Below are 103,712 nucleotides of genomic sequence, written 5' to 3' on the forward strand. Positions count from 1 at the left end.
TGCCCCATCATTGGGCCCCGTAGTTGGTGTCATTGGTAGGAATTGTGCCCCATCATTGGGCCCCATAGTTGGTGTCATTGGTAGGAATTGTGCCCCATCATTGGGCCCCGTAGTTGGTGTCAGTAGGAATTGTGCCCCATCATTGGGCCCCGTAGTTGGTGTCATTGGTAGGAATTGTGCCTCATCATTGGGCCCCATAGTTGGTGTCATTGGTAGGAATTGTGCCTCATCATTGGGCCCCGTAGTTGGTGTCAGTAGGAATTGTGCCCCATCATTGGGCCCCGTAGTTGGTGTCAGTAGGAATTGTGTTATCATTGGGCCCCGTAGTTGGTGTCATTGGTAAGAATTGTGCCTCATCATTGGGCCCCGTAGTTGGTGTCATTGGTAGGAATTGGGCCCCGTAGTTGGTGTCATTGGTAGGAATTGTGCCCCATCATTGGGCCCCGTAGTTGGTGTCAGTAAGAATTGTGCCCCATCATTGGGCTCCATAGTTGGTGTCATTGGTAGGAATTGTGCCTCATCATTGGGCCCCATAGTTGGTGTCATTGGTAGGAATTGTGCCTCATCATTGGGCCCCGTAGTTGGTGTCATTGGTAGGAATTGGGCCCCATCATTGGGCCCCGTAGTTGGTGTCATTGGTAGGAATTGTGCCCCATCATTGGGCCCCGTAGTTGGTGTCAGTAGGAATTGTGCCCCATCATTGGGCCCCATAGTTGGTGTCATTGGTAGGAATTGTGCCTCATCATTGGGCCCCGTAGTTGGTGTCATTGGTAGGAATTGGGCCCCGTAGTTGGTGTCATTGGTAGGAATTGTGCCCCATCATTGGGCCCCGTAGTTGGTGTCAGTAGGAATTGTGCCCCATCATTGGGCCCCATAGTTGGTGTCATTGGTAGGAATTGTGCCCCATCATTGGGCCCCATAGTTGGTGTCATTGGTAGGAATTGTGCCTCATCATTGGGCCCCATAGTTGGTGTCATTGGTAGGAATTGTGCCTCATCATTGGGCCCCGTAGTTGGTGTCATTGGTAGGAATTGTGCCCCATCATTGGGCCCCGTAGTTGGTGTCAGTAGGAATTGTGCCCCATCATTGGGCCCCGTAGTTGGTGTCAGTAGGAATTGTGCCCCATCATTGGGCCCCATAGTTGGTGTCATTGGTAGGAATTGTGCCTCATCATTGGGCCCCGTAGTTGGTGTCATTGGTAGGAATTGGGCCCCATCATTGGGCCCCGTAGTTGGTGTCAGTAGGAATTGTGCCCCATCATTGGGCCCCGTAGTTGGTGTCAGTAGGAATTGTGTTATCATTGGGCCCCGTAGTTGGTGTCATTGGTAGGAATTGGGCCCCGTAGTTGGTGTCATTGGTAGGAATTGTGCCTCATCATTGGGCCCCGTAGTTGGTGTCATTGGTAGGAATTGTGCCTCATCATTGTGCCCCGTAGTTGGTGTCATTGGTAGGAATTGTGCCTCATCATTGGGCCCCGTAGTTGGTGTCATTGGTAGGAATTGTGCCCCATCATTGGGCCCCGTAGTTGGTGTCAGTAGGAATTGTGCCCCATCATTGGGCCCCATAGTTGGTGTCATTGGTAGGAATTGTGCCTCATCATTGGGCCCCGTAGTTGGTGTCAGTAGGAATTGGGCCCCGTAGTTGGTGTCATTGGTAGGAATTGGGCCCCGTAGTTGGTGTCATTGGTAGGAATTGTGCCTCATCATTGGGCCCTGTAGTTGGTGTCAGTAGGAATTGGGCCCCATCATTGGGCCCCATAGTTGGTGTCATTGGTAGGAATTGTGCCCCATCATTGGGCCCCGTAGTTGGTGTCAGTAGGAATTGTGCCCCATCATTGGGCCCCGTAGTTGGTGTCATTGGTAGGAATTGTGCCCCATCATTGGGCCCCGTAGTTGGTGTCATTGGTAGGAATTGTGCCTCATCATTGGGCCCCGTAGTTGGTGTCATTGGTAGGAATTGTGCCTCATCATTGGGCCCCGTAGTTGGTGTCATTGGTAGGAATTGGGCCCCGTAGTTGGTGTCATTGGTAGGAATTGGGCCCCATCATTGGGCCCCGTAGTTGGTGTCAGTAGGAATTGTGCCCCATCATTGGGCCCCGTAGTTGGTGTCAGTAGGAATTGTGCCCCATCATTGGGCCCCGTAGTTGGTGTCATTGGTAGGAATTGTGCCCCATCATTGGGCCCCGTAGTTGGTGTCATTGGTAGTAATTGTGCCCCATCATTGGGCCCCATAGTTGGTGTCATTGGTAGGAATTGTGCCCCATCATTGGGCCCCGTAGTTGGTGTCAGTAGGAATTGTGCCCCATCATTGGGCCCCATAGTTGGTGTCATTGGTAGGAATTGTGCCTCATCATTGGGCCCCATAGTTGGTGTCATTGGTAGGAATTGTGCCTCATCATTGGGCCCCGTAGTTGGTGTCAGTAGGAATTGTGCCCCATCATTGGGCCCCGTAGTTGGTGTCATTGGTAGGAATTGTGCCCCATCATTGGGCCCCGTAGTGGGTGTCAGTAGGAATTGTGCCCCATCATTGGGCCCTGTAGTTGGTGTCATTGGTAGGAATTGTGCCTCATCATTGGGCCCCGTAGTTGGTGTCATTGGTAGGAATTGTGCCCCATCATTGGGCCCCGTAGTTGGTGTCATTGGTAGGAATTGTGCCTCATCATTGGGCCCCGTAGTTGGTGTCAGTAGGAATTGTGCCCCATCATTGGGCCCCATAGTTGGTGTCATTGGTAGGAATTGTGCCTCATCATTGGGCCCCATAGTTGGTGTCATTGGTAGGAATTGTGCCTCATCATTGGGCCCCGTAGTTGGTGTCAGTAGGAATTGTGCCCCATCATTGGGCCCCGTAGTTGGTGTCATTGGTAGGAATTGTGCCCCATCATTGGGCCCCGTAGTTGGTGTCAGTAGGAATTGTGCCTCATCATTGGGCCCCGTAGTTGGTGTCATTGGTAGGAATTGTGCCTCATCATTGGGCCCCATAGTTGGTGTCATTGGTAGGAATTGTGCCTCATCATTGGGCCCCGTAGTTGGTGTCATTGGTAGGAATTGTGCCTCATCATTGGGCCCCGTAGTTGGTGTCATTGGTAGGAATTGGGCCCCGTAGTTGGTGTCATTGGTAGGAATTGGGCCCCGTAGTTGGTGTCATTGGTAGGAATTGGGCCCCGTAGTTGGTGTCATTGGTAGGAATTGTGCCCCATCATTGGGCCCCGTAGTTGGTGTCAGTAGGAATTGTGCCCCATCATTGGGCCCCATAGTTGGTGTCATTGGTAGGAATTGTGCCCCATCATTGGGCCCCGTAGTTGGTGTCAGTAGGAATTGTGCCCCATCATTGGGCCCCGTAGTTGGTGTCATTGGTAGGAATTGTGCCCCATCATTGGGCCCCGTAGTTGGTGTCATTGGTAGGAATTGTGCCTCATCATTGGGCCCCGTAGTTGGTGTCATTGGTAGGAATTGTGCCTCATCATTGGGCCCCATAGTTGGTGTCATTGGTAGGAATTGTGCCCCATCATTGGGCCCCGTAGTTGGTGTCATTGGTAGGAATTGTGCCTCATCATTGGGCCCCGTAGTTGGTGTCATTGGTAGGAATTGGGCCCCATCATTGGGCCCCGTAGTTGGTTTCAGTAGGAATTGTGCCCCATCATTGGGCCCCGTAGTTGGTGTCATTGGTAGGAATTGTGCCCCATCATTGGGCCCCGTAGTTGGTGTCATTGGTAGGAATTGTGCCCCATCATTGGGCCCCATAGTTGGTGTCATTGGTAGGAATTGTGCCCCATCATTGGGCCCCGTAGTTGGTGTCAGTAGGAATTGTGCCCCATCATTGGGCCCCGTAGTTGGTGTCATTGGTAGGAATTGTGCCTCATCATTGGGCCCCATAGTTGGTGTCATTGGTAGGAATTGTGCCTCATCATTGGGCCCCGTAGTTGGTGTCAGTAGGAATTGTGCCCCATCATTGGGCCCCGTAGTTGGTGTCAGTAGGAATTGTGTTATCATTGGGCCCCGTAGTTGGTGTCATTGGTAAGAATTGTGCCTCATCATTGGGCCCCGTAGTTGGTGTCATTGGTAGGAATTGGGCCCCGTAGTTGGTGTCATTGGTAGGAATTGTGCCCCATCATTGGGCCCCGTAGTTGGTGTCAGTAAGAATTGTGCCCCATCATTGGGCTCCATAGTTGGTGTCATTGGTAGGAATTGTGCCTCATCATTGGGCCCCATAGTTGGTGTCATTGGTAGGAATTGTGCCTCATCATTGGGCCCCGTAGTTGGTGTCATTGGTAGGAATTGGGCCCCATCATTGGGCCCCGTAGTTGGTGTCATTGGTAGGAATTGTGCCTCATCATTGGGCCCCGTAGTTGGTGTCAGTAGGAATTGTGCCCCATCATTGGGCCCCGTAGTTGGTGTCATTGGTAGGAATTGTGCCCCATCATTGGGCCCCGTAGTTGGTGTCATTGGTAGGAATTGTGCCCCATCATTGGGCCCCGTAGTTGGTGTCAGTAGGAATTGTGCCCCATCATTGGGCCCCGTAGTTGGTGTCATTGGTAGGAATTGTGCCTCATCATTGGGCCCCGTAGTTGGTGTCATTGGTAGGAATTGTGCCTCATCATTGGGCCCCGTAGTTGGTGTCATTGGTAGGAATTGGGCCCCGTAGTTGGTGTCATTGGTAGGAATTGTGCCCCATCATTGGGCCCCGTTGTTGGTGTCAGTAGGAATTGTGCCCCATCATTGGGCCCCGTAGTTGGTGTCATTGGTAGGAATTGTGCCCCATCATTGGGCCCCGTAGTTGGTGTCATTGGTAGGAATTGTGCCCCATCATTGGGCCCCGTAGTTGGTGTCAGTAGGAATTGTGCCCCATCATTGGGCCCCATAGTTGGTGTCATTGGTAGGAATTGTGCCTCATCATTGGGCCCCGTAGTTGGTGTCATTGGTAGGAATTGGGCCCCGTAGTTGGTGTCATTGGTAGGAATTGGGCCCCATCATTGGGCCCCGTAGTTGGTGTCATTGGTAGGAATTGTGCCTCATCATTGGGCCCCATAGTTGGTGTCATTGGTAGGAATTGTGCCTCATCATTGGGCCCCGTAGTTGGTGTCATTGGTAGGAATTGTGCCTCATCATTGGGCCCCATAGTTGGTGTCATTGGTAGGAATTGTGCCTCATCATTGGGCCCCGTAGTTGGTGTCATTGGTAGGAATTGTGCCCCATCATTGGGCCCCGTAGTTGGTGTCATTGGTAGGAATTGGGCCCCGTAGTTGGTGTCATTGGTAGGAATTGTGCCCCATCATTGGGCCCCGTAGTTGGTGTCAGTAGGAATTGTGCCCCATCATTGGGCCCCGTAGTTGGTGTCATTGGTAGGAATTGTGCCCCATCATTGGACCCCGTAGTTGGTGTCATTGGTAGGAATTGTGCCTCATCATTGGGCCCCGTAGTTGGTGTCATTGGTAGGAATTGTGCCTCATCATTGGGCCCCGTAGTTGGTGTCATTGGTAAGAATTGTGCCTCATCATTGGGCCCCGTAGTTGGTGTCATTGGTAGGAATTGGGCCCCGTAGTTGGTGTCATTGGTAGGAATTGTGCCCCATCATTGGGCCCCGTAGTTGGTGTCAGTAGGAATTGTGCCCCATCATTGGGCCCCATAGTTGGTGTCATTGGTAGGAATTGTGCCTCATCATTGGGCCCCATAGTTGGTGTCATTGGTAGGAATTGGGCCCCGTAGTTGGTGTCATTGGTAGGAATTGTGCCCCATCATTGGGCCCCGTAGTTGGTGTCAGTAGGAATTGTGCCCCATCATTGGGCCCCGTAGTTGGTGTCATTGGTAGGAATTGTGCCCCATCATTGGGCCCCGTAGTTGGTGTCATTGGTAGGAATTGTGCCCCATCATTGGGCCCCGTAGTTGGTGTCAGTAGGAATTGTGCCCCATCATTGGGCCCCGTAGTTGGTGTCATTGGTAGGAATTGTGCCTCATCATTGGGCCCTGTAGTTGGTGTCATTGGTAGGAATTGTGCCTCATCATTGGGCCCCGTAGTTGGTGTCATTGGTAGGAATTGTGCCTCATCATTGGGCCCCGTAGTTGGTGTCAGTAGGAATTGTGCCCCATCATTGGGCCCCGTAGTTGGTGTCATTGGTAGGAATTGTGCCCCATCATTGGGCCCCGTAGTTGGTGTCAGTAGGAATTGTGCCCTCATCATTGGGCCCTGTAGTTGGTGTCATTGGTAGGAATTGTGCCCCATCATTGTGCCCCGTAGTTGGTGTCAGTAGGAATTGTGCCCCATCATTGGGCCCCGTAGTTGGTGTCATTGGTAGGAATTGTGCCCCATCATTGGGCCCCGTAGTTGGTGTCAGTAGGAATTGTGCCTCATCATTGTGCCCCGTAGTTGGTGTCATTGGTAGGAATTGTGCCTCATCATTGGGCCCTGTAGTTGGTGTCATTGGTAGGAATTGTGCCTCATCCTTGGGCCCCATAGTTGGTGTCATTGGTAGGAATTGTGCCCCATCATTGGGCCCCGTAGTTGGTGTCATTGGTATGAATTGTGAACCATTATTGGTGTCGGTGAATTAAATAGTGCCCCAAGGGCCATATAAAAGCAAAGGGCCACATGCGGCCCCCGGGCTGCAGTTTGGAGACCACTGGTCTATCACATAAAATACATTTATGTTTTTGGTTGTAACATGAGAAAATGTGGAAAAGTTCAAGGGGTATGAATACTTTTTCAAGGCACTGCATATCCTTTTTTTAACACTAGGGGGAGGAAGGAGGTCCGGATTCCTGTATAGATCTTTGTAATGCCGGCAGTGGGCACCATACGGCGGGCAGTGGTCACCATACGGCGGCGGTGGGCACCACCACTGACCTGTATATTTTCTGCCTCTTTTTCAGGCTTCACATTCGCACACCAGGGAAAGGCGCAGCCAATGAGGAGGTTCTTCCGATTACCAACACCTTCAAATGTGTACAAGGTGAGAGATCGTCTATTCCTGATCGATGGGGGGAGGGGGAAGGGGGGTAAATCAGTATGGTTGCGTGCTAGAAATTCTGCAGGGTGCCCAAACTTTTGCAGACGCCATTTTTTTTGTTTTCTGTAATTTTGAAAGTGTAAATGATGGAAATAAAATCTAAGGCCTCGTACACACGACCGGATCTATCCGCTGGGATTGATCCGCGGATCAGTTCCAGCGGACAAATCCTGTCGTCTGTACGGCCTAGCGGAGATTTTTCTGCGGAGATTCGTCCAGCCGATCGATTTCAAGCGGATAGAAATTTCTTAGCATGCTAAGAAATCTATCCGCTTGAATCGTGTCCAGCGGATTGATCCGGTGGTCTGTACAGACTAACCAGATCAATCCGTCCGCTCCCCTCCCTCGCATGCGTCGTAATGATTCGACGCATGCGTGGAAGTAGTTGCCTTCCAGCGTCGCGCACGTCGCAGCGACGGCGAGGCCACGTCACCGCAGATGTATTCCGCGCGGATTTTGATCTGATGGTGTGTGCAGCCATGAGATCCAAATCCGCCAGAGGATTTATCCGCTGGAAACGGTCCGGCGGACCGTTTCCAGCGGATAAATCCTCTGGTGTGTACGAGGCCTAACTTTTTTTGACATATTATAAGAATGTCTAATCTGTAATTTGATGCATTTTGGAGATTTTTCCATCTTTCCTTGGCTTTGTTATGCACATTAATAAAATGTTTTACCTGGGGTGTCCAAACTTTCCATAGACCCCCTCCGGGTGATCGTGTGAACATATATTGTTCCAATGAGGATCCGCCTTGTAAGGAGGATCTGGGATTCTTCTTTTCTTCATGTGGATGAACCATAAATGAATATCTTGCATGGAAATGGTTGTGATGAATTATGAAAACGACGCGGTTGGTTAATTTGTATCTCTGTGTTCATCGTCCGTCCGCTAGAGATTTGCGTCATCGTCGTCCTTCCTCAGCGCTCTTCCCTTTTCTGTGTTTTATCTTTTGTCTCATCTCTTCTTTCTTCCAGAAGCGGAGGAGCCCCTTCTCATCGACATCTCTACTAACAGTACGTATTCTTCCTCCTCTCCTTATATCTGCAGGTTTGCTTCCACGGGGGTGTCGTAACCCTTCGCCATCCAGGCCAATCCTGACACTCCTCTCCTACATGTAAAAATCATCATCTTTTTTTTTTTTTGCTAGAAAATTACACAGAACCCCCAAACATTATATATATGTGTTTTTTTTTTTTTTTTTTTTTGCAGAGACCCTAGAGCAGGGGTTGTCAATCTTTCTAATGCCGTGACACTTTGATAAAATTTCCCACGTTTTTGGGATCCCTAACAGTAAAAATGGGATGAACAGAAGCGCTGGGGGGGGGGCTGGGGTTGGCGGGAGGTTCAAGATGAGTGGCAGTGCTGGCGGGAGGTTCGGAATGAGTGGCAGTGCTGGCGGGGGGTCCGGGGTGAGTGGCGTTGCTGGCGGGGGGCTCGGGATGAGTGGCAGTGCTGGCGGGGGGTCCGGGGTCAGTGGCAGTGCTTGCAGGAGGTGAGTGGCAGTGCTTGCAGGAGGTTCGGGATGAGTGGCAGTGCTTGCAGGAGGTTCGGAGTGAGTGGCAGTGCTTGCAGGAGGTTCGGAGTGAGTGGCAGTGCTTGCAGGAGGTTCGGAGTGAGTGGCAGTGCTTGCCGGGAGGTTCAGGGTGAGTGGCAGTGCTGGCGGGGGGTCCGGGGTGAGTGGCAGTGCTGGCGGGAGGTTCGGGATGAGTGGCAGTGCTTGCAGGGGGTCCGGGGTGAGTGGCAGTGCTTGCGGGAGGTCCGGGGTGAGTGGCAGTGCTTGCTGGCGGGGGGGTTCGGGAAGAGTGGCAGTGCTGGCGGGAGGTTCGGAATGAGTGTCAGTGCTGGCAGGGGATCCGGGGTGAGTGGCAGTGCTGGCGGGAGATCCAGGGTGAGTGGCAGTGCTGGCGGGAGATCCGGGATGAGTGGCAGTGCTGGCGGGAGGTCCGCGGTGAGTGGCAGTGCTGGCGGGAGGTCCGCGGTGAGTGGCAGTGCTGGCGGGAGGTCCGCGGTGAGTGGCAGTGCTGGCGGGAGGTCCGCGGTGAGTGGCAGTGCTGGCGGGAGGTCCGCGGTGAGTGGCAGTGCTGGCGGGAGGTCCGCGGTGAGTGGCAGTGCTGGGGGGAGGTCCGCGGTGAGTGGCAGTGCTGGCGGGAGTTCCGGGGTGAGTGGCAGTGCTGGCGGGAGTTCCGGGGTGAGTGGCAGTGCTGGCGGGAGTTCCGGGGTGAGTGGCAGTGCTGGCGGGAGTTCCGGGGTGAGTGGCAGTGCTGGCGGGAGTTCCGGGGTGAGTGGCAGTGCTGGCGGGAGGTCCGCGGTGAGTGGCAGTGCTTGCGGGAGCTCCGGGGTGAGTGGCAGTGCTTGCGGGAGCTCCGGGGTGAGTGGCAGTGCTTGCGGGAGCTCCGGGGTGAGTGGCAGTGCCTGTGGCAAAAGCCGGCGCTGTAGAGGAAGCATCGGCTTATGGGACTCTGCTCCGCAGCCACTTTCTTCCTCTATCACCATATTCATATCACAACACTGATGCTGTGGTATGGCGGGTCGGCAACCTGCGATCTTTGGTTGCCAACTCTCCATTCCAGAGCAGGAGGTCGCGGGCCACATCAGAGGGATCCGCGGGACACATGTGGCCCCGGGGGCCACTGGTTGGCCACCCCTGGACTAGAGGAACTGAAATTCATCGAATGAAAGGGGTGGGGCCAGGGGCAGTCAGGCTGGGAAGGAAAGAGGAAATGAGGCGGGGCTCTATCTGACTTGTTGCTCCTTCTAATGCACATGGTAAGAAATTTCACAGTGTGCAGTGAAATCGGAGGAAGCCGTTTTCAGGAGGAGAGGGAAGGGGAGGCCGGAGGACAGATTTAACCCTTAATGGGGCAGAAACCCCCCAAAAATGTGAAGCCTCTTTGCATTCAGGGAGGAATCTGTAGCGCCAAAGCACAGCCTTGATGGGAAGCCGCCATGTATTATCCGTGTATAAAGATCTGGAGTTATTCTTGCACCATCCGACACTTCAGGAAGTGTCCATTTTTTTTGGAGGAAGGGGGGGCGATTTAGTTGTTTGGAAATTTCTGTTGTGGGCGTTTCTACTGTGGGTGTGGTGTTAGTGAGGGTGCAGGGTGTGCTGGCACAGGTGCCCATACGTCAGGTGGTGGGGGTCACATTGACTGGATCCATCGGAGGGGGTCACTGATGCTTCTTCTCCAGGCTGGAGAGAAATACGTTTCCTGGAGGAGATGATGTTGGCTCTTATATGATTTATATCAGCTCTTCTCTATGACACCCGAAGGGGGCAGAGCGGCATGAACTGAAGAGATGCGTCTTTGTTGCAGGGCTGAGGCTGTAATCTCTGATCTCTGATCATACCCAACTTCCTTCCTGTGGTTTTTCTTTAATGTGGAGCTGTGAGCAAAATAAAACAAAAAGACAAATGTGTTGCAGTCTGGCCACAGCATTAGCAAACCAGCGAGCCCCCCCCCCTCCGTCATGCCTCCAATGTCTGCCCGTTTCCCAGTGCCTCCTCTGTGCCCAACACCCCCCGCCCTTCTGTGCCTCCTATGCCCAGTGTCTACTAGTGCAAACCTGTGCGCCCTTTGTCTGCCCATGTGCCCTGTGCGCCCTTTGTCTGCCCTGTGTACCCTTAGTCTACTTGCGTGCCCTGTGCGCCCACGTGCTCTTGTGCCTGTGCGCCCTTTGTCTGCCCTGTGCACCTTTAGTCTACTTGCGAGCCCTGTGCGCCCACCTTTGCCCACGTGCTCCTGCGACTGTTGCCTGCCCACGTGCTCGTGCGCCCTTTGTCTGCCCTGTGCACCCTTAGTCTACTTGCGTGCCCTGTGCGCCCACGTCCTCTTGCGACTGTTGCCCGCCCACGTGCTCTTGCGCCTGTGCGCCCTTTGTCTGCCCTGTGCACCCTTTGCCTACTCTAGTGCGCCCCGCCTTTGCCCACGTGCTCTTGCACCTTTTGTCTGCCCTCACGCCCTTTGCCCACATGCCCCGTGCGCCTCTTGTCTGCCCCGTGCTCTCCTGGCCCATGTGCCCTGTGCGCCCTTGCCCACGTAACCTGTGCGCTTTTTGTTTGCCCCATGCGCCCTTTGCCAGCGTGCGCCCTGCCTCTGCCCATGTGCCCTTACCCATGTTCCCTGTGCGCCCTTTGTCTGCTCGCGTGCGACCTGCCAGGGTGCCCCGAGTGCCCTGTGCGCTTTTTGTCTGCTCTGTGCGCCCTTTGTCTACCCGTGTGCGCCCTGCCGGGGTACCCTGTGCTCCCTGCCCACGTTCCTCGTCCACCCCTTGTCTGCCCAAGTGCCCTGTGCGCTTTTTGTCTGCTCCGTGCACCCTTTGTCTACCCGTGTGCGCCCTGCCCACGTTCCTCGTCCACCCCTTGTCTGCCCAAGTGCCCTGTGCGCTTTTTGTCTGCTCCGTGCACCCTTTGTCTACCCGTGTGCGCCCTGCCCACGTTCCTCGTCCACCCCTTGTCTGCCCAAGTGCCCTGTGCGCTTTTTGTCTGCTCCGTGCACCCTTTGTCTACCCGTGTGCACCCTTTGCCCATGTGCCCCCTGCCCGTGTGCTCTCCACACATGCCCTGCACAAACCGTACTTCTAAGCACAGCAGTATGTACCTCCATGACTCCTGTGTCTCCAAGCAGTCCTAAGCTGGCGATGGATCTCGGCCGGGTCAGCAGGAACCAGCTGAGATTCGAACCATTGATCTGCAGTCTGATTGTACCCAAGTCCAGCATATCGGATTTTTAGCATGAAATTGCCAGTCGCTATAGCCGCCAACAGTAATCGCTGTGTTCTCCCACCAGCCATGATCTGCCTCCATTACATAGATGGGTACATAGATCCAGTGATGACATCGCTGGGTCTAAAATGAGGTATAAAAATTGAAGTGTGTTTTTTTTTTTTTTTTTTTTTTTTTTATGTGGTCCGCATGTTTATGGGTGGTGGGGGGGGGGGGGCAAAATATAAGATTACATTTCGGCTTTGAATTCCCTTTAAAACACAGTTAGTGTACATTCCTATAGTGAGCAATCCTTCTCATAGGATGACACATGTATTCCTGCCAGCCTGGGGCATGGTGGGGATTTCCAGACAGTTCAAGTTAAATACTATCGGAAAACTGCTTCTCCGTCACATCTTATGAAGCTGGTACAGGAGTCTGCGGTGATAACCCAATACTTTTATGTAGGCGCAGGGAAGGATAAACTACTACAGAGCTTCACTTGAGTGACAGGTTTGAGTCTGATGGGGCTTCTGACATCACTTTAAAGATGGTTGCTCACAGCAGAATCTGGGCTTTTGGATATCTACATAAAGGAGGATTTTACAGTAATAACCTAATGTTCCTAAAGGGTTAGTTTGTTTTTTCAGAAAAAATGACAAAGACTAACCCCTGTGGGTTTAATGACACTTTAAAACTGAGTGAGGAACAGCCAAACTCAGCCAAACTCTGCTACTGAGGTGAGGATGTGTCACAGGTCATACACCATGGGAAGACTGAGCACAGCAACAAGACACAAGGTAGTTGTACTGCATCAGCAAGATCTCTTCCAGGCAGAGATATCAGAGCAGACCAGGGTTTCAGGATGTTCTGTTTAAGCTCTTTTTGAAGAAGCACAAAGAAACCTTCAATGCTAAGGAGCGTAGACGCAATGGTTGGCCAAGGAAACCTAATGCAGCAGATGAAAGACACATCGTGCTTACTTATCTTCCACATCAGAAGATGTCCAGCAGTGTTATCGGCACAGAACAGGTGGAAGCCAGTGGGCCCCCAGGTACACCCATCTACTGTGCGGAGAAGTCTGACCAGAAGTGGTCTTCCTGGAAGAATTGCATCCAAAAACCAGTGGGCCCCAGGTACACCAATCTACTGTGCGGAGAAGTCTGACCAGAAGTGGTCATCATGGAAGAATTGCGTCCAAAAACCAGTGGGCCCCAGGTACACCAATCTACTGTGCGGAGACGTCTGACCAGAAGTGGTCTTTCTGGAAGAATTGCGTCCAAAAACCAGTGGGACCCAAGTACACCCATCTACTGTGCGGAGAATTCTGACCAGAAGTGGTCTACCTGGAAGAATTGCATCCAAAAACCATTGGGCTCCCAGATACATCCATCTACAATGTGGAGAAGTCTGACCAGAAGTGGTCTTCCTGGAAGAATTGCATCCAAAAACCAGTGGGCCCCAGGTACATCCATCTACAATGTGGAGAAGTCTGACCAGAAGTGGTCTTTATGGAAGAATTGCGTCCAAAAACCAGTGGTCCCCAGGTACATCCATCTACTGTGCGGAGAAGTCTGAACAGAAGTGGTCTTCATGGAAGAATTGCGTCCAAAAACCAGTGGGCCCCCAGGTACATCTATCTACAATGCGGAGAAGTCTGACCAGAAGTGGTCTTCTGGTCTTCATGGAAGAATTACATCCAAAAACCAGTGGGACCCAAGTACACCCATCTACTGGGTGGAGAAGTCTGACCAGAAGTGGTCTACCTGGAAGAATTGCGTCCAAAACCAGTGGGCCCCAGGTACACCCATCTACTGGGTGGAGAAGTCTGACCAGAAGTGGTCTTCATGGAAGAATTGCGTCCAACAATCCACACCTCAGATGTGAAAACAAGACTAAGCGACTCAACTATGCAGAAAATTTATGAACTGGGGTGCAGAAAAATGGCAGCAGCTGCTCTGGACTGATGATTGAAATGTGAAATATTTGGCTGCAGCAGGAGGCAGTTTGAGGGAAGTCCTGGAGAGCGGGACAATGAGTGTCTGCAGCCAACTGTAAAGCATGGTGGAGATTCCTTCCAATGTTTGGGGGCTGCATTTCTACAAATGTAGTTGGAGATTTGGTCAGGCTCAATGGTGTCCTTAATGCTGAGAAATACAGGCAGATACTTCTCCATCGTGCCCTATCAGGGAGACATGTGATTGGCCCCAAATTTATTCTGCAGCAGGAAAACCACCCAAACATACAGCCAATGTCATTAAGTGCTATCTTCAGTGTAAAAAAGAACAGGGAGTCCTGGAAATGGTTTGGCCCCCACAGAGCCCTGATCTCACCATCATGGAGTCTGTCTGGGATGACATGAAGAGACAGAAGGATTGGAGGCAGCCGACATCAACAGAAGATCTGTGCTTAGATCTACATAGAACAACCTACCTGCCGAGTTCCTTCAACTGTATGCAAGAGGAACCTAGAGGAAGACAAAGGGGGGGGGGTCACCCCAAATATTAATTGGATTTCTCTTCATTTACTTGCCATTTTGTTATTCGATCAAAATAAACAATTAACCACTTAAGGACCCCTTCACGCCGATATACGTCGGCAGAATGGCACGGCTGGGCACATCCACGTACCTGTACGTGGCCCTTTAAGCCCAGCCGTGGGGTCGCGCGCCCCCCCGGTCCGAAGCTCCGTGACTGTGCCCGTGTGACCCGATCGCCGCCGAGTGTAAACACACCTTCCCTGTTCTTCGTTGTGGCAGTGTCATTGATCGTGTGTTCCCTGATATAGGGGAACACGATCAATGACGTCACACGTCCAGCCCCGCCCCCCTACAGTTAGAAACACATATGAGGTCACACTTAACCCCTTCAGCGCCCCCTAGTGGTTAACTCCCAAACTGCAACTGTCATTTTCACAGTTTACAATGCATTTTTATAGCATTTTTTTGCTGTGAAAATGACAATGGTCCCAAAAATGTGTCGAAATTGTCCGATGTGTCCGCCGTAATGTCGCAGTCACGAAAAAAATCGCTGATCGCCGCCATTAGTAGTAAAAAAAAAAATTATTCATTAAATTGCAATAAAACTATCTCCTATTTGGTTTGCGCAAAATTAATAGCGTTTACAAATCGATAAACGCTTATTTATTTATTTATTTTTTACCAAAAATATGTAGAAGAATACGTATCGGCCTAAACTGAGAAAAAAAATGTTTTTTTATATAATTTTGGGGGATATTTATTATAGCAAAAAGTAAAAAATATAGATTTATTTTTTCAAAATTGTCGCTCTATTTTGGTTTATAGCGCAAAAAATAAAAACCGCAGAGGTGATCAAATACCACCAAAATAAAGCTCTATTTGTGGGAAAAAAAGGACGCCAATTTTGTTTGGGAGCCACGTCGCACGACCGCGCAATTGTCAGTTCAAGCGTCGCAGCGCCGAATCGCAAAAACTGGCCAGGTCCTTTACCTGCCTAAAGGTCCGGGTCTTAAGTGGTTACACATGAATTTAGCATTCTTCGTTTACAGCATTAGCATCACACCTGCCTAAGACTTTTCCCCAGTGGCGTATATTCCATCGGGTCCGGCTGTAATCTGAGACTCCATGGAACTCGGCTTTCACCTGCAGCTCCTCACTTTGTATTGTCACAAAACCGGTTGTGTCACTTTTTTTTTTTTTAATTGTTTTGTTATTTACACGTCGCCAATAATTCTCCCCGTATAAACGCCCTCTTCATTCAAGCTGTATTTTTTTTCTATTTGTCCTCCTGAACCTGGAAGTCGTCTTTGTAGGAAATCTCTGGCGATGAGAAGTTGTGACTCATTCCTTCCAGGCTCTTCTTTGTTATCACTGGTTGTGTATTTTGTATTCATTTATTTTAATTTTTTTATTCCTTTAAAAATAGCATCTTGTATTCCTCTTTACTTAACCCTTTCACTCATAGAGCTGTTTATTTTTTTTTATTTTTTTACATGTTTAAAAAAAAAAAAAAAAAAAAAATATATATATATATATATATATATATATATATATATATATATATATATATATATATATATATATATATATATATATATATATATATATATATATATATATATATAGTGTAATATATACATATATGTTATATATTGTAGGCCTATAGATTAATTAAAACTCCCAAACGTTTTCTAAAAGCAGAGCGAATAAATTGCAGAAGTTTCCAAATTTTTTGTTTTATTTTATCGAGTGCAAATTTTTCAGAAAAAAAATAAATACATTTTGTTAATTTTAAGACACTCGTGCAATATACTACCCAATTGTATGGTAAAATCTAATGCCGCGTACACACGACCGTTTTTCGGGTTCTAAAAAATGATGTTTTTAAAGGGGTGGTTCACCCTATACTGCGCATGCGCATCGCCGTTCGGCTCCTTTCACCAACCGTGACGCGGCTTACGCGACGGGGGAAGCTCGTTTTTGGTCAAAACGTCAATCACAGACATGTTAGGAACGCCCACTCCCGCGGGACTCGCAACCCGGATGCCACGGGTGAATAGCTGTACGAAGGTATGTACAGCATCAAAAAAAAGATAATAGGCTTAATCGTATTGTAATGTGGGGGGAAAATGTAATGAGGAAAAGTAGTTTTTAGGGTGAACCACCCCTTTAAGGGTCTAGAAAAAAACGTTTTTTTCAACCCGATCATTAAAACGGCCTTGCCTACACACGATCGTGAAAAAAAAAAAGCTCTAGCAAAGCGCGGTGACGTACAACACGTATGACGGCACTATAAAGGGGAAGTTCCATTCGGATGGCGCCACCCTCGGGGCTGCTTTAGCTGATTCCGTGTTAGTAAAAGACGATTTGCGCTTTTCTGTCTGTTACAGCGTGATGAATGTGCTTACTCCATTACGAGCGGTAGTTTTACCAGAACAAGCGCTCCCGTCTCATAACTTGCTTCTGAGCATGCGCTGTTTTTTCACGTAGTTAAAGCACACACACGACCATTTTTTACGGCCATTTTTAAGGTATAGCGCCTACAAAATGGGGGATAGATTTGACATTTGTATTATGTGTGTGTGTATATATATATATATATATATATATATATATATATATATATATATATATATATATATATATTTTTACTAGTAATGGTGGCGATCTGCGGTTTTTGTCAGGCCTGCGATATTGCGGCGGACATATCTGGCACTTTTGACACTATTTTGGGACCATTCACATTTATACAGCGAACAGTGCTATAAATATGCACTGATTACTGTATAAATGTGACTGGCAGGGAAGGGGTTAACACTAGGGGGCGAGGAAGGGGTTAAATGTGTTCCCTGGGAGGGATTCTTACGGTGGGGGGAGGGCAGAGGCGTATCTAGTGAAATTAGCGCCTATGGCAAGCACTGAAACTTGCGCCCCTGTCTAAACATTTAAAACCCATCTTTCAGATAACCTTAACAAAAGAAACAGCTAACAAAACTAGTGATATTTATCATCCCTTGTGATATTTATCATCCTCTTTATGGAGAAATGTGGGGTTTATTAGACCCCTGATCCCTCCTCTGCCCTCCAAGGCCAGGTAAATGCAGAACCAATACTGGAAGTGATGAAATCTTCATCACTTAAGGCCCCAGTATTCACAGAGGAGAGCGAGAAACTGATATTCCTCCTTCTTCTTTGTGTGCTGCCAATCCGACCAGATAGAATGGGAGAGCCTGGGAGAACAGGGGAGGGCTGTGGCTAACCGCAGCAGGGATAATGCTGCCATTGTCCATTAGCAAAGGTGCTAAAAAGGAGATCCTGCCTATGCACAGGAGGAGGGAAGATGAGACCCCCAGACCCTGGTAAGTGCCTTGCTGCTCAGCCACTTAACAGCGCCCCCTTCATATGGCGCCTATGGCACTTGCCATGGCTGCCATACCCTAGATACGCCACTGGGGGAGGGGACTGACTGGGGGAGGGGACTGACTGGGGGAGGGGACTGACTGGGGGAGGGGACTGACTGGGGGAGGGGACTGACTGGGGGAGGGGACCGCCACTGGGGGAGGGGACCGCCACTGGGGGAGGGGACCGCCACTGGGGGAGGGGACTGACTGGGGGAGGTGACCGCCACTGGGGGAGGGGACTGACTGGGGGAGTTGACCGATCTGTGTCTCTATGTACAAGGAAGACACCATCGGTCTCCTCTCTCCCTGACAGGACGTGGAGCTCTGTGTTTACACACACAGATCCACGTCCTGCCTCTGTAACTGCTGATCGGGAGTACCTGGCGGACATCGCGGCCACCAGGTACTCGCATCGGCACCACGTGACACAGTGGGCACAGCTTTTCCCCGCCGCACACCCTCGGTGGCATTTGTGAACAGGAAGACGTCCAGGGACGTCCACCCGGCAGTTGAGAGCCGCGCTGTAGACGTCTTTCGTCTATAGCGTGGCTCTCAAGTGGTTAAAAAAATAAATCTATATAATATTTCTACACTTTTTTGCTGCTTGCATATAACTTTAATTTTGTACGCTTTTTTTTTTTTCGCTTGATTAAAACTTTCTCTTTTACACTTGAATATAACTTACATTTTTTTTTTGCTTGCCTATAACCAAAATTTTTGAGAGTTGAGGTTGCACCGAGTAAATAAATACCAAACATATCAAGCCTTAAACTTGCGTACCCACATTCTTTTGGGGGGTTAAAGGAGTTGAAAGTTTTTTTTTTAAATAACAAAGATGTTATACTTGCCTCCACTGTGCAGTTCGTTTTGACGGCGGCTGTCTGGGCTCCTCCCCAAAAGAAATAACCCCCTTCATGGGAAGCACTCTCCCAAGAGGGTTAGCTTGCGCGCGCGCTCCCGTGATACAGCCGGTGGCCATAGATACCAAACATATCAAGCCTGAGACAATGATGAACTTGCGTACCCACATTTATTAGGGGGGTTAAGTGCTTGCGTATAACTTTCATTTCTTACACTTTTTCTTTGTTGCTTGCATATAACTTTAAAGTGGAGGTTCACCCGGAAATGTTAATTTTTTACATTAGATTGAGGCTCATTTTGTGAAGGGGAATCGGGTGTTTTTTTTAAAATCAAAGCCGTACTTACCGTTTTAGAGAGCGATCTTCTCCGCCGCTTCCGGGTATGGACTGCGGGACTGGGCGTTCCTATTTGATTGACAGGCTTCCGACGGTCGCATCTATCGCGTCACGATTTTCTGAAAGTAGCCGAACGTCGGTGCACAGGCGCTGTATAGAGCCGCACCGACGTTCGGCTTCTTTCGGCTACTCGTGACGCGATGTATGCGACCGTCGGAAGCCTGTCAATCAAATAGGAACGCCCAGTCCCGCAGCCCATACCCGGAAGCGGCGGAGAAGATCGCTCTCTAAAACGCTAAGTACTGCTTCGTTTTTAAAAAAACTACCCTTGACAAAATGAGCCTCAATCTAAGGTTAAAAAAAAAATTTCGGGTGAACGCCCGCTTTAATTGTTTACACTTTTTTTCCTTGGATATAACTTTCTCTATTACATTTTTATTTTTTTGCTTGTATATAACTAACATTTTTGGTAAAATGTAAGCGTTGAGGTTGCACTGAGTAAAAAAAAATACCATACACATCAAGCCTTAAAATTGTGTAATTTGTTTTTTAATTACTCGGGGAAGGGAGTTAAAGCGGGGTTCCAACCACAATTAGCATTTTTTAAATGTATGTCCTTTCATCCAGCGTTTTTATAATATAAATCCGGTCACTTACTATTTTACAATCCGCCGCCGCTCCGCATAGTTATTCAAAAAAGATAGTTTATAAAACTATGTCCACACCGTTGTCATTTTGCTTGTGGGCATTTTGAAGCCCACAAGCACTTACTTCCTGGAAGTCTTGGATGGGGAGTGATAATTGGGTAGCGCACTGCATCCTGGGAAATGATGACACACATTTCCCAGGAGCATTAGAGGGAGATGATGTCAGGATCCTAGGTGATTCCAACGGCAGATTTTGTGGGACTGCATAGCAACAGGCATTTCCAGATGAGTAAAACTTTTTTTTTTTTTCCTTTTTTAGGTCTAATGAGCACAATAATGAAAAAAAATGTTGGGGATGGAAACTCCACTTTAAGTGCTTGCATATATATATATATATATTTATATATATATATATATATATATATATATATAAATAATATTTTTTTGTTTTTTTTCAAAAGAGCACGGATACAAAAAAAATATATATATAAATACATAGGTAAGATACAATACACCCTTTTTTCGAACCCATGTATCCTATTGATTCCTAGTTGGCCATCTTCACCCTCCCACCTACCCTCAACCCCCCTCCCCCCCCCCCCCTGACCCCACCTCTTAAAACTTTATAGGTTTATCTTTTTATTTCTTTTTTTGCTTTTAACTTTACATTTTTTACACTTTTCGTGCTTCATGGAACTTACATTTTTTTTTTACACTTTTTTTTTTTCCTGCATATAACTTGAATTTTTCTCACTTTTTTGCTCGCATGTAACTACATTTTTTTTACATTTAATTTTTTTTTTTTTATTTCAGACATCTGTGGTCTTTTTGACCCGGGCCTGCAATAGAAAGGGTCAGTGGGAGTGATCAGGTGGCTGTACAGCCTCTCAAATAGACAAGGAGTAAGATGAATTCAGGGCAAAGCGATGATTTATTTTTTTATGTACCCCCCTTGCAGTGACCCCTCGCCACTCATGTTGCAGCCAGTGAGTTTTCAGATTGCTTGCAAGTTATTGGGGAGCATCCAGAAAAAAATCGTAGCATTCAGCATCTGAGACCTTTCTACACTCAGAGTCATCATTGGGGGTTACAGGCAATACTCCCATACCAAGCCTGGGCCCTATTGGCTTAGCAGCCCTGTCAGGTAGGCTGTATGGGGGGCCCCATGATTTCTAATGGTGGCCCCGCCCACTCCATTCAAAGCTAAAAACAAAAATTTGTGGGTGGGATCTAAATATATATTTTTTTTCTTTGGAAGGAAATGGACTTCTGTGGAGTTTGATTCACAGCCTGTTCAGTAGTTGCAACACAATGTTTACGGTGAAGTTATATGCAGTGCGGTGTATAGGAGGAATGTTCTCACTGGTGGTGTGTCGTAATGGGATTGCTGCACCGGGGCCATCAACTGAAAGGAAATGTTATATCTGCCTTCCAGATTATAAGGTCACACGGGGTGTAATTCCTCAGAACGCGGGTCACGCTGGAAGGAAAAGACACACTGGTTGTGTTCTGATTGCCTTTCAGCTGAGTCGTCTCTTAAAACATGTCGTTTCTTCCATGATCACCTCCTCTTTTTTTTATTTTTTTTATTTATGTTTGTATCATTTAAAATAATAACAATGAATATTTTATATAAATAATAATAATTGGTAGTAATAATACTACTTCTTCAAATAATAATAATAATACTACTTCAAATAATAATTAGTAGTAATTATATTACTATTTATAATAATAATAATAGTTAGTAGTACTACTACTGCCAATAATAGTAGTAGTAATTCAAATAATAATAATACACATATATTTTATATAAATAATAGTAGTAGTAATAATACTACTTCAAATAATAATTAGTAGTAGTATTACTACTTCAAATAATAATAATACACATATGTTATATACATAATAATAATAGTAGTAATAATACTACTGCTTCAAATAATAATACAAATATTTTATATAAATAACAATAGTTAGTAGTACTTCTACTGCAAATAATAATAGTAGTAATAATAGTTAGTAGTAGTACTACTTCTACTACTTCAAATAATAATACAAGTAGTTTATATAAATAATAATAATAGTACTACTACTGCAAATAATAATAGTAGTAGTAGTAGTACTACTTCAAATAATAATACAAATATATTTTATATAAATAACAATAGTAGTAATAATACTACTTCAAATAATAATAAAAGTAGTTTAGTTTAAATAAATAATAATAGTTAGTAGTACTTCTACTGCAAATAATACTAGTAGTAATAATAGTTAGTAGTAGTACTACTACTACTTCAAATAATAATACAAGTAGTTTATATAAATAATAATAGTAGTACTACTACTGCAAATAATAATACAAATATATTTTATATAAATAATAGTAGTGGTAATAATACTACTTCAAATAATAATTAGTAGTAATATTACTACTTCAAATAATAATACAAATATTTTATATAAATAATAATAGTTAGTAGTACTTCTACTGCAAATAATATTAGTAATAATAGTTAGTAGTAGTACTATAATATATATATATATAATATAATAATAATAATAATACAAGTCGTTAATATAAATAATAATACTTAGTAGTACTACTACTGCAAATAATTATAATAGTACTACTTCAAATAATAATAACAATACAAATATGTTTTATATAAATAACAATAGTAGTAATAATACTACTTCAAATAATAATTAGTAGTAATTATATTACTACTTCAAATAATAATACAAGTAGTTTTATATAAATAATAATAGTTAGTAGTACTACTAATACTTCAAATAATAATAATACAAATATATTTTACATAAATAATAGTAGTAGTAGTAGTAGTAGTAATAATATTACTTCAAATAATAATTAGTAGTAATATTACTACTTCAAATAATAATACAAATATTTTATATAAATAATAGTAGTAGTAGTAATAATACTACTACTTCAAATACTAATATTATTTTATATAAATAGTTATTTGTGGTAATACTAGTACCGCAAACAATAATTTTATGATTAGCAATAAAAATATTTATTATTATTGGTGGTGGTAGTAGTATTATTATTATTGGTAGTAGTACTACCGATCATGATGATTACAAAATCATAATGATTATTATTGTTTATATAAAATATTTATTATTATTATTATTATTTGTATTGGTAGTTGTATTGCTAGTATTAAAAGAGGCATGGGATTTAATTTTTGTAGCATCTGTTCCCCGCCGTTGATCGCTTGGTTATCACAGCTTCGTGAGTAGAGGGCTAGTGACTTGTCACTCACCGGCTGTCTGCTTAACCTCCCTCCCCCTGCTCACTGGAGCGATGGGCTGTGGAAGGGGTGGAAGTGGGGCCAGTTTTGGGCTCTCAGGCTGAGCTGGGTGCCGGTTCAAAAATGTGAGCAGATCCTGACCATATGGTCACGACCTTTCCCCCGAGCCTGAACCGCCACGCTGACATCAACTGAAGCCCGCTGTCTGCTGAGAGCAGGTCACGGGAGTTCATAACCAACAGCACTCCTGTGATCCTTTGGCTGTACTTCGATGATGATGATGATGAAAAATAATTATTATTTTTATTTATATAAAATATTATTAAAATTTAAAATAATTATTTGTAGTAGTATTGTTATTCCTATCAGTTGTATTAGTATTATTGTGTTGATATTAGTATAATAACAATTTTTTTTATTTATTTTTTTATTTTAAATAAAATATTTATTTTTCTTTTGTGTTTCTCACTTCAGGTGGCTGCAAAGTGAGAATCCAGGCGGATCCGTGGTCTGCGGAGCGACTCTTCGAGTTCCCCGATGAAGAGAAGTGTATAGAGCTGCTGACCGAAATGCGACTCATCCAGGAAGGTAACTGACTCCAGCGTGTGTGTGAGAAAGTCTCTCCATCTACTTCACCTGACTTTCCAGGCAAACAGCTAAATACACGGATCGAGTACATATATGCAGTGATGGGCTCGGGCGTGTCCAAATACAACCCGCTAAGAAGCCGTCACTGCACACCGCCAATCATTGGCAGTGAGGCATTTCCCGGCTGGCACCTGCACTTATGATTGGCGGTGTGCCGTGCCCACTTCCTGGCGGGTTCGATCCCAACATGCCTGAGCCCATCACTACATATATGGGAGTTTCTTTACCTGCCCAAAGGATTTGTATTTCAGTCCATCCAGTTCTGAGATATACACAGCTGTGTTACACAGCATAGCCCCGTCTGTCAGAGGGGGAGGCGGCCCGATCCTCCTCTTCTGAGGTCCCCCCAGCGGCACTCCTGGCTCCTCCCCACATTGAGTGCCCCCTCGGAGACCCGCGTTCCAAGGGGACACCAGAACGGGTGCGCTCACACGTCCATTGACACAGACGCGGCCCCGCCCCCGACTCTCGTGTCACTGAATTTGATTGACCGCAGCGGGAACCAATGGCTGTGCTGCTATCTATCCAATGAGGACCCGAGACAGCGGCTGGAGCGGCTGTGCTGGTTCCCATTGTTGGAACGATCGCGTTCATGTAAGTAAAAGGGGGGGGGGCTCTGGGGGGGTGCTGCACTACGGAAGGTTTTTCACCTTAATGCATAGAATGTATTGAGGTGAAAAACCACAAAGGGTTTACAACCCCTTTAATCCGACCAATTGCTATAATTATAAAAATTGTCATTCACCAATGTCATGATTATATTTGTTGGAAAACAAGGAACACAATCGTGCGTATATAATAAATAGAGAAGAGGATTCAAAACACAACCCTGGGGCACGCCTGTGATAATAATGTACTGGGAGGAAACCCTGTTCACCCAGTCTAACCACTTGTGGACGATTCACCTGGAAATCCCCTGTCCACAAACAACCAATAAATCAGGAATCCCAGTATTAACCAGTATTGGCAACCAATAAATCAGGAATCCCAGTATTAACCAGTATTGGCAACCAATAAATCAGGAATCCCGGTATTAACCAGTATTGGCAACCAATAAATCAGGAATCCCAGTATTAACCAGTATCGGCAACCAATAAATCAGGAATCTCAGTATAAACCAGTATTGGCAACCAATAAATCAGGAATCCCAGTATTAACCAGTATTGGCAACCAATAAATCAGGAATCCCAGTATTAACCAGTATCGGCAACCAATAAATCAGGAATCTCAGTATAAACCAGTATTGGCAACCAATAAATCAGGAATCCCAGTATTAACCAGTATTGGCAACCAATAAATCAGGAATCCCAGTATTAACCAGTATCGGCAACCAATAAATCAGGAATCCCAGTATTAACCAGTATCGGCAACCAATAAATCAGGAATCCCAGTATTGGCAACCAATAAATCAGGAATCTCAGTATAAACCAGTATTGGCAACCAATAAATCAGGAATCTCAGTATAAACCAGTATTGGCAACCAATAAATCAGGAATCCCAGTATTAACCAGTATTGGCAACCAATAAATCAGGAATCCCAGTATTGGCAACCAATAAATCAGGAATCCCAGTATTAACCAGTATTGGCAACCAATAAATCAGGAATCCCAGTATTAACCAGTATTGGCAACCAATAAATCAGGAATCCCGGTATTAACCAGTATTGGCAACCAATAAATCAGGAATCCCAGTATTAACCAGTATTGGCAACCAATAAATCAGGAATCCCAGTATTAACCAGTATTGGCAACCAATAAATCAGGAATCCCGGTATTAACCAGTATTGGCAACCAATAAATCAGGAATCCCAGTATTAACCAGTATCGGCAACCAATAAATCAGGAATCTCAGTATAAACCAGTATTGGCAACCAATAAATCAGGAATCCCAGTATTAACCAGTATTGGCAACCAATAAATCAGGAATCCCAGTATTAACCAGTATCGGCAACCAATAAATCAGGAATCTCAGTATTAACCAGTATTGGCAACCAATAAATCAGGAATCCCAGTATTAACCAGTATCGGCAACCAATAAATCAGGAATCCCAGTATTAACCAGTATCGGCAACCAATAAATCAGGAATCCCAGTATTGGCAACCAATAAATCAGGAATCTCAGTATAAACCAGTATTGGCAACCAATAAATCAGGAATCCCAGTATAAACCAGTATTGGCAACCAATAAATCAGGAATCCCAGTATTAACCAGTATTGGCAACCAATAAATCAGGAATCCCAGTATTGGCAACCAATAAATCAGGAATCCCAGTATTAACCAGTATTGGCAACCAATAAATCGGGAATCCCAGTATTAACCAGTATTGGCAACCAATAAATCAGGAATCCCAGTATTAACCAGTATTGGCAACCAATAAATCAGGAATCCCAGTATTAGCAACCAATAAATCAGGAATCCCAGTATTAACCAGTATTGGCAACCAATAAATCAGGAATCCCAGTATAAACCAGTATTGGCAACCAATAAATCAGGAATCTCAGTATAAACCAGTATTGGCAACCAATAAATCAGGAATCCCAGTATTAACCAGTATTGGCAACCAATAAATCAGGAATCCCAGTATTAGCAACCAATAAATCAGGAATCCCAGTATTGACAACCAATAAATCAGGAATCCCAGTATTAACCAGTATCGGCAACCAATAAATCAGGAATCCCAGTATTAACCAGTATTGGCAACCAATAAATCAGGAATCCCAGTATTAACCAGTATCGGCAACCAATAAATCAGGAATCCCAGTATTAACCAGTATTGGCAACCAATAAATCAGGAATCCCAGTATTAACCAGTATCGGCAACCAATAAATCAGGAATCCCAGTATTAACCAGTATTGGCAACCACTAAATCGGGAATCCCAGTATTAACCAGTATTGGCAACCAATAAATCAGGAATCCCAGTATTGGCAACCACTAAATCGGGAATCCCAGTATTAACCAGTATTGGCAACCAATAAATCAGGAATCCCAGTATTAACCAGTATTGGCAACCAATAAATCAGGAAACCCTGTATTAACCAGTATTGGCAACCAATAAATCAGGAATCCCAGTATTGGCAACCACTAAATCGGGAATCCCAGTATTAACCAGTATTGGCAACCAATAAATCAGGAATCCCAGTATTAACCAGTATTGGCAACCAATAAATCAGGAATCCCAGTATTAACCAGTATTGGCAACCAATAAATCAGGAATCCCAGTATTAACCAGTATTGGCAACCACTAAATCAGGAATCCCAGTATTGGCAACAACTAAATCAGGAATCCTAGTATTGGCAACCAATAAATCAGGAATCCCAGTATTAACCAGTATTGGCAACCAATAAATCGGGAATCCCAGTATTGGCAACCAATAAATCGGGAATCCCAGTATTAACCAGTATTGGCAACCAATAAATCGGGAATCCCAGTATTGGCAACCAATAAATCGGGAATCCCAGTATTAACCAGTATTGGCAACCAATAAATCAGGAATCCCAGTATTAACCAGTATTGGCAACCAATAAATCAGGAATCCCAGTATTGGCAACCAATAAATCGGGAATCCCAGTATTGGCAACCAATAAATCAGGAATCCCAGTATTGGCAACCAATAAATCGGGAATCCCAGTATTAACCAGTATCGACAACCAATAAATCAGGAATCCCAGTATTAACCAGTATTGGCAACCAATAAATCAGGAATCCCAGTATTAACCAGTATTGGCAACCAATAAATCAGGAATCCCAGTATTAACCAGTATTGGCAACCAATAAATCAGGAATCCCAGTATTAACCAGTATTGGCAACCAATAAATCAGGAATCCCAGTATTAACCAGTATTGGCAACCACTAAATCAGGAATCCCAGTATTGGCAACAACTAAATCAGGAATCCTAGTATTGGCAACCAATAAATCAGGAATCCCAGTATTGGCAACCAATAAATCGGGAATCCCAGTATTGGCAACCAATAAATCGGGAATCCCAGTATTAACCAGTATTGGCAACCAATAAATCGGGAATCCCAGTATTGGCAACCAATAAATCGGGAATCCCAGTATTAACCAGTATTGGCAACCAATAAATCAGGAATCCCAGTATTAACCAGTATTGGCAACCAATAAATCAGGAATCCCAGTATTGGCAACCAATAAATCGGGAATCCCAGTATTGGCAACCAATAAATCAGGAATCCCAGTATTGGCAACCAATAAATCGGGAATCCCAGTATTAACCAGTATCGACAACCAATAAATCAGGAATCCCAGTATTAACCAGTATTGGCAACCAATAAATCGGGATATGTAGATATGAGATGAAGACAAATTTACAATTTTATGGGGTGTTGAGCTTTGGGCTGCATGCTGTCTTTTTTGCCACTGCATGGAAAGTGGGTGAAGTGTTTCTTTAGCAGTAATAAATGATTATATTGGACTTGTTAAAGTTCTTTATAGAGTTTTTAACACATTCAAGAGCTTATCCTTATGTGATAACATTGTCTGTTTCTTCCAGGAGCAGGGCGGATCAAGGCCATGCGTCCCGATAAAAAGGAGTCCTCTAACTGGTACCAGTCCGCTGATAAGGCCGGAAGCATGCCTGGGGCCTCGTCAAAGTCTTCAGGTTCAGGTATTTACCATTTTTTTCTGTTTTATGTTGTTTTATAGTGAATCTGTCGGGCATCCTAATCTTTTGAAAGTGTGGGCAAATCAAATTGCCTGTCTGTACCTTTCCCGCACATCAGGTCTACTCCTGAGACCGTAAGGAGCCCCCAGATCCATGACGCTAAGGGCTCGTTCACACTAGTATTGCTATCTGAAGAGCGATCCCCATTCTGTTTGCTCTTCAGAGAGCGTTTGACAGGTGCGGAGAAGGCACTGTCACCTCCTCACCACCTGCTTTAATTCCTGAAACTTCACACTAGCACGCTGCAACTGCATACAGTCAGGGAGATCGGTGTGGCCGGGGGAGTTACAAACACCGATCTCCCTGTATTTCTATAAAGCCTGACAGCTTCTCCCTGGACCCTCCCCCCCTTTTCAGCTGCTTTAGTGAAATCTATACGACCGGTGCTTGTAACTCCCCCCAAAGCCGCACCGATCACTGCTGACTGTATCCTCCTCCAGTCCCCCCTCCGTACTGCTGCTATCCTCCTCCGTGTCCCCCTCCATTCTGCTGCTCTCCCCGGCTCCTTATTTTCTGAATGAACAGAGTCAGTAATCACTGACTCTGTTCATTCACATAACTGAAACATCGTAACCTGTGTTTACGATGAATGGAGAGGAGCTTCTGTCTCCTCTCCATTCATTTTCAGTGCAGCTGAGGCTGCTGAGAAAAGGGACTGGGGAATCTGTGTCCTTAGTCCCTTTCTCTGTCTCAAAGGGGAGATGTCAGGGGTCTGTTAAAACCCCTAATATCTCACCAAAGCCCCCCCAACAGGGATACAAAAAAAAGAAAAAAAAATGCAATAAATTATAAAAAAAAAAAAGAATTGTAAAAAAATAATAAAAATTTAAAGCGGAGTTCCGGACACAATTTCACTTTTTAAATATAAATACCCCTGTAATACACAAGCTTAATGTATTCTAGTAAAGTTAGTCTGTAAACTAAGGTCCGTTTTGTTAGGTTGTTACAGCATTTAGACACTTTATAAAATAGAAATTGACTGGGGCCATCTTAAGTGTGGGCATCATGAAGCCAGACTGTATGACTTCCTGGATTTCAGCCTTGCAGATCTCGCACATGCTCAGTGCTGCACAAGCAGTGTCAGATCAGGTTTCAGCACCTGTGCTGTCCAAGTCACATGATTCTTTGAGACTGGGGAGTGCACAGACTCCTGGAAAGTTACACCCACTACATTCCCAGGAGTCTGTGCGGTGTAGGTTAGGAAGCATTAAGCACCTAGGTGCAGGAAGTGGGAAGATTAACTATTCTGCCTAGCAACAACACTTTGAAGGCATCTAAAAACATTTTTTTTTTTCTTAAAGGACTAATGACATTTTTTTAAAACTACTGATGTAATGTTATATTTATGGGTGGAACTCCACTTTAAATAAAAAACCAGGGCTGTGGAGTCGGAGGAAATTTTGGGTACCTGGAGTCGGCAAACAATGCACCAACTCCAACTCCGACTCCTACTAAATTTAGATTGTCGCAACATTTAGGAGTCCAAACATTTATCTACCGACTCCACAGCCCTGTACACACTGACACCATCCACTCCCCCCCTAAAAAAAGAAAAAAGAAAGAAAGCATTGTAAAAAAAAAAAAAAACGACACGTGACATTAAAAAAAGGATCGGTAATCGGTATTGGCGAGTACTTGAAAAAAAGTATCGGTACTTGTACTCAGTCTTAAAAAAGTGGCATCGGGACAACCCTAATTATAATTCCTGCTGTGATGGTGGCATGTCTATACCCCCAGTCCCTGTCTCTGCAGCTAAAGCGGGTAGCGGTTTTGGGGTGGTAAAAGCGTGGGATTTTACTGCACCGCTAATGTGAATGAGCCCTTACTGAACTGGGGCCATTCCTCTGACTTGGTGTTCTGCCACACCCCCTGCCATCCCACAGACCAATGGATAGCACTTTGATGACCAATAACAATGTTCTTATTGGTTTGTGGTTCAGCAGGGGTGGGGATGATTCAGCTCTGTGTGTGTCATGGATCTGGAGGATTCCATAGCGTATTTGTGGTATCTGCTGTTGGATATTTACTGTGGGTGGCAAAACTTTAGTGTATTAGACGGGTTCCTGTTAGTGAATCTTTAGCTAATTTTAGTTTCTCTTTTCGTCCATGGACGGACACAGCTCCTTAAATCTTGACATTTGGGTAATGTTCCTGTTCATAGGAGAGGACACCTATCAACAGGAACATAACCCAAATGTCAAGATTTAATGTTCCTGTTCATAGGTGTCCTCTCCTATGAACAGGAACATTACCCAAATGTCAAGATTTAAGGAGCTGTGTCCGTCCAACAGAGAAAAGGATTTTACGGTGAGTACAAAAAATCCTATATTTTTTTTTATTTTTTATATACTATAAGCTCCATTTTGACGTCATGTGCATATGAGGCCTTCTTCAAACTTTTACATTGCTTTTTTCCCCCCATTTCTACTATTTTGGAATTCATTTGTCACTTTTACAGCATAACTTACATCTATGATTGTTAGTACCTTAAAATAAACCTGGGTCACCAGCTATCTGATATAGATAATGGGCTAGATTTAGATCTTTAGATTTCTAAAGATCCGCTCACCTATCTGATTTACGTTACGCCGCCGCAAGTTTTTCAGGCAAGTGCTTTATTCAGAAAGCACTTGCCTGTAAAGTTGCGGCGGCGTATCGGAAATCCCCCGGCCGAATTAAAATTTAGCGGGTAGGGGGCGTGTAAAATTTAAATCAGGCGCGTCCCAGCGTGCATTGCTCTTAATGACGTCGCAAGGACGTCATTGTTTTCAACGTGAACGTAAATTACGTCCATCCGTATTCGCGAACGACTTGCGCAAACGACGTAAAAAATTCAAAATTTGACGCGGGAACGACGCCCATACTTAACATAGGATACGCCGCACTTACCCCTCCTATAGCAGGGGTAACTTTACGCCGGAAAAAGCCGAACGCAAACAACGTAAAAAAAAGCACCGGGCTGTTGTTGGTTTCTGAATCGGCGTAACTCCTCATTTGCATATTCCTCGCGTATACAAACGGAAGCGCCACCTATCGGCCAGCGTGAGATTGCAGCCTAAGATCCGAAGGTGTAAGTCACTTACACCTGTCGTATCTTAGGGAGATCTATGCGTAACCTTATTCTATGAATCAGCCGCATAGATACCACGGCCGGACTCCGAGATACGACGGCGTATCAGGAGATACGCTGGCGTATCTCTTTTCTGAATCCGGCCCAATGTGTGTGTAGATACAGTTCATGTATGCAGGACATACAGCAGTTTAAATATTAACAAGCTCCTCTTGTTCATTACATTTACAAGGCTGCAATGCACAGGTGTGTTATCCAGGTCATAAATCTGGGACACGATTATAACCCTCTGTATAATGTATTCATAGCAACTTGGACCTTGTATGTCATTGTGGGAGCAATCTCGTAAAAGATTTATTGTCGGTGATTGGGAAGTAGGAGTCGGGCAACGTAGCTTTTTGGTCCTTTTTATAGACTGTGAAAATGGCGGGATTTCATTAAGTTCATTGCTCAGTCACGTCAATCCTCCCATTGCCACCATCTACTGGACTAACAGGTGGCAATGAAAAGCCTGCAAGAGTGGGACCCATTGGGAATGGGATCCATTGGTAGTGAGATCCATTGGGAGCGGGACCCATTGGGATTTAATTAGGTTTATTGCTCAGTCACTTTAATCCACCCATTGCCATCATCTACTGGAATAACATGTGGCAGTGATGAGCCTGCAGGAGAGGGACCCATTGGGACCAGGACCCATGGTGAGCAGTACTAATTGGGATTAGGAGTGGAATCCATTGGAAGCAGGACACATTGGGCTTTTATTAAGCTTATTGCTTGGTCACATCAATCTACCCATTGCCACCATCTACTGGAATAACAGGTGGCAGTGATGAGCCTGCAGGAGTGGGACCCATTGGGATTTCATTAGGTTTATTGCTCAGTCACATCAAGCCACAGGTTGCCACCATCTACTGGAATAAAAGGTGGCAGTGATGAGCCTGCAGGAGTGGGAATCCATTGGGAATGGGATCCATTGGTAGTAGAGATCCATTGGGACCGGGACCCATGGTGAGCTGTACTAATTGGGATTTCATTAGGTTTATTGCTCAGCCCCGACAATCCACCCATTGCCACATCTACTGGAAGAACAGGTGGCAGTGATGACCCATTGGGAACAGAACCCATTGGGATTTCATTAAGTTTTTTGCTCAGTCACATCAATCCAACCATTGCCACCATCTACTAGAATAACAGGTGGCAGTGATGAGCCTGCAGGAGTGGGATCCATTGGGAATGGGATCCATTGGAAGTGAGATTCATTGGAAGCGGGACACATTGGGATTTAATTAGGTTTATTGCTCAGTCACTTCAGTCCACCAGTTGCCACCATCTACTTAATTAAAAGGTGGCAGTGATGAGCCTGCAGGAGCAGGTGAGCATTACTGATTGGGATTTCATTAAGTTTATTGCTCAGTCATGTCAAGCCACTCATTGCCACCATCTACTGGAATAACAGGTGGCAGTGATGAGCCTGCATAGGTGGGACCCATTGGGAGCGGGACCCATTGGGATTTCATTAAGTTAATTTCTCCGTCGCGTCAATCCCCACCCATTGCCACCTTCTACTGGAATAACAGGTGGCAGTGATGAGCCTGCAGGAGCGAGACCCATTGGGATTTTATTGCTAAGTCAAACAGTGGCCCTCCAGCTGTTGCAGAACTACAAGTCCCATGAGGCATAGAACACTGACAGCCACAAGCACGACCAGGGCCGTCTTAATAGCATCATGGGCCCCTGGGCAAAGTAATGCTCTGGGACCCCTACAATGATGACAGTGAAGGTAAACAGACATCAAGTAGGTAGGAGGCAGACTGCCTCTCCTGTGTATCTATCACTCTCAGTGCCATCATGGGGCCCCCAATTACGGGGCAGCGTGGACTCAAGGACCAGCTGCTTTGGGGAAAGTGCAGGGGCCCCCCCATGCAGCTAGGGCCCCTGGGCAGTGCCCAGGAGTGCCCCCTCATTAAGACAGCCCTGAGCACGACACCCAGAGGCAGAGGCGTGATGGGACTTGTAGTTTTTGCAACAGCTGAAGGGCCACCGTTTGCATATCCCTGGTGTATATAGTATTTTAACTGGTCACTGGAGACTCAGTAGAAGTTAGTCAGTTTCCAAAAAGTGTCAGTTAGTGTCAGATTGCTCATCGCAGTCCCACTATTAGTCACTGGTCAATGCCAATACTAGTATATACAATCAATAAATGGATACAAATTCCAGTATAGCTACCATATTTTTTTTTCACACAGACCAATCAATGTAAACTTATTGGTATGTAGCAGAATATATTTTGGCCTAAATTTATGCAGAAATTATATTTTCCTTTTTTTATTGAATATGTTTTATGTCAGAAAGTAAAAAAGATCTTTAAAATTATTTTTTCGTTCATATAATAAAAAAATAAAAAACCCAGAAGTTATCGAATACCACCAAAAGAAAGCTCTATTTGTGTGAAGAAAATGATAAAAATGTAATTTGTGTACAGAGTTGCACGATCGCGCAATTGCCAGTTAAAGTAGCGCAGTGCCGAACAGCAAAAAATGGCCTGGTCGCGGACTTCTACATTAAATTGCTCAGATTTACTGACAGCTCTGTCCAGAAATATCAGCACCACCCTTGTATATATTGACGTCCATCTACAGCTCATGCACCCCCCTCCTGGGTTACCAGATAACAATACTAGCACTACGGCAGCCGTGCTTCCCATTACAAATGCCCATCAGATTCACCCCTCCCTGGTGTACAGCGCTGTCTAACCTTCTTCTTCTTTTCTTATCTTTCAGGGAATTTGGGATTTGAAAACAGCTTTACAAATATTGAAAACAGAAGAAACCTACAGAACCAGCAAGTGGCACGCAGGGAGCCTCCGCCGCCACCTCCACCCCCGCTGGAAAGGAGGTAATGTATATTGGCATGTTAACGTAAACCTGATCAGTCCTAAGCAATAAACTGAGCATGTTCCAGGGGCGTACATACAGGGGACGCAGGGGCCGCCATCGCAACCTGGCCCCATGCAGCGCCCCCCCCCCCCCCGTATTCCTAAATATAGCGGTTGGGGTGTTGACATGTAGAGTAACTGATCCCTCCACTGAATGCCCGCTTGTCCTCCTCTCCCTCCCGCAGACATTTAGCGGCTGCAGGAGTGAAATGGAGGGCATCTGTTCCTCTACATACCGCTCCCGCCGCCTCCCTATCCCTGTCCTGCTACTCCAAGCCCATGTGTGCTTCCCTTCCCCTTGTATGTATGCCCCTGGCACATGCCAAGTATACTGCCCCGGGCCCCTGTGTGCTTCCTTTCCCCTGTGTCCCCTGTATGTACTTCCCCTGGCACATGCTCAGTATACTGCCCCGGGCCCCTGTGTGCTTCCTTTCCCCTGCGTCCCCTGTATGTACTTCCCCTGGCACATGCTCAGTATACTGCCCCGGGCCCCTGTGTGCTTCCTTTCCCCTGCGTCCCCTGTATGTACTCCCCCTGGCACATGCTCAGTGTACTTCCCCTGGCACATGCTCAGTATACTGCCCCGGGCCCCTGTGTGCTTCCTTTCCCCTGCGTCCCCTGTATGTACTCCCCCTGGCACATGCTCAGTGTACTTCCCCTGGCACATGCTCAGTATACTGCCCCGGGCCCCTGTGTGCTTCCTTTCCCTTGCGTCCCCTGTATGTACTTCCCCTGGCACATGCTCAGTATACTGCCCCGGGCCCCTGTGTGCTTCCTTTCCCCTGCGTCCCCTGTATGTACTCCCCCTGGCACATGCTCAGTGTACTTCCCCTGGCACATGCTCAGTATACTGCTCCCTTCCCCCCCTCAACAGCGCTGCTGGTTTTCCACCTCCTGCCGTCTGCTGCAGGGATCTGTCAGGATGTAGAGCAGGGAAGGGGCTGGTAAATTTGTCATTTACTGGCCTTTATATTGTCTTAATGAATAGAGCCAGTGATCGGAAGCGATCACTGACTGACTGTGTTTTTTTTTTTTTTTTTAATCTATGTCTATATAGATAGATGAGATTATAGATAGATAGATATAGAGAGAGAGAGATAATATCTATACAATATAGATTTATATATCTATATTTCTCTATATCGAAAGATAGATCTATAGATAGATAGGTGATATGATAGATGGATGAATATGTCCATCTATCATATCACCTATCTCTATATCTTTCTATTTCTATTTATCTCTCTATATATCTATATAGATAGGTGATATGATAGATGGATATATCTATCTATTTATATCTCTCTCTCTCTCTCTCTCTCTCTCTCTCTCTCTCTCTCTCTCTCTCTCTCTCTATCTCTCTCTCTCTCTCTCTCTCTTAGATAGATATATATACTGTATTTATCGGGGTATACCACGCCCCGGCGTATAACACGCACCCCAAGCTCAGCAAGGTAAAAAAGAAAACTTACATTTTTGCCCTGAGTCCATCGGCGGCCTTGTCCGGCGTCCTTCTGCGGCCTTGTAGGTGTCCGTCTGCGGCTTCATTGCGCGGGGTCCGTCTGCGGCTTTGGCGGTGTCCGTCTGCGGCCTCCATCCAGGTGAGCGTCTCCGGTGTTCGTTTTTTCGATTTTGCCGCGAGCCGAATTTCCTGTGTAATCGGCTCCTCTCGGCTCCCCTCGCGTTGCTGCGGGCGGAGCCGAGTGCGCAGTACACTCGGCTCGGACAATGTCGGAGACAGCGGGGTATCGGCGTATATCGCGCACCCACAATTTTCCCCCGATTTTAAGGGGAAAAAAGTGCACGGTATACGCCGATAAATTCGGTTTATCTATCTATCTATCTATCTATCTATCTATCGAGAGAGAGAGAGAGAGAGAGAGAGAGAGAGAGAGAGAGAGAATAGATGGATATATCCATCTATATAGATATATAGAGAGAGAGATAAATAGAAATAGAAAGATATAGATAGGTGATATGATAGATAGACATATTCATCCATCTATCATATCACCTATCTATCTATAGATCTATATATAATATAGAGAGAGAGATGATATGATAGATGGTGAGATATCATATGCCTCAGTTTATAAATGAACGGGAAGCTCTATACAGAGAGGTTTTCCTGTTCATTCATTCTGTGCAGCTGAGGTTGCAGAGAAATGGACTGATAAATCTGTCCTCAATCCCTTTCTTGGTCTTAAAAGTGAGACATCAGGGTTCTGTTTAGATCTGTGATATTTCACCGAACCACAAGACGGCAGGAAGGTGGCCTGCTGCAGGATCATAATAAAGGGTCCTACAATGGGAGTAAAGGGCCCCCAGTAGGGAGCCAGGGGGGTCCTTCATGGTTTCTTGCACCAGGCCCTGAAGGTTCTAGTCTACTTGGGTGAAAACACCAGAATTAACCTATTGCCACCTGCGTAGAGGGGCGTGCTTTACCGCCCACGCGCTGCAAATATGCGGGACTGGGTGGCGAATGTTTCTGCTGAGGGAGCGCTCACTGGAGCACAGAGACTGATCTGTCAGACAGCTCTCCGCCCTCACGAATGATCGATAGTCGGCGCGACCGGCTGCCAGTCATGTGACCACTGTCACATCCAATCACAGTGTTCACATTAGGGTTGTCCCGATACCACTTTTTTAGGACCGAGTACAAGTACCGATACTTTTTTTCAAGTAGTCGCCGATACCGAATACCGATACTTTTTTTAAATGTGTCCCCAAATGCAGCCATGTCCCCCCATATGCAGCCATGTCCCCCACATATGCAGCCATGTCCCTCTAGCCATGTCCCTCACATATGCAGCCATGTCCCTCTAGCCATGTCCCTCACATATGCAGCCATGTCCCTCTAGCCATGTCCCTCACATATGCAGCCATGTCCCTCTAGCCATGTCCCTCACATATGCAGCCATGTCCCTCTAGCCATGTCCCTCACATATGCAGCAATGTCCCTCTAGCCATGTCCCTCACATATGCAGCAATGTCCCTCTAGCCATGTCCCTCACATATGCAGCCATGTCCCTCTAGCCATGTCCCTCACATATGCAGCCATGTCCCTCACATATGCAGCAATGTCCCTCTAGCCATGTCCCTCACATATGCAGCAATGTCCCTCTAGCCATGTCCCTCGATACGGCGGCGCGATGCAGCGGCGGGGGGGGCAAAGGGGGGGGAAAGTATTCTATTTAGGTATCGGGGGTATTTGCGCGAGTACGAGTACTCCCGCAAATACTCGGTATCGGTACCGATACCGATACTGGTATCGGTATCTGGACAACCCTAGTTCACATGATCCCTGTCTGACTTGCTGCAGCTTCTAATGCACATTGTGAGAAGCTCACAGCGTGCAGTGAAATCAGAGAAAGCCGTTTCAGTCCAGGAGAGGAGCCGGTACAACTGAAGGGAAGGCCGGAGTTCAGCTTTAATTGATTTGCCGACCTCGGCTTTTCTTCTTGTGTTTTGCAGCATGTGCAGAATGATTTCCCTCCTGAGAGCTCACCCTGTATTGTGCCCCCCCCCCCCGGGGTTCTCATTCTTCTCCTCTTTGCAGGCTTTCTCAGACGAGAGACCCCCCCCGCGCGGGAAAAGCCACAAATGTCCAACACCATGCGGAAACTGTTTGTGCCGGCCAGCCAGTCGGGGCAGAGGGAAGGACTGATAAAGCACATCCTGACCAAGAAGGAGAACGAATATGTCAACATTGAGAACTACAAGTATGTGGATTGGAGGGGGGGGGTATCTTTCTGTGTGGCGTAGATAGGCTGGGGGGGGGGCCCGAGCATTAGCCTGAGAGACTCAAGGCCAGTTCACACCAGTCCTCCGCCATTTTTTTCGGCATCAAAACGCATTGAAAGTAAGGTAGAAGGTTTCCAATGGCATAGTTCACACCAGTGCATTCCAGTTTCAGAAAAAAAAAATGGTGTGAACTGGCCCTTAACATTTTTGAGTTAAAGCGGAGTTCCACCCAAAAGTGGAGCTTCCGCTTTAAGGACTCCTAATCCACTCCTAATTCCCCGGGGGAAGGGGGTTTCCTGGTTTTGACAGGTACCCACTTCCGCTCGTCCCGCCTAGGCGACTCTTCCTTTCCCTTCTTGAAATCTTCTGGGACACGTCATACGCCCCAGAAGATTGATCGGCCATTCGGGACGCGCAGCGTGCACCCGGCTGTAAAGCCACAAGCTGCCCACACTCGTGATGCCAGCTCCGGGGAGAGAAACGAGGCTTCGGGCGGGCACTTCCCTGGACCGTGGGACAGGTGAGTGTGTGTTTATTAAAAGTCGGCAGCTACACTTTTTGTAGCCGCTGACTTTTATTAAAGAAGTTGTAAAGGTAGAACGTTTTTTTTTTTATCTTAAGGCATTCTATGCATTAAGATGAAAAAAATCTGTGTAGCAGCCTCCCCAGCACCCCCCTTATTACTTACCTGAACCCCATTTCTCTTCAGCGATGTCCACAAATGTCTAAGTCTTCTGGGAAACTCCTAATTGGCTGAGACACAGCAGCGGCGCCATTGGCTCTGGCGGCTGTCAATCAAAAACACAACAAAACCTCCTGCGCTCTGGTGTTTTCCCCAAACCGGGTACAGCAGTATAGTCTGTAGCTTTCCCCGACTTGTTCATTTTTAAAATAAGATACATGGTATACTTACCTCCACTGTGCAGTTCGTTTTGAGTGGCACCAATCCTCCCCTTCTGGGGTCCCCCGGCGGGCCTGGTAGCTCCTCCTTGCATCGGCCTGGAGAAGCACTCTCCTTGGTGCACACCTGTGTGGGCGCACTCCCAAGTCCAGCTTTTACAAAGCAGGACTTGGCCCCGCCCCCCGGCGCTAGTGTCTTTGGATTGATTGACAGCAACGGGAGCCAATGGCTGCGCTGCTATCAATCTATCCAATCAGGACACAAGACACTAGCTAGAGTTGGCGTGCCCGTTCCCGGCCGGAGGAAGACAAGTAAAAAGGGGAGGGGGGAGCGGAAATTTCATAGATCGCTGTGCGGCGATCTTACCCAGAAGTGGGAGTGGGTACCTGGTTTGGACAGAAACTTTTGGGTGGAGCTCCGCATAAAGTAGCGCGGTGCCAAATAAAAAAAGAAGTGGGGGGGGGGGGAATCTTCTGAATGAATGAATGAATGAAAAACTTATAAAGCGCGGCGCATGCGAACTGAATCGCTTCTGGAGAGGAATTGGTTGAAGAAGGCTTTTAGCGGCCTGTATCCGGCTTCCAGGGTCTTCTGCAGTGAAGGAATGTTACGAGATTCATCCTTTACATTAAACTGAGGCCTGTTTGTGAATCCCCTTGGCTGTTGAGATTGCAGAGAACACAGCTGTGTGTGACCGCGCTGCTGAGGAATGTCCCATCCTGTCTTTTAGATTCTTTATAGGGACGTGGAATGTAAATGGTCAGTCTCCAGATGGCGGATTAGAACCCTGGCTGCACGCCGATCCAGATCCCCCTGATGTCTACGTCGTTGGGTGAGCATGGACATTTGTTTTTGTTTTCTTGTTTTTTTTTATTCCATATTATTTTAATGCATAAAAATTGCTTTACTTTAATAAGTTTCTGCATGTCCATGGACCTCTTTACAATTCAGGGTTGTTATAGACTATGTGGTCTAATTATAAAAGTAGAAAATTTGAGTTTTCACAAACATTCTCCTGTGGAGAATCATCCAGGTGCAAGTGTTTTTAACCCTTTTACTGCCAGAGCTGTTATTGCTTTTATTTTTTATATATTTTTTTTTTGCACACATGCTTAAAGTAATTTTAGGCCTGAAGATTACATAAAACCCCCAAGACATACATTTTCTGAAAGTAGACCCTAAAAAAAATTAAGGAGGAGAGCGGTCGTGTGTCGCCAACAAGGAGGGGAGGCGAGCGGACGTGTGTCGGCAACAAGGAGGGGAGGAGAGCGGACGTGTGTCGCCAACAAGGAGGGGAGGAGAGCGGACGTGTGTCGGCAACAAGGAGGGGAGGCGAGCGGACGTGTGTCGGCAACAAGGAGGGGTGGAGAGTGGACGTGTGTCGGCAACAAGGAGGGGAGGCGAGCGGACGTGTGTCGGCAACAAGGAGGGGAGGCGAGCGGACGTGTGTCGGCAACAAAGAGGGGAGGCGAGCGGACGTGTGTCGGCAACAAGGAGGGGAGGCGAGCGGACGTGTGTCGGCAACAAGGAGGGGAGGAGAGCGGACGTGTGTCGGCAACAAGGAGGGGAGGAGAGCGGACGTGTGTCTGCAACAAGGAGGGGAGGAGAGCGGACGTGTGTCGGCAACAAGGAGGGGAGGAGAGCGGACGTGTGTCGGCAACAAGGAGGGGAGGAGAGCGGACGTGTGTCGGCAACAAGGAGGGGAGGAGAGCGGACGTGTGTCGGAAACAAGGAGGGGAGGAGAGCGGACGTGTGCCGGCAACAAAAGGTGGGGAGGAGAGCGGACGTGTGTCGGCAACAAGGAGGGGAGGAGAGCGGACGTGTGTCGGCAACAAGGAGGGGAGGAGAGCGGACGTGTGTCGGCAACAAGGAGGGGAGGAGAGCGGACGTGTGTCGGCAACAAAAGGAGGGGAGGAGAGCGGACGTGTGTCGGCAACAAGGAGGGGAGGAGAGCGGACGTGTGTCGGCAACAAGGAGGGGAGGAGAGCGGACGTGTGTCGGCAACAAAAGGAGGGGAGGAGAGCGGACGTGTGTCGGCAACAAGGAGGGGAGGAGAGCGGCCGTGTGTCGGCAACAAGGAGGGGAGGAGAGCGGCCGTGTGTCGGCAACAAGGAGGGGAGGAGAGCGGCCGTGTGTCGGCAACAAGGAGGGGAGGAGAGCGGCCGTGTGTCGGCAACAAGGAGGGGAGGAGAGCGGACGTGTGCCGGCAACAAGGAGGGGAGAGGGTCTAATGCATGGACGCAATCAGGCGTCTCTGCACATGTGTGGGAGACCATGCACATGTGCAGATGGCGCATGTACATATATGTCTCAAGGCTTTTTTGGGACCTGCCCTGCAGCACATCTACGCATTCCTGGGGGCATGAAAAACTATTCTGCGAGATTGTGGAATTGATATTTTTTAGCATGTTGGGGGGGGGGGGGGGGTGGACGAGGCAGGGTGGCGCAACATGACATTTTACGTGAAGGTCTGTTTTAGTGATTCTCACATTCTCTGACCTCCTTTATGTGAAGTGTTTTTTCACGGGTTGTTTTTGTTGGGTGAGTGGTTGAGGTGACGTGTGTCCGAGGCCCGCCCGCCCGCGTGGTGCACATAGAGGTCCTCTCAGACGTATTGGTTGTTTGTGAATGGTGAGGCACGACTCTGATATAATGCCATGTGTGTTTTCAGATTCCAGGAGCTGGACCTCAGCACAGAAGCTTTCTTCTACTTCGACTCGGGAAAGGAACAGGAGTGGCTGGAGGCTGTGGAGAAGAGCCTCCACCCCAAAGCCAAATATAAGAAAGTGAGTCTATAGACGCTGCTAGGCCGGAGGACAGCCCTGCAGGGGGAATGCAGTCAGATCGGGGCGTGAGACATTCAAATGGAAACATTTACTGTGCATGTTGCTTAACCCCTTCAATACCGGGGGGCACTTTCACCTCCTTCCTGCCCAGGCCAATCTTCAGCTTTCAGCGCTGTCACTCTTTGAATGACAATTGCGCGGTCATACAATACTGTACTCTTATGATTGTATGTATTTTGCGTTTTTTTTGAGGCAGACAGAGCTTTCCAATGCTGGGATTTAATCACCACTGGGGTTTTCTCTATTGTCTGCTAAACAAATGGTAAAAATGGTCTCTGTTTTGCAAATAAGTATTTTATTTCTTTTTCACCAATGGGCACTGATGAGCTGCACTGAAAGGCACTGATGAGCTTCACTGAAAGGCACTGATGGGCTGCACTGATGGGCTGCACTGATGGGCGGCACTGATGAGCTGCACTGGTGGGTGGCACTGATGAGCTGCACTGGTGGGTGGCACTGATGAGCTGCACTGGTGGGTGGCACTGATGAGCTGCACTGGTGGGCGGCACTGAAGAGCTGCACTGGTGGGCGGCACTGATGAGCTGCACTGGTGGGCGGCACTGATGAGCGGCACTGATGAGCTGCACTGGTGGGCGGCACTGATGAGCTGCACTGGTGGGCGGCACTGATGAGCTGCACTGGTGGGCGGCACTGATGAGCTGCACTGGTGGGCGGCACTGATGAGCTGCACTGATGAGCTGCACTGGTGGGCGGCACTGATGAGCTGCACTGGTGGGCGGCACTGATGAGCTGCACTGGTGGGCGGCACTGATGGGTGGCACTGATGAGCTGTACTGATGAGCTGTTCTGATGGGTGGCACTGATGAGCTGTACTGATGGGTGGCACTGATGAGCTGCACTAAAAGTCCCCTGTCGCATTTGACGGTTACTTACGCTCCTCCCCTCACACTGCGAGACACAGCGTGAGGAAAGGAATGCCGATAACCAGCAAGTTTGTTTACATGTAATGAGCTTGGGATTTGAACATTAGCAGGAGCCATTGGCTAACAACAGTGGTAAAAATATCCAGTGTGCGTGAGGCCTTAAAGTGACAGTCTCAAAAAAAAAAAATCCCAGCTATCGGAATACACTGATCACTGCTGCTGGCTATAGCCTCCATCAGCGATCGAAAACAAAGAAAATAAGACCAACGGGCTGGTTGTACTGCGGTCGATTTTGAGCGATTGATTTCAGCCCAACCAGCCCTGCCCATACATGGATTGAAATTCAGGAACCAAACACATTGAGATCGGTCTATGGCCGGCTTGAGTGTGCTCTGGTTCTACACACCGGCTGCAGGGAACACCAATGAAATAGCGGCCTGCAGATGGAAACACACTGCGCCTAGCACGGAATCTGAACACCGCCAGACGCATTGAATGCTGAACATTCTTCAGCCAGTGCAGTACTCAAGAGAGTGAAGATCAAAGTCAGCGATGTCAGGAATGGGAAGCATTTTGTAGTCGTCTTCTGCAATCTGCACAATTGTTATGAAAGCTTTTCTATTTTTGGTCTTTCTTTTTAAAGGAAATCTATCATGAGTGGTAATTGTAGGCTGCCACGGCTGACTTCCTTCTGAAAATTCATTACTCATTCTAAGACTCACTTCGGGCCGCCGTGTTTTCAAACTCACCGGAGCTTGTGGACTCCGGGAACATTAAGATTCATAAATGCTTGTATCTGCAAGCTTCACCGACTTATGGGGACGCTCTAGATGTAATCTTTTTGTTTCGCCAATGTAATGGCTGCACTTGGTATCTAATAAGTCTTTTGCCATTTAAAAAGCGCAGCTTATCGGTGCCCATCAAATATATATGTGTGTGTGTGTGTGTGTGTGTATATATATATATATATATAGAGAGAGAGATAGATAGATGGGGATATATATATATATAGAGAGAGAGATATAGGTTTCGATAGATATCGATATATAGGTTTCGATAGATGGATAGATATAGATATCGATGGATATAGATATCGATAGATGGATATCGATAGATGGAGAGATAGATATAGATAGATAGATACAGATGGATAAATAGATATCGATAGATGGATATAGATATCGATAGATGGATATAGATATCGATAGATGGATATAGATATCGATAGATGGATATAGATATCGATAGATGGATATAGATATCGATAGATGGATATAGATATCGATAGATGGATATAGATATCGATAGATAGATATCGATAGATATTGATAGATATAGATATCGATAGATAGAGATAGATATCGATATCGATAGATATCAATAGATAGATATAGATATCGATAGATATAGATATCGATAGATATAGATATCGATAGATATAGATATCGATAGATAGATAGATATCGATAGATGGATAGATATCGATAGATGGATATAGATATCGATAGATGGATATAGATATCGATAGATGGATATAGATATCGATAGATAGATATCGATAGATATTGATAGATATAGATATCGATAGATAGATAGATGGATGGATGGATGGATGGATGGATGGATAGATAGATAGATGGATAGATATCGATAGATGGATAGATATCAATAGATGGATAGATATCAATAGATGGATAGATATCAATAGATGGATAGATATCAATAGATGGATAGATATCAATAGATAGATATAGATATCGATAGATAGATAGATATAGATATCGATAGATGGATAGATATCGATAGATGGATAGATATCGATAGATGGATAGATATCGATAGATGGATAGATATCGATAGATGGATAGATATCGATAGATGGATAGATATCGATAGATGGATATAGATATCGATAGATGGATAGATATCGATAGATGGATAGATATCGATAGATGGATAGATATCGATAGATGGATAGATATTGATATATGGATAGATAGAGATTAGTTATCGATAGATATAGATATCGATAGATAGATATTGATAGATAGATATTGATAGATAGATAGAGATGAGATAGATATCGATCGATAGAAGTTGGAAAAGATATCGATAGATAGATATAGAGATAGATATAGATAGATGGATAGATAGATAGATATTGATAGATAGAGATAAGATAGAGATGAGATAGATAGATATAGATAGATGGATAGATATCGATAGATAGATATTGATAGATAGAGATGAGACAGAGAGATATCCATAGAGAGATCGAGATAGATATCGATAGATATATATTAGAGGTCGAATTAATATTATCCAAATTGGCCCGATATTTAACACTGACCCACTATGCCCACATTCCTCCTCCCTTCTCCACACTCTGTTGGCAGAGCTGCGCCGTGCCGCGGTGTGTGAAACTGATCTGTAACTGAATGGAGAGAGATGAGCTGTCAAAATTGAGCATTGATGTCGGGTTGGGTGGGACCTGGGGTGGACGGGACCCTGCAGCTATCAAACAGCCGATGGGTTCTCAGCGGGCTGCTACATGTATATGGCCCCGCCCCTTTCTTAAACAGCCTGAATTTGACAGCTCCTCTCTCTCTGTGCATTCAGTTACATGTCAGTTTCACAGTTACACTACCGGCTCAGTGTGAAACCTGCCAGTGCCAAATGAGGAGGAAGAGACCTGGGGGGGCACTGTTTTCGTGCATGTCGCTGAATGAAGATGGGGCTCAGTTAAGTATGGGGACTCTGGGGTCTGCGCTTCCCGCTGTAGCTCTTAGATAGGGGAGAAACGCGGTTGAAAGTCAGGTGACCGGCCAAAACCGATCTGAAAAAAGGTATTTAGAGGCATAGTTTTCCATAAACACTTGCACAGTGTAGGATGACTGCATACAAGAGGGGGGCTTTTAATTTAGTTTACTTTACCACTAATGGCGGCAGAAGAGGGGGCAGAGACGGCTCACACAGGAGCTGACAGGCAGGGAGGGAAGGGGAGTGGAGAGGAGAGCAGCGGCATGACGGAGGCACGTAAACTGACCACACTAATTGGGGGATCAGCAGCCATGATTACCATGGTCAGCGCACCAAGGATGATACAGGAACAGGCAGGATCAGCCAGGTTTGTTTTTACAGCTTAGAGAGGGACAGGTTAGACAACACAAGCACTGTACTGTGTAACCTGCTATAAGGGAACAGTAGCTTTTGTGTTTTTTTTTTTTTTTTTTTACAACCACTGGCCAGATGGCTTTGTGTTTTTTAGTTAGAGCAGGGAAGAGCTTTACCCTGCCTTTGCTTTCATTCAGCAGGTTCACACTCCCTTCTTGTCCCAGTGACAGAGGAATCGCAAAGTCCTCCAAACAGGAGGTGAGCGTAGATCTCCCACTGGGGTCCTCTATTCCAGTGTCCGCTGTCGCATGTTGAATTCCCCCGTACATCCTATGTCGATGACGGCGAACCTCGGCACCCCAGATGTTTTGGAACTACATTTCCCATGATGCTCATGCACTCTGCAGTGTAGGTGAGCATCATGGGAAATGTAGTTCCAAAACATCTGGGGTGCCGAGATTCTCCATCACTGTGACCCACAGACCGGAATTGAGGGGAAATCCTCTGCAATGTGGAAACAAACATCAAGTAAACCCAGGGGCGGACTGACAACTCATGGGGCCCCTGGGAAATAGAAGATTATGGGCCCCCCGGGCTTAAAGATGGCCACCACGCCAGGAGGCAGTGCAGCTAAAATCTCAGGATTTTCACATCAAAAGCATGTCGGTTTCTGACATATCAAGGATTTTTTTACATACTGTGCCTGGTTTTATTGAGCCTGGCAACCCTGATGGGGGGCCCCCTAGTGGCATGGGGCCCTCGAGCAGTGCCCGAGAGCCCCAATGGTCAGTCCGCCCCTGAGTAAACCCTGAGCGAGGTTCTTACCCTTGCTAGCGCCCAATAAATGCCGGAGCTTTACCATTGTAATAACACTAGTTGGCACATTGGCTTACTGTAAACACTTCATCATGCTGACCTTTTTATATGTGTTTTGTGTCTTTCAGATCCGTCTGATCAGGCTTGTGGGAATGATGATGCTGGTGTTCGCCAGGAAGGAACACTTCAAGCACATCCAGGAGGTTGCGGCTGAGTCTTTAGGCACGGGGATTATGGGAAAAATGGTAAATAATCTACGTCAGGTGGCATCACCGCAGCCATTGCAGAGATATGTGAAGATATTGCTTTGCGTTATTCATGCACTGCAAGAGGAGACTAGAGCATACTTTATACACTGTGCACCCGTCCCTGTCCTCTAGGAGATTGCAATCAATTTTTATTGTCTGTTTATGCATTACATGCATACATACACACACTAGGACCAGTTTAGACAGGGGCCAGTAGGACTCCATTCACACTTATATGACTCAAAAGCCTTGCAACTGACGCAGCTTTGATGCAATTTTGGATGGGTGCGACTTGGATGTGACTTGTTGTCCCTCTGCAAAGTTGGACCCACTGTTGCATGTAAAACATTCAGGTACGACTTTCATGCTACTTTTGAAGGTTAACATTGACGTCTATGGTCCTCAAGTTGCATGAACGTCGGACCAAAGTGCTGCATGTTCCATATTCTTCCTGTGCTTGTGTGAGTCTCCTCTGGGTACTTTTGTTGCCACCCATACTCCAAGTACTTGGCTGGTAGGACACTTGTAGGACTCCAAAGTAGCTCGACTTTGGGATGCAACTTTGGATGGGTAGGACTTGAGACTTTGACCAAAGATAATGGACAACTGTTGCATGCAAAACATTCAGGTTCGACTTCCGTGCTACGCTTGAGGGTTAAAATGTAAGTCTATGGAGCTCAAGTTGCATTAAAGTCAGACCAAAGTAGTGCATGAACTACTTTGAAGTCGCACATATATGAATGGCTATCATTGTATAACATGGGGTATGACTTGTCATTTGACTTTGATGTTTAAAGTCATATGACAAGGCGCACAAGTGTCAGTGGGGGTGTAAGTGCGTTTTCACACTTGAACGATTTGTCATCCGACTTTGGACATTAAAGTCAGGTGACAAGTCGTACCCAACGTTTTCCAATGGTAGCCATTCATAGATGTGCGACTTCAAAGTAGTTCATCCACTACTTTGGTCTGACTTTCATGCAACTTGAGGGCCATAGACCTCAATTTTAACCCTTAAAAGTCGTAGCTGAATGTTTTGCAGGCAATAGCTGTCCATTATCTTTGGTCAAAGCCAAAGTCGCATCCAAGTCCTACCCATCCAAAGTCGAGCAACTTTGGAGTCCTACAAGTGTCCTACCAGTCAAGTACTTGGAGTATGGGTGGCAAAGCTTTGAGGTGAGGGTACGTCAGGTGGAGGGTGCACAAGGATTCATTTGGCATATGCACAGAGGTGGATCAGAGTAAAGATTTGGGGCTAGATTCAGGTACGGCGGCGTATTAGTAAGTCGGCGTAGCGTATCGTATTTACGCTACGCCGCCGTAAGTCAGAGAGGCAAGTACTGTACTCACAAAGCACTTGCCTCCTGAGTTACGGCGGCGTAGCGTAAATGGGCGGGCCTAAGCGCGCCTAATTCAAATGTGGAACAGGGGGGCGTGTTTTATGTTAATGACTGGTGACCCGAGGTGATTGACGTTTTTAACGAACGGCGCATGCGCCGTCCGTGTACATATCCCAGTGTGCATTGCTCCAAAGTACACCGCAAGGACGTATTGGTTTCGACGTGAACGTAAATTACGTCCAGCCCCATTCACGGACGACTTACGCAAACAACGTAAAATTTAAAAATTTTGACGCGGGAACGACGGCCATACTTAACATTGGCTAGGCCAGCTATTTGTTCGACTAACTTTACGCCGGAAAAAGCCTTACGTAAACAAATGCGCCGGGCGCACGTACGTTTCTGAATCGGCATATCTAGTCATTTGCATATTCTACGCCGAACTCAACGAAAGCGCCACCTAGCGGCCAGCGTAAATATGCACCCTAAGATACGACGGCGTAGGAGACTTGCGCCGCTCGTATCTTAGCCTAATTTAAGCATATCTGGTTTCCAGAATACGCTTAAATTTACGACGGCATAGATTCAGAGTTACGATGGCGTATTTACTGATACGCCGGCGTAACTGTCTCTGAATCTAGCTATGTGTGTTTTCCCAGCATCTATTTTTTTTTTCTTCTATCTAGCTGTAGGGGTTAAGTGTGACCTAAGGGAGTGATTCTTACTGTTAGGGGGCGTGGCTTAGTGGGTGACGTCACTGATCGTCCCCTATGACAGGGAACAGACGATCAGTGTCAGTCTCACTAGGAAGCACGGGAGAGGTTTGTTTACACTTACCTCTCCCCGTTCTTCTTCTTTGTGACCCGACCGATCAGGTCCAGGGTTCCCGCGGGGACGGTCACGGAGCTTGGGACTGGGTAACGAGCGCGCCACGTGACCCACGGCTGGGCTCTTAAAGGGGACGTACATGTACACCCTCGTGCCATGCCATTCTGCAGACGTATATATGGGTGCGGCGGTCCTTAAGTGGATAACAAGACACGCGGCCACTCATTAAAATTAGAAGAAAAGAGGTTTAATCTTAAACTACGTAGAGGGTTCTTTACTGTAAGAGTGCCAAGGATGTGGAATTCCCTTCCACAGGCGGTGATCTCAGCGGGGGTCATCGATGTTTTCAAGAAACTATAAGATAAGCATCTGAACGACCACAACATACAGCGATATACAATGTTATACTGACATATAATCACACACATAGGTTGGACTCGATGGGCTTGTGTCTTTTTTCAACCTCACCTACTATGTAACTTAAAGAATATCCCCCTCCCCCCCCGGCACGTGTCACTTTTATATAACGTGCGTCTCGTTTCCCCCTCTTTAGGGTAACAAAGGAGGCGTAGCCGTCAGGTTCGTCTTCCACAACACGTCCTTCTGTTTTGTGAACTCTCACTTGGCGGCACACGTGGAAGATTTTGAGAGACGCAATCAAGATTATAAGGATATCTGCGCACGGCTCAACTTCTCCCTCCCAGACCAGAACGTCCCCTCCCTGAATATCATGAAACACGAGTAAGTGCTTTTCCTGTGCCAGCCCTTGTCATGTTCAGGAGTATTGTCTTATCTGTCCGCTTTTTATGGAATCGATCACTTTACACCAAGGGTCTCAAACTGGTGGCCCTCCAGCTGTTGTAAAACTACAAGTCCCATCATGCCTCTGCCTGTGGGAGTCATGCTGGTAACTGTCATTCTTGCAATGCCTCATTGGACTTGTAGTTTTGCAACAGCTGGAGGGCCGCCAGTTTGAGACGCCTGCTTTACACCCAGTGGGGGGATCGGCAACCAGTTGATCGCGATCTATCAGAAGATTGTGGACAGGTGACTTGGAAGGACACGGTCTAAGCTTGTTACGCCGCCATTCCAGAGAATCGAGCAGAGGGACTACGTGTAAAGTGGGGAGGAAGAGTCGCATAACCCTATGTATCCTCTATAGTGTTGGTGTTCTGTTGAGAAGTGCCCCCCCCCCATCGAATAGTGCCCGGTACGAACTGCGCATGCGCCGTACATCATAGCACAACTGCTGATTAGCCCGACCAGCTGGGCTGACGTAACCATGGACGCATGCGCACATCGTAGGAGGTATCTCTCGATGGGAGATACTATTTCGCAGCCACAATTTTAAACCTATACAAGCAGCGGGGAAACCGGACCATCAGCACACTGTAAAGCTGCCCCGCAACAGTGAGGCACAATGTGAGAACTACGGTCCCCCCCCCGCTGTTTGTATAGGTTTCAATTGTGCCCAGAGATACCTCCTACGATGTGCGCTTGCGCCCTGTTCACGTCACTCCAGCTGATCAGCAACTCAGCTGGAGTGCGGCTCCGTCCTGGGCATGAGGGGGCTCTATTTGATAGGGGGCTGTTCTCGACAGAACACCGTCTCCTGTCCCAAGCGGAGTGATACCAACTGCACTCCACCTCCTTATCGCGGCTAGCCGTCTCCAGGGTGCTGCCAGCAGCAGGAGAGAGATCTTCAGGTCAGTGTGAAGCCCTGCGGTATAAGACCATCGCGGATGCAGTGCGGAGTACCTGCAGCTTTTCTGCGGGGTTGCTGCGCTTGGCCATAGACTTCTATTATATCCTGCAGGTTTGCTGTGGTTAGCCATAGACTTCTATTAAATCCTGCAGGTTTTTTTTTTAAATCAACATATATATATATATATATTTGTTAAAGGGCCCAGAGGTCCCCAGGGCCCCGGATGGCAACCCCCCCCCCCCCTTATTTATTTATTTTTATAAAAAAATTGTTACTTTTTATATATATATATATTTATTATTATTAAAGGGCCTGGAGGTCTCCAGGCTTATTTTTATTTTTTTTATTTTTTTATTTAAAAAAAATTGTTACTTTTTTTTTATATATGTATATATATATATTTTCAATTTTTTTTAAATTATTATTAAAGTGCCCAGAGGTCCCCAGTGCCCCGGATGGCAACCCCCCCACCCCCCCCCCTTATTTATTTATTTATTTTTAATTGTTACTTTTTTTATTTATATATATATTATTAAAGGTCCCCAGGGCCCCGGCAGGCTACCCCCCTTTTTTTATATATATATATATATATATATATATATATCACCCCCTTTTTTGTTCGTTAGCACCCAAAGCCCCGCTTCTCAATTTGAGGTGGCAGCACCCCCCCCCCCCCCCCCCCCAGTTCTCTGCTCCAGGGGGCCCATGCCTGAAGCTGTGTAAGGGACCCCATAATTCCCTGCTCACAAACAAAGGTAATAAAAAGGCTTATCAATACACCAGCAAATGGAACCGTGTCTCTAGTAAAAAAATACCCTTTCCCTCTTTTTGATCACCCTCTGTTCTCTGGAGAAGCAGCAACAGCATACTGAGCTTTCCCAGTGAATGGCTGTGCAACGGGGGCGTGTCAGGACAAATCTGATCATTGGAGGAGAGCAGGCCGAGTTCCCAGCATAGCTAGAGAACTGACCATGCTGTGCTATCCTGCTTTGTGTGGTCAGTTTTTAATTAGGAAAGCAGAGGGACTGGCAGGAACACCAGGGATTTCACACAAAGGAAGCAATACAAAGAGAACAGAAGACTTTCCCATACAAGTAAATGGGACAGCAGCCACATATTAGGAATATGTTAAAATTATTTATTCATTAAACATTTGTTCCTTTTATCCCTCATTTAGAGATATTTTCTGTGCCTTTTTTTCTCTGTAGACTCCTCTATAAACACTTTCTTAGCAGTGGTAAGCTTTGCTGTCGGGAAATAACACGGTTTTGTCCCTCTTTTTGCTCGCAGCGCGGTGATTTGGTTAGGAGACTTGAACTACAGGCTTTGTAAATACGACGCCACGGAAGTAAAGACCATGATTGCGAAAAACGACATTAACACTCTGCTGAAGTTCGATCAGGTAAATTAAAATGCATTTTATCTTTTATTGCACGATGGAAGAGAAAAAGTCTGCAGCCAGCTCAGAGGCGTGCCTCAGAAGGCCGGTGTAAGAGGGATGTAATATAAATAAGGAAATGGGCCGTATAAATTTACAGTCCTGTTATGATTGGCTCTTCAGATGTTTATAAAAAACGAGAAACGCTCATCGCGTCCTCCCCGTGTCCGTCCATCTGGGTGCAGTTCAGACAGCTAAATCCCAAACAGATGAAGTCATCAACCACCAGAAACTCGTGCAGCTTCCTTAACCACTTAAAGGGGTTGTAAAGGAAAACGTTTTTTCACCTTAACCACTTAAGACCCGGACCTTTATGCGGGTAAAGGACCCGGCCAGTTTTTGCGATTCGGCGCTGCGCTGCTTTAACTGACAATTGCGCGGTCGTGCGACGCGGCTCCCAAACAAAATTGGCGTCCTTTTTTTTTTCCACAAATAGAACTTTCTTTTGGTGGTATTTGATCACCTCTGCGGTTTTTATTTTTTGCGCTATAAACAAAAATAGAGCGACAATTTTGAAAACAATGCAATATTTTTTACTTTTTGCTATAATAAATATCCCCAAAAATATATTAAAAAAAAAAAACATTTTTTTTTCCTCAGTTTAGGCCGATACGTATTCTTCTACCTATTTTTGGTAAAAAAAAACACGCAATAAGCGTTTATCGATTTGGTTTATAAATTTACAAAATAAGAGACGGTTTTATTGCATTTTTATTATTTTTTTTTTTTAGTACTAATGGCGGCGATCAGCGTTTTTTTTTTTTTTGTGACTGTGACATTATGGCGGACACATCGAACAATTTTGACACATTTTTGGGACCATTGTCATTTTCACAGCAAAAAAATGCATTTAAAATGCACTGATTACTGTGAAAATGACAATTGCAGGTTGGGAGTTAACCACAAGGGGGCGCTGATGGGGTTATGTGTGACCTAATCTGTGTTTCTAACTGTAGGGGGCGGGGCAGGACGTGTTATGTCATTGATCACCTTTCCCTATATCGGGGAACAGACGATCAATGACGGCGCCACAGTGAAGAACGGGGAAGCCGTGTTTACACACAGCTCTCCCCGTTCTTCAGCTCCGGGGACCGATCGCGGGACTCCAGCGGCGATCGGGTCTGCGGGTCCCGCGGTCACGGAGCTTCGGACCGGGTCCGCGACCCACGGCTGGGCACCTAAAGAGGACGTACCTGTATGTGCTTGTGCCCAGCCGTGCCATTCTGCCAACGTTTATCTGCAGGAGGCGGTCCTTAAGTGGTTAAAAGACCACTGCGCAGATACAGGGGAACATAAAATGTTGACCGCCATTTTTTCTCTTACGTTCATGGACGGACACAGCAGCCTTTGACCTTAAGGAAGCGAGTATAACCCTAAGGTCAAAGGCTGCTGTGTCCGTCCATGAACTCGGAGAAATGGATTTTACGGTGAGTTCAAAAATCCTATTATTCTCTAGGCTCTCTGCTAAAATATATATATATATATATATATATATATATATATATATACTCTTACTGAATCATATATATATATATATATATATATATATATATATATATATATATATATATATATATATATATATGTGTATGTGTGTGTGTGTGTGTATTCAGTAAGAGTTAGGCCAGCTCAGTAGATAAGCCGACCTATCTCAGAATCTACGCCGACTTATGTTTAAGTGTATTCTCAAACAGAGATACGCTTAAACATATCTAAGATACGATGGCTTGCGCCGTCCTATCTTAGATTGCAATATTTTGGATGGCCGCTAGGTGGCGCTTCCATTGCGGTCGGCGCAGAATATGTAAATGAGGAGATACACCGATTCACGAACGTAAGCCCGGCCGACGCAGGACTTTTACGCCGTTTACGTAAGAGATAGGCTGTGTAAAGTTAGAGCTAGGCCCTAGTGGAATAGTAATGTCAAGTATGGCCGCCGTTCCCCCGTCAAAATTTTTAATTTTTACGTCGTTTGCGTAAGTTGTCCGTGAATCGGGACTTACGTCGTTTACGTCCACGTCAAAATCAATAGGCCCGTGCGGCGTACTTAGCCGCAATGCACACTGGGAAATGTAGTCTCCCGGCGCATGCGCAGTAAAAAAAAACCTGCAAAAACGTGAGGTCAAGCCTCATTACCATAAAACACGCCCCCCCCCTCCAACACATTTGAATTAGGCGCCCTTAGACCCACCGATTCAGGCTACGCCGACGTAAAGTTACGCGTCCGTACCTGAATCTACCTAATAATGTTCGGAGGTTCTAAGTATTTAAACTTGTAAACATCAAATGTCGGTCCATACGTGGTTAAGCCCACCTGACTTTGCCCGCCGTTTTATCCGTGTCTTTTCTCATTTCCTGCAGCTTAACATCCAGAGGGAGCTTAAAAACGTCTTTGCAGATTTCACAGAAGGTCTGATCACTTTCATCCCAACGTACAAATATGACCCCAAGACCGACGGCTGGGATTCGAGGTAAACCGAGTCACACTGGTTGAGGGTAACGAGAATTATTTTCTTTGCAGAGCTTCTTTCACTTGCACTGCGAAATCGATCGGTCACGCTTTTTTTTATAAACGCTCCCGGGTTGAGTGCCGTTGCCGATCGCTCTTTATACTCCATAATAAATGTTTTCATAGCCGGAAATGTCACATGATGGAGGCGGCTCGTGTGTATTTTTTACATTAAGTTGGCGTGACATTTCCTGCAGAAAGGCTTCTATGAAATGTTGCTTCTGCTGGATGCCACTTGAGGAAAGAAGAAAGGCGCCATTCATGTAGGAGGCGGCGGGCGCACCATCTTTTCTGAGAATTTTATTACACTAAAAGTTTTATGTTCTTTGGCATCTGTAATGTCTGCTTGTCAGGCGACTTACATCTGCATCTATTTTCACCACCAGTTCTGCTACCGTTGTTAAAATAGCACACTTGGAACGAGAGCTCGCCGACACGCGGCGTGGTGAAAATTCAGCCGTGAAAATGAAATCCTGGCGGCATTCGCGATTTTCCTTTCCAGGCCTGGCTGGTGCATATTTCCTGTACATCCGAGGAGAACCACAGCAAATGTTTCCGACTCTCCAATTCAGTCCTGATCAACTGCTTGCCGACCAGCCGCCGCAGTTATACGGCGGCAGGTTGGCTCTGCTGGGCGAGATCACGTAGCTATACGCAGGGATGGACTGGCCATTGGGACTACCGGGAGTTTCCCGGTGGGCCGATGGCTCAGTGGGCCGGCTTCAGTGACAGCGGACCTCCGCCTCTCTGTCTCTCCCTTCCCGCAGCGCTCACCTGGGAGGACAAAGAAGCAGGGGGAGGAGCAGGGGGGACGACAGAGGAGCATGGGGGAGGGGAAAGACAGCAGACTCAACAGCTATGGCCTGGGAGTTTCTCATTTCTGCCTAATCTTGTCCCATAAGGGGGGGGCACCGAACTGATTCTTTGCCCCGGGTGAAATAATGTCTAGCTTCCCCACTGGTACTGCCTATAAGAGTACCAGTACCAGCCGTTCTAATAAAGTAGAATGGCTAGTGGCTAGTGAAGGGGGAGAGGGGGCTTGGGTGGCCAGGGGGGGGGGGGTGCGGGAGTTGTCCGGCCGCCATGGGAGAGACCTGTCAAAGTGGGCCAGTCTTGATGAAGTCCAGGGCCAAATTTTTGTCCCAGTCCAGCCCTGGCTATACGTCATTTCGCCGAGCAGGCAATAGGGAGAGCGTGCCCGGCGGGCGCAATCACCCCTGAGCACCCGCGATCGCTCGTTACAGAGCGAGAACCGGGAGCTGTGTGTTTACACAGACAGCTCCCGGTCCTGTCAGGGGGAGAAATGATGGATCAACTGTTCATACAATGTATGAACAGCGATCAGTCATTTCCCCTAGTCAGTCCCCCCCCCCCCCCCCCCTTCAGTTAGAACACACCCAGGGAACATACTTAACCCCTTCCCTGCCAGTGGCATTTTTATAGTAATCCAATGCATTTTTATAGCACTGATCGCTATAAAAAAGCCAATGGTCCCAAAAATGTGTCCGAAGTGTCCGCCATAATGTCGCAGTACCGATAAAAATTGCTGATCGCCACCATTACTAGTAAAAAAAAAATAATATTAAGAAAAATGCCATAAAACTACCCCCTATTTTGTAAACACTATAACTTTTGCGCAAACCAATCAATAAACGCTTATTGCTCTTTTTTTTATGAAAAATAGGTAGAAGAATACGTATCGGCCTAAACTGAGGAAAAATTTGTTTTTATATATTTTTTGGGGATATTTATTATAGCAAAAAGTAAAAAATATTTATTTTTTTCAAAAAGGTGATCAAATACCACCAAAAGAAAGCTCTATTTGTGGGAAAAAAAGGACGCCAATTTTGTTTGGCAGCCACGTCGCACGACCGCGCCATTGTCAGTTAAAGCGACGCAGTGCCGAATCGCAAAAAGTGGCCTGGTCTTTGACCAGCAATATGGTGTGGGAGTTAAGTGGTTAAAAAAAATATTAAAGGGGTTTTACTTACCTGAGACCTGAATCTTCTTAGGCGCAATCCCGTGTTGCTTTCGCCGAGCGCTAGTTGGCTCTTCATTGGATGATTGATAGCAGAGCAGCCATTGGCTCCCGTTGCTGTCAATCAAATCAATGACGCGGCACGCCGGGGGGGGCGGGGGCAGGGCCGAGTTTATACAATCGACGTCTATGGCCACCGACTGTATCACACAGGAGCACGCCTGCAAGCTAACCACCTAGCAGCAGCTCATAGTGGTCAGTTGCGGCTGGTGGTATATCTTTTGGGGGGCAGCAAACAATGCACCCACAGCTATCCCGCCCCCCCCCCCCCAGCCCCCCCCCCCCCCCCGGTCGCTCAGTCAACCACCAGCCCCGCACTGACCCAATCTAGGTCGTGGGCAGCGCTCCCTGCGGCCGACGGCTTCCCCTGCGTCTCCTCCTCCTAGGTGGCCAATACGATCGCTTCTCCTCCTGGCCAATCAGGTGACGGGTCTCGGGATCACTTGCAAACCCCTCGGGTCACTTGCATGCACCCCTCGCGGTCGCTCAGTCGATTAACCAGCCCTGCACTGGCGGCGTGTTCCCCTTGCTCTCCTCCTCCTCTGCATCACCGCGGCTTCTGCCATGCATCCCCTCCCTCCCTCCTCTTAGGCGGTCAATAGGATCGCTTCTCCTCTCGGGCCAATCAGGGGACGGGGTCTCAGGACCCGCTTTCTGATTGGCCAGGAGGAGAATCAGGAATACAGTAGCGAATATTTTATCGTTATTGTCACACAACTAGGTGGGCTCAGGGTGCAGTGCTCTGTGCCCCGGGCCCATCCTTTTTTTTTTTTTTTTTTAAGCCTATTAGAGCCTCAGGATTGGATTAACAGCAGCAGAAGCCAATGGCTCCCCCGCTGCTCTCAATCTGCCGTGTGAGGATGGAGAGAGCAGCTGCTCTTGTGCACAGCACTGGATCGAGATTGGGCTCAGATAAGGAAAAGGGGGGCACTGGAGGGGGATGCTCATTACAAAAGTTTTTTTTTTTTTTACCTTAATGAATTAAGAAAAAAAAAAAAAGCTTTAGAGCTACTTTAACAAATCCTCAACTCTGTGAATATATGAACTTTTTCTTTGCAATTTTCTTTTTTATGTGTGTTTTTTCACCTTAATGCATCCTATAACAAAGTAAGTAATATATATATATATTTTTTTTTTATGACACCCCCCCCCCCCAGTGGCAAGTGCCGTGTGCCAGCCTGGTGTGACCGCGTTCTATGGAGAGGAAGTAGCATTAAACAGCTAAGATACCTCAGCCACATGGAGCTGAAAACCAGCGACCACAAGCCTGTCAGTTCTCTCTTCAGCATTGGGGTAAGCACCATCAATATTAACTGCCTGGCAATGAACACTAAGGTTATACATTATTATACAGGATTTATTTAGCCCCAACAGTTTGCTCAGCGCTTTACAACAATCTAAGGAGGGAGGGTCAAGTACAGTGGCAGGCAGGTGCTCAATTTTTTTGGGGGGCCCACTCCATGGCTTCCTGCCAGCCCTGCACTTACCCCATCCAGGTCGCGGCTTCCCCCTCCTGCTGCTCCTCCCTGTCAATCGGGTCTTGGGAATCCCGGTCAATCGGGTTTTGGGATTCCCCCGGTCAATCAGGTTTTGGGATCCCCCGGTCAATCAGGTTTTGGGATCCCCCGGTCAATCGGGTTTTGGGTTCCCCCGGTCAATCAGGTTTTGGGATCCCCCGGTCAATCGGGTTTTGAGATCCCCCGGTCAATCGGGTTTTGGGATCCCCCGGTTAATCGGGTCTTGGGATCCCCCGGTTAATCGGGTCTTGGGACCCCCCCCGGTTAATCGGGTCTTGGGACCCCCCCGGTTAATCGGGTCTTGGGACCCCCCCGGTTAATCGGGTCTTGGGACCCCCCCGGTCAATCGGGTCTTGGGACCCCCCGGTCAATCGGGTCTTGGGACCCCCCCGGTCAATCGGGTCTTGGGACCCCATGTCAATCGGGTCAAAAGGGGGGGGGGGGTCTGGTTGACCCGATTGACAGGGAGTCCTAAGACCCGATTGACGGAGTCCTAAGGGAGGCCTGCTCCCTGATTGGAAAGGAGGAGAAGCAGGAAGACAATAGTTAATAATAATTTGCTAATGTCACACAAGTGGGTGGGCTCGGGGCTCAGTGCTCTGCGCCCCAAGCCCACCCTTTTTGAAGACAATTAGAGCTTCAGGCTCTAATCATGTGCTTAAAAACGAAGGCCCCCCCTGGAATCCATGCATCCGGCACCCTGCATGGAGATTAGGGGCTGGGCCATGGATTAGGGGGGTGCGTCCCTTATGAGCACCTGTCACTGGTCAAGTATACACAAAAGGTAATAACTGTGGGGAATGATCTGATGGAGAAAATAAAAGTACATTTGTTGGTGTGGGTAGGATAGGCTTCTTCGAAGAGGAGTGTTTTCAGGGATTGTCTAAAAGCTGGTAATATAGTGTATATTTTGATGGACCTAAAAGATTGTACAGTCAGGTTGTATCATGTATAGCCTAAGGGGGGGGGGGGTGTATGTACCCCCGAGCCCCAGGTAGGTCACAGTACGTCTCTGTTTTGCAGATATCCGCTCTGTGTTTTTTTGTAGTTTCTTGTTTATTTTTCTTTCCTTGACGCACATTTATCTTGTTCCTTCTCATCCCTCATCAACAAATTGCTGCATAATTGTTTAGCTCCCCCCCAAATACATTGAAAATGCTGAGCTCATCCTTTCCTCAGTTCCAGTTTCCTGACCGCTGCGAATTTTGGTACCTTTCCAGGTGAAAGTGGTCGATGAGCGGCGATACCGGAAGGCGTTTGAAGAAATCGTGCGGATGATGGACAGAATGGAAAATGATTTCCTTCCTTCCTTAAACCTGAGCAGACGAGAAGTGAGTGTGTGCCGTCGTGTCATCTGTGCAAACTGAACTTCAGGCCGACGGATATAATGAATAAAGGGCTGAAATGCGTAGAAAGAAAGGAAAATATTTTATGCTTTGCTGAAAGATTTGTAGTTCTGTTCAGCTGGTCTTGTGATGAGGGCACACCTGCCGGACAGGAAACCTGACTTGGCTCCTCTGCAATGAAAGAGCTCCAGGAGTTGCCTTAGCGGTTTAAAGTGGAGCTCCACCCAAAAATAGAACTTCCGCTTTTTGTCCCCCCCCCCCCGGTGTCACATTAGGCACCTTTCAGGGGGAAGGAGGGAGCAGATACCTGTCTAATACAGGTATTTGCACCCACTTCCGGGGAGAGATCACTGCGGTGACCTACGCCACATCCAGCACCTACTCCCCCCCCCCCCTTGTCTTCTGGGAGACACACAGGTCCCAGAAGACAGCAGGGACCAGTGGGAATGCGCAGCGTGACTCGCGCATGCGCAGTAGGGAACCAGGAGGCGAAGCCACAAGACTTCACTTCCTGATTCCCTTACCGAAGATAGCGGCGGTCAGTCCATAGTTGGCGCAGGAGCGCTTCCTCCTCTCTTCCCTGCACCGTCACTCAGGTCTACAATACATAGATTCATGCATTGTATGAATCTTATGTATTGGCGCCGCTGCCGCCCTCTATTCTGATCGCCGGCCATCTGAATAACAGCAGTGTGTTGGTTTTGGATAGGCTTCCCGATTACAGCCTGTTGGCTCTAATCGGCTTCTAAATAGTTAACCAGGGGACGCACATGCTGTGCGTTCCCTGGTTGAAACTGACGCGTCTCAGCCAATCAGGTTCACCGGGTCTGGTTACCGGTAACCTTATTGGCTGAAGCGACATTGAGGGCGGGACTCGGGAGAAGACAATCGAGCGTGGAGGGAGGATGGTTGACCCGAGAAATTTGGCGTTTTTTTAGGGGGCAAACTGGCGGAAATTGTGGGCACAGTGGCGACAATTGATGGGCACAGTGGCTGCGTTTGATGGGCACAGTGGCTGCGTTTGATGGGCACAGTGGCTGCGTTTGATGGGCACAGTGGCTGCGTTTGATGGCACAGTGGCTGCGTTTGATGGCACAGTGGCTGCGTTTGATGGCACAGTGGCTGCGTTTGATGGCACAGTGGCTGCGTTTGATGGCACAGTGGCTGCGTTTGATGGCACAGTGGCTGCGTTTGATGGGCACAGTGACGGCAAATGATGGGCACAGTGGCGGCAATTGATGGGGAGCAATCTGGCGGAAATTGTGGGCACAGTGGCGACAATTGATGGGCACAGTGGCTGCGTTTGATGGGCACAGTGGCTGCGTTTGATGGGCACAGTGGCTGCGTTTGATGGGCACAGTGGCTGCGTTTGATGACTCAGCAGCTGCCAAATGTGTAGCTGCTGACTTTAATTATTTATTTTTTTTCGGCGGAACGCCGCTTTAATGCATTTAGGTGAAAAACCTTCTGTCATGCTCCAGTGCCCCCGTTTTTACTCACCTGAACCCGGTGTTTTTCTCCCCGGGGAAAAGCACACCAGCTCTAGCTGGTGTCTCAGGTGCTGATTAGATAGATTGATAGCAGTGCAGCCATTGGCTCCCGCAGCTGTCAATCAAAGACGTGGGGGTGGGGCCAAGTCTTGCTTTCTGTGTCAATAGACGCAGAAGCAGGACTCGTGAGAGCGCCCGCACGGGTGTCCTGAAGGAGAGCGCTTCTCTGATGGGGCACTCGAGAAGAGGAGGAGCCTGGAACGCCGATGAGGGACCCCAGAAGAGGAGGGTCGGGGGGGGGGACACTGTGCAAAATCAACTGCATAGTTTAAAAAAAAAAAGAGGGTTTAGTAACCTTTACAATGGACTGTAGTGCTTCTCTGCAAACCTAAAAATGCATAGGTGTGAACCAGGCCTAAACGTACCCGGGTAGAAAAGTGATCACTATAACTCCCTGATTATTGGCCAGGAGTTGGCGGCTCTTTTCTGTGTAGAACTTGCAGTGACTCGTGTTTTATTGTCTCTGCTTCATTCCACAGTTCACTTTTGAACGGGTGAGGTTCCGGCAGCTGCAGATCGAAAAATTCCACATCCAGAACGACGGGCAGGTTACTTGTCACTTCTCCTTCATCCCAAAACTGAACGACACTCAGTACTGTAAGCCCTGGCTGCGAGCCGAGCCCTGCGAGGGCTATCTGGAGCCAAGTAAGTCGCTGTATTGTGGCATGGGCGTTTATAATGTTTCATTCCACAGTTTGGTGCTGATAGAATGATTGGCGATAGATTATGATATAACTGCACGGGTGGCATGCATGGCAGATATCAGGGATGAAACTCGAGTGGGGTGGGCAGGGGGTTAAAGTGCCCTGGGCGCCATATCCAAACTTCCCTTCCTGCAGCTTCCCCGGTGCCAGATCTCCACAACAGTTGAAGGGTTCAGAGCAACTAGCGGGGGGCAGGGGGGTTATGTGCCCCAGGCGCCTCATCTGATCTTTTCTCCCTGACGCTCCCCCAGTGCCAGATCTCCTTAACAGTTGAAGAGTTCAGACACTGTGGGAGCAACGAGGAGACACAGAGCCCTCTTTTCGCACTGCACCATCCAGGGGGCCCAATGTAGACGATGATATAACTGCAGGGTGGCATGCATGGCAGATATCAGAGCTTAAACCAGAGGGGGGGTTAGGGGGGTCATGTGCTCCAGGCGCCCGATCCGATTTATTGCCCCTGCCGCTCCCCGGTGCCAGATCTCCACAACAGTTGATGAGTTCACAGCGACGAGAGGGGGGCAGGGGGTCATGTGGCCCAGGTGCCTCATCCAATCTTTTGCCCCTGCCGCTCCCCTGGTGCCAGATCTCCAACAGTTGAAGAAGTTCAGACACCGGGAGAGCGACGGGGAGACACAGTGCCCGCTTTTCGCACTGCACCACCCAGGGGGCCCAAGGTAGACGATGATATAACTGCAGGGGGGGGTTCATGTGCCATAGGCGCCCCATCCGATCTTTTTCCCCTGCCGCTCCCCCCGGTGCCAGATCTCTACAACAGTTGAAGTATTCAGAGTGACTAGAGGGGGCAGGGAGGTCATGTGCCCTAGGCTCCCCATCCGATCTTTCCCCCCTGCAGCTCCCCCGGGCACAGATCTCCGCAACAGTTGAAGAGTTCAGACACCGGGGGAGCGACTGGGAGACACAGGGTCCTCTTTTCACACTGCGCCACCCAGGGGTGCCGGGTGCATGGGGGGGGGGGGGTCCCTGCAATAAGTGTATATTGATTGGTTTGCGCAAAAGTTATAGAGTCTAGAAAATGGGGGATAGTTTTATGGAATTTTTATTTTTACTAGTATTTGCAGTGATCTGCGATTTTTAGCGGGACTGCAACATTGCGGCGGACACATCAGAGACTTTGGACACTTTTTTGGGACCAGTGACATTTATACAGCGATTAGAGCTAAAAAATAGCCACTGATTACTGTATAAATGTCACTGGCAGGGGAGGGGTTAACACTAGGGGGCGATCAAGGGGTTAAGTGTGTTCCCTAGGGAGGTGTTTCTAACTGTATGGGGGGCCGGGCTGGCTGAAGGAGGAGAGAGATCGCTGTTCCTAATTACTATGAACAGCAGATCTCTCTGTAACTCCCCTGTCAGATCTGTCGGTTTACATTGACAGATCCCCGTTCTGGCTCTCGCACCCACGATCACGGACGGCCAGCGAACATCGTGGCCGCCGGATACGCACATCGTGTCCCCGCCGTGCGGCAGGTGCGCGCTTCTGCTACGGCTCCTTAAAGGTGCCGACGTACGTCTATGGCAGTTTGCAGGAACGTGCCGGCCTGCCGCCGTATAACGACAACGGCTGGTCGGCAAGTGGATAAAGTGGTTGTACACCTGAGCTGTCAGGAAAAAAGGGGCGGAAAGCTGACGTTAGTCTGCAGGGCTCAGTGAGGAGAGCTCTGAGAGCTGATTGGAGGGAAAGGACACACCTCCCCTTCACACAGCTTGTCTGAGCTGTCAAAAAAAAAAAGGGGCGGAGAACTGATGTTACACTCTGCAGAGCTCCCCAAAGAGAGCTCTGAGAGCTGATTGGAGGGAAAGGACACACCTCCCCTTCACACAGCTGGTCTGAGCTGTCAGAGGGAAAGGACACACCTCCCCTTCACACAGCTTGTCTGAGCTGTCAGAAAAAAAAGGGGCGGAGAACTGATGTTACACTCTGCAGAGCTCTGTGAAGAGAGCTCTGATAGCTGATTGGAGGGAAAGGACACACCTCCCCTTCACACAGGAACAGAGCTAAGGCTGTCAATCACAGGATGTGTGCTGGAGATCACTCCCCTGTCACCTTTTTACCTCTTGGTGTCAGGAAAACTTGTCATAAGTGACTTGTGTTGATAGCAGAGGAAGTAGGCAGCAGACAGAAATTACACTTGGTGCTCTGGATTGAGACAAGTACACACTATAGAGCAAGTGGTCTCATACTAGCGGTCCTCCAGCTGTTGTGAAACTACAAGTCCCATGAGGCATTGCAAGGCTGACAGATAAAAGCATGACTCCCACAGGCAGAGGCATGATGGGACTTGTAGTTTCGCAACAGCTGGAGGGCCGCCAGTTTGAGACCCCCTGCTGTAGAGGGATGTGCTTAGTTCATATTTCATGTGTGAGGTTTACAACCACTTTAAGAGACACGTTAACTTGTTGGCTGGTGTTGCCGTTTACGAAAACGCTGAACTGCTTGAGCCGCATTTTCTCAGCCAATCGGTGTGGCTCTGTTTTGCCTTTTCATGAATGTGTTTGAACTGTTCCTATTTATGGATATCTGGCATTCCTGGCTTTCATTTCACAATCCCTTTTTCCTGGCCTCAGATGAGTCGGTGGAGATCAGTCTGGAAGTTTACGTCAGCAAAGACTCCGTCACGCTGCTGAACTCGAGTCAGGACACCATCGAGGACATCCTGGTCCTTCACCTGGACCGCGGCAAAGATTACTTCCTGACCATCACCGGGAGCTACCTGGTCAGCGCCTTCGGCACGTCTCTGGAGGCCTTGTGCCGGATGAAGAGGCCCATCCGGGAGATCCCGGTCACCAAACTCATCGATCTGGTGAGAGTCGTCTGCCCCCTGGTGGTGGAGGCTTGTAGAGAAATATTTCTTGCTTTAAAAAACTTTAGACTCTAGGGCCCAGATTCCCGTAGGGCGGCGTAACTTTGTGCGGGCGTAGCGTATCTTATTTACGACACGCCGTCGCAACTTAGAGACGCAAGTGCAGTATTCACAAAGCACTTGCGTCCTAAGTTACGGCGGCGTAGCGTAAATGGGCCGGCGTAAGCGCGCGCAATTCAAAGTAGGCAGGTCGTGGGCGTGTTGTATGCAAATTAATCGTGACCCCCACGTAAATGACGCGCCTAGCGAACGGCGCATGCGCCGTCCGTGGACGTATCCCAGTGCGCATGCTCAGTATCACGTCGAATTTACGCCCTAAGATATGCCGGTGATCTGCCGTGCTGGTTCCAGGTATCACGGAAGTTCCAGCGCATGCGCGAACTGATGCGCTGAGATGGTTCCAGCCATCGGGAAAGTTCCTTCAAGCACTGCGCAGGTGCAAACTTGCTGACGGAAATCCCCGAACGGCGGCCGGCATCCAGGGCGACGTGGACTTAGAGGAAAGTGGCCAGTCGGCCTCCTGGCTCTTTTTTTAACATCCTCCAATCGACGGGGATGTTAAAGAATGAGCCTGGATGCCGGGCGAGGTTCGGGGATTTCCGTCGGGAAGTTTGCGCCTGCGCAGTCAGTGGAGGAACTTCCCCCATAGGGGAACATTGAGGACAAGTCACCGGCTCAATGCCTGTGACATGAACGTAATCTACGCACAGCCCCATTCACGTACGACTTGCGTAAACGACGTAAAAAGAGACGCTTGTTCCGACGTCCATACCTTGCATGGGCTGCGCCACCTAGAGAGCAGCTTTATCTTTACGCCGGCGTATGTCTTGCGTAAACGGCGTAACTAATTGCGACGGACGTACGTTCGTGAATCGGCGTATCTTGCTCATTTACATATTAGACGTGGAAATCAACGGAAGCGCCACCTAGCGGCCAGCGTAAATATGCACCCCAAGATACGACGGCGTAGGAGACTTACGCCGCTCGTATCTTGGCCGAATTTATGCGTAACTGATTCTATGAATCAGGCGCATAGATACGACGGCGCTCATTTGGACTTACAACGGCGTATCTGGAGATATGCCGTCGTAAGTCTTTGAGAATCCGGGCCTTGTTGTTTAACGTTTATGTCTTGTACAGCCATGGCCAAAAATATTGGCACCCTTGCATTTCTGTCAGATATTTTGTCCGGTCCGTTTTTGGAGTTTTGCGTGGAATGTGTCAGATTTGGCTTTTTGTTTCTCCACTTTTTTTTTTGTCGTACCAATACAAGAAAAAGCAATAAACACAAGAATGCCTAAACATTTGTAATTGCAACAATTTTCTCTACAAAGTAGGGCTGTGGAATTTTTTTTTTTGATCGGTACTAGTGATGCAACGGATCGGAAATGATCCGTGATCCGAACAGGGTCACCATATGCGGATCGGCACACCATGTGATCCGCGGAGCTCCGCTGCTGCCTCGGCCATAGGAAAGGCCGCGGCTTCGGCCTAGCTCCCGGCGCGGCGGCCATCTTGGTCCACCCGGAGGCGGCCTAGGTGAGCCTAGAGCGGCGCGCTGACGTCATCACCCAGGCTCAACTGCTCGTGTTCGGCCGGCTTCTCTGGTAAGACTAAGCAAGCACTAATCTTCATATACAGTGGGGAAATGTGGACCATATTACAGTGGGGGAGATGTCTGTGGATATTACAGTGGGGGAGATATGTGGATATTACAGTGGGGGAGATGTCTGTGGATATTACAGTGGGGAGAGATGTCTGTGGATATTACAGTGAGGGGAGATGTCTGTGGTTATTACAGTGGGGGAGATGTCTGTGGATATTACAGTGGGGGAAATGTCTGTGGATATTACAGTGGGGGAGATGTCTGTGGATATTACAGTGGGGAGAGATGTCTGTGGATATTACAGTGGGGGAGATGTCTGTGGATATTACAGTGGGGAGAGATGTCTGTGGATATTACAGTGAGGGGAGATGTCTGTGGTTATTACAGTGGGGGAGATGTCTGTGGATATTACAGTGGGGGAGATGTCTGTGGATATTACAGTGGGGGAGATGTCTGTGGATATTACAGTGGGGGAGATGTCTGTGGATATTACAGTGGGGGAGATGTCTGTGGATATTACAGTGGGGGAGATGTCTGTGGATATTACAGTGGGGGGGAGATGTCTGTGGATATTACAGTGGGGGAGATGTCTGTGGATATTACAGTGGGGGAGATGTCTGTGGATATTACAGTGGGGGAGATGTCTGTGGATATTACAGTGGGGGAGATGTCTGTGGATATTAGTGGGGGAGATGTCTGTGGATATTAGTGGGGGAGATGTCTGTGGATATTACAGTGGGGGAGATGTCTGTGGATATTACAGTGGGGGAGATGTCTGTGGATATTACAGTGGGGGAGATGTCTGTGGATATTACAGTGGGGGAGATGTCTGTGGATATTACAGTGGGGGGGGAGATGTCTGTGGATATTACAGTGGGGGGGGGAGATGTCTGTGGATATTACAGTGGGGGGGAGATGTCTGTGGATATTACAGTGGGGGAGATGTCTGTGGATATTACAGTGGGGAGATGTCTGTGGATATTACAGTGGGGGGAGATGTCTGTGGATATTACAGTGGGGGGGAGATGTCTGTGGATATTACAGTGGGGGGGAGATGTCTGTGGATATTACAGTGGGGGAGATGTCTGTGGATATTACAGTGGGGGAGATGTCTGTGGATATTACAGTGGGGGAGATGTCTGTGGATATTACAGTGGGGGAGATGTCTGTGGATATTACAGTGGGGGAGATGTCTGTGGATATTACAGTGGGGGAGATGTCTGTGGATATTACAGTGGGGGAGATGTCTGTGGATATTAGTGGGGGAGATGTCTGTGGATATTACAGTGGGGGAGATGTCTGTGGATATTAGTGGGGGAGATGTCTGTGGATATTAGTGGGGGAGATGTCTGTGGATATTAGTGGGGGAGATGTCTGTGGATATTACAGTGGGGAGGTGTCTGTGGATATTACAGTGGGGGGGAGATGTCTGTGGATATTACAGTGGGGGAGATGTCTGTGGATATTACAGTGGGGGGGAGATGTCTGTGGATATTACAGTGGGGGGGAGATGTCTGTGGATATTACAGTGGGGGGGAGATGTCTGTGGATATTACAGTGGGGGAGATGTCTGTGGATATTACAGTGGGGGAGATGTCTGTGGATATTACAGTGGGGGAGATGTCTGTGGATATTACAGTGGGGGAGATGTCTGTGGATATTAGTGGGGGAGATGTCTGTGGATATTAGTGGGGGAGATGTCTGTGGATATTAGTGGGGGAGATGTCTGTGGATATTACAGTGGGGGAGATGTCTGTGGATATTAGTGGGGGAGATGTCTGTGGATGTTACAGTGGGGGAGATGTCTGTGGATATTACAGTGGGGGAGATGTCTGTGGACATTACAGTGGGGGAGATGTCTGTGGATATTACAGTGGGGGAGATGTCTGGGGATATTACAGTGGGGGGGGAGATGTCTGTGGATATTACAGTGGGGGGGAGATGTCTGTGGTTATTACAGGGGGGGAGATGTCTGTGGATATTACAGTGGGGGGATGTCTGTGGATATTACAGTGGGGGGGAGATGTCTGTGGATATTACAGGGGGGGAGATGTCTGTGGATATTACAGTGGGGGGGAGATGTCTGTGGATATTACAGTGGGGGAGATGTCTGTGGATATTGCAGTGGGGGAGATGTCTGTGGATATTGCAGTGGGGGGAGATGTCTGTGGATATTGCAGTGGGGGAGATGTCTGTGGATATTGCAGTGGGGGAGATGTCTGTGGATATTACAGTGGGGGAGATGTCTGTGGATATTACAGTGGGGGAGATGTCTGTGGATATTGCAGTGGGGGAGATGTCTGTGGATATTGCAGTGGGGGAGATGTCTGTGGATATTACAGTGGGGGAGATGTCTGTGGATATTACAGTGGGGGAGATGTCTGTGGATATTACAGTGGGGGGAGATGTCTGTGGATATTACAGTGGGGGGGGGGGAGATGTCTGTGGATATTACAGTGGGGATTATATATGGTGGTGAACCGAAAAATGTATGTGCGTTGTAATTAATCGAAATTAGTCTATAAATCAATAAAAATCGAACACAAAAATTTTAATCCGTAACAGCCCTACTGCAAAGTGATGCATTATCTGACAGAAATGCCGGGGGTGCCAATATTTTTGCCTGTGACTGTATATGTGATGTGTCTTTGCTGTTTTGTATCTCTGGGATCTGCCTAAAAAAATGTACTTTTAAAAGAAATAGTACGGGAGGCAAAGACATGCAGGCCTAGGCCCCCTTCCTTGGGACACACGGGCACAGCAAGCACCTGTCTCCACATCCTTTGTCCCATTGGGAACTGGCTGCATTGCCCCCCCCCCCCCCCTTGGTGCACTCGGCCGCCAAACACCACAGTCGGCAAGAAGACGTCTTCTTTCACAGCGAACACCTGCCTTCGCCTCCCAGCACTTGCTTGTGGCACGCATCGGCAAGAAGAATGCAGGAGGTGAACACTCTGCATTCTTCTTGCCTCATCTGCCAAAGCAGCCGTCTCCTTGCTGGCTGTGGTGTTTGGCAGCCAAGTGCGCCGGGGGGGGGGGGATGCGCCGCCCTGCCTGACATTGCAGCCAGTGTTGCAAGGCACACATAGCGCCGCAAAAACGTCAGTAAAGTGCCACTAAAATAGCGGTGCTTTACTGCCGACGGCGCAATGCCCCAGTGTGCTGCTGCGCTGCCTGGCTTTGGAGTTCCCCTAATTGCAAGTCTCCTCTCTGTCTTGTCCTCCACAGAAACCTCACCTCATTTTACATTACACAGCACCGCACCTCTGGAACCCTTTTACATTACACAGCACCCTGCACCCCTTTACATTACACAGCACCGCACCTCTGGACCCCTTTACATTACACAGCACCGCACCTCTGGACCCCTTTTACATTACACAGCAACACTCTGCACCCCTAGACCCCTTTAGATTTACACAGACACCCCCCCCAGCTCTGTCCCTTCCTACATTAATCATGCAGATGGAGAGACAGTGAGCAGGGCAGGGAGCTTTTTTTTTGCCCCCCCCCCCCCCCCGCAGGGCCGGCGCTGGCGCCGTAAGGCAAGTGCCCATGTTGCCTTGTGCTAGCACCGGCCCTGCCAGCAAGGAGACAGCTTCTTTGACAGTGAGCGCCTGTCTTCGCCTCCCAGCTCTTGCTTGAGGAACGCATCGGCAAGAACAATGCAAGAGGTGAACTTCTCCTCTCTGAATTCTTCTTGCCTCTGGCAACAGCTGAGAGCCGGAGATCGGCGCTTTCTGTCAAAACAGCCGCCTCCTTGCTGGCTGTGGTGTTTGGCGGCCGGGGGGGGGAGGGGGGGCACTGCCCTGCCCTGCGCTGCCCTGCCCTGCCATGTCTGACATTGCAGCCAGAGTTACAAGGCACTAAGGATAATGGGAAAGCAGACTTCGATTGACAGCCCTGCAGCTGTGCTGTTTTCCTTTTGTTACTTAAAGTGGAACTAAACCCTTTAATTTAAAGATTTTCAGAAATACTTCCCTTCAAGGCATGCTGTGGATGATAACTGTCACAGGTGCTTGTGCTCCCAACCGAACTGTCAAGCCATCAAAAAGCCGGTGTCCCCAACTGATCACAGCATCATAGGAACTTCAGGTCACGCAGAAGCTAAGATGGCATCTTCCTTGTCTGTAAAGGATCGGCGGGGTTTAGTTCCACTTTAATAGCCAATGAGCAGATTTTGATGTCGCATTTTAAACTCCTCCTCCAATACAGTGTTTGTGATTTGGTCCATTGTTTACTTTTTCTATCCTGACTCTTCTTCTCGGACTCCTGTTCTCATCTGTCTTTTTCTCCTCCCTTTCCTCCCTCTGCTCTCACCTCCGCTCATAGGGAGAAGACAGTTTCTCAGAGAAGGTAACATTGTATTCAGTTATTGGGCTTGGTTATCGTTTTTTTTTTGTTTCTGTCTTCGCTTCCATTTTTTGTGGTTTCTTGGTGATTTCTGGGGCTCATTTTTAAAAACCGAAAGTGAAAAGTTTTTTAACCTGCTTGCTGTAGGAACGGGTTGAATGTTTGGCCTTTCTAGTTTCTATTGGCACTATTTCTAGTTTCTATTGGCGCTATTTCTAGTTTCTATTGGCGCTATTTTCACTCCGGTTTTCAGAAATGAGCGGCTTTGCGTGACCTCTAACCTTCTCACCCCTGACCTTTGGGGGGTCAGTGTTCTGTTCTCATTCAGGTTGGGTAATTTCAGCTTGCTTAATTCTGGTATTGCGAGCACTGCGACTTCCGCATTTTATGAAACGCTTTACTGGAGCCTCTGTTATATTATACAGACATTTTCTCAGCTTTATTATGCTTATCCTCCTCCTCCCTCGCTTTATTTTATGTAATTGTAAAGTGTTTCTTTTTGTTTTTGTTTTTAACCACTTAAGCCCCGGACCATTTTGTTGCTAAAGGACCGGGCCCCTTTTTGCGATTCGGCACTGCGTCGCTTTAACGGAAAATTGCGCGTTCGTGCGACGTGGCTCCCAAACAAAATTGGCGTCCTTTTTTTCCCACAAATAGAGCTTTCTTTTGGTGGTATTTGATCGCCTCTGCGGTTTTTATTTTTTGCGCTATAAACAAAAATAGAGCGACAATTTTGAAAAAAAATGAATATTTTTTACTTTTTGCTATAATAAATATCCCCCAAAAATATATATAAAAAAAAATCTCCTCAGTTTAGGCTGATACGTATTCTTCTACATATTTTTCGTAAAAGAAAATCGCAATACGCGTTTATTGATTGGTTTGCGCAAAAGTTATAGCGTTTACAAAATAGGGGGTATTTTTATGGCATTTTTATTAATATTTTTTTTTTACTAGTAATGGCGGCGATCAGCGTTTTTTTTCGTGACTGCGACATTATGGCGGACACTTTGGACACTTTGGACACATTTTTGGGACCATTGGCATTTTTATAGCGATCAGTGCTATAAAAATGCATTGGATTACTATAAAAATGCCACTGGCAGGGAAGGGGTTAACACTAGGGGGCGGGGAAGGGGTTAAGTATGTCCCCTGGGTGTGTTCTAACTGTGGGGGGGGGTGGCCTCACTAGGGGAAATGACTGATCCTCTGTTCATACGTTGTATGAACAGAGGATCAGCATTTCCCCCGCTGACAGGTGTCCGCTCTGTAACGAGCAATCGCGGGTGCCCGGCGGCGCCCACCGGGCACGGGACTCGGGGGCGAGCGGGGGGGGGGCGCCCCTAGTGGCCTGCGAGAGAGCCGACGTAGAGCTACAGGATCTCGCGCAGGGGAGCCAACCTGCAGCCGTAAAACGACGGCGGCAGGTCGTCAAGTAGTTAATGTATGTAAACCCATTAGAAATACTTGTTGCGTTATTTCTCTCTACCGGCCAATCAAGCAACTGATCAGCAGATTGCCCAGCTAAAGTCTGCACCACTCAGCAGCCAGCAGGGAGGAACATGCACATCTAAAGGGAATGCCGGGGATGTGTTCTATCACCTAACTCTTGTTCACATAATGAAACTCTTCTCGGCCCCACTATTGGATGGTGAGAGGTGGTACATGGGCTACATCATGAAATCTCATTATAACAGACATAAAATGGTATTTTAGCTTAGTGAAATCATAAATGTATTGCCAGTTATAATTCTTAGTTTCCTATTTAAAGGAGAAGTACACCTGAAGCTTGTCTGGCTGTACTTCTCCTGTGGCTCACCGGAGTTCAGTTCGTTTTGCACTCCGGTGACCCGTTTTCAGCAGACAGCGGACTGGAGTCGGCTGACGTCTCAGAACCACTCCAGGCTCCGGCAAAATCACAACAATGAAGTCAGGATCCGCCCACATGCCTGGACCAACAGCAGGCTCCGCCTCCCAGCGAGCCACAGTTTTTTTTTTAAGGGTGCTTAGCTCTAAGATTAACATCCATATTCTATCTGTGTATACTAAATAAAGATGTTGGCATTAACATAACGCCATCATAGAGGTACGTCTGTGCGATTGTAATCTTTCCCGCATTATCTGAAACTGCTGACAAATATAATCTGTATAAAGAGCGGGGGGGGGGGGACCCCAGACTTTTCTGTCCTTCCGTATTGGCGGTTCTTTCTGTTCATGTATTTGGTCTTTGTCACCCCCCCAGGAGAAAGCCGTCATGCAGATGCTTCCGGAGTCAGAAGGAGACGGCGTCGGCGAGAAACCTCTAAAGATCCCGAAAGAGATGTGGCTGCTGGTGGACCATTTATATAAGAACGCCTGCCATCAGGTTTGTCAGGATGGGCTGATGTGTTATCTGCCATTACAGTTCCTCTGGAGGTCGCCATGAAATGTAATTAACCCCTTCACAGCGACCGTACGCAAATATGTGGCCCCCCCACTAGACTGGGATTTTTTTCTGTGGGGCCGCATATTTGTGTAGCTCCCTTTTGGCGCTTTCCCAGCAGGAGAATCGGGGTACAGGGGAGAGCCCTGTGTTAACGATCGGGACCCTTAAATCCAGGTCACCTGATCACTGTGATGATCTCTAATTGGCCATCACAGTCATCAGTCACTGCACAGCCCGCTCCTGTTTTTTGTCTGTGAATGGAGGAGAGAGACGCATCATATCTCTCTCTCTCTTTCTCTCTCTTTCTTTCTCTCTCTTTCTCTCTTTCTCTCTTTTTTTCTCTCTTTCTCTCTTTCGCTCTCTTTCTCTCTTTCTTTCTTTCTTTCTTTCTCTCTCTTTCTTTCTCTCTCTTTCTCTCTCTCTTTCTCTCTTTCTCTTTCTTTCTCTCTCTTTCTCTCTCTTTCTCTCTTTCTTTCTCTCTCTTTCTCTCTTTCTTTCTCTCTTTCTCTCTTTCTTTCTCTCTCTCTCTCTCTCTCTCTCTCTCTCTCTCTCGCTTTGCAGAAAACAAAAAGGTATGTGTAAAAAAGAAAAAAAAATAATAGTAATAATAATAAAATACAAAATGATCAGTGTTGCCAACCGTCCGTATTTTTATGGACAGTTCGTAACAACGGAAATTGTCGTAACAACGGAAAGCAGGGGAAATTAGTGGTAGGGGGTGATTAGAGGCAGGGGGTGTTGGTGGCACTGCAGAGGGGGATGGAGGCAGGGGACGATGGAGTCGGGGGCCTGGGGGAGATTGGAGGCAGGGGGAGATTGGAGGCAGGGGGAGATTGGAGGCAGGGGGAGATTGTGGCACCGCAGAGGGGGGTGAAGGCAGGGGGTGTTGGTGGCAGAGGGGGATGGAGGCAGGGGGTGACGTGACTAAATAATTTGCCCTTATTATATTAAAAATAACAAAAATATGTTTTTTTACCTTAATATCTACCTTCAATCACATTGCTATTTGCCTAGCGTACTTGTTTGTAGCCTAAATACTGAAATTTGCACCTAAAAATTTAATTTAGTAACTTTTGTGAAATGCCAGTAAAAACGTGGCTGCGCCAGTAAATTTGGTGTGTCGTGCCAGTAAATTTCAATCTGGTAGGTTGGCAACACTGAAAATGATACCTAGATCAAGGTTTGATCTAGGTCAGTGTTTGGGTCAAGACCAAGGTCAGCTTTTCATACAATTTAACCACTTAAGGACCGCCTCCTGCACATATACGTCGGCAGAATGGCACGGCTGGGCACATGCACGTACCTGTACCTGTGCTGTTGTCCAGCCGTTGGTCGCGGGCGCGCGCTCCGGGACCCGCGGACCCGATCGCCGCTGGAGTCCCGCGATCGATCCCCGGAGCTGAAGAACGGGGAGAGCTGTGTGTAAACACACCTTCCCCGTTCTTCACTGTGGCTCCGTCATCGATCGTGTGATCTCTTTTATAGGGATCCACAATCGATGACGTCACACCTACAGCCACGCCCCCCTACAGTTATAAACACACATGAGGTCACACATAACCCCTACAGCGCCCCCTGTGGTTAACTTCCAAACTGCAACTGTCATTTTCACAGTAATCAGTGCATTTTCAATGCATTTTTTGCTGTGAAAATGACAATGGTCCCAAAAATGTGTCAAAATTGTCCGAAGTGTCCGCCATAATGTCGCAGTCACGAAAAAATTTGCTGATTGCCGCCATAAGTAGTAAAAAAAAAATTAATAAAAATGCAATAAAACTATCCCCTATTTTGTAAACGCTATAAATTTTGCGCAAACCAACCGATAAACGCTTATTGCGATTTTTTTTTTTTTTTTTACCAAAAATATGTAGAAGAATACGTATCGGCCTAAACTGAGGAAAAAAAATAGTTTTTTTATATATTTTTGGGGGATATTTATTATAGCAAAAAGTAAAACATATTGCATTTTTTTCGAAATTGTCGCTCTATTTTTGGTTATAGCGCAAAAAATTAAAACCGCAGAGGTGATCAAATACCATCAAAAGAAAGCTCTATTTGTGGGGAAAAAAAGACGCCAATTTTGTTTGGGAGCCACGTCGCACGACCGCGCAATTGTCTGTTTAAACTACGCAGTTCCGAATCGCAAAACCTGTCCGGGTCCTTTAGCAGCATTTTGGTCCGGGTCCTAATTGGTTAAGAGTTATATATGTTCTCTTGCAGGAAGATCTCTTCCAAACTCCGGGCAGACAGGAAGAACTACAGCAAATTATCGACTGCTTAGACACCAGCATTCCAGATACCATCCGTATCCTTCACTTGCAAAGATCACCCAGTTATGTTTGTTAGGCTTGGAAGCAAATAAGTTTATTCTCACTGACAATTTGTATCCCTGAAGCCCTTTTGGGCATAAATCCCACCGTGATGGGTGAAGATTGGGCTTGACCCTGTGGCCTGAAGTGGTAAGTGCCCCTAATGTGTGGAAGTGCTGCTGTGGGCGGTGGTAGTTGTACAGAGCTGGCTGTGGAGTCCGTGGGTCCAAGTAAGTGCTACACCATGAACAAGGGCATTACCTCTCTGTACTGTGTGTGTATGGACTGGTGACACTCCTCCAGGTACTTCGGCATGAGCGTCAATTGGATAACACCGACAAGGCTGTCACTGGGTCTTCTGGGTTCCACATTAAGTAGGGTGGTTGGCAGTGGTGGCCCGTCCATATGGGGCACAGGGGTGGTGCCCCTAATCCATGCACCTCCTAATCCATTCGCCCGGCCCCTAATGTACATGCAGGGTGCCGGATGCACTGATTCCAATAGGGTTCTAATTGACTTTAAAAAAAGGGTGGGCTCAGGGCGCTGAACACTGCGCTCTGAGCCCACCCAGTTGTATGGAAATTTCAGAACCAAAACAAAACAGAAACAAAAAAAAATGTCAGGCCGAAACCGAAAATTACTTTTTTTTTTATAATTACTTTTTTTTTTTTATGGTGATTTTTTTTTTTAACAGTGATATTTATTTATTTATTTGAGGGGGGGGGGGTAGTGGATTGTCAGTGTGTTTTTTTTATCATTATTTACATTTTATTTTTTATTATTATTTACATTTTATTTTTTTAATTATTTATTGCAACTTTTTTTTTTTTTTTAATCAGCCCTGTTGGGGGGGGGGCTTTGGTGAGAAGATATCAGGGGTCTTAACAGACCTCTGACATCTCCCCTCTGAGACAGGGAAAGGGACTAGGGACACAGATTCCCCAATCCCTTTTTCTGCAGCTTCAGCTGCACTGAAAATGAATGGAGAGAAGACAGCAGCTTCTCTTCATTCATAAACTGAAACATTGGAAACACAGTTTACGATGTTTCAGTTATGTGAATGGACAGTCAGTCATCACTAACTCTGTCCATTCGGAACAGTAAGGAGCTGGATTTACCGGCTACCTACCTGTACGTGATTGTTTACAGCCCAGCCGTCAGGCGCGCGCCCGTGACCTGGTCCGAAGCTCCGTGACCCGTTCCGAAGCTCCGTGACCTCGGCTGCGGGACTCACAGACCCGATCGCCGCTGGAGTCCCGCGATCGGTCCCCGGAGCTGAAGAACGGGGAGAGCCGTGTGTAAACACAGCTTCCCCGTTCTTCACTGTGGCACCGTCATCGATCGTGTGTTCCCTAATATAGGGACACACAATCAATGACGTCAGACCTACAGCCACACCCCCCTACAGTTAGAAACACAGATGAGGTCACACTTAACCCCTTCAGCGCCCCCTTGTGGTTAACTCTTAAAGTGAACACATAACAACTCTATATTCTTGATTGTACTGTGTGTGACCTTTTATGTTTTATCACCTGTTGTTTTACCTTAACCCCCGCCCCCCAGCGGGTAGTAACCATTCTGTGGCAGAAGCTCTGTTGATATTCCTGGAAGCTCTCCCAGAGCCGGTGATCTGTTATGAGCTCTACCAGCGGTGTATCGACTGTTCCCACGACACTCGCCTCTGCCGCCAGGTTTGTAGAAATGCTGCTAAATCCATTCTGGTAAAGTCAGTGATAATTGTATGACGTCTTTCTGGTGTTCGCTCCATAAAAAAAAAAAATGCCCCTAATGCAGGCCGGCATTGCCACCAGGATCGGTATAAAACTGACGTGCCGCAAATTCAGGTAGTTCTTCTTACTATTCATCGCAATGGCAGCAAGAATTACCACCAGTTTGAAATTTAGAAAACTGGAGCTAATTAAGACCGGCTTTATCCAGTGCTGGAAGTGTCTGTTCTGGTAGGCTGCTGTGATTGTGACAGTTTCCCGCACAGGATTAAATTCCTGGCCAAAAGCCAAATGGAAGCAAAGAGTCGGAGATACGGGTATTGTCCATTAGGGGAGGCGGACTTGATTGGGAGCCGATCTCTATGGCCACAGTGCCTGATGGATGGACGGAACCTGATTGGGAACTGATGGATCAGATGCACCTTAGTTTTGATTGGGAGCGTATGGCAATGGGCAGATATTAAATGCCGCCATTGGATTATGTCCGCTTTCTCTCTCCTCTCCTCCTTCCTTCTTTCCTTTTAATCTTTCCTCTCTTTTGTTCTCTCTCTCCCCTTTCTTCTCACTCCATCTTTCACCTTTCTTCCTTTTCTCCCTTCACTCTCTCTTTTCTCCCTTCTCTCCCTTCTGTCTCTTCTCCCTTCTCTGTCTCTTCTCCCCTCTCTGTCTCTTCTCCCCTCTCTGTCTCTTCTCCCTTCTCTGTCTCTTCTCCCCTCTCTGTCTCTTCTCCCCTCTCTGTCTCTTCTCCCTTCTCTGTCTCTTCTCCCCTCTCTGTCTCTTCTCCCCTCTCTGTCTCTTCTCCCTTCTCTGTCTCTTCTCCCCTCTCTGTCTCTTCTCCCCTCTCTGTCTCTTCTCCCTTCTCTGTCTCTTCTCCCTTCTCTGTCTCTTCTCCCTTCTCTGTCTCTTCTCCCTTCTCTGTCTCTTCTCCCTTCTCTGTCTCTTCTCCCCTCTCTGTCTCTTCTCCCTTCTCTGTCTCTTCTCCCTTCTCTGTCTCTTCTCCCCTCTCTGTCTCTTCTCCCCTCTCTGTCTCTTCTCCCTTCTCTGTCTCTTCTCCCCTCTCTGTCTCTTCTCCCCTCTCTGTCTCTTCTCCCTTCTCTGTCTCTTCTCCCTTCTCTGTCTCTTCTCCCTTCTCTGTCTCTTCTCCCTTCTCTGTCTCTTCTCCCTTCTCTGTCTCTTCTCCCCTCTCTGTCTCTTCTCCCCTCTCTGTCTCTTCTCCCCTCTCTGTCTCTTCTCCCCTCTCTGTCTCTTCTCCCTTCTCTGTCTCTTCTCCCCTCTCTGTCTCTTCTCCCCTCTCTGTCTCTTCTCCCCTCTCTGTCTCTTCTCCCTTCTCTGTCTCTTCTCCCTTCTCTGTCTCTTCTCCCTTCTCTGTCTCTTCTCCCTTCTCTGTCTCTTCTCCCTTCTCTGTCTCTTCTCCCTTCTCTGTCTCTTCTCCCTTCTCTGTCTCTTCTCCCTTCTCTCTTCTCCCTTTTCTTCTACCCTATGCCCTTTCCATCTCTCTCTCTCTTTTAGTCTTCCCTTTCTATCTATCTCTTTCCTGCTCTCCCTCCCTGACATTCTTTTCATGTCAATCCATCTTCTCTTTTATTTTGGCACTTCTACTTTCTATTGGTTTTATTGTCCTCTCCTCCATCTATCCCTTCTCTCTACTCCCCCTCTCCGTCCCTTCTTTCCCTCATATCTTCCTCCTTCCTCTCCCTCACCTCACTTCTGTTTTCTCTCCCTTTATCACTCCTTTTTCTCTTCTCCGTTCTATCTCTTTTCTTTTTTCTATCCTCCTTTTTTCCATACTCTTTTTTTTCTCTTCTTACTCCTCACTCCCTTTTTCTTTTTTCATTCTTTCCCTCTTTCTTCTCCTCTCCTGTCTTCATTTCTCCCTTTACCTCCCTCTTCGCCTCTTTCCCTCTTTGCCCCTCACCCTCTTTGCCCCTCTCCCTCTTTCCCCCACTTCTCCCCTCTTTTCATGCGCTTGCTCTCTCTCCTCTACCCATCTACAACTATTTTGGCTTCTCTATTTATTTCTACTGTCGTCCTCTCTCCCCACCCTGTTTTTATTCTCATTTCTCTTGCTCTTCTCTATGCTGTCTTTTTCTCCCTCCTCGGCCCTCTTTACTTCTCTCCTTTCACTTTTCTTTGTCCGCCTCTTTCTCCTGTCTCTTCACTTCTCTCTCCTCTGTTCTAGCTTTGCGCACTCTTACTTTTCATTTCCCTTTTCCCCCTCTTTCTTTTCCTTTCCCCCTCTTTCTTTTCCTTTCCCCCTCTTTCTTTTCCTTCTCCCCCCTTTCTCTTCCTTTCCCCTCTCTCTCTTCTTTCTCCCTTCCCCCCTCCTTCTCTTTCTTTCCCCCTCCTTCCCTTTTTTCCCCCTCCTTCCCTTTTTTCCCCCCTCCTTCTCTTCCTTCCCCCCTCTCCCTCTTCCCTTCCCCCCTCTCCCTCTTCCCTTCCCCCCTTTCCCTCTTCCCTTCCCCCCTTTCCCTCTTCCCTTCCCCCCTTCCCTTTCCCCCCTCTCCCTTTTCCTATCCCTTCTTCCCTCTCCCTTTTCCTCTCCCTTTCCCCCCGCTCTCCTTCTCCCTTTTCCTCTCCCTTTACCTCTCCTTATTCCTTCTTTCTCTTCCTTTCCCCACTCTCCCTTCCTTTCCCCACTCTCCCTTCCTTTCCCCACTCTCCCTTCCTTTCCCCACTCTCCCTTCCTTTCCCCACTCTCCCTCTTCCTTTCCCCACTCTCCCTCTTCCTTTCCCCCTCTTTCTTTCCCTTCCCCCCTCCTTCTCTCCCTCCCCCCCTTCCTTCTCTTCCTCCCCCCCCCCCTCCTTCTCTTCCTCCCTCTCCTCCGTCTCTTCCTCCCACCCCCTCCTTCTCTTCCTTTCCCCTCTCCCTCTTACTTCTCCCTCTTCCCTTTCCTCTCCCTTTGCCCCTCTCCCTCTTCCTATCCCTCTCCCTTATATCACTCTGTCTGTCACATATTTTCCATTATTCTGATGTTCTGAGGGTTCCATTAAACAAACCTCTTAGTACAATGCACACACAGGTAGTACGACACCATAAGTGTCACCATCTTGTTTTCTACTTTGTGTCTGTGCACTCGGTGACCATAATTTCATTTTCTGTACCCAGGTGATTTCCCAGTTACCACGATGCCACCGGAATGTTTTCCGATATTTAATGTCGTTTCTCCGAGAGCTGCTGAAGTACACTAGTGACAACAACCTGACCGCCAGCCTCATTGGTAAGAATTGCATAGCAGTGCCCGGGATAGAAGAGGCGCTCTGGTGTGACCCCCCCGTTCACACTGCACATGTGCGTAGAAAAGGAACGACGGGTGGCAATATGGAGTTCCTTCTGAACTGTCAAAGTAAAATTTGAATAAAATTAAAGCCCAGCGATAGAAAGGATGATGGCAGATACTGTAAGAACGCTGGTAGGAATCTTTTAAAATGAGGGCTAAGAAACATGCTTGTAATCCAAAGCACTTGTATATCAGAGCACATTTCCCCATAAGAAACAATGGAAACTCAAATGATTCGTTCCACAACCATTTACTCATAGGTCCTTCAGTCCATAGAAAAAGATTATAGCAATGTGATTGGTTGTGTAACCATAAAATGTCCATCCACAAGGGGATTAGAAGCAAAAATCCAGCAGGAGCTCCAGAGTATAAAAGAGAAGAGAGGCGCCTCCAAGTGTAGCAATATGGTTAACCACTTAAGGACCGCCTCCTGCACCTATACATCGGCAGAATGGCACGGCTGGGCACAAGCACGTACAGGTACGTCCTCTTTAAGTGCCCAGCCATGGGTCGCGGGCGTGCGCCACGCGACCCGAAGCTCCGTGACCGCGGGACCCGATCGCCGCTGGAGTCCCGCGATCGGTCCCCGAAGCTGAAGAACGAGGAGAGACGTGTGTAAACCTTCCTCGTTCTTCACTGTGGCGTTGTCATTGATCGTGTGTTTCCTGATATAGGGAAGCACGATCAATGATGTTGCACGTCCAGCCACACCCCCCTACAGTTAGAAACACAAATGAGGTCACACTTAACCCCTTCATCGCCCTCTTGTGGTTAACTCCCAAACTGCAACTGTCATTTTCACAATAAACAATGCAATTTAAATGCATTTTTTGCTGTGAAAATGACAATGGTCCCAAAAATGTGTCAAAATTGTCCGAAGTGTCCGCCATTATGGCGCAGTCACGAAAAAAATCGCTGATCGCCGCCATTAGTAGTAAAAAAAAAAAAATGCAATGAAACTATCCCCTATTTTGTAAACGCTACAAATTTTGCGCAAACCAATCGATAAACGCTTATTGCGATTTTTTTTTTTTTTACCAAACATAGGTAGAAGAATACGTATCGGCCTAAACTGAGGAAAAAAAAGTTTTTTTTAGATATTTTTGGGGGATATTTATTATAGCAAAAAGGAAAAAATATTGAATTTTTTTCAAAATTGTCGCTCTATTTTTGTTTATAGCGCAAAAAATAAAAACCGCAGAGGTGATCAAATACCACCAAAATAAAGCTCTATTTGTGGGGAAAAAAGGACACCAATATTGTTTGGGAGGCACATCGCACGACCGTGTAATTGTCAGTTAAAGCGACGCAGTGCTGAATCGCAAAAACTGTCGGACCATTATGCAGGTTAAGGACCTTGCCCCTTTTTGCGATTCGGCACTGCGTCGCTTTAACTGACAATTGCGCTGTCGTGTGACGTGTCTCCCAAACAATATTGGCGTCCTTTTTTCCCACAAATAGAGCTTTCTTTTGGTGGTATTTGATCACCTCTGCGGTTTTTATTTTTTGCGCTATAAAGAAAAATAGAACGACAATTTTGAAAAAAATTCAATATTTTTTACTTTTTGCTATAATAAATATCCCCCAAAAATATATATAATAAAACTTTTTTTTTTTTTCCACAGTTTAGGCCGATACGTATTCTTCTACATATTTTTGGTAAAAATAAATCGTAATAAGCGTTTATCGATTGGTTTGCGCAAAATTTATAGCGTTTACAAAACAGGGGATAGTTTTATGGCATTTTTATTAATATATATTTTTATTTTTTACTACTAATGGCGGCGATCAGCGTTTGTTTTTTTCGTGACTGCGACATTATGGCGGGCACATCGGACACATTTTTGGGACCATTTTCACAGCGAAAAGTGCTATAAAAATTCACTGATTACTGTGAAAATGACAATGGTAGTGAATGGGGTTAACCACTAGGGGGCGCTGTAGGGGTTAAGTGTGACCTCATGTGTGTTTCTAACTGTAGGGGGGCATTTTGTTTGTTTACACTCACCTCTCCCCGTTCTTCAGCTCTTGTGACTAAGTCCCATGGGCGTGGTCACGGAGCTTCGGACCGGGGGCCGCTGGCGGCACGCTCGCGACCCAGGGATGGGCTCTTAAAGGGGACGCATATATACGTCCATGTGCCCAGCTGTGCCATTCTGCCGACGTATATCGTCGTGTGGCAGTCCTTAAGTGGTTAAAGATCGCTCATCATAAGGTCGGCAGCTCGTTTCCATCCTACACGCCTCCTTGGGTGGTCCGGGCAGCTAGGAGATGGTAGTCTCCATCTTTGATAGTGCACTCAGGTGGCACCCCCTCCCCACCCACCGATTCATGATTACGGTAATGTAACGTTCAGGGGTTAACACCGTTTACGATATTCCATTCCACCCAAGACAGCTTATCCGACACTCCAACAATCCAGCAGACAGGACCCATTCCATTACTCAGGACAACGAGACACACAGCTCCTGTCTCTGGTTCAAACGAATGAATGCTTTAATGGTAACTCAGCCTTGTTATATACAGTTACAAGCATGCTACAGTAATCACAGGGACAATAAAACTCTCCACCCAGAACATCACACAATGGGAGCTTAAAGTGGAGTTCCACCCATAAATATAACATTACATCAGTAGTTTTAAAAAAATGTCATTAGTCCTTTAAGAATTTTTTTTTTTTAGATGCCTTCAAAGTGTTGTTGCTAGGCAGAATAGTTAATCTTCCCACTTCCTGCACCTAGGTGCTTAAGCTTCCTAACCTACACCGCACAGACTCCTGGGAATGTAGTGGGTGTAACTTTCCAGGAGTCTGTGCACTCCCTAGTCTCGAAGAATCATGTGACTTGGACAGTACAGGTGCTGAAACCTGATCTGACACTGCTTGTGCAGCACTGAGCATGTGAGAGATCTGCAAGGCTGAAATCCAGGAAGTCATACAGTCTGGCTTCATGATGCCCACACTTAAGATGGCCCCAGTCAATTTCTATTTTATAAAGTGTCTAAATGCTGTAACAACCTAACAAAACGGACCTTAGTTTACAGACTAACTTTACTAGAATACATTAAGCTTGTGTATTACTGGGGTATTTATATTTAAAAAGTGAAATTGTGGCCGGAACTCCGCTTTAACGAGTCCCCCTCAATCCACATCCCAGACAGACATTCTGGCACCGAATCTAGAGGAGTTAATTACTACAGCTGACAAGTCACATTCCACATCTATTATCAATAGTATTTTCACACAAAACAGTGTCATTAGCATCCACAATGAAATATCTTAGGAGCAGACCTAATTAGCACAATGGACAACAGAATGCAATCACAGCAAGCCCCATCACCACAGCCAGGTGGACTTAATTAACATCTCAACAGTCTGTTACACATTGAATGAGACACTCTTATTGACCTGTTGGGGTCAGAATAAACCACCTGTAATATGTCAAGTTATCCTGTAATACATGAATTTATCATTCCTCAGTCATCCTATGCCCAAAAGGGACATAGGGTGACCCTAGACCCAAGAGTCATTAGTGAAGCTGGCACAGGAGTACCCCTCATCCTTCAAAAGTCTCTGGGTATCACGGGCCATTCCGTTACAGGTAATATTTGTTAATCATTTCGCCTGTCTCATACGTCTCCTTTTAATACAGATATGCGTTTTTGTTCTGTTTCTTTTAGCTACTGTGTTCACAAGCCTCCTGCTGCGGCCTCCACCCAACTTAGTGGGGAAACAGACCACCAGCGAGCGCCAGAGGGGGATTACCTTCATCCTGGGTTTCCTGCTGGCGAACGATGAGGAGTGAGACGTTTTTTTCCGGGAGCCGTTACATTATTAGAGGACATCATGACTGACTCCAGAAGCCCCGCCCCCGAGGATTTAATATTCTCTTCAGTAACAGGAGAGGAAATTTGACTGAAGCCATTGGTTGTTCTGGTTACCTTATCAGCCCTACGACCTCCCCAAACATAGGTGTCATATTTTGTCCTACATGAACAGAGATGTCTGCAGTTTGTATGATAACACTGACGCGTTCCGTGGCGTTACCTTGGACGTTTCGGTCCTTACCTATTTTTTTATTTTTTTTTGTCGTCTTCAACTCTACACACTGGTGCCATGGTCTTTGTAAGTTCTGTGTATAGCTCTTTCCTATTTAAGTGCCCTTTTTGCTCTTTTTTTCTGCAGAATCATCTCTCCAGTAGTTGTCGTGACTCCTCCTCCTTTTCCCCCGGTCCATATCGTTCAATTTATATAAAAAAACACATGAAGGCTTATACATATTAATCAATGTCTGTGACTGGATTCTGCTTCTTAGGGTGATTACATGTTTACCTCTTCCTTACAGTGTGGCTCGACTCTCTCACCTCTCCCAGCCCCGAGACCAGGTCAGCCTGCGCTGTTGGGTGCAGGAACCGCGGTCTTTAGAGGAAGCGGCAAAACCAAAGTCTTGTGCCGGTCCCGATTTATTCCACCTCGCCTCGTGTAGAAGAGCCCGGCTTGTCTTCGCCCCCACATTAACGATTTTTATGGGTTATAGCCAGGGGCGGACTGACCATTGAGTCACTCGGGCACTGCCCGAGGGCCCCATCCACACCCGTCACTACAGGACAGGCAAAACAAACAATTGCTTGGGGCCCCGAGCTGGCCTGGGGCCCCCAACTTCCCCTTCCCAGGCTGTAGCGTGGCCGAGCTCCTCTTCCTTCCTCCTGTCTGTTCCCGGCCGGACTGACAGGAAGTGCACACTGAGTGCTCACTTCCTTTCAGTCCGGCCAGGAACACAGGAAACTGAATCTCCTGTGCCGCGCGGTACCTGGCCCGGGCACTATCTGATTGGGAACTGGGGACCCACATGATAGAACACTGGACTGACAGGAGGAAGAGGAGCTCGGCCACGCTACAGCGGCAGCCTACAGGGAAGAAGGGGAGGTGAGAATAGAAAAACATAGGGACTAGGGAGGGAGGGGGGAGGAGTAAGAACATGGGTGTAAAAAATTTGTGAAGCGCTAACGTAGGCTTTGCGTGCGGGGGGGGGGGGTGTGCTTGGGGGCCCTCATTTTGCTTGGGGCCCCCAAATTCATTCAAACGGCCCTGGCCCCATGCCACTAGGGAGCCCCATCAGGGATGCCAGGCTCAGTAAAACCAGGGACAGTATGTAAACATTTTTTTTTTTTTACATCTGTCCCTGAAATGTCCGAAACCGACATGCTTTTGATGTGAAAATCCCGAGATTTTAGCTGCACTGCCTCCTGGCGTGGTGGCCATCTGTAAACCCGGGGGGCCCCATAATCTTCCATTGCCCGGGGGGCCCCCATAATCTTCCATTGCCCGGGGGGCCCCATGAGTTGTCAGTCCGCCCCTGGTTATAGCGAAACGCCAGTTCTCAGTCTGAATGATAAATGTTCTGTTTAATGTAGAAATGGTACAAATGTCCGGCCAGAAGTTGAGTTTTTTTTTTTTTTTTTAGAGACTGTGGCTCTTCCGTCCACCTAGCTTGGAGGATCTCCCCGCTCTCCCGCCCGTCATTGTACACAGCAGGGGGGCCTCAAAACGTTCTAAACAAAGGGCCACTTTGCTGTCCTTTAGACTTAAGGGGGGGTCAGACTGTGGCCATTGGGAATAGAAAAGGTCCCGACGTCGGTGGGAATATACAATGCTCTATTTTTTGAGTCAGTGGGAGGATTATCACCCCATCGTTGGTGTCATTGGACCCCATTGTTTGTGTCTTTGGGAGGAATTCTGCCCCATCGTTGGTGTGATTGGGAGAAATTGCATCCCATTGATGGTGCAATTGGAAGGAACTGTGCCCCATTGTTGGTGTTATTGGGAGGAATTTTGCCCCATTGTTGGTGTTATTGGGAGAAATTGTGCCCATTATTGGTGTCATTGGGAGGAATTGGGCCCCATCATTGATGTCATTGGGAGGAATTGTGCCCCATTGTTGGTTTCATTGGGAGGAATTGGGTCCCATCATTGGGAGGAATTGGGTCCCATCATTGGGAGGAATTGGGCCCCATTGTTGGGGTAATGGGGAGGAATTGGGCCCCATCGTTGGGGTAATGGGGAGGAATTGGGACAGATCGTTGGTGTCATTGGGAGGAATTGGGCCTCATTGTTTGTGTAATGGGGAGAAATTGGGCCCCATCGTTTGGGTAATGGGGAGAAATTGGGCCCCATCGTTTGGGTAATGGGGAGAAATTGGGCCCCATCGTTGGGGTAATGGGGAAGAATTGGGCCAGATCATTGGTGTCATTGGGAGGAATTGCGCCCCATTGTTGGTGTCATTGGGCCAGATCGTTGGTGTCATTGGGAGGAATTGGGCCCCATTGTTGGTGTCATTGGGAGGAATTGGGCCCCATCGTTGGTGTAATGGGGAGGAATTGGGTCCCATCGTTGGTGTAATGGGGAGGAATTGGGCCCCATCATTGGGAGGAATTGGACCTCATCGTTTGTGTAATGGGGAAGAATTTTGCTCCATCGTTGGTGTAATAGGGGAATTGGGCCAGATCGTTGGTGTCATTAGGAGGCATTGCACCCCATTGTTGATGTCATTGGGAGGAATTTCACCCCATGCTGGGTGTCATTGGGAGGAATTTCACCCCATGGTTGGTGTCATTGGGAGGAATTGCACCCCATTGTTGGTGTAATTGGGAGGAATTGTGCCCCATTCTTGGTGTCATAGGGAGAAATTGCGCTCCATTCTTGGTGTCCTAGGTAGAAATTGCGCCCCGTTGTTATTTGGAGGAATTGCGCCCCGTTGTTGGTATCATTGGGAGGAATCGCGCCCCATGTTGTCATTGGGAGGAATCGCGCCCCATGTTGTCATTGGGAGGAATCGTGCCCCATGTTGCCATTGGGAGGAATCGCGCCCCATGTTGCCATTGGGAGGAATCGCGCCCCATGTTGCCATTGGGAGGAATCGCGCCCCATGTTGCCATTGGGAGGAATCACGCCCCATGTTGTCATTGGGAGGAATCGCGCCCCATGTTGTTATTTGGAGGAATCGCGCCCCATGTTGCCATTGGGAGGAATCGCGCCCCATGTTGCCATTGGGAGGAATCGCGCCCCATGTTGCCATTGGGAGGAATCGCGCCCCATGTTGCCATTGGGAGGAATCGCGCCCCATGTTGTCATTGGGAGGAATCGCGCCCCATGTTGTCATTGGGAGGAATCGCGCCCCATGTTGTCATTGGGAGGAATCGCGCCCCATGTTGTCATTGGGAGGAATCGCGCCCCATGTTGTCATTGGGAGGAATCGCGCCCCATGTTGTCATTGGGAGGAATCGCGCCCCATGTTGTCATTGGGAGGAATCGCGCCCCATGTTGTCATTGGGAGGAATCGCGCCCCATGTTGTCATTGGGAGGAATCGCGCCCCATGTTGTCATTGGGAGGAATCGCGCCCCATTGTTAGTGTCATTGGGAGGAATTGTGGCAAATAATTGGTGTCATTGGAGGAATTGTGCCCCATCATTGGTGTCAGTGGGGGGATTATTTGGTGCGGATACAAATAGTGCCCCAAGGGTCGGATAAAAGCAAGAAAAGGACGGCATTTGGCCCCCAAGCTGCAGTTTGGAGATCACGGATTTAAAGGGTTGACTCGCCCTTACAGAAAAAAATGTAATAGGTGAACGAATACTTCACACCCTCCTCACCCCTCCTCCGGTCCCTGCTGAGCCGTCTGCATCCCCGGGGATGTGAAATCCCCACTCTTCCCCATGCAAAGATTCAGGGATGGACCAGATGAGAATCGCTGTGCTAGAACTGGCCAATCAGAATTGATCTGGTCGGTCCTGAAAGCTCTGCATGGAGAAGAGCGGGGATTCCAAATTCCTGAACCACTGAAGCAGCTGCTGGGGTGTCGACGGTGCATCAACCTTTGGAAGTAAGTACAGCAGGGACCGGGGGGGCGATGTTCAAAAAAATCTGTAAAGGTGAACTAAACCTTTAAATCGCCAACGCCCTCCCCTGCCGGGTGCCACTCGGGTTTTAATTTTTGGTCGCAGCGGCCTCGCATTACCATGGATAAGCGCAGCGTCGTATAGGGTTTGATTTCAGAATCTGGTGCAGCTGTGCACGGCGGCCAATCAGCTTCTAACTTCAGCTTGTTCCATGAAGCTTTGACGATAAAACCTGGAAGCTGATTGGTTACTATTTACAGCTGCACCAGATTTTGCACCCTCCAGTCTTAGAGCCCTTTCACACTGGAAACGCCTATAGCGGAGCGGTAAAATACCGCGTTTTCAATTCATTTCAATGGAGAGGGGCGTTTTTGGAGCGTTTTTTTCAGCGCTCAAAAGCTGCTCCAAAGATGCTGATTGCAGGACTTTCCTCAACGCTCCTCCAGTGCAACGCCTCAGTGTGAAAGGGTCCATTGAGATGCATGGGGAGCGTTTTAATAGCACTATTTTTACCACGAAAGCGCGGTAAAAACGCACCAGTGTGAAAGGGCTCTTAGTAAATCAACCCCATGGGCTCCTGTCACCCTTCCATCATGTGACACTATATAGGCCAGATGATTGACCACCAGGTCTGGGACCCTACCCCCCCGCCCCGCGCTGAGTTTCCAGGTCGGCACACCTGCCTATTATTACCAGAGTCCCCAAGACATACGTCGGGGGTGATTTACTAAAGCTGTGCATGGGAGCCAATCAGCGTGCAGGTTTTTTGTCAAAGCTCACTTGAACCAGCTGAAGTTAGAAGCTGATTGGTCGCTATGCGCAGCCACACCGGATTCTGAGTAGATCTCGCCAGACTTCACCTGTAAATAAAATGACACCTTTTGGGTGGGCGGCTTTTCCATCATTAGTGGAATGTCTTTTCTGCATGATCGGGGTGGGATCTTATGTATGGGGGAGGGGCTTGAGCCAGTTGGCTTCCCGCTACCGTTCACCCGCTGGTCAGCCATTGTCAGTCTCCTCCCCCTCCTCGCTTTCTCCTCCCCCTCGCTTCCTTCCCCCCCCTTGTATAGAGTTGTACACTACACTATCAGCCAAGCTTGCCGCTTTGTATCCTGTTCTGACAGTTCTCCGGCCTGAAAGTGTTTGCCTCGTGTCTGCACACCTGATGGCGCTCTTCAGTCCATGAGCAGCGTAGGAACAGAGACCAGCTTCCATTTATTTCTCTATCATCCATTGAGTTGGTGCCCCATTTTTGGTGTCAGTGGGAGGAATAGTGCCCCATTTTTGGTGTCAGTGGGAGGAATAGTTTCCCATCATTGGTGGTATCAGTGGGAGGAATAGTGTCCCATCATTGGTGGTATCAGTGGGAGGAATAGTTTCCCATCATTGGTGGTATCAGTGGGAGGAATAGTGTCCCATCATTGGTGGTATCAGTGGGAGGAATAGTTTCCCATCATTGGTGGTATCAGTGGGAGGAATAGTGTCCCATCATTGGTGGTATCAGTGGGAGGAATAGCGCCCCATCATTGGTGGTATCAGTGGGAGGAATAGTGCCCCATCGTTGGTGGTATCAGTGGGAGGAATAGTGCCCCATCGTTGGTGGTATCAGTGGGAGGAATAGTGCCCCATCGTTGATGGTATCAGTGGGAGGAATAGTGCCCCATCATTGGTGGTATCAGTGGGAGGAACAGTGCCCTATCATTGGTGGTATCAGTGGTAGGAATTGCGCCCCATCATTGGTGGTATCAGCGGGAGGAATAGTGCCCCGTTGGTGGTATCAGTGGGAGAAATAATGCCCCATCTATGGTGTCAGTGGGAGGAATTGTGCCCCATCGGTGGGAGGAATGGTGCCCCATCGTTGGTGTCAGTGGGAGGAATAGTGCCCCATCATTGGGCCACTATTCCTGAGCAACCAGATCGTATTGGTATTTCTGCACCATGCAATCTGGTGCCTGGCAAATTCACTGCGTTTGGGGTGGTGTTAGCATGGCACTGATTCCCACTGCAGATCGCAAGGGCACTGCTTTTTGAACGCTGTTAGGAAATGTGCACAGAATGCGGGTCTCCAGAATCGTGTTCTGGTGGGAGCTGGCACTAAAACATCATCCTGCTCTGGCATTATGGCGCCGTTCTATTTTAGGGGCCGGAGTTCTGTCGATTTGTGCCCTCCATCGAAAAAAGTGCTGGCGTGATGTCACCATAGCGCATGCGCACATCGTAGCAGGCTTTTTTCGACTGGAGATGGCATTTGACAGACATAATTGAATGCCATGCAAATAGCGGAGGGAAACTAGTTGTCGTATTGAGCCTTGCTATTGCGGGGGCGGGTTGTGGGTGTGTTGAAGGGCGGGCTTTGTCTGTGTTGCAACCCACCCCTTAGACGCAGGCAAAACCCGCCATTCAACACACCAAGCCCGCCCTGCCCACTCAGACAAAACCGGACCTTGAGCACACTGTAAACCCGCCCTGCAACTCAGACAAAACCAGACCTTGAGCACACTGTAAACCCGCCCTGCCACTCAGACAAAACCAGACCTTGAGCGCACTGTAAACCCGCCCTGCCACTTGGACAAAACCAGACCTTGAGCGCACTGTAAACCCGCCCTGCCACTCGGACAAAACCAGACCTTGAGCGCACTGTAAACCCACCCTGCAACTCAGACAAAACCAGACCTTGAGCACACTGTAAACCCGCCCTGCAACAGCAAGGCACAATATGACCCTCAGCTGTTTGCATAGCATTCAATTGTGCCCGTCAGGGTGTTGCTGGGTTACAAAAGATCTGGGACTAGAGCCAATAGCAGCGAAGTAAAGAAAGTCATACGCTTTAGCGGGCATACATGTGTATATAATATACATATATATGTGTGTGTGTATGTATGTGTGTATATATATATATATATATATATATATATATATACACACGCACACACACGGAGCCCAGAGCCAATTCTAGGTAAGAGACTTGGGGCTATAGCCCCATTAGCCACCCCCTAGTGACGCCACTGGTGCCCATTCGGTGGTGACGTCATGCCAGCTAATTGGAAAATCAGCTGGCGTGCCCTTTCCGTTCTGCGCATGCGTTGGCACATTTAGACAGAGGGGACAAATCGACAGAACACCGGCAAATGCACTGCGTTTGGGAGCGTCGTTGGCATGGCACTGATGCCCACTGCAGGTCGCAAGGGCATTGCTTTTTGAACGTCGTTTACGAAATGTGCACAGAATGCGGGTCTCCGGCGTCGCGTTCTGGTTTGAACTGGTCCTTAAAAACATTACCCTGTTCTGGCATTATGGCGCTGGTCCGGTATCGATGTATTTTGTGTCCGGTGAGGGAAAAACAAAACTTAGGCTGTTGAAAATGTGAATGACTAATAAAGCTTCACTTTTTGATAAAGAGAACCTTCCTTTTTGATAAAGAGAACCTGTCTCAACGTTGTTGGTAAAAAACACATCTTCAAGGCGCAGGAGGAGTACAAGTTATGTGTTAATTAAAGTGGAACTAAACCCATCAATTTAACAGTTTCAATAAAAGTTACATTCCCTGCGTGTCGGGATTGCTAACTGTCACATTTGTTTGTGCTCTCAACCAAACCGTCAAACCATCCAATGGCCGGTGTCATAACTGATCACATGTCCAGCACCATGGCAGTCACAGATCAGAGGCCAAGATGGCAGCTTCCCTGGCTGAAAAGGATAGGAGGGTTTAGTTCCCGCTTTTACATACAGTTTTAGTGACTTCTCTGCCACTTTGGTGACGCCACTGCCAGGAACACGCCACTGGTACTGGTTATTCATTCTGTAAGTGGGAGATTTTGGGAGCACTACTGCCAAGATGGTTGCCATCACAGACACGAGTGCTAGCCTCCTAGGCTAGAGTCCCCTTGATTTCTATTTACAGTGGAACCTCGGATTGGGAGTAACGCGGTTAACGAGCATTTCACAATACGAGCGCTGTATTTCAAAAACATCCTAACTCAGTTTGCAAATGTTGTTTTTCAAGACGAGCAGGATTCAGGCCAAAGCGGTGTGCAGTACCGCGTTTGGCCTGAGGTGGGGGGGGGGTGTCGGAGCTGATTGGCGCTGATTAGCGCCGTTTGGTAGTGCTTGGAAAGACACGGAAATACTCGGTTCTCGAGCCTTTCTGAGGTCAGCCGAGGTGTCCTTGGGCGTTTCCGAGGCTCTCCGGCGCCCCCCTCCACCTCTGGCCACATGCGGTATTGCATGCCATTGAAGTTAATTTCGTTTCTATTGACTTCAATGGGGAAACTTTGGATTACGAGCGTTCTCCTGGAACGGATTATGCTCGTAATCCGAGGTTCCACTGTATATAGAATGGATGCACGCATATACTGTTCTCCTGCCTCTTCTCACCCCAGAACTTTACTAGTTATGGGTTCCTAAGAATTACGCACCAAGGGCATCTGCCCCCCGTGTAGTGCCCCCGATGCTATGCCACTGCTTACTCCTCCTGCTACAAACACAAGTGTTCCCACTCCCCTCTCTGAATTCTCCACAGTATAGAAGTACGACTCGAGGGAGAGTAGGAACTCCGACACAAGTACCCTCTCCTCCAGAAGAAGCTCCCGAGTGCTTCATCTCTCCGCCATCTACGAAATGTTGGTTTTACTCCTCCTCACTTTATATTCATTATCCGAGGTCCATGCTGGTCAATGTGATTTGTAGTTGTCTCTCGACACTCCAGACAGATCTCCGTTAATCTCAAGCTCCTTTGGTACTATTCCTCGTTCTGTCTCACTATACAGCCCTCTCCTTTGTACAGCCCCTCCCCCCAGTGATTAATTCTTTTATGTATCTTTTTGAGTCACTGATTATTTTTTATATGTAGTTAATTTATTTGGTACATAAAATGTATTGATGAAATAAATGACCTTGTGCAATGAATCCATGGTGTGTTCCGTGTCTGATGGAGACTTTGGGAGTATTATCAAGGTAGGCGTCACGTCTTAATGTCTATTAACCGCTTAAGGACCGTCGCACGCGCTTAGACGCCGACAGAATGGCACGGACAGGCAGATGGGCGTACAGGTACGTCCCCTTTAACCACTTCCATACCGGGCACTTACGCACCTTCCTGCCCAAGCCAATTTTCAGCTTTCAGCGCTGTCGCACTTTGAATGACAATTGCGCAGTCGTGCTACACTGTACCCAAACAATTTTTTTATCATTTTGTTCCCACAAATAGCACTTTCTTTTGGTGGTATTTGATCCCCTCTGCGGTTTTTATTTTTTGCGCTATAAACAAAAATAGAGCGCCAATTTTGATAAAAATTCAATATTTTTAACTTTTTGCTAAAATAAATATCCCCCAAAAATATATATAAAAAAAAAAAAAATTTTCCTCAATTTAGGCCGATACGTATTCTTCTACCTATTATTGGTAAAAAAAATCGCAATAAGCGTTTATCGGTTGGTTTGCGCAAAATTTATAGCGTTTACAAAATAGGGGATAGTTTTATTGCATTTTTATTATTTTTTTTTACTACTAATGGCGGCGATCAGCGATTTCTTTCGTGACTGAGACATTATGGCGGACACTTCGGACAATTTTGACACATTTTTGGGACCATTGTCATTTTCACAGCAAAAAATGCATTTAAAATACATTGTTTATTGTGAAAATGACAGTTGCAGTTTGGGAGTTAACCACTAGGGGGCGCTGATGGGGTTATGTGCTCCCTGAAGTGTGTTTACAACTGTAGGGGGGTGTGGCTGTAGGTGTGACATCATCGATTGTGTCCCCCTATAAAAGGGATTGCACGATCGATGACGCCGCCACAGTGAAGAACGGGGAAGCTGTGTTTACATACAGCTGTCCCTGTTCTTCAGCTCCGCGGACCGATCGCGGAACTCCAGTGGCGAACGGGTCCGCAGGTCCCGGAGCTTCGGACGTACCTATACGTGCATGTGCCCAGCTGTGCCATTCTGCCGACGTAAATGTGCAGAAGGTGGTCCTTAAGTGTTTAAGGACCGTCGCACGCACTTATACGTCGACCGAATGGCACGGACAGGCAGATTGGCGTACAGGTACGTCCCCTTTAACTATGCATTCACACCTAGGCGTACAAAATCGCGGCGACAAATTGCGGCGTTTTGTACCGCGATTTGCGGCGACAAAACGCCGCGATTGTGAATGCAGCCTCACCCCCTCTATGGAGATGGTTCACGTCTCCTATGCCGAACGCCGAAAGCCGTCTAAAAAAAGGTCCGGGACTTTTTTGCAGGCGGCAGGCGTACGGCGTTCGGCGTGGAGATGTGAACCATCTCCATAGAGGGCAATGTGTTTTCATCCCTCCAGCGTCTCGGGGCTGCTGCGGCGTCACACTACAGGCGACAAAACGCCTAGGTGTGAATGGGGGCTAAGTTGCTGCCGTGTGGTCGCGTGCGCAATGCTGCGCTCGCGTCCCTGTCGCGAGCTCCGTGCCCGCGGGACCCGAGAGGGAGAGATAAGGATAAGGAGAAAAAATTTAAAAAAATTTAAATTACTCATAAATCAAATAATGAATGAACAATACATAAAAAAAAAATATATATTTATACATACTTGAAAGAGAAAAATAATTAAAGAAAAAGAATCACACTAATGATGCGAAACCAAATTAGAGACGCTAAGGGCTGGCAAACAGAACATGAGCGTACAAACGCATACTCTATGAGGTTGGAGTCTGAAGTGTATAAAAAAAAAAAAGAACCACTCCCTAGGACACACTTAGCCCCTTCAGGTTAACCCCCTTCACTGCCAGTGTCATTTTTACAGTAATCCGTGCATTTTTATAGCACTGCTCGCTCTAAAAATTACAATGGTCCCAAAATGGTGTCAAAAGTGTCCGATGTGTCCGCCATAAGGTCGCCGTCGCGATAAAAATGGCTGATCGCCGCCATTACTAGTAAAAAAAAAAATTATTATAAAAATGCCATAAAACTATCCCCTATTTTGTTGACGCTATAACTTTTGCGCAAACCAATCAATACACGCTTATTTTTTACCAAAATATGTAGAAGAATACGTATCGGCCTAAACTGAGAAAAAAAAAATTATTTATTTTTTGGGAATATTTATTATAGCAAAAAGTATCGATTTTTTTTTTTTCAAAATTGTCGCTCTGTTTTTGTTTATAGCGCAAAAAATAAAAACCGCAGAGGTGATCGAATACCACCAAAAGAAAGCTCTATTTGTGGGAAAAAGGGACGCCAATTGTGTCTGGGAGCCACGTTGCACGACCGTGCAATTGTCAGTTAACCACTTAAAGTGGTAGTATACTCTGTACTACCACTTTAACCTACAGGTAAGCCTATAATAAGGCTTACCTGTAAGTATAACCACTTAAGCCCCAAGCCTGTTTTTCAGATTCGGCGTTTACAAGACTAAAACAGTTTTTTTTTGCTAGAAAATGACTTAAAACCCCCAAACATTATATATATATTTTTTCTAACACCCTAGAGAATAAAATGACGGTCATCGCAATACATTTTGTCACACCGTATTTGCGCAGCAGTCTTACAAGCGCACTTTTTTTTGGAGAAAATTCACTTTTTTTAATAAAAAAATAAGACAACAATAAATTTGGCCCAATTTTTTTATACATTGTGAGAGATAACGGTACGCCGAGTAAAATGATACCCAACATGTCACGCTTAAAAATTGCGCCCGCTCGTGGCATGTCAAACTTTTACCCTTTTACCCTTAAACATCTCGATAGGTGACGTTAAAAAAATTCTATAGGTTGCATTTTTTGAGCTACAGAGGAGGTCTACGGCTAGAATTATTGCTCTCGCTCTAACGATCGCGGCGATACCTCACATGTGTGGTTTGAACACCGTTTTCATATGCGGGCGCTACTCGCGTATGCGTTCGCTTCTGCGCGCGAGCTCGTCGGGACGGGGCGCTTTAAAAAAATGTTGTTTTCTTATTTATTTTTATTGATTTTATAATTTTTTACACTGAAATAAAAAATAAAATAAAAATGTATCACTTTTATTCCTATTACAAGGAATGTAAACATCTCTTGTAATAGAAAAAAGCATGACAGGTCCTCTTAAATATGAGATCTGGGGTGAAACATACCTCACCTCTCATATTTAGACTTGAATGCAAAAAAATAAATAAAAAAAAAATGGAAATTTTGGCATTTAAAAAAATGACAACAAAAAAATGTCTCTTGAAGACGCTGGGTGGGACTGACGTTTTGACGTCACTTCCGCCCAGCAATGCTATGAGGACGGGCGGGGGCCATCTTGCCCTCACTCGCATCCTCACACAGTAGGCAGCAGCACCCGATCGCCTCCGCCGCTACCGATGGTTTCGGTAAGCGGCGGAGGAGCGCGGGAGAGCGGCGGGAGGGGGGCCCCTCTCCCGCCACCGATAACGGCGATCTCGCGGCGAATACGCAGAGGAGACCGCCGTTATCGTTTACAGGCATCTGAAGAGATGGATATCTTGGTTGTGGCAGCAGCTGCTGCCGTTACCGAGATATCCATCTTTAAAAACAGGACGTATATATACAGTGGGCGGGCGTTAACCGGTTAAAGAATATCTCCTAAACCTGGGAGGTTTAGGAGATAGTCCCCCCACAATGCGCGGCGCATGCGCAGCGGAGATCCTCGGAAGACACGCCGAAGGAAAGATGACATCTCCCTCGGCGTGGACCAGGTAAGTTCCTCTCGCCTCGTTCCGAGTGGGGCTGCGTTTTTTCTTTCTCTCCCCCCCACATGTTGTTTGGAGCTTCCATCTTTGCCTTGTCCCATCCCCTAAGGCAGTGGTCATCAACCCTGTCCTCAGGGCCCACTAACAGGCCAGGTTTGCAAGATAACTGAAATACATCACAGGTGATATCATTTGCTGCTCAGTGATTGCAGAATTCTAGTCTGCATCTCCCCAAGGTAATACATAAAACCTGGCCTGTTAGTGGGCCCTGCAGGACAGGGTTGATGACCACTGATCTAAGGGGTTTTACCTACACCCCCCCCCCCCCTCATTAATTTGGGGTTAGACATTTTGGATTATTCAGGACATCGTGCATCCACGGCCCTCCACTGAAGATTCATTCCACTCGTTGATCCAGTTTGAGGAAGCCGAGCAGATTGTGCCCTGATTGTTGTCGCTGACAGACCGATCCACGCCTTCTGGTAAGCGCATTTATATCTTCACTGAATTTAAGAAAATGATTGTGTGTCTTTGAGGATCCACGTGGTAATTCCACCATCTCTTCATTCACCAGTTTTTTCATGGACTTTATAGTGTTGTTATTTTTTGTTTGTGTATGCTTTTATAACACCAGTGTGTTTTTTTTATTCACTTTATCTTCACTATTGTTTTTGCCACTTTATCACTCTTTCAGTACAGTGATTTTTCACTTGTTTTGTATTCAGAGAAATCCTTGGCCCGGATTCACGTAGATGCGCGTATCTTTGCGCGGGCGTGACGTGTCCTATTTACATTACGCCTCCGCAACTTTGATGGGCAAGTGCCGTATTCTCAAGCCGAAGTTGCGGCGGCGTAGCGTAAATAGGCCGGCATAAGCCCGCCTCATTCAAATGTGGTAGATGTGGGCGTGTGTTATGTAAATTTCCTCTGACCCCACGTAAATGACGCTTTTTACGAACTAGGGTTGTCCCGATACCGATACCAGTATCGGTATCAGGACCGATACCGAGTATTTGCAGGAGTACTTACCCCCGCTACCTAAATAGAATACTTGCGACAAACACCTACCCCCCCCCGCCGCAACGATTGCCGCCACCGACCTTGTCGCATACCGCAGCAACGCCGCCGCATGGGTTAAACAGCGTGCAGGGAATATCACAGCTTTCATTTGAATAGCTGTAGTATTTGCCGCCGCGCCGCGTATAGACACTCCCCCTTGCTCGCGATCTGTCCAATCCCGAGCAAGGGGGAGTGTCTATACGCGGCGCAGCGGGGAATACTACAGCTATTCAAATGAAAGCTGTGATGTTCCCCGCACGTTGTTTAACCATGCGGCGGCATCTAGGTATGGGGAGACATGGCTGGATATAGGGGGGACATGGCTGCATATAGGGGGGACATGGCTGGATTTAGGGGGGACATGGCTGCATATAGGGGGGACATGGCTGCATATAGGGGGGACATGGCTGCATATAGGGGGGACATGGCTGGATTTAGGGGGGACATGGCTGGATTTAGGGGGGACATGGCTGGATATGTGGGGGGACATGGCTGGATATGTGGGGGGACATGGCTGGATATGTGGGGGGACATGGCTGCATATGTGGGGGGACATGGCTGCATATGTGGGGGGACATGGCTGCATATGTGGGGGACATGGCTGCATATAGGGGGGACATGGCTGGATTTATGGGGACATAGCTGGATTTAGGGGGGACATGGCTGCATATGTGGGGGGACATGGCTGGATTTAGGGGGGACATGGCTGCATATAGGGGGGACATGGCTGCATATAGGGGGGACATGGCTGCATATAGGGGGGACATGGCTGGATTTAGGGGGGACATGGCTGGATTTAGGGGGGACATGGCTGGATATGTGGGGGGACATGGCTGGATATGTGGGGGGACATGGCTGGATATGTGGGGGGACATGGCTGCATATGTGGGGGGACATGGCTGCATATGTGGGGGACATGGCTGCATATAGGGGGGACATGGCTGGATTTATGGGGACATAGCTGGATTTAGGGGGGACATGGCTGCATATGTGGGGGACATGGCTGCATATGTGGGGGACATGGCTGCATATAGGGGGGACATGGCTGGATTTATGGGGACATGGCTGGATTTAGGGGGGACATGGCTGCATATGTGGGGGACATGGCTGCATATGTGGGGGACATGGCTGCATTTGGGGACACATTTAAAAAAAAGCATCGGTATTCGGTATCGGCGAGTACTTGAAAAAAAGTATCGGTACTTGTACTCGGTCCTAAAAAAGTGGTATCGGGACAACCCTATTACGAACGGCGCATGCGCTGTCCGTGAAAGTATCCCAGTGCGCATTGCTCCAAATTAACCCGCAAGAAGCCAATGCTTTCGACGTGAACGTAAATGACGCCCAGCCCTATTCGCGAACGACTTAAGCAAACAACGTAAAACGTGAAAAATTTGACGCTGGCCCGACGTCCATACTTAACATTGGTACGCCTCATATAGCAGGGGTAACTTTACGCCGGGAAAAGCCTAACGGAAACGGCGTATCTGTACTGCGTCGGCCGGGCGTACGTTCGTGAATTGGCGTATCTAGCTAATTTACATATTTCTAGGCGTAAATCAGCGTACAAGCCCCTAGCGGCCAGCGTAAATATGCAGTTAAGATACGATGGCGTAAGAGACTTACGCCGGTCGGATCTAATACAAATCTATGCGTAACTGATTCTGAGAATCGGGCGCATAGATACGACGGCTCGGACTCAGAGTTACGCCGGCGTATCTGGAGATACGCCGGCGTAACTGGTACGTGAATCCGGGCCATTGTCTCTATCTTACCCAGCGCTACATTTTTTCCTCACATTATCGTTCAATATTTGTCATATTGTAGTGTAGCTGCTTTGCTTTCTTTTCACTTGTATTTAGATTAGCGCAATATTCTCCCTATTTTCTTTCGTATTAATGGCGGAGATCAGCCATTTTTATCGTGACTGCGACATTATGGCGGACACATACAAAAACATAGAATATCCAGGCTCAAACTTACCGACCAATCAGCAACCAACCAAATTCACCTGTCTAACTGTGAGCGTTAAAAACAGAGGTTTAGTTGCACGCATTTGCAAATGCGTGGGTAAGCTGCAGGCGCCGTCAAGGCGCTCTGTATACTGCAGTCCTAACAATAACATTGCATTTTATGTCTCCTCATTAGGAGCACATAACTGCTGATGGATAGATAAGGGGCAGGTGACTGGAGGTAGCCCAGCCCTCATTAACCACTTAAGGACCGCCTCCTGCACATATACGTCGGCAGAATGGCACGGCTGGGCACATGTACTTACAGATACGTCCTGTACTAGTACCCAGCCGCGGGCGCGCGCCCGCGACCAGGTCCGAAGCTCCGGGACCAGCGGACCCGATCGCCGCTGGAGACCCGCGATCGGTCCCCGGAGCTGAAAAACGGGGAGAGTCGTGTGTAAACACAGCTTCCCCGTTCTTCACTGTGGCGGCTGCTTCGATCGTGTCATCCCTTTTATAGGGAGACACAATCGATGACGTCACACCTACAGCCACACCCCCCTACAGTTGTAAACACACATGAGGTCACACATAACCCCATCAGCGCCCCCTTGTGGTTAACTCCCAAACTGCAACTGTCATTTTCACGATAAACAATGCACAAAAATGTGTCAAAATTGTCCGCCATGATGTCGCAGTCACGAAAAAAATCGCTGATCGCCGCCATTAGTAGTAAAAAAAAAATGTTATTTGTAAACGCTATACATTTTGCGCAAACCAATCGATAAACGCTTATTGCGATATTTTTTTACCAAAAATAGGTAGAAGTATAAGTATCGGCCTAAACTGAGTAAAAAAAAAAATGTTATATATATTTTTGGGGGATATTTATTATAGGAAAAAGTAAAAAAATATTTAATTTTTTTCAAAATTGTCGCTCTTTTTGTTTAACCACTTAACCCCCGGACCATATTGCTGCCCAAAGACCAGAGCACTTTTTGCGATTCGGGACTGCGCCGATTTAACTGACAATTGTGCGGCCGTGCGACGTGGCTCCCAAACAAAATTGGCGTCCTTTTTTTCCCACAAGTAGAGCTTTCTTTTGGTGGTATTTGATCACCTCTGCGGTTTTTATTTTTTGCGCTATAAACAAAAATAGAGCGACAATTTTGAAAAAAAATTATATTTTTTACTTTTTGCTGTAATATCCCCCAAAAATATATAAAAAAACATTTTTTTTCCTCAGTTTAGGCCGATACCTCTTTTTGGTAAAAAAAATCGCAATAGGCGTTTATTGATTGGTTTGCGCAAAAGTTATAGCGTTTACAAAATAGGGGATCGTTTTATGGCATTTTTATTAATATTTTTTTTACCAGTAATGGCGGCGATCAGCGATTTTTTTTTCGGTACTGCGACATTATGGCGGACACTTCGGACACTTTTGACATATTTTTGGGACCAGTGGCATTTTTATAGCGATCAGTGCTATAAAAATGCATTGGATTACTATAAAAATGCCACTGGCAGGGAAGGGGTTAACACTAGGGGGCGGGGAAGGGGTTAAGTATGTCCCTGGGTGTGTTCTTACTGTAGGGGGGGTGGGAATGACTAGAGGAAACACTGATCCTCTGTTCATACATTGTATGAACAGAGGATCAGCATTTCCCCCCACTGACAGGACCGGGAGCTGTGTGTTCGCGTGTGCCCGGCGGCGATCGAGCCCGCCGGGCACACGCACGGGAGTCGGGGGCCCGCGCCCCTAGTGGTCGCTCAAAGAGCCGCCGTATAGCTACGGGCTCTCGCCCAGGAGAGCCGACCTGCCGCCGTAGAATGACGGCGGCTGGTCGGCTAGTAGTTAAAGGCAAAAAATAAAAACCGCAGAGGTGATCAAATACCACCAAAAGAAAGCTCTATTTGTGGGGAAAAAAGGACGCCAATTTTGTTTGGGAGCCATGTCGCACGACCGCGCAATTGTCAGTTAAAGCGACGCAGTGCCGAATCGCAAAAAGGGGCAAGGTCCTTTACGTGCATTTTGGTCTTAAGTGGTTAAAGGGGCAGGAGCACACATGGAAGAAAAGGTGCCAGTGTGCTGCCTGACCACAATGACATAAATAAAACAAACAAAAGTCACTGCCCCTACCTATGACTGGTCTATACAATAAGGAGCGCTGGAAAGGGCGCATATACATAGAATATCCAGGCTCAAACTTACCGACCAATCCGCAACCAACCAAACGGCAGACACAACGGACACTATTGTCATTTTTACAGCGATCAGTGCTATAAAAATGCACGGATTACTGTAAAAATGACAGTGAAGGGGTTAACCACTAGTGTGTCCTAGGGAGTGATTCTAACTGTCAGGGGGCGTGGCTTGCCATGACACATCACTGATCGCTGTTCCCGGGTGAGAGGGAGCATTCGATCAGAAACGTGTCACTAGGAAGAACGGGGAGATGTTGCGTTTACACTGACATCTCCCCGTTCTTCAGCTCCGTGACCGGATCGCGGGACACCGGCCGACATAGAGTCCGCGGGCACGGAGCTCACGAGCGTGCCGCCGGCGCACAAGTTATAGCGTTTACAAAATAGGGGGTAGTTTTATGGCATTTTTATTAATATTTTTTTTTTTTTTTTACTAGTAATGGCGGCGAGCTGCAATTTTTTTCATGACTGCGACATTATGGTGGACAAATCGGACACTTTTGACATTTTGGGACCATTGTCATTTTCACAGCAAAAAGTGCTATAAAAATGCACTGATTACTGTGAAAATGACACTGGCAGTGAAGGGGTTAACCACTATGGGGCGCTAAAGGGGTTAAGTGTGCCCTAAGGGAGTGATTCTTACTGTAGGGGGCGTGGCTGTAGGTGTGACGTCACTGATCGTCGTTCCCTAAATCACTGATCGTCGTTCCCTATATCAGGAAACGGACCATCAGTGTCACTGCCACACAGAACAACGGGGAAGGTTTGTTTCTCACCTCTCGCCGTTTTTCAGCTCCTGTGACCCAATTGCGCCGAGGTGATCAAATACCACCAAAGGAAAGCTCTATCAACGCCAAACTGGTAACCTGTAAACATTTTCCAAGCATTGTCTATGGAGGCTTTTGAAGTAGCGCCGTTTGTCGCCATTCCACGAACGTGCGCAATTTTAAAGCGTGACATGTTAGGTATCTATTTACTCTGCGTAACATCGTCTTTTATATTTTACCAACTAAGTTGGGTTATATATTGTGTTATTTTTGCATTCAAATCCATTCAAGCGTTTGAAATATCGCTGCAACATAACATAAAAAATTGCAACGCTGACCATTTTATTCTCTGGGGCGCTTTAAAAAAAAAAAAGGTAAATGGTAAAAAATAGACATAATGTTTATAAGTAATTATCTAGCCAAAAAAAAAAAATGATGATTTTTACTTGTATTGTATTAGTATGAGCTTCAGACCCTCGGCCTGTTCTGTAGGGATGGAGATGTCTTCTCCTCAAGAGGTGTCCCCAGCACAGGAAGTGAGGGGAAATCTCCTCAGAGGGGTACAGAATATAACCCCCACCCCCAGAATAAAGCCTGAGAACCTACCAAGGGCCCCTCACCTAGCCTGAGGGCCACACTGGGGCCCCCTGAGTACAGAGCTCAGGGCGGACTACAACTCCCAGCATCCCCAGGGCGGTGCGGCCTGTACTCCGTCTCCATGGTGACCGGACCTCACCGTACAGCAGGCCGCGGGCCCGGGGAGGGGGAGAGAGGGGGGCTGCACTGCCCGGCGGTGACGTACCGGGAGGGGGGAGGAGCTCCGGGGACAGGCCTCACACCGGAGAGGGACCGAACACCGGGAGGAAGATGGCGGACACCGGGCGTGACGTGTGAGGAGAACCGGGGGGAGGGGAGAGGTATGAGAGCATCACCGGTACCTTTATACACCCCAACATCAGCACCCCCCCATTCACTGATACCGGACAATACCCCTCCCCCCA

The 103,712-nt window shown here is 47.4% G+C and overlaps 1 protein-coding gene across 1 annotated transcript; it reads left to right on the top strand.

Moving 5' to 3' along the window:
* Positions 1 to 12,888: 12,888 nt before the first annotated feature.
* Positions 12,889 to 84,499, top strand: OCRL (OCRL inositol polyphosphate-5-phosphatase). The gene is made up of 21 exons (XM_040325312.1): positions 12,889 to 13,171; positions 23,188 to 23,301; positions 27,809 to 27,990; positions 33,898 to 34,012; positions 37,612 to 37,774; positions 39,428 to 39,529; positions 41,369 to 41,483; positions 46,486 to 46,602; positions 49,327 to 49,514; positions 51,769 to 51,880; positions 54,278 to 54,387; positions 57,621 to 57,756; positions 59,201 to 59,311; positions 61,356 to 61,521; positions 64,170 to 64,405; positions 70,404 to 70,427; positions 72,667 to 72,789; positions 75,070 to 75,154; positions 76,722 to 76,849; positions 79,992 to 80,103; positions 83,842 to 84,499. Exons 1-21 carry the CDS (start codon positions 12,889 to 12,891, stop codon positions 83,964 to 83,966), a joined length of 2,847 nt encoding a protein of 948 aa, XP_040181246.1. The 3' UTR covers positions 83,967 to 84,499.
* Positions 84,500 to 103,712: the final 19,213 nt, after the last annotated feature.

The sequence above is a fragment of the Rana temporaria genome, chromosome 9 (assembly GCF_905171775.1).
Source record: "Rana temporaria chromosome 9, aRanTem1.1, whole genome shotgun sequence".
Classification (NCBI taxonomy): Eukaryota; Metazoa; Chordata; class Amphibia; order Anura; family Ranidae; genus Rana; species Rana temporaria.

Coding starts and splice junctions, on each gene's coding strand:
- OCRL (XM_040325312.1), top strand. CDS start 12,889: ATGGAAGAATTGCGTCCAAAAACCAGTGGGCCCCAGGTACACCAATCT. Junction 34,013..37,611: donor CCACCCCCGCTGGAAAGGAG/GTAATGTATATT, acceptor TCCTCTTTGCAG/GCTTTCTCAGACGAGAGACC. Junction 59,312..61,355: donor TAAACCTGAGCAGACGAGAA/GTGAGTGTGTGC, acceptor TTCATTCCACAG/TTCACTTTTGAACGGGTGAG.